At 39.7% G+C, this 118,404-nt stretch overlaps 6 protein-coding genes across 10 annotated transcripts; 3 read left to right on the plus strand and 3 right to left on the minus strand.

Annotated features, from left to right (window-relative positions):
• Window positions 1–431: 431 nt before the first annotated feature.
• Window positions 432–8,901, plus strand: dda1 (DET1 and DDB1 associated 1). The gene is made up of 5 exons (XM_037770593.1): window positions 432–805; window positions 4,402–4,482; window positions 5,823–5,874; window positions 6,104–6,165; window positions 6,364–8,901. Exons 1-5 carry the CDS (start codon window positions 797–799, stop codon window positions 6,466–6,468), a joined length of 309 nt encoding a protein of 102 aa, XP_037626521.1. The 5' UTR covers window positions 432–796; the 3' UTR covers window positions 6,469–8,901.
• Window positions 8,902–9,402: 501 nt separating this feature from the next.
• ano8b (anoctamin 8b) lies at window positions 9,403–57,584 on the minus strand. Of its 2 annotated transcripts, XM_037769978.1 has the most exons (20): window positions 57,174–57,336; window positions 33,138–33,248; window positions 31,978–32,110; window positions 27,400–27,538; window positions 27,178–27,274; window positions 25,956–26,072; window positions 24,967–25,094; window positions 24,721–24,882; window positions 24,457–24,609; window positions 24,055–24,181; window positions 23,786–23,841; window positions 23,611–23,685; window positions 23,303–23,437; window positions 18,914–19,161; window positions 18,352–18,511; window positions 17,239–17,637; window positions 15,566–15,757; window positions 15,151–15,282; window positions 13,996–14,106; window positions 9,403–13,562 (listed from the first exon to the last, which is right to left on the minus strand). In XM_037769978.1, exons 1-20 carry the CDS (start codon window positions 57,334–57,336, stop codon window positions 12,807–12,809), a joined length of 3,594 nt encoding a protein of 1,197 aa, XP_037625906.1. In that variant the 3' UTR covers window positions 9,403–12,806. The 2 variants fall into 2 exon arrangements, with proteins under 2 accessions (XP_037625906.1, XP_037625907.1); XM_037769979.1 differs by lacking the exon at window positions 23,303–23,437 and having other exon boundaries at window positions 12,807–13,562; window positions 57,174–57,584.
• Window positions 57,585–62,915: 5,331 nt separating this feature from the next.
• gtpbp3 (GTP binding protein 3, mitochondrial) lies at window positions 62,916–79,743 on the plus strand. 3 transcript variants are annotated; one of them, XM_037769981.1, is made up of 11 exons: window positions 62,916–63,265; window positions 64,252–64,520; window positions 66,590–66,676; window positions 67,472–67,554; window positions 68,337–68,456; window positions 71,666–71,738; window positions 72,652–72,795; window positions 74,790–74,955; window positions 76,822–76,952; window positions 77,391–77,577; window positions 78,877–79,743. In XM_037769981.1, the coding sequence occupies exons 1-11, from the start codon at window positions 63,204–63,206 to the stop codon at window positions 79,106–79,108; spliced, it is 1,554 nt and encodes a 517-aa protein (XP_037625909.1). In that variant the 5' UTR covers window positions 62,916–63,203; the 3' UTR covers window positions 79,109–79,743. The 3 variants fall into 3 exon arrangements, with proteins under 3 accessions (XP_037625909.1, XP_037625908.1, XP_037625910.1); XM_037769980.1 differs by having other exon boundaries at window positions 62,917–63,265; window positions 64,249–64,520; XM_037769982.1 differs by lacking the exon at window positions 66,590–66,676 and having other exon boundaries at window positions 62,917–63,265; window positions 64,249–64,520.
• Window positions 79,744–82,610: 2,867 nt separating this feature from the next.
• plvapb (plasmalemma vesicle associated protein b) lies at window positions 82,611–91,372 on the minus strand. The gene is made up of 9 exons (XM_037770101.1): window positions 90,847–91,372; window positions 90,102–90,278; window positions 88,985–89,078; window positions 87,976–88,177; window positions 87,665–87,884; window positions 85,068–85,217; window positions 84,719–84,847; window positions 84,210–84,278; window positions 82,611–83,154 (listed from the first exon to the last, which is right to left on the minus strand). The coding sequence occupies exons 1-9, from the start codon at window positions 91,048–91,050 to the stop codon at window positions 83,146–83,148; spliced, it is 1,254 nt and encodes a 417-aa protein (XP_037626029.1). The 5' UTR covers window positions 91,051–91,372; the 3' UTR covers window positions 82,611–83,145.
• A 1,986-nt stretch (window positions 91,373–93,358) lies between these two features.
• Window positions 93,359–104,687, minus strand: babam1 (BRISC and BRCA1 A complex member 1). 2 transcript variants are annotated; one of them, XM_037770102.1, is made up of 9 exons: window positions 104,549–104,687; window positions 96,287–96,735; window positions 96,143–96,201; window positions 95,936–96,056; window positions 95,755–95,833; window positions 95,618–95,642; window positions 95,019–95,148; window positions 94,781–94,867; window positions 93,359–94,407 (listed from the first exon to the last, which is right to left on the minus strand). In XM_037770102.1, the coding sequence occupies exons 1-9, from the start codon at window positions 104,598–104,600 to the stop codon at window positions 94,207–94,209; spliced, it is 1,203 nt and encodes a 400-aa protein (XP_037626030.1). In that variant the 5' UTR covers window positions 104,601–104,687; the 3' UTR covers window positions 93,359–94,206. The 2 variants fall into 2 exon arrangements, with proteins under 2 accessions (XP_037626030.1, XP_037626031.1); XM_037770103.1 differs by lacking the exon at window positions 104,549–104,687 and adding an exon at window positions 99,253–99,425.
• ushbp1 (Usher syndrome 1C binding protein 1) lies at window positions 101,270–111,876 on the plus strand. The gene is made up of 14 exons (XM_037770100.1): window positions 101,270–101,456; window positions 102,420–102,643; window positions 102,847–102,974; window positions 104,109–104,272; window positions 104,558–104,746; window positions 104,903–105,150; window positions 106,208–106,348; window positions 106,724–106,812; window positions 106,943–107,078; window positions 107,365–107,599; window positions 108,805–108,963; window positions 110,370–110,467; window positions 110,883–111,005; window positions 111,328–111,876. Exons 1-14 carry the CDS (start codon window positions 101,379–101,381, stop codon window positions 111,491–111,493), a joined length of 2,178 nt encoding a protein of 725 aa, XP_037626028.1. The 5' UTR covers window positions 101,270–101,378; the 3' UTR covers window positions 111,494–111,876.
• The last annotated feature ends 6,528 nt before the right edge of the window (window positions 111,877–118,404 follow it).

Consider the following 118,404-nt stretch of genomic DNA (forward strand, 5'->3'; position numbering starts at 1 on the left):
ATTCACATAAAACTTCTCTTAACCCTCCGACCGCGATCCCGACCGACTTTACTGTCTTTCAGAGGCATAAACATTGACTGGGAAATCTCCCACATGATGGGCTTCATTATAAAAATCCATCTATCCATCCATTTATCTATCTATCTATCTATCCATCTATCCATCTATCCATTTATCCATCCATCCATCTATCTATCTATCTATCTATCTATCTATCTACCTCTCTATCTATCTATCTATCTAATGGGGATCCTTTTTTTAAAATAAATAAATAAATAAACTAAACTCTTTATTATGTCAGTAGCTGGTGATGTTTTTTATAATGAAGCCCATCATGTGGGAGATTTCCCAGTCAATGTTTATGATGATCTAATGATATGTAGTGTTCACTGATTGGCTGTCAGGGTCAAGCTCCAACCACGTGATGAACCCGGCTCGACCAATGGGAGCATCGCTCATCTCAAGCCATCATGCTAGCAGAACAAGTCCTGTGCAACTAGCTTCTGCTAACTCATGCAAATGACACACTGGGGTCGTTTTTCTGTGTGTAGTCTCATTTCTTTCATGCACACCGGGATCTAGAATGGAAACAACAACGTGTGTGTGAAGGTCGTTTGATTTCTTCGCCCAGAGGAGCTGATAAAGGACGTCTTGTCTCGGTTTAACTTAGCCTGTAAGCTACAGTAGCATAGCCACACTGCTCTGCTCTGCTCTGCACATCACGACCAGCAACACACTACACACCAAGCAGAGACCACACGTCGGCGTTTCGACGTTGGGAATCCATACCATCATCATGGAGAAGGTATGTAGTCCTCATATGTAACGTTATCTTAATCCTGCAGCCTGCAGAGGACATGTGGTAAAGCAGACTAGCTGACTGTAAGGTAACAGATATAGCTGCTAGCACCACACCTGCTCCTCCTCCTCTCTCCTGTTGGCATTCATTCACAGAGGCCATCGTTTGGTGCTCTGACTTTGCTCATGTGAACCCACTTAACTGTACACTTGTATCTGGTGTCATCACCTCCTGATTTGGGAGGTTACTGGAGACAGTTTCAGGGTGAGAGCAGCAGCAGGCCTGTTAGCAGTGCATGGGGATGGTAGAAGATGAGGGAACGCCCAGCACTGACTCAGTTTAACCTGTTTATCTACAGGGACTCCTCATCTGTAACATCTGTATGAGAAAAGTCTTGATGCATGCCATCTGATGCATTGGACTGCATGTTATGAAATGCCACAGGTGAATGATCCTGTTTGCTAAAAGGCAAGGCAGCTTTATTTTTATATGTGAAACCACTTAACTGTACACTTGTATCTGGTATCATCAACCTCCTGATTGGGATGTTTCAGGGTGAGAGTAGCAGGCATGATAGCAGTGCATGGGGATGCTAGAAGATGAGGGAACGCCCAGCACTGACTCAGTTTAACCTGTTTATCTACAGGGACTCCTCATCTGTAACATCTGTAACATCTGTATGAGAAAAGTCTTGATGCATGCCATCTGATGCATTGGACTGCATGTTATGAAATGCCACAGGTGAATGAGCCTGTTTGCTAAAAGGCAAGGCAAGGCAGCTTTATTTTTATATATGTGAAACCACTTAACTGTACACTTGTATCTGGTATCATCAACCTCCTGATTGGGATGTTTCAGGGTGAGAGTAGCAGGCATGTTAGCAGTGCATGGGGATGCTGAAAGATGAGGGAACGCCCAGCACTGACTCAGTTTATCCTGTTTATCTACAGTCATCTGAAGGGAGACTCCTCACCTGTAACATCTGTAACATCTGTATGAGAAAAGTCTTGATGCATGACATCTGATGCATTGGACTGCATGTTATGAAATGCCACAGGTGAATGAGCCTGTTTGCTAAAAGGCAAGGCAGCTTTATTTTTATATGTGAAACCACTAAACTGTACACTTGTATCTGGTATCATCAACCTCCTGATTGGGATGTTTCAGGGTGAGAGTAGCAGGCATGTTAGCAGTGCATGGGGATGCTAAAAGATGAAGGAACGCCCAGCACTGACTCAGTTTAACCTGTTTATCTACAGGGACTCCTCATCTGTAACATCTGTAACATCTGTATGAGAAAAGTCTTAATGCATGCCATCTGATGCATTGGACTGCATGTTATGAAATGCCACAGGTGAATGAGCCTGTTTGCTAAAAGGCAAGGCAAGGCAGCTTTATTTTTATATATGTGAAACCACTTAACTGTACACTTGTATCTGGTTTCATCAACCTCCTGATTGGGAGGTTACTGGGGATGTTTCAGGGTGAGAGTAGCAGGCATGTTAGCAGTGCATGGGGATGCTAAAAGATGAAGGAACGCCCAGCACTGACTCAGTTTAACCTGTTTATCTACAGGGACTCCTCATCTGTAACATCTGTAACATCTGTATGAGAAAAGTCTTAATGCATGCCATCTGATGCATTGGACTGCATGTTATGAAATGCCACAGGTGAATGAGCCTGTTTGCTAAAAGGCAAGGCAAGGCAGCTTTATTTTTATATATGTGAAACCACTTAACTGTACACTTGTATCTGGTATCATCAACCTCCTGATTGGGAGGTTACTGGGGATGTTTCAGGGTGAGAGTAACAGGCATGTTAGCAGTGCATGGGGATGCTAAAAGATGAAGGAACGCCCAGCACTGACTCAGTTTAACCTGTTTATCTACAGTCATCTGAAGGGAGACTCCTCATCTGTAACATCTGTATGAGAAAAGTCTTGATGCATGCCATCTGATGCATTGGACTGCATGTTATGAAATGCCACAGGTGAATGAGCCTGTTTGCTAAAAGACAAGGCAAGGCAGCTTTATTTTTATATGTGAAACCACTTAACTGTACACTTGTATCTGGTATCATCAACCTCCTGATTGGGATGTTTCAGGGTGAGAGTAGCAGGCATGATAGCAGTGCATGGGGATGCTAAAAGATGAGGGAACGCCCAGCACTGACTCAGTTCATCCTGTTAATCTACAGGGACTCCTCATCTGTAACATCTGTATGAGAAAAGTCTTGATGCATGCCATCTGATGCATTGGACAGCATGTTATGAAATGCCACAGGTGAATAAGCCTGTTTGCTAAAAGACAAGGCAAGGCAGCTTTTATTGTAGAGCACATTTCAGCAACAGGGCAATTCAAAGTGCTTTACATAAACATTCAGGAACATTGCGACAAAGTGCAAAAGAATAACAATAAAAACATTAAAGATTAGAAAATAAAAACAAGCTAAAAATAAAAGCTAGGATAGAAGCTAAAATATAAATATAACACACCACACCTGCTTCCCTCTCCTGTTGGTTGGCATTCATTCACAGAGGCCAAGCCGGCATGGTTTTGTGCTCTGACTTTGCTAATGTGAAACCACTTAACTGTACACTGTATCTGGTGTCATCACCTCCTTATTGGGAGGTTATCGGAGACAGATTCAGGGTGAGAGTAGCAGGCCTGATTGTAGTGCATGGGGATGAGGGAACGCCCAGCACTGACCCAGTTTATCCTGTTTATCTATCAGTCATTTGCAGGGAGACTCTGTATGAGAAAAGTCTTGATGCATGCCATCTGATGCATTGGACTGCATGTTATGAAATGCCACAGGTGAATAAGTCTGTTTACAAAAGTCTTTAGGGTAAATAAGATAAGATAAGATAAGATAAGATGAGATGAACCTTTATTATTCAAATTCAGGTGTTGACTTTTGTGATAAAATTGCCACAGGTGAATAAGCCTGTGACTACTCCAAGTCCTTTATCCCTTCTGCTGTTAAGCTGCTGAACACAGACCATACCCATTTTAAATGACTGTAGGAACTTTAAGATATGTTGTTCTCATATATTGTTTCTTTTTTGGGGGCTTTTATTGCTATAATCCTATGTATTTATATGGTTCTTATTGAAACTTGTAAATAAGGGTAAATAAGATAAGATAAGATAAGATAAGATGAACCTTTATTAATCCCTGGGGGGAAATTCAGGTGTCAAAGCAGCAAAGCGCAGGTACAGAGGTACAGGTGTACAAAAAGATTATAAAACAATACAAAGAAATAAAGAATATACATAGTGAATGGACATAGTGAATGGACATAGCGTGTACCGTCCGTCAGTAAAAGAATGCTGTGTACAATAAATAGATGTAATATGTGCAGTCTATAAAATGGTATATGGGATGTAGTGTAAAGTAAGTTTAAAGCTTAAAGTGCTCCAGCGGTTAGGAGAGGTGGTTGCAGGTAGTGCAGATAGATGCAGATAGTCCAGATAGTGCAGTTTTCATGTGGGGGTCAGCCTTGGTTGTGGAGGAGCCTGATGGCTACCAGCAAGAAGGACTGACTGAAATGCAAAATGAAAGAAAAGACATTGACTAAAGCACCTCACCCTCTTCCCACAGGCTGATTTCTTGAAAGGACTTCCCGTCTACAATAAGAGCAACTTCAGCAGGTTTCATGCAGACTCCGTTTGTAAAGCATCTGTAAGTAGCCTATGATAATATTTATGTCCTGGTATTGTTATTATTAATCCTAAGGAATATTTGCTATGGATAAAGTGCTTCAAAAATAGGGCTGACCCGAGTGCTTCGAAGCTTTGAACGTTGCAATGTTAATCAACCTCCAAATAAATATTTGAATGCTTCTTTTTATTTATATATATATATATATAAGTATGTAACAATAATGTATAAATCCCAAATTAGCACATAAAATAAGGAATAATCCCACAACATTATTCATATTCAACATTAAAGGGACTGTTTGTATGAATCAGAAATTGCTTGTTAACAGCGACACCTGTGGCTGTTAAGTTAACGAAAGTCAGCGTCGGGATCGCGCTTGCTCGCTCTAAATAGACATGAACGAGCATCGCTCAAAACAGTGAGGCGACACATCAGCTAAAACCACAATATCACTCTATATTTCAGCTGCTTGGCAGTAATGTTAGTTGACCAGACGGAGGTCTCTCCATGAATCAGTGCTGATCCTAGTGTTGGCTTTTCCTGCCTCAGCCTCGCGACCGCGGCCGGAGGGAACAGTGGAGACACCGGAGTTTTGGTCGGAGACGATAACGTTTCTCTCTGCGGAGCCCCGTCACTTCACAAGACACGGGAAACCTCTGTTGGTCTGGAGGAGCTGCAGCATTTATTTCTGCACAAACATCCACTGTACATTCACTAGATATTCTCAGAGCTACGAAGTCTTCTGCAGTGTGTAGTGTGCGCGCATAAACGTGAGGTGGAGCGAGCTGAGTGAAGGCAAGCAGGCAGAGGAGCAGAGTACAGCAGAGACTCCGGCCCTGGAGACCAAAGCTACGGTCTCCCCCGCGTACTCCGACCGCGGCCAACACTGTTTTGCAAGACGGGCTTCACTAGATATAACTTTGCGGGTTTGGTGCTTCCGTGTAGTTTGTGTTGGAGTCTGAGTCTGAACAGCATAGCCACACGCGAGCGTGCATGGGACACTGACCCGGGTGATTTATACGTGTAAGAAGTTACAAACAGTCCCTTTAATTATTATTAGTTATTCTCAGACGGATATCGCTGGTTGTTATGTGTAGAGGTGCGTATGTGTACAGTAGTGTGGCAGCGGCACTGTCCTGAAGCTTCGAATAGCTTCGAATATTTCTCACCGAAGCTTTGAAGCCCAAAAAATGGAATTCAGTACAGCCCTAGTAAAATATATAAATATATTTGCTCATACACAAGACAAATCACTTAGAAACTATCAAATGCTGTGATTGTCCTTAAATAATACACAAAAAATGCATGAGGAGAACGTACAGCTGTAATTTGTAACCTCTTCCTGTCCTGTTTTACAGAATCGGAGGCCATCTGTGTACCTTCCAACACGAGAATACCCCTCTGAACAGAGTAAGTACCAAACTCACAGCTAAGTCAAAACTGTGGGGGAAAAGTCTTAAACTTAAAACCATAAATTAACAGCAAGCTGTCTGTCAATGACGATAAACTGAACTTATTGTACAGTAGTTGATCACTGATACGTTTTCACTACATGCAACGTTTTGTGGGGACTGTGCTCTAAAATAATCAGCTTTTAACATAGTGTTTCCGTAATATGCTGACTGTGTTTTCTTTACAGTTATTGTAACAGAGAAAACCAACATCCTCCTGCGTTACCTCCATCAGCAGTGGGACAAAAAGGTGAGCACGTGGTGCATTTCTTTGGACATAATTTCATTAGTCTGGCTTCACTTATTGACAGTAAGTATCTGTCTTTGTTAGGTCTCAGTTAATCATGAGCCTCATGAAACAATGATTAATCTTAAATTAATTAATCTGAATTATTATTTAATAAAAAAAAGAAACTGTGTGATTAATGTAATTCTTTGTGTCTCACAGAATGCAGCAAAGAAAAGGGAACAGGAACAAGGTGAGGGTGATAGTCCGGCACCCCCGAGGAAGATCGCCAGGACAGATAGCCAAGAGATGAACGAGGACTCATAAGTGTGTGTGTATGTCTGTGTGTGTGTGTGTGTGTGTGAGAGAGAGAGAGAGAGAGAGAGAGAGTGTGTGTGTGTGTGTGTGTGTGTGTTTGAGTATACAGAGTATAGCCAGTATAAACTAACAAAAACAAAGGATCATCTCACCTGAATAAATATGTCTGGTCATTCTGCTTTACTATGGCAGGATGCCTTTCCTGGCATGAAATTAAGAGTCACTCATAGAGAATTAGGGGAATTCCTTTCAACAAAGCAGCCATTTATGGTGTAAATATTGTCGGCGTGAAAATTATGTAACCAGAAAAGTCACTGTTGGTCACTGGCAGAACAGAGCTGCTGTCAGGAAGGGAACTCTATACAGTACTGCTATTTTTTTAATTTATGCTGGCTATTCCCTGTGTAGTAGTAAATGTGTATATGTTTGTATGCACGCTGAGCTGTGAGTGTGTGTTGTACTGTATGTATGAATAGTTGAAAAAAAATGTCCGAGTAGATTTAAGATCAGAGAGGGACTTGACAGATAAAGTCAGACACTACCCTTAAAAACAGTCTCATAGCTGGTACATGACTTGTGTAGCCATCTGTCACCTGGAGAGTCTGTCCTGACTTGTGCAAAGACAACTTTTTGTTACTGTTTTAATTTTATTATATTACTATTATTGTTTATGTATGGCAAAGAGCTTCCTGCCAGCCACAGTGCCCGCCCTCTCGGTTTCACTGCCCACTCTGCAACCACACGGGGGCATTGCGACATTTCTCCACACTGTTTGAATCAACAGAACCAAGACTGCACTGTGAAGAACAGCACAAAGTAGAAGCAACTCTTCCAGAATCCCCCGTAGATGTGTGTTTATGGTGAATATGCATATCTCACTTCTATTCTGGGACTTGCGCTCAGTAAGATAAATGTCGTGTCGGTGTTTCTGAGAAATATTTTTACATCTAGCACCACTTTCTGGCTAATCGAGGCTAGCGAGAATGTGGTTTTCTGCGGGTTTTAGCTGCTCTTTCATCAAAGGATGTAAAAGAAAAAGAAGGAAAAGGTTGAGCTTAAAGCTAGGGTTGGTAATGTTGAGAAACTAGCAAAGAGTACATTAGATTTTATCCAACCGAAAAACCCAGCCCAGTGTCGCCAATTATTTTCCAATGAAAGTAGCAGCACTAGCTCCAAAAGTCCCTAAATCTAGAGAAAAAGACGCAAAGTCGGCAACACTGTCAGCTCGTCCCTTCAGGCCTCCCTCCAAAGCCACTCCCCCAAAATTATCATAATGAACGTAAACTACAACATAGCAATTGTTAGTATTCACAGCTGTCAAGCTAGCAGCTTGTGGAAGACTCTGGTGAAACGCATTGAGTGCACGGGCAGAGTGCGCACAAGTAGGCAGACAGGTTTAGATTTATGACAGCCACAGATGCCAGCTTTTTTTTTTTTTGTCAGAGCATTTGATTTATTAATTGCTGTTGGGATGTCAAGATAATTTCAACAAATATAACAAAAATGATTTTAAAGAATATTACCAACCCTACCTTTAAATACGGAGTTGTAAATTGTAACTTTGTATTTTCAGTTGCACAACAAGGTAACAGCACAGATAGTGAAGAAAAGTATGTAAAGTAATGTCTGGAAAAGGGAAAAAAAAGAATACATTATGATGTGTGTAAATAATTGCCAGTACCAGAATTAGTTTATCCAACGGAGTATCTTTGTGTCTGCCTTTTTGTAAAATAATACATGCCCATGAATACAATAGAAAAAGACCCTTGTGAAAGTAAGGAGAAGAGCCCCAGTGCCCAGTGGATGTTACCTTGCCTTGCATGTTGATGTTTTCACGACTGGGTATTATACGTCTGGACCAGTAATAAAACTTTAGGGGTGTTGGGGCTGTGGTGTTATGGAAGGTATTAGCCTAGAGGCCTTACAACCTGTCATCATGGTTTGGACCCTTTAGCTCCCCCAGCTCAGGGCGCTGTCTTTGTGACAGCCCTGGATGGTTTTTGTCTGAGAGCTGGCTTAGATGAACACAGGGGGGTTTAAAGGGGTGTTATATTTTTCAGCCATAGAATGCACAATAAGCATGCACAGCAAAGTGCAGTCGCCATCCTGCCTTGTTCCTGAGCTTCAGTTTGTATTGGTGTCATATACTGTACAACACTGAATAAAGCTTCTTTTTTTATTATTGTCACTGCCCAGCAGAGTCACATCCAAGCCTCCTGTCCTTCCTGTCCTTTTCTTTCAGTCAATGCTGCAATGTGGGTTGACAGTGTGGTCAGTCATCTTCCTATCTACAGTGTCTGTTTCTGAAGCGTAAAAAAACACGTTATGCTTCTGCTCAGATAGACTGTTCTACAACACCCTAAGCATTTGCCCCATCTCATGTGTGTTAGATCAGATCTGTTCTTTTTAGCTTTGCTGAAATAAAACTGGATTGAAACTGGGTTTTATTTGTCATGTGGTACTTCTAATAGATGATTCTACGTCCTTGATTTAAAGCAGCAGTGGGTAGAAATGGAGCAAATATTATTTTTATAAAACAGTCACTATATCCTGACAGAAAATAATGTAAAAAAAACCATGTACCTCTGTGTCCTCCGGTGCTCCAGATGGCGTCTGCAAGATTTCACAGACCGGAGGAAAACAACCAATCAGAGTTGAGTTGGAGCCTGTCGTCTCTGAGCACCTGTCAATCACTCGCAAACTCCAATCAAACGGTCAAACTAGGCAGCACTGTACACTACAAGATGTTTCTGAAAACATTTGAAGCGAGAAATAGGCATTAACGTAACAGAATATTGATTCATATTTGATCAGCGCTGCCTAGTTTGACCGTTTGATCGGAGTTAACGAGTGATTGACAGCTGCCTCCGTTGCCAATGGGAACGCTCTCTCTTTTAAATAACCTGTGCAGTCATCAATTTTTGCAGGGAACAACACACAAGATGCATTTGAAATAGTTTTATTAACTATTTTTCAGGTCTTACAAAAATATGACAAAATAAATTAAAAGAAATAAATAATCCCATTTCCCAGTATTTCTCTTTAAAAGAACTTTTTTTTTGTACAGTGGTACATTGGAAGAGCATATGATGTTCAGTAAGTGAGGCTTCCATGAAGATGTCTTATCTTAAACTCTTTGAGGTTCGGGTCAGGTTTTAATGTAGCTGTGGTGAGAACATCACCTGTTCACATCCACTCTTACAATCCAGAAGAACACAGAACATCAACATTAGACTGACTAGATAAGCCCAAATCCTTTAAAGAACCGCTGTTGCTTTGATTGTGAATGACAGGCGGCTGATGAGTCTCAGCTGTCTGAGCTGCTGTCCTTAACGCGAGGGACGCCTGTGCTGTCTCTGGTATGGGATGCCTCTATGATACCCAAAATCTGTTAATTTACTTCAACCAATAACTATTTAAAGACCTCCATATTAACAATATGCAAAACTTGTTGCTGCTGCTAAGAGTGCAAGGATGAAAGAAGTGATTCGTTGGTTAATGCTATCCATTTCTACCATAAGAAGCTGTAAGTTTTCCCTGAATAAGGAGGAACTACATGACCTAAACTTGCCAGCTTTGAAACTGGCTGCTCATTTTCTACACAAACTTCCAAATTATAATATATGGCCTCTATTGCGTCATGGTGTCACTCATCCCTGAAATCCAAAATGCTGCAATGAAGGAATAAAGGTTTTGATGAGACTACGCTCAGCTACGCTTATCATCTTGTTCTCTATCATGTTTCACAAAGACATTGAAGATATTACATTTCTCTCAGCCTTGCACCTCTCATTTTACATTTATAATGCACAATGACGTCCAAATATAAAAAAGAACAGACAGTAAAATGATACTGTGACCACACAAATCGACATCCTGTCTATTTCCTTATTGCATTTAATGTCAGTAAGATCTTTTTGCCTGTCTGCGGAAGTACATTTTTGTGTTTTCTTTAGAAAGGTGGACTATACTTAATGTGAAGTTGTTACAGACACATGAAAGCAGCAACAAAATATAAAAAAAAACAGTTTGAAGCTTAATGTCACCATCATCATTCCTAGACTAGACAGATTCTGTAGTGGTAGATGGATGAGATTTAGGGCTGTCCCGAATACCATTTTTTTTTGGCTTCGAAGCTTCGGTGAGAAATGTTTGCTTCGTGGTGCAGCGTGGCGCAGCAGGCTGACATGATCTTCCATCTGTCTGTCTGTCTCCATCTTCGTTGTTTCAGTGCTGCTGCCGCACGACTGTACACACACGCACCTCTACACACAACAAACAGCGATATCCGTCTGAGAATAACTAATAATAATTCATGTTGAATATGAATAATGTTGTGGGATTATTCCTCATTTCACGGGCTATTTTGGGATTTATACATTATTTTTACATACTTCTATATAAAAAGTGTAATAGAATTAAAAACAAAGCATTCAAATAGTGATTTGGCAACGGTCGAAGCTTCGAAGGGTCAGCCCTGATGAGATTACTGTTATTTTAATTGTGAGTCATGGGAGATTCCTCACATTAAATATGAGACCGGGAGGGAGCTGAGAGAGCCGATTGAAGGGACACAAAGAAAATATGCATAGAGTCTGGCTGGGGATAATGCAGTAGGACGTGTGCTGCTATAAGTTTTATAGTAATACATGTAAGTCTCCTACAACTCAGTGTTATTGCCCAAATCCTTGCCAGAGGTGATGGTGTGGAAATGCATAGTTAATGTCTCTGTCTTATCACCTACAGTGCGACGGCCTCTGAAACGTTAATGTCACCAGAACAAGTATTCCCTCCCCGCTGTTATATACTGATGACTAGACACTGGTGTTATGGGTCAATAGTGAATCAGAACAAGCCATTCAACAACACATTTTGCTATGCAAGAATACTCTGGCGCCACCTCCTGGAGACCCTACAGAAATGAAATACCTGTTAATGGTAGACGATGGGCTTGCTTACTAATGTATGCCACAAACAGAACATACAGTGAACATACATCTTGGGTTAACAGTATAATCCGAAAAATACCGCTTTGGTTAAAAAAGGAAATTTCCATCATCAGCACTGCGATAAAGCAATGCAGCAAATGGTGCGTATAAAAAAGATATGGAGCTCAACATAAATAAGAGCAACTATTGTAAAAAAAAAATTAATGGAATATTTAGCATATTTGCTGAGAGCAGGGGGGCAGGTGAGTAGAGAGCATGTACTGCGTGAAAGGAGGGAATCAAACACAACCCAGCGTTTGCATAATGTTATGAGGCAGGCTGGTGTCGGTCCTCTCTCCTGCAGAGCCAGACAGGTTTCTATGCAGGGCGTTAAGGGTTTAGTGCAAATGTTAGGTCTTTAACTCTACCCTCGTTTGCCAAGTCTGGTTTGAGTGTGTGGAACGGAGCACCATCTGTGTTTAACAAGGCGCTCTACGGGCTTGGACGGAGAACAGCACACAACAGTATCCCATGCTCCATTTTCTCAAAATCACCTTCATTTACTTCTGCTTTTATTTATTTATTTATTTTTGCTTTTTCTTGCTCTCTTGGGGAAAATACCAGTACTGTACACGACAGCTCGACTTACTAAGCTCTACCTCTTTTTTCGAACAAATCTGCTCCTGTCTGTCACAGGATGGGGAGATAGCTCAGACATCCCCTCTGCTTTGAAAATAAAGCTGGTGATACATCAGGGATGCTTATTAAGGGAGGTGTGATGACCGATAAGAATAATTCAAACTAATTGATATTGCTTTTCCATTTTTTTTTTCCGCTTCAATATAAAAGTGAAGGGCCCAAGAATTCCTCACAGTTACAAAAATGAGACTATATCTAATGATCACTTGTGTTGTGACGGCTAAAAACGCTCTCAGAAGTTACTTGATGTACAATCTGTGATCCTTTCATACCTCTTTTTTTTAATCTTGTTCCTCCACAACAGGCTGTTATGTCCTAGTAGTGGGAGGCCAACCAGATGCTTACAATTTATGACTAGAAGAAATCAAGGAACATAGCTCTCTGCTTTAAAGGCTTAAAAATATTAGAAACGCAGCTCATGCATTTCTTTATGTATTGCAGACAAGGAAGGATTTGTGTGCGTGTGTGTGTGTGTGTGTGTGTGTGTGTATTCGGTCATGATAAGAGGGCTTACGTCTTTCCTATAGAGCCTGTTTTTTTTTTGTCTCTCAGCAAAAACAGCAAACCAAAACAACAGTCCCTTCTCATCAGTTTCATCTCTTTGCTTCAAGTACTTCTTCTACACGTAGCCTGTGATAGCACAGAAGGTAGGTCAGGCCTCTGCTCACAGTAAACACATCACGTCTTCGGTTGACATGTAGTTTGTTCTCTGTGCAGCTACTAGACTTTAGAGCCGGCCGTGTCCAGGTCCGTTGCATGTCCGTTCTCTGACCCTTCCCCTCCAGGCGAGGGGATCTCATCTGGAACACCGTTCAAGTCAGACCTGGATGGTTGTCTGTCTGACGTCTGTGATGATGATCCTTCTCCAGGTCTGGGCAGCGCTGCCCCGTTCACACACGTCCCCCCCTCAGATTTCCCAAAGTTGAACAGTTTCCCAGGGTTGAAGGCTTTGCTGGGTGACTGAGAACGCTCCTGAGAGCTGCTACCTGATGATGAAGATGATGATGATGCTGTAGCTGTGGTGTTCGCGGCCGTGGTGCCGGCCGCAGAAGCCGCGGCAACCTCCTTCTTATTCTCAGGTGACTTGAGGAATTTGAAGCTCAGGAACCCGGGCAGCTTGGGCTCATTTCCAGTGGGCGACTGAGGGGAGCGGGCGCCACTCGAGGAGAACTTGCTCTGCAGCGGGATGATCTGCTTCAGCTTCATCACGTTGTTGTTGGCCAGCAGAGAGCTGGGCCTCTTGGGTTTGTCCGAACTGCTGCCCCCTCCTCCTCCTCCTCCTCCTCCACCACTCCCAGGGCGTGATTTGCTGCTGTGACTCTTGTCGTGGTGGTGATCCCCGGAGGAGTCGCCCTTGCTGTCGTCCCGCTCCCTTTCCCTGCGGGCCATGTGCTCCGCCTGCCTCTGCCTCTCCTCCTCCTCCCTCTTCCTCCTCTGCAGCTGCTGGTAATGCTGCTGCGCCTGCCGCTCATGCTTCTGCAGAGGAAGGGAAACAATCCCACAATGTATAGAATCAGCACCAACCCAACTAACCATTACAATACTGCAGTGCTTGCTACCCATCGAACAAATAAGAATTCTGCATCTGTGCCGCAGGGGCCACCAAACTCTCCTCTATGTTCTACAAATTGTTTTCCTCAAAAGTATCATCACTAAAATATCACCAGAAGTTTAAAATAGGCAATTTAGCTCAAAAAAGAAAGCTGCAGTGTCGAAAATAAGCAATTTAGCTCAGAAAAGAAAGCTGCAGTGTCGCAGTACAGCTTGTTTGCAGCAGAAAGTTTGGCTCCTCTGCACATAATGAGGTAGTCTTTTGAGGGCCTGTTCAAACCGCCTGAACAATTATTGAACTTCATCAATCTCTTGCAACTTCTCCACGACAAATAACATTTTCTGTTGCATCATTTACCTTAAAGGCCTCCCTGCGCTGATAATCCAGTTTAGCGATCTCTTCTCGGACCCAAGTAGGGATGTCAGGGATGGCCACATGGATGACGTACTTCAGGAGGATGGCAAAGTGCTGCAGATACACAGGGAGGTAGAAAGAAACAAAAATAATTCATTGAAAGTGCAATCCCAATCAGATATAGGGCACAATGCTTCTTTAAGGGTATGTTAGTTGAACTAATTCTTGCACAACATCATCTAGGCCGTGAAATCCTCCTCCTGATAGGCCTGACTTCTTTATCAGGCCACAACAGAGCTGCAGGCTGTTTTACCTTTGCACAGAGTGCAGCACTAACAGAACCACTATCTAAAAATGTTATAAGTAAGAGGAGAAACATGAAGAGAGCTTCAGGTAATCTGTTCATGCTTTTCATAAAGAAGATTTCATTTCAAGTTATTATTCATCAGTGTGAACAGCGTTTATGTTGTGCTTCTGTCAGTTACTTGGATAGAATAAGTGATAGTTGTTGCAAGACACCTTTTTGTTAGTATAGAAGCTAGAACAAGGACACAATGCAATATGTTATATATGATGTACATGATATTTTTCTTTTTACTTTTAGTACATACTGCAGCTGCCCTTACAAAGTACGTACTGTAGCATGCAGTATGCATACGGTTGGGTCATTCTACTTCCTCATAACATTGTATATTGAACTTTCTTGCTCATATATCCGCTGTGCAGAGTATTGTTGGTGAGAATAGCCAGAAAAGCATGCTGGCTCGCATACTGCAAAATGTGGGCGAATGTAGTAGGACATCCTGGTATTTTTGGCATACTGCATTTGACATACTATGTATTGTACTACTCTGGCATACCACATAGTGTGGTAGTATGGGTATTAGAATGCACAGATAGTATTTCCCAACCACTGCATCCTCCTCTTTTTCTTTATGTCATTATCAGCGAGAAATCTGTACAACTCTCCACAGTCTCTGCAGGTAGACAAATACAGACACTGCTTAACTTGTTTGTAGCCTAAATACCTGGCACATTTTCTGATTACCATACATTTTCTGCTGCTGGGCCACAAAATGCTGGCGCCCTGAGAAAAAAGTTTGAAAAAGCACTGCTCTAAGCACTTCAGACCGACTCGCAGGACGGAGCTGGCGGTACCTCGAGGATGACGATGGAGATGATGGCCATCTCGGGGCTGAGCCACGGGAAGAGACGCTGCAGCTGACCACACTGACCAATCAGGTAACAATTCACTATGATGGCAATCAGGCCCATGGCTTCCATCGCAGTCTGTGAAGGAGTTTAAAAAAGGAAAGCTTAACTTTGCTGTTTCTTAACACTGACTTTGTGCAATACAGTACATAAGAATCATTTGAACTTAGCTCAGTTCAGTTCTGTTCAGTTATTCCAGTAATTGGTAATTGATCAATTTAATGTGATTGCTACACAGTTGCATTCACATGATCTGGTCTTCAACTTTCAAAATGGATGTTAAGACAGTGTTTGCTCCAAATGACAGCATTACTATAATTCTTTTAATTGTCTTTGTCTTTGGGTGACAGTTATTTCTGACCTGCCACTGGCCAATGCTCTCCACTCTGAGTCCAAAGGGTCTCTGCAGACCGGTGCAGAGCTTAAAGGCATCGCTGCGGATCTCAATGATGTTGTTGATGAGAGCGCACATGGCAGCCAGAGGGAAGGCCGAGGAGAAGAGCACCACGTAGCCAAACTGGACAAACATCTCCTGGTAGTCCTGGAAGGTGTCCTGAGAAAAAAAAACACAGCTCTACCAAGTAAGTACAGTATGAATGCAGAGGACAAGAGAGCCTTTCTGTAGACTAAATCAATGTGCAGATGTTGTTAGCTTTGTTTAGCTGTCATACAGTCATATATGACCTTTTAGAAAACCCAATGTTATTCCCATCCCACTCAGGACGCGTGTTTCATGTAACTGTGGAGGCTGAAGGACTCTGTTGGATTCATGTTGCAGCGCTTGTTTATGAAACCTGAGATAAGTATGAGGAGAATGACAGTGAAGTGTTTTACCCAGCTGGCAACATATGGCTAAGATGTTTACCTGCTATAATAAAACATTTTATTGTTATTTTCTTTCTATTCTAGGTTATGTTATGTGGCAGATTCTATGGAGGAAATCTTAGTTGAAGTTAGTCAACCTGGGTGTTATTCTCATTGTAATGATACATCTCTACTCATCCATTTTACAGATTTGAGAATCAATATTCCTGCAACAACTGCATCAATCTGGACAAGGGGTATGAGTCACCTACAGCTTTCTAAATCACAGAAATCATCTCAAATCTAGTTACTATGAGCTTCACAGAAAAGTGGATCAACTTCCTTTTTTTTTTTTTTTTAAAGCGGTGCAAGGTTGTGGCTTACTTTCAATTTAGCTTGTGTGCATGTTAGAGAGATAGTAGCAAATGACGATGATTTGCAAGTTTTTCAATTGTAAAAATAAAATGACATGGTACACAATAGGGCTGCAACCAATGATTATTTTAATTATCGATTAATCTGTTGATTTTGCTAGATTACTCAATTATTGGTAGGGTTAGCAAAGATTTTAGGAACACATCTTGTTATTTTAGTTGAAATTCTCATAACATCCCAACAGCAATCAATAAATCAAAAGCTCCGACAAAACAAATCCAGATTGTAATGTTATGTGATGTCTTTAAATGTCTTGTTTTGTCAGTCCAAAACCCGAATGAGTCCAAAAGATATTCAGTTCAATACAATACAAAACAGAGAAAAACAGGAAATCTCTATATTTGAGAGGCTGAAAACAGCATTTTGTACCATTTTTGCATGAAAAATGAATTAAATGATTAATCAATTATCAAAATAGCTATCGATTATTTTTCGGTCGATTGACTAATCGATTAGTCGACTAATCGTTGCAGCTCTAGTACACATCGTGCAGTTTTCTTTGCCTGCCACACTATACAATAAAGGGATGCTCCAGTTAGTAAGCTCAAAGATGTGTGAGAGGATTCTGGTTAAATTTAAGTTTTTTGGAAAGCTGTAAGAACCTCCTATCAACCTCATTCCTTCCAAGTCTCTACAACAGAGGTGATGAGTAAACTGTTATCATGACCATTAGTCATAATATAAGAATAACTGGATTGACAGTTCTGCAGTTTGTCTTTAAATAATTCAAATGACTCATATTGCCATCGTTTGTGCAGAGTTTACAGAATAAGTTCGGTATGAAGTCCCTCTTACAGCATAAGTCTGCATGCAGCTCTCCATCTCGGCCTGAGTGAGCGTGTTGTTCTCTCTCTCTTCCGGGGGGTCAATCCAAGATACTCTCTTTATCTTCGGCTCGGGTCTCTCTATGCTCCTGCCTCTTCTTATTCTGTGTCGCAGCGATGTGCTGCTCTCAGACCCAGAAGGCAGCGGGGCAGCGCTGGCAGCAGCGGCAGCAGCAGCATTAATCCCCTCAGCCACACCTGTCGCTCCCCCACCTAACTCCTTTATGTCATGGATGCCATTATCGTCGTCGTCGTCACACATCTCAAACACAGAGGCAGGGTCCATTCCTTTTTCCACCATAGTGGGGCTCCCGTCCTCCAGGAAACTGGTGTCGATGGGGGGCCCAGTGCAGACCGGTCTTCTGTCAACCTTAACAACAACAACACAGATTACTGTAGTAACCCCAAACAACAGTATCACTACAAATAAAAAATATTCTTACTATATTTGAATAAAGTGCCACAGCATAAACATATTAACACTTCATAAATGTATATTATCCAGCCGTTCTCATTCCCAGGGCGTCAAATACCATCGCTTTGTCACGGTGGTCGGCGTTAGATACTGAAGCACAAGGCATCCTTTAGCGTTGGTATGAGACACACCAGGCTTTCCATTAACTACAATGTAAACCCATCCGCGTCAATATTAAACGCTCAGGGAAAGTGCGTCAGGAGTGTGGTGACGTAGTTTAAAGAGCGAAAAGCCACACACACCGGGCAGGAGGAGCCCAGGAGGGGTGCTGGATGGGCCCAACAAACACAGGGCTTTTATCCAGGAGACCGCTGTTTGTGTCCTGTGCGTCATGTTACAATCAGCAGTTTGTTTGTGTCCCCTGCACGTTCACAACGTTCAGTGTCATTTTCACTGTACATGCTTAGTAGATTTAAGCCCAACCATGATGTTTTTTCCTAAACCTAATTATAGTTGTTTTATTGCCTGAACCTAAGCAAGTGTTTTTTGTTTACTTCACAATATGAAACACGTGTTTACTGCGGCCGAAAAGAGTGACACCGAGGGGTCTGACAAAGCGTCTGTATTTGATGAGTTGGGATGAGCGTTGTATTATCACACAGCTTATACCTTCTCTATGAAGCTGACTTTCCTCAGCTTCAAACCGCAGTCGATCAGACTTTCCTCCTCCGTCTCTCCTTCACTGAACCTCCCGCTGTCAGCCTCGTCCCTCTCACCTCCCTCCTCCTCATCAGGCACCCCGCATCCCCCGTTCAAACACTTCTTTTCCCTGAGAGAAGTTGAAGGGACAGATAGACATCAGACAAAATATGTGTGTGTGTGTGTGTGTGTGTTAACCGCTCACAGCGGTGTTCTGTCTATTTCCTCAGTGTCCGACTGGCATGAATCACAACTGCTCGCAGCGCGTAGACAATGTCAAGTGCAGATAAGGTGGCTGTTTGTTGTGAATAATACTTTGAGTGTGTGAATGACAACTGAAAACGCTTAAATGTCATTGTTCATCACACTGATCTTATGAGAAAGTGTCAGTTTCTCTTACTGCATACTTCAAATTGAGTGGGTGATTCGTTTCATCTCTTTTTGACATTTCACATCCCAGTGTTAAAACCCTACATGTGCATTTTATTGAAGTGTGTGTTTAATGAATGAGAGTTTAAATAATGAGTCTGACCTTCTATCTGTGTACCCCAACCCGGGCCTGGTGCCCCTCAGTCCAGGTCCTGGCATGGCCTGGTCGTTGGGAGAGGCCTGGGCTTTTCCCGCTGCCAGCCGGCCGTATTTCAGCAGCACCGAGAGCAGCAGGTCCCACACGGCTCGCAGTGTGAGCTCGCCTAGCTTGTGGCGCTCATACAGGTAAGGCTGCAGCACCTCCTTCACATTTTGAAGGAACTGGCGTATGATGAGCAGAGTGGCCAGCATCTGACAAGGACAGAGAGAAACATTCAGTAAAAAATTAGCTGCCACGCTGAGTGAACATCCTGTGGAATATGCTGTCCAACTAATCAGAGCATGTAAAGGAAACTCTTAGGATGCAGGCTGAGAGGATAAACCCTCATGGAACAAATGCCAATCAAAACACAATTATTTATGCAGACTTTATCCACAAACAAATCAAATAAGGCAGAAAACTGCTGCTTTACGGTTCCCTATAAATTGAAAAGCATCCTCCGTCACTGATTGGGGTCCAGAGGTGCAATATGTTTGAAAGATCCAACAGGGAGCAGTGCAGTCGCAGTTTTCTGGACCATGTGATTCACTGCGGATGTGCCCTTTAAGACCATTGAAACAACATGTCATTGGCATGTGATGCATTGAGGCCAATGACTGATGAACAAATCCAAATCACACACAGCAGGAAGTACAAAATTTGTACTTATTTATTAATAAGCTCAACTTGAAGGATAATTCAGGTTTATAACAATTTAAGTAGCTCCATTATTATTTATACCATGGTCTGGGTCAGGGGTCAGCAACCTTTACTATCAAAAGAGCCATTTTAGGTTAAAAAAAAAAAAATCTGTCTGGAGCCGCAAAACATTTGAGCATTGTGATGAAGGTAACACAGTTTATAGTCTAAGTTTAATAGTATATAAGTCTAATGCAGTGAGGGCCAAAGAGCAAATGTACTATGGAGTATTCGGGCCACATTGAGATTTCCAGAATAAAGTCGTAACATTACGAGAAAAAAGTCATAACTTTATGAGAAAAAAAGTCGTAATATTACAAGAATAAAGTCATAACTTGTTTTTTGTTTACATTTTCATTTTTTTTTTATCATTGTTGTAGGTCTATGGTACGACTGAGTATTAGGGCCACATTGAGGAAAAAAAATAAATCTGAGATTTCGAGAAAAAAGTCATAATATTACGAAAATAAAATAATATGTTTACAAGAAAAAAGTCGCAATATTACGAGAATAAAGTCATAACTTTACGAGAAAAAAGGTTGTAATATCACGTAAAATTACTACTTTATAATATTATGACTTTTTTCTCGTAAACTTCTGACTTTATTCTCATAATATTTTGACTTTTTTCTTGTAAACATATTATTTTATTTTTGTAATATTATGACTTTTTTCTTGAAATCTCAGATTATTTTTTTTCCTCAATGTGGCCCTAATACTCCGTCGTACCATATACCTACAACAATGATAAAAAAAAATGAAAATGTAAACAAAAAACAGTTATTCATTTCCACAAATCTTTTAATAAAGGCACAGGGAGCCACTGGAGAGGAGCTAAAGAGACGCATGTGGCTCCGGAGCCGCAGGTTGCTAAGAGACCCCTGGTCTGGGTGAATACTCGATTCTGATTGGCTGCAAGGTCTACATTAATTCCTGATAATGAACACCTGCTACGTAAGTAGTTCCTGTGAAACAGCCTGTTCACAGTTCTAAATCAATGCGCTGGCTACATTACAGTGAGTTAGTCCCTCAGTGCGTCATCCTCTGAACACCACAGGGTGACGACTGTAACAAACAGGCTAAAAGAAGTAAGTTGCACTGCCCTCTGAAACACGTTGTGTCTGTCTGTGATGTCTTAATATTGGTTTGGGGATAATTAGTTACATGGCTGGGTAGCTATAGCTTGTCTTGTTGTTAAACAGAAGTATATTTAGATAGCTAGCAAGCTGCTGTTATTGACTTTGAATCTTGCTAGCACAGCGTTAGCGTTATGCTAATACGATTTTGTGGGACAATGACATGGCTGGATTAGTTAGCTAACTACTCTTGTTGTTAAACACACTGTCAAATGATATTTCAACCTCAGGCTACAAAATACTATTGACTTTGAATCTTGCTGGCTCTTAACAACAGAGGAGTAATGCCTGGTTTGGCGCTGAGGAGTGAAAAGTGTTCATTTAGCTAGGGAACAACATTTAATGTCTGGGATTTTAATGATTGTTCCAGGTATTAGCAAACCGTCAAGTGTTGTCAGGGAAACGAAGTAATGACTTGTGAAAAACTTTAGATTTTGGTTGCAAAAGGCATGAAAATATATCAAGGTCTTCATGTTTTTTCTTTGGCAAATGACCATGGCCTCCCCATCATCCATTAATTCCTAATAATGGACACCTCATCGGGCATTATCCCTTACGTGTAATAAAAATGAGTTGAGCGACATCACAAAAGAGAAGTCTGATAGGGCGAGTAAGGTAAGCAGTCAGACCTTCATACAGGTTTTAAACAAACCCTCTGGATGGCAAAACTTCCTTTATTTGAACAAAGGGTATAATTATTATAACCCCAAATATTATATCCACCATTTGAGTGGGCTGATTTCAGTTGGTTGACCTGTGTGATTGTCTGACTGCTCATGCCTCTTGACACATCAAGCTTTATTGTAGCAATATTGCTTTCCAGATCTCATGAAGTAAATATTGTCAAAACGGATAGAAATGTTGGCCAGTACTCGGAAAAATGAACCCAGGTTGTAATAAACCAGAATTATCCACAAAACCGAGCATTGAGTATGTCTTCAGATCTTTAATACACACCCAGAGGATACGCATACTAAGAATTGCAGCATCACAAAGCTTACTATCCGTTATTGGCTTTTAATCTAAAAAGCAATTGTTTCCAAGTCAAATACTGCTGACGCACAATATCCTAGCTACAGCAGAGATGCAAACACAAAACCACAATGACTTCCTGGCAAGATCATGGACAGGATGTTACTTTCAGTCAATGATGGGAGACCTTGGAAATGGAGAAAAGGGAGATACTGTTCTCCCACTGCTACCTGGAGCAGTCGGCACAGATACGTCAGAGTCAGACGCTGGCAGAATCATGCTGACAACACCAGATGGTTTTCATTTCAGACACTTAAAGGACTACACCAGTGTTTTAGCCATGTTTTAGCCATGTTTTTCTTACTTTTGGGACAGCTATTGGTTTCTATTCATTTAACTACTGTATGAAAATTAACTAAGAAAAATCCTGTCTGCTTATAGTTCTCATTGTTATTTCACTCTTGTGTTTTAAAGGTAAAGTGTGTAGGATCTGACGACATCTAGGTTGCAGATTTCAACCAGCAGAAAATTCTCCCATGTGCCAAGCGAGTAGGAGAATGACGGTGGCTGACGTGAAAACGCGAATGGACCCATTTAGAGCCAGTGTTTGGTTTGTCCGTTCTGGGCTACTGTAGAAACATGGCAGCCGGCTCCGTGAAGAGAGGACCCGCTTCGTATGTAGATATAATTGGCTCATTCTAAGGTAACAAAAACACAACGATTCTTAGTTTCAGGTGATTATACGCTAATGAAAACGTAGTTTTCACATCCCTGCTAATAGATTCCCAGAAATGCTACACACTGTTTCTTTAATGCAGTTGTAAGTGGAATGATTGTTTAGCAAAAAAGTAAATATACTGTGACAAATATTTGCAGAAGCTGGGCTGAACTGGTTGTGAATCAGACAAGGATGTCAGGTGATGTTGAAAGAATATGACAAGCTCAATGAGGTGGCACTCTGGCTGAGGGTGTAACAGAAACTGACAGACAGTGACAATCGAGGTGCGAGTGGTGAGAGTTGTATCGGAAAAATAATTCAAACAAACGGCACGGAAGGAAAAGGCCAATAAAAAAAATCCACATCAATTCCACATCCCCATGTCAAAAGAAAAAAATGGCAAAACCACTCAACTTTTGTAACTGAATGATGCTCATATAAGCAGGTGAGGTTTCAAAGAAAAAAACAATCATTGAAACAATCAGACATTATCTTCTGACGGCTACATTTTAAATTCTCTACCGCCTTAAACTGCTCATCCATCATGTCTGTCTGGTGAAAGCCATGTGTCTCCAAAATATGGAGTTTTTAAGAAGCAGGAAAAACAGGATTATATTTGACGTGATGACATTTTGAAATTATGAATTGGGTTCTTGAAGTTGCAAGGTTTTCACCAGACAAATGCAATCAAAACACACGCTATAATTTCATACAAAGCTAGCTGGTAGTTCAAGTTCATGTCGTGATCGGCACGGAGCATGCAAGGTTAAGACCCAGGTGGTCAGAAGTGGACCTCTCGCCCAGACAGTGGATGTACAGGGAGCATACTTTAGACCTGAGTAAAGCCCTGAAGAACCAGGGCACAGACACCACAAGCATCTGGATCTTGAGGTAGAGGGAAGGCAGCAGATTGACCCGGACCTGCCGCTGCAGACTCCTTAACAGAGACAACACCAGCAGCATCTTCCATAGACGGACAAATGGATGAGATGTGCGGATGGATGGTTATGGAAATGAATGCATGTAAGCAGAGAGAGCAAAGCATTTAAGGATGGGAGAACGACAGATGTTGTGAGGCAAAATGAATTACTGGAGCTAATGAGTGACAGGAACATTAGAGCTGGGATGTTTCTTACCTCTTTCAGGCGCTCCATGTCTTTGAGGTAGAATCCAATGTAAAAAAGGCTGAGATAAGAATTTACAAACTGAAACTGTAAGAGGAAGAAATGCCAGGTGTCATTAAGGAGAAAGTTGTGTGAAGTTTCTCAATCACATAGTGTTTAGATATGAATGTAATGAAAAGACACTCACAAGAACCATTTTGATGATGAGATTTTTCTCATAGGCACTCTGGAGTCTATAGTTTTCTGTGGAAAAACAATATAATTCATCCCTTACCACTCCTAAACGTAATATACAGTAAAATAATTGAAAGTAATTACTAATTAGTTCACAAGAGATTACTAAAGATCCACAAGGAGTGTTAAAGAATCTCAGATGAAATCAATTGTATTAAGATTATTATTATTATCTTGTTATTATGATTGATATTCATATAATTCTGTAAGCTTGACTCTCACCCATGTCGTTGAGCCAGCAGGCTATTTTCCTGTACACCTCGTCACATGCAGTCACAGTGATAGCTAGCATGATTTTGGGGATGAAGCGAGCTAGCCGAGGCATTTCCTTGATCCCCATCACAAACTCCTGCAGAGACACAATCACAGATTTTTTACACGTCACCTCCGAGAAAAAAAAACATCAAGTCGCTTTATTCGTATCAAGTTCTACCCATAGCCTGTAGAACTTAGACGTCTAACGGGCTTGCTGCGTCATTACATCCACCCATAAAAGAAAATTGCCGAAACTGCTGTAAACAAGGACAGATGCAGAGCAAGGAGATTTTTTTTACCACTAAAACTAGTATTGCTACATTTATACAAGCAGGACACGTAAAAGACAGATGCTGACAGCTGACTGACCTGCAGCTCAAAGCAGATGAGCATGACCAGGAAGACAAAGCAGAGACAGAGGATACAGATGGGCAGGCTGACCAGCCACCTGAATACACGCCTCCGCCACGGAGGATAGTAGAACTCCTCACATCCTGTTACGGGACTGCAGCGCTTGACTCCCTGCCGAGAGAGAGAGAGAGAGAGAGAGAGAGAGAGAGTGTATGAAAGGGCATGAAAGAGAAGCGAAGAGGATATGGAGATGGAAGGAGTCAGAGTTTTAGTTTCTCTCACCCGGAACTGAGGCCGTGGCTCCTCCAGGGATTCAGCCGGCGTATCCAGTGTTCCCCACTTGAACGCCAGCTCGGCCCCCCTCCTCTTCCACCGCTCCAGAAACAGAGTGGCCCACACCACGTTGAACAGGGCAAACACCACACAGCAGATGTCACGACTCGTCTGAAACAACACAAACACGCAGACTTAGACTATGATGTTGTTAATTTTTCAGTTGCCTTAAGCTACAACGGCTTCTCTCCTCACCTGATCTGACTCAGTGAGCATCCACAGCACAAAGCCGATCACAGCAGGATATAACATAGAAGTGGTGTAAAATCCCAGCCAGGCAAAATACATGGCGATCTTCACCCCAAAGTAGTCACAGATATCATCTGTAAACACCAGTGAAAAATGACAAATTAGAAGGATAATATTACAGTTATTGTGACAGTTAAAACAGTGATTCTCAAAGTGGGGTCCGTGGCACTCTGTCAGGGGGTCCACAAAATAATCTGCTATAAATTATTAAATTGTGCTGTATCATTAAAAAGTACATATGTGCCAAATAAAAAGCATACTGTGTCCATTACTACCACCCACGTTAGCTTTGGGCCAATAGAAACTGATATGATTGTGACTCATCACGTCAATCTGTCATGAATCAGGCACTTCACTCAGGGCGCAATGAACCTTTCCTGCTGCTTAGCTTAGCTTATTCAAGTGACACTAAGCCCAAACTAGATAAATTGTGAAAATATGATGAGTTATATCGAGCGACAGCGACGGGAGACCAGAATGCGTCATGTGTCTTCATTCGCCAGCATTCGAAGCCATGAAGCCGGCCATGCTGAAGCGACTTCTGATTACAAAGCACCAGGAATATAAGGGCAAAACAAAGTGGCGTTAACATGATTCAAATTGAAATGTGTTTCTGTTTATCACTAACAAACAAGGCTAATGTATTTAGGCTGAAAAGTTTTAGAATACAAATAGTTAAAAATGTTAGTAAGCATTTTGCTTAGTTGGTGTTACGATTATGAGGGGTCCTTGGTAAATTTTTCTCTGTTTAAGGGTTCCCTGGTCCCAAAATGTTTGAGAACCCCTGAGTTAAAGGACAGAACAAGGAACCACGAGCAAAGCAAGTGATTCACACTACTGTCCGTCAAACGTACTTTCTTCTGTCTTGGTGGCTGTATTAGAGTGTTATGTATATATTAGTTTGTCTCTGCGTATGAGTGTCTTGTTCTACTGACCTAAAGGCTGTTTCTCACAAACAGCCTGAACCCAGGACTTCATCAGCTGACTGAGGATCCTCTGCTCATGGAGAGGAAACACCTGCTGGATCACACCTCGCGCACTCAGCTCCGGGACTGCAGAGAAGAAAGTAAGTTAAAATGACTTACAGTGTGTTACTATTTGTTAGCGTTTGTAATGTAATGTGTCTGTCCAGAACATGGTGGCTTATGTTGGTAATTGTTATTTTTTGTGGTGGTTTATGGTTTCAACCATTAAACAGGTGGCTGTTACATTTCTTGACTCCAGCTGTATTTTGCTACGGTGATTCAGGGTTAGTAGCCTGTGTTGAATAATGTAGTAACACTGCAGACAGCTGCGACATGACTCTCACACCGCACAGCTTAATTTAATATGAGTAAATCAGCTGAGATCGACTGACGTATAACTTGGTTAGGCTCTATTTAAGAGGCACTGGATTATTTACATATTATCTTGTGTGTATTATTAACATGATATCAATAATTGCTATTCTAAATATCAGTTCACACCTGGCCCCTGCAGTCTACTTGTCATAGTGTTCTTGGGCAAGATACTGAACCCTAAATTGCTCCTGATGTGGAAGTACCATCTGTGTGTAAATGTAAGTGTGAATGTTTATTGCAGCTGATGAGCAGGTGGCACCTTGTATGGCAGCCTCTGCTACCAGTGTATGAATGTGTGTGTGATTGCTGGCTTGTGTTGTAAAGCTCTGAGTGGTTGTTAAGACAAGAAAGGCGGTATATACAAATTTAATTTAACGCCACTAATTTCTTTAACGCATTAACGCAAGTCACACTAAGTCTCACCTTTACAGACATGCCCACTTTATGATAAGCACATGCAGTTTGGGGCAAGTCATAGTCAAGTCAGCACACTGACACACTGACAGCTGTTGTTGCCTGTTGGGCTGCAGTTTGCCATGTTATGATTTGAGCATATTTTTTATGCTAAATGCAGTACCTGTGAGGGTAATTAACCGCAATTAACTATGGACAATCATGCGATTAATTGCGATTAAATATCTTAATCGATTGACAGCCCTAATATAAAGATAAAACAGTAAACCGTCAAATCCATCACAACTGGTTTAGTTTAAACCCAAATCAACTGAGGGATTATTTCCAAAAGCCTGCCAAAGAACTGCCTTCTTTTTAATAAAGACAAATATCACATAATGTACTGATAAAGGATGCAACTTACTAATTGGCTGGCCCTCCAGGAAGTTGATATTATGAAGCACCTCCCCATGTTTGGCACGTAGATTATCCAGCCAGTATTTAATGATGCTCTGCCTCTCCTGCAGAGAACAAGAGTAAATTCAGGTGATGCATTTACAGCATATTCACTTGCGTGTGTGTGTGTGTGTGTGTGTGTGTGTGTGTGCGCGTGCGTGCGTGTGTGTGTGCACACGCTAACGCTGACCTGTGAAGTAAAGAAACACAGCTCGCTCTCGATGTTCTCGTAGATGTAGTCCTCCTCACAGGAGAAGTTTCGTGTTCCTCCGCCAAACTCGGTTTTCACCCCTTTCCTCAGTCCCATCTCCTCAGCACCTCGCAACAAACTGCAGGACAACACAGAGAGACTGAGAGTGTTACAGAGCATCATACAGTATACATCTCTTACCCCAGTTGAACGTTGGTGAAAAATGGTCAGTGTTTAAAAACCTTTTCCTTTGACTCTGAAGGGACTTGTACCTAAAACCTGACCTTTCCAGATTAATGTTGATATTAATCAACAACTATTTTGATAATTGATTTAGTCATTTATCAAGCAAAAATGACAACCATTCTCTAATTCATTGTGAGGATTTACTGCTTTTCTGTGTTATACCTTTGAATATTTGATCTTTTTCCCCTTTGGACTGTTGGTTGGAAAACACAACCAATTTGAAGATTTCACTTTGTGCTCTGGGAAATTGGGATTTACATTTTTCCACATGTTTGGACATTTTATAGAATAAATATTAATGAACTTTTCACAAGTAAAAAAACAATCATTAAACAATTACTAATAATGAAAACAGTTGCAGTCCTATGATGGATAGCTGAATACATTTCTATTAAACTCAATTTTAGCTCTGTAGAAAATATCTTACTGGAAATGACCAGCGTGTATTTGGCCAGTTGTTTAATGGGATTACAAAAACCACCAGCAAACAACAACATTAGCATAGATGGATTGTCCTTCGTAGTGTTAAAGTCATCTGAACTCTCTCTCTCTAATGCTTTAACCTCATCACTCTCTCTCATCATCTCATTTCCCATCAACCCTTTCTCCATGTCTCTTCTCCTCCTCCTTTCTCCAGCCACTCTGTCTACTCTCCCCTCCTCTCTTCATCCTTTTATCGCCCACAGTCCTCTCCTTTGTTTCCTTCTCCCCCTCCTCCTCCTCCTTTATCCCATCATCCCCTTCTCCTCTCCTTCTGTCCTTCCCGGCGGCTTTGTGCTGAAATCGCAGCGATAATGCAGCACCACGCCCTCTGTGTCCCTCCAGGCAGGCAGCTCACCTCTCTCTGTCACATGAACATGTGTATATATATATATATAGTTTACACACACACATGCAGGAGCACAGCCTAGGTGGGCCTGTAACATCCATCCATCATGCAGCTCCAGGCAGTGCAGTGAAGTACGATCAGCACCATGATGGATTACAGCAGAAATTCTGAGGTGTAAGCTCCTGTAGCACCGCTGAATACTGCTTAGTGTGCAGCACCATCACAATAAAGGTCCTTGTCTGAGAAAAAACAAAACAGGCTGTATCTATTTAAACCAACTGTTTAGTAATCTAAGCCAATAACTGCAAGGCCTTTCAAAGGTGTGCAGCTCCCGCTGCTGCTGCCAGGAATCTTGATGAGATTCCCCCTTTCTTATTTAATCGAAAACTTTATCGCCTTTTACACTCTCTCTCCCCAAATACAAGGAGTCTTAATTTGGAGACGCAGTCAAAGGGAAGGTGTGGACAAAGCTTGCCTTGTAAAAGAGCAGAATACTGCTGAGGGAGAGCACTGCACGTAAGGTTTATGCTAATTTAGCAAATATCTCTATCAGACGTAATGTAGAAAGTCAGCAGAACAGGACGGCATGCTGTAAATTGCCCAGTCAGAGCTGAGATATGAGTAATGTACGGTACGTCAGCTATGGAAAGACGAGGAGGAGGAGGAGGAGGACATTTACTGTATGCCACCACTTGACTTGAGTATGTTAATTGCTACCATTGTGCTTTCTGCTATAGTTGTTTTCAAAGCCATGAATGGAGACTTTCTGAAAATAACAGCATTGAATCTGTGAGCCCAGCTGTTTTGATCTCATACCCAGATCATATCCTACACTGGTCTCTCTTTCAAAACAAACATAGGAGAAAGAGCAATGCCATTTCAGTTGATAGGATAATATAACAACAAGCCAACAGTTGACAGCAAACACACCTGGAGCCCTCAGCTGGTATTCTCACATCGCAGGGATTTAAAGGGAAATTCTCACCGCTTTAGTATGCAAAGGGAATGACTAGTCAAGGTGGGTTTGAGAGGATGGAGTACTTTCTGGGTTATCTCTTTTATCACATGAGATGTAGGTCAACCTATCTAACAGCAGGTGTGTGTGTGTGTAGAGAGAGAGAGGAGAGTGCGCTTCTTGTCACACAGCAATCATTTCACTTGAGCATTTTATCTAAAACCCACTGGCACACTTTCAGAGAGCAATCTCTACCACATTACCCTCCTTGTTGTTTTCTCTTTGTCTTTCTGCTTGACTCCTCTTTCTCTTCCTCGCTTGTTCTCTCTTTGCATCTGTTCCTTCGCATCTATCTTCTCTTATTTTGTTCCTTCTGGCCATCTGTCTATTCCTGCTCCATTCACTGGTAAAAGGCTTGGTTGAGACTTTTCAAGAGGCCTGTTGGTAAATGCACAGTCAGCAGAGAGGACTCTACATTTGTCAAGAGGTGAAACGCAGTATGGAACAGCGTGTGACACCCTGATCCCCTGGATTGTATTTCTCAGTATTTATACACCAAAGTCAACGCTGAGATTAAAATGACCCCGGGCTCATCCCCAAGTTCCCATGGGGATATTTTCAAAACAAGAGACTATATCTGGGCAGTGTAATCAGAGCAAATACAATCCATACTATTTAGCCTGAGACTAACCTTCTGCAAACCTTTAAATAACCTGCAGCCAGAGGGAGGCAGAGCAGTGGTGCTGATACAGTAAACCAGGCTTCACTAATGATTCACTCTGTATGAGCTACCGTGCCTTCTATAGCTGCAGCTAAATACAATACCACAATAAACGAAGGTACACTTGTACCCCAGCACAGAACAGCTAGGATATTTTTGTCTTAAACAAACAACTCCAGTAGTAGCATTTAAAAATAACTAAACCTCAAACTACTAGAGGAAGCACTGATACATATACTCTATTATTCATTTGGCATCTTCTTTATCTGTTGAGTAGGAGTGTAAGAAAATATCCATACACATGAGTATCGCGATATTATGTTTTGCAATACTGTATCAATTCTCCAATACGCTGTATCGATTTTTAATTAACCTCTTAAAAATCCAATTTCCGCCATCGGACCCGGCCACTATTCTGTCTTTCAGACGTTGTAGCGGGCTCAATTTTAAAGCTAGAGGGAAGCTACAGGCATCCTACCTGAGGAATCTATTGGTACCAACCATGTTATACTTGTCATACTTATAAAGTTACGCTACATTTTGGCAAGGAAAAACTGACATGGCCATTTTCAAAGGGTCCCTTGATGTCTGACTTCAATATATGTGATTGAAAATGGATTCAATATGGGTTCCCACAAGACTTTTTTTTTGGTGTATTTGAATATTTCTGCATATTGTGGTCCCTAAAAAGACTTAGAACTGCATAAATTGGGTATTACTGGAAAGCTGGGACTCTTGTGGATCCAATGAGTCCATCTGTATTCATGTGTGATGATATCCCCTTAGTACCCATTTCACATAGTGACTTTTTGTACTCAGATTTTATACATGTGTCTTTATACTATGACAGTTTTCCTAAAATTAGATTTGGCTTGGGAACCGGAGGGTCGCCGGGTTTGAGTCCCCACATGGACCAAGTACTTAGTATGAACTGGTAGCTGGAGAGATGCCAGATTGCCTCTTGGGCAATGCCGAGGTGCCCTTGAGCAAACCGCTCGGGGCGCCTGTCAGGGGCAGCCCCCTTGTTCTGACATCTCTCCATTAATGCATGTATATATAAGTCCTGTTTGTGCATGCGTGTATTTAGGGCTGTGTGTACGGTGTGTAAAAAATAACAGAGTGAAAAAAATTTAATTTCCCCTCAGGGGATCAATAAAGTGCTTTCTACTTCTTCTTCTTCATCTAATGGTGAAATTCGACATCATCACATCTTCAGAAAACTCTCAAAATTATAGTCCTATATAATCTCAAACTATTGTACCTAATTTTTTCCTTCTTTTCTTTTTCATGCTATTTTTTTTACTGTTATATCACATAGTTTTTCTAATTTAAATCCAATAAATAACAGTATGTACATGTCTTAGTCCCTTGGCTGTTAAATAGGAGTCAAACCGTTTAACGATTAATCAGGCGACAGAAAATTAACTGGCGAAACTATTTTGAACCAATAATTGTTGTTTTGAGTCATTTATCAAGTAAAAATTACAAACATTTACTTGTTCTAACTTCCCCAATGTGAGGATTGTCTGCTTTTGTCTGTTTTATGTCATTGTTAATTGAATATCTTTGGGTTTTGGACCGTTGATCAGACAAAACAAGACACCTGAAGATGTCACTGTGATGAACATTTTCACTATTTTCTGACATTTTATAGACAAAACAAACAGTCGATTACTTTTTATAAAATTACAGATTAATAAATAATGAAAATAACCATTAGTTGTAGCCATACTGAGCAAATAAGATTTGAAATTTATGACTAAATATACCCTTGCAAAAATGTGTTGCTAACAATAGACAACCTTTTCAGAGAGGCAGAGTCCTTACTTTTCATATGTAGCGGTGACGAAGAATGCGTAGACTCGTGTGTGCTTGTGATGTCGTATTTGGATGATGAGCTCTGGGATTCCCAGCCGGATGTGGTTCAGTAGCCATAGCAACGTGTGGTCATCTGTAGTGTCTGTGGCAGGAAATAAAAAATAAAAATACATTTTCAAACATACCCACGCATCGTTGTACACGGTAGCTGCCGGGAGTACTCCCACAGTCTTGTACTATTTATTCCTGAGCAGCAACTGGAGGTTAAGAGTCGTACCAACAAACACTTAAGAATGACTCTTCTTCTCTGCTTTCTCAGCTGCTTCAGAGATTAAAACTGGTCATAAAACTGCTCCTCTGACCTTCAGGCTATGGCTAAGAAAGTTAAATGAGGTAGTACGATCAATATAATAGTCATGATTCTCATCTTTATTATCAACAGTACGTGACTGTATTGATCTTGCAGATAATAGTTATCTGCTGCTCAGCGGTAGGATGGGATCTCTGTGTTCTTAGAGATACATAATAATCTCTTTAAATGGGAGAAATTGTTTTCTTCCTTGCCTGAGGGTACATTTACAGCTGTATATTTATCAGATTGGATCACATTTCACATTTTGTGAAGCTGTGGTGAAGGTTGGAGCATTTAAATAAAAAGGTTGTTTGCAAATTTGTGTTAAATTGCATAATGTAAATGTGTCTGCGTGTGTGTGTGCTCTTGTACTTCCATATTTGTGAGGACCAATATTTAGACCTAAAGAGCGAAGACACTGGGAAGTTAGGATATTACGGCCAGTCTTCACTTATTCAAAGGGATGTTTAAGGGTTAAGATTTGGTGTCACATTTATTTTTTCAAGCAAAATTGCAAAACATTATGTGGTTCCAGCTTCTCAAATGGAGGATTTGCTGCTTTTCTTTGTCACATATGACAGTATACTGAATATCTTTAGGTTTTAAACAATTAATTGGACAAAACGAGCAATTTGAATATATTACATTGGGCTCTGGGAGATAATGAAAATATCCATTAGTTGCACCTAGGTTTAGTTGAGAGAAAGGGTTGACCTATACATGTTGTTGTGATGGTGAAGGTTAGGGTTTCACTATGTCAACGACGGTCCTCACAAGGATAGAAATACAAACGTGTGTGAGCGTGTGACTGCTTGACCTGCAAATGTCATGAGGACATCACAGTTCTCCGTGGGCACCGTTTTCATCCAAGACTTATGAGACATGATGTGTCTCCCAGCCTGCAGCAGCCGCTTTCCAAACAACTTATCTGAGAGATAGAGACAGAGAGACAGACAGACAGACGGACAGAGGGGGAGAGAGAGAGAGAGAGTCACCTTTTCAAAGTCAAATCGTGTAAGAAGCAATGACATTTCTAACATTTTCCACCAAACCCCCCCTCCAAAACTCTTACCCCTGCTGCCCCGACACACACACACACACACACACACACACACACAGAAAGACACACACAGAATCGTCCTTCTCGACGGGATGGGATTTAAATGTCATGCCCCTTTGCCTCATAACAGCTAATCCTGCCCTGCCGAGACCAGAGGCCACACATTGTCCACGCTCTCTAAATTGTCACACTCATACGCACAGATGCTCAATCAACTCAACACATGTAAGTGCAGCTACGTCTCAGTGTTGTCATGTGTCCTGAGTCTCAGGGACGCCTACATATAAGCCTTGAATAATAAAAGAACACGATACGTAGGAATTTTGACTGAATTCAGCTGCTGTGTAGAATTACCTTGTCTCTATTCCTGAAGTCAACAGCACACCAAAAATAGCTCTACTGTAGCCACACAGTAATGTCACATTATAACACAGTTGCCCTTAATGCAGCAGTCTGAAGGATCATAATGCACAGTATAAATTTATTCTAAGATGGATAGAGTTATCACCTGCAATTTTTTGTACTGGCTCGAATGAACTTTATCTTTGACACCTCATTTATCTGTCACTGACCCGCTAGATTCTCATATTCCCATTGATATGTTCTTCAGAGGGGCAGCAGTGCCAAGTGATTCTGTAACCAGTTTAACCCCAGATCCTGCTCAGCTGTCAGAGGACAGTCTGTGAAAACCATTTCTCGGGTCCTGAATAATAATGACAGCAGCCTGGAGAGAACGCCTGTCCCACAACAGCCCTGTGATCACTGAGGCATGGAGCGTCAGAGGTGCCAGAGAGAGTGGGGCTCTTCCAAGAGATAATAGACAGGGACGTTTAGTATTATTCATCCAAGAATTTGTTTATTCGTATGCATTTGAAAGCAGTAAAAATAGCAAACAAGACCAAAATATAAAAGCTACGTACCGTCTTACTTACACATGAAGTTAATGCCTATAAGTGGTTTACGTTTCTTACATGGCTAAAGTGAATGCACACATGAACACTCCCAAAGGTCAAGGTCATGGCAGGCTGTAAATTTAACCATGATATCACCACTACTAGCATGACGCTGTAAATCACACAGGATCTGTGGATCCATTAAACACCTGTCACATAAAAACATCATTGTGCTGCTGCTCAGTATGTCCCTCTACTTCCTGGAACAACATCCAGGATGTTGCTCATAAAGCCGTGCACCAACATTCAGTCTGCTGGCATAGACCTTATTTTAAAGCTGCACTAATCAATATGTTTTACATAATGGAACAACTTGCTAAATTAGATTGAAAGGGGTCATCACAGCCATCATAGAATCATCACCCAACTCTGCAGTAACCTTCATCCTAGGGCTGGGTGATATGGAGAAAATCAAATATCATGATATATTTCACTAAATACCTCGATGTCAATATAGCAATGATATTGTAGGGTTGACTATTGGTGTATTACAATATTACGTTATCCAAAATCTAAGACAATATCTAGTCTCATATCACAATATCGATATAGTATAGCCCTACTCCATCCTTACGGAGCCTTTTAACCTATTTTGGATCAATGTTTTGGTTTTCTGGCTCCTAATCTCCACTCTCAACCTAATTTCCATCCACAGTAGGCAGCTGTTATCAGCTAAAAAGCTGTAATAAACCCACTGTATGCTTCCTGTCCAGCAGACAGATAAAGTTCGCAACTAGCTGGTGAACACAGTGGAGCATTTAGCAGCTTAAAGGGATAGTTCCAGTGTTTTGAAGTGGGGTTGTATGAGGTACTTATCCGTAGTTGGTGCATTACCTACAGTAGATGACGGTCAGTACGCTCCCAGTTTGGAGAAACAGACAGGAGTATCGACACAGGAGCAAAGCAATATAGTGCTGTGGACGGGGCTGACAGCAAAATGTATTTTAGCCAGCTAAAAGCAAAAGACTCACCTAAAAAAATCAATATCAGTTTAAGTGTACACTGATAAGTACCTCATACAACCCCACTTCAAAACACCACTATCCCTTTAACAGCCAGATATTTTCCTGAGGAGTTTGTGGAGACCAAACCAGAGCTACAGTAAAAAGAGATTGAATGTCTGCCAAGAAGCACAACTCCAAATGAATGTGGTGCTCTGTGTCTGCTGGAGGGGGAAATAAACAACTGTTTGCTAACACATTCACCAAAACAACTATATTATTTGATAACATGTCAATATTGTGTTTTGCTGCCCAAAAAAGTCAAATATTGCAACTTTAAATTTTGCCTCAAAATCCATTTTTGTCTAATAGCTTTTTTGTTACTCAGATATTGCGTTCCTCCAGACTTAATGAGGAAGACTTACATATAATGAATATTTAATCGCAATTAATCAAAAATTAATCGTCAATTGTCAAGTAGTTAATACAAATATGCTGCGTTATGCAAATGTATATATATATTTATTATTGGAAATCAATTAACAACACAAAACAATGACAAATATTGTCCAGAAACCCTCACAGGTACTGCATTTAGCATAAAAAAAATGCTCAAATCATAACATAGAAAACTCAAGCCCAACAACAGCTGTCAGTGTGCTGACTTGACTATGACTTGCCCCAAACTGCATGTGATTATCATAAAGTGGACATGTCAACACTTTATTATCACGTTAACTTTGACAGCCCTAATGAATATTTAATATTTTAGCTTTAACTCAGTTTTTATCTATTAGCCTTGTATTGTGGCTGAGTGATATTTCCATTTGATTATGTAACTTATAATTGTATCCTTCTGTATTTATGTCTTTTTAATATTCTCTTTTATAATCATATTTTAACAGTCCTATATCCTCATCTTGTCAATCTGTTCCCCATGTCTTCTCTGAAAGCACCATGGTTCTCACCTAAAAGGTTATACATAATAAAATACAGTAAAAAAGAAATTAGAGCCATCAGAGACACAGAGAGGATGCCAAAAAAATAAAAGCTTTAGCCAGTAAATCTAAGGACTCGTCTACTTTTTCCTCAACATTCAAGCTAACATATTTTAACAGAAGATGATATTTCCTGTCAAGATAAATCCAAACATGTTTGAATTACAAACTTGTAACTGCAAACAGACCTTGATTTAGAGGTAGCATTACTATTTAAAGGATCCCTCTTCAGTACTTACAAAGAGGTTGTGACAACTTAATCTGGCTCCACACCGCTCTTCCCCTCTGAAGAACATTTTCAAACATCGCAACGGGCCGACCAGGAAACAGAGCGAGGTATTCTTGACTTTTTAATCTCGAGTGGTACTCCTAGATACTGAAATCTGACTGGCCGCTCCTCTGTGCTTTAGAGGAAATGCTGCAGGCTGTGCTGCGACATGACAGCAATTCTAATCGAGTCCTGTATTCATCGCTGAGGGCAACACACACACACACACACACGCACAGCCAGCAGATTGGTTTCTCCACTTCAACAATGCTTCAATTTGTAAGCCCAAATACTGAGCATGTGTTGAGATGGTTTGCATGCATTTGTGTTTGTGACTTGGTTGAACACGGACAGTGATTCATACATGGCCATCAAGGCTTCACTGCACGGACTATAGGCCAGTCTGATAGGTTTGTGTCTGCATGCGTAAAAGTGTGTCTTTGCACTACGCAAACAAACCACCTCTCAGCTGCCATGGAAAAGGTTGTTGTCATTTTCAGTGAAGTACATGTAGGTCCCTCCAAGCAGCACACCTGAGAACACGGCCAGCTGTGCAGAGTACAGGGCTGTTTATCGGCAGGATCAACAGGGGTCGTCAGGGTCAGCATTAACTAAAACATCAGCAATCAATAACGCTCAGATTTAACAAGTTTTCTTCTGTTATTCTATTAGAGATCTATATTTGAAAAATGTCTCTATTCAAATCTATAATAACTGTTTTTTTGGGGCCGTTTGGCGGAAGCAGAAACAAACAACACTGACATATTATCACATTTTAATTATGATATGGCAATTGTGTTCGCAAGCAGTTGCTTATTTACACATCCAGCAGATATGGAGCGAAACGGCAGTCCACAAACCAACTGGGACTATGTCCACTTCTTATATACAGTCTATGGGAGCAATATTAGCATTCATTTGGAGTCGTGTTTCTGGCCACCTGATTAATATAAGTCTGATATTCACACTTTCAGCTCTGTTTTTGGTCTTCACCAGCTCCTGAGGGAAATATACTTTGCAGTTGATTCTGAGCAGGAAGTTTACTGACTATTTTTTTGCTGCAGCTGAAAATTATGCTGAAGAAAATGGTAAGACTGAACCAAAATGTGATCCATTTTCAATATTAAAATATTATTCAACGATCAGGGACCTCAGCGTCATGATTTTGAGTCACAGCCCATTATTTACAATCCTATTTTTTAAAACTCATTTGCTTCTCATTATCCCCCCCCCCTCTCTGATTGATTTAACAAGGATAATCAATTAGCATTGATGGCTTTTACCCAGTTGTACCTCATCAGTGTTTTTCATGAACAGACTGAGTGTCACAGATATTGTGTGCAGGCAGTGTGTGACGAATTTTCCACTGAAAAACAGACTGTTTTTTAAATGGTTAGAGTTAAAGTTGAGTATGAAGTTTAAAATCCTTAAAAATTGCCCCCAGTTTTATGAATATTTTCATTACAGCCCAATTGGGTAATCTGGAAATAATATACTAGCAATTATATGGAAAAGGGATCCCACATGTTGTTTATGTTGGCAAAAAAGGATCATTTCTGAGTTTGAAAGCCCCTTTTGGCCCTGTAATAGAAACCCAGGCATCGTTGAGCAGGTTGGCCTGGGACTAGCAGTGATACAGATGAAGCCTGTATTACTCACGGCCTTCACAGTGTTTCAGGGCTAACGCTTATCAGACAGCAGCCAGGCAGGCGTAACAAGCAGGGTGTCTTTCTGTGATCTGAGTTGCTCTCTGAAGCATTTCTGTGGGGTGTTTATGTGTGTGTGAGGGTGCGTGCAGGTATTTGTCTATGTGTATTTGTGTGAGCCTGAGATATAAGGAGACAGATTAATAGTGTGTAAGTCAGTTATGAAACTCAGGCAAAGCACGAAAATGAAGGTCACAGACACACGCGAGGAAAGACTTGATGATGCATTCACTGTCTTCGCTGCCTTCGTGAGTTTGTTTGATAACTCTCTGGTCTTTATGCTTGGCTGGAGGTCAACGTTGAAGATGTTACTCAGTCAAGCAGGGGTAAAGTTTTGGGGTCAATCTTTAAGCAGCTGGAACAAACGTTTTGGTCGAAAGAATACATATTACAGTTGGGAATGCTAATCGAGTCACCGTGTAAGTGTATTTAGTTAGAGTAGATAATCTTGATATTACTGAAAACACACTCAGACCCATTTTGATTCCTGAGCCATTGAGTGGCAAAGTTTATTTATGAAATAATTTCAGTAAACATATTTTGTCCCCTTATGTCAACTTAAATCAAATGGTGAACTGTACGTGGCATTGACTGTGGGAATATGAAGGCATCTATGTCCGAAGCATCAGGTGTTTGAGCAATAATTTGAATATCAAAATAAATAAATAAATGCTTTTCCATCAACAGATCATTCCATGTGATATTAACTGATGTTGCTATTTCATAAAAGAACAAAGTAGATGATGCATTTATTTATAAAAACTATCATATAAATACATAAAAACAACTTCATATAGATAATGTAGTGATGCTTTGAGAGAGGGCAGCAGAAATATAGAAGACTTTAATGATCATTCATAGCAAGTCCATGTAAAATGAGGAAAAACACAACTGCAGTTTGTACTACAAACGTACAGGACCTAAAACATATTATATCTGCAGACCAAGCATTTACCGTATAACAGTATAAAATAGAATATTATCTAATTTAAAGTTTATAAATTCACATTTTGTTGTGGCAACACAGGGAGCCTATGCAATGTGGTGCTTAATATAAAGAAAATGTCTCAGTTAACCGGCAATATTCTTGTTTTTTCCGGCAAACGCTTTGGTGATTAGCAGTAATTGATTTAGTGTTTTGCATAGGGGCCACTCATTGACACCTACTGCAGCTTCATACTGTATTTGATGTGCCTTATTCCAAACAAGCTGCTGTTGTTGCTTCAGTAGATGTAAAACAATTTCAACAGCAACACATGGTATTAGCAGTAATAGAATAATAACATTAAGATATTAAACTGTATTATATGCATCTAGTTCTTTATGAAATATTATACATGGAGGGACCCCTGTTATCAGATAGTCTACAGTATATTTAAACAGGCATAAAGTTCCCTTGTTTTTTTAACCCAGTATGCAATCATGAGACAGCAACATGTTTGCTGAGTCACCTCCACCTATAGGTGTAATCAGGTTATTATCACTTTACCTGATGAACGTCTATTGTACACACACAGTATTAAAGTGAAACAAAAAAGCAGTATGTGGGTAGAGAACAGCAAATGTGGAATTGATTTATACTTCAACTTGGGTTCACATCACGTAAAAATACTAACGTACTTTTCCTTTGCTGCCTGTCGTGGACCAGCTGTTAACAGCGGCACCTTAATGCATGCATACAGCTGGCATCATTTAGGAGACAAAATGTTCCCCCTTTCTTACTTTCTGAGGCCTGCGGTGCAAATTTATCACACTGATGTGATACTGAGGATTTTTACTTTCAAATGCACCTCTAGAAAAAGACACCTTTTCTAACTGGCAACAGTGTGTGTGTTTCCTAGGAGGCTGGAGACTAGAGCAGGATTTATATCTTCTCAGCAGCGAGTCATTTCGACTCTTATTTAGCCAGTCTAATAGAGAGGAAGATAGACAGACGCAAACACACAGACGTAATGTAATAAAAGGCAGACACACTGGCAGAACTCCGCAGAGACAAGGAGGGAATATAGCAAATGAAATAAGACAGGAAGAAAACATTTCCATTGTCACATCTACTGAGTGTGTGAATGAAACAAATGACCCTATTAGAACGATTACATCAGCAAGTGGGACAGAGAGCTTAATCAGGTTCAGACACCTGAATATTCCCTTAATTAGAATCATTTCCATCCCCGACTCTGTATGTCGCCATCCTGTACAGACGAGTCCACGCCCAGTCACACTGGACCAACACAATTGACAGACGGCGCCCATTCAAACCTGTTTCCAACTCCCAAAACACACACAGAGACGCCAATACAGACGGTGAAACACACACAGACGTGCAAACAGACACAAAAACATTGCATCACTGCATATGCACATATAGAGAGGTGCAACGACGATACGGAGTCATCGAATCATGCAGCTGAAATGTCTGAAATAAATACCAAATCAGACCGTTCAAGCTGTTCTGCAACTGCAGCCTACATGTCTTGAGAGAAAAAAAAGCAAGCCATAACCCACCTCTCCTCTTATCTGTCCCTTTCTCCTTCTCACACTTCTCCCTCCCTCCTGCTTTCTCCAACTTCCAACACTGACTCGCTTTTTTGCTTGTCGCAATGGCCACCTCACTGCACCCTCCCAATGCAAGGTACACAGTCTGCATACATTTTGGCACCAAGTCGACAAACACTCTCAATTCCACATTGCATCTCTCCTTCTCACTGGCAGCTGCTCACACAGATGTGTTTTAGATGATATTAAAGCCCCCTTTTCCCGACGCAGCAGAGCACTCCACATGTCTCTTTTCGCTTTCTTTCACATCGGTCTGCTCCCCTCTTCCACACCATAGACCTCTCAGTCTCACTCTCTCCTCTCTATATCTTTTTGTTGCTACCATCCCTGCCTCTTTCTCTCATCCAAATCCTCTCTCTTAGCCCCCCTGGGCAGAATCTCTGTCCATCCTTCTCTCCATGCTTTTTTTTTTTTATCTCTCTCAGCTCTCCTGCCTTTCCTCTCACTCTGTCTCAAGAGGTATTTGTCATCATCGTGTACATGGAGCTCCTATATGGATGATGCCTTCAAACTAGGCAGAGGGAAAGAAAATGGTCAATGCTGGATAGTGATACAAATAAACCTGAGTTAACAAAGTGCAGATGGAAGCTCTAAAACAACAGTGTTTTTAGCTTCCAGTGTCCTTTTAGTGTTCATTAGCTGCATTACCAAGAAGCATCTCTCATCACTCAGTAAATACTGACATTGAAAGGACTGAAGGTACATAAAGACGATCATGCTGCAAGTTTCCTCTCAAAGACAAATGACAGCCAGCTAGGCTCAATATCAGCTGTGTTGTGCATTTTTGAAAAAGTATTGAATCAAAATTGGTTCCCTGTAAGTTTCATCAGCCTACAATCAGGTCTGCTGCTAATTAACAAACTTCTTTCTCAAGCCATTAATAAATACTGCTGACATAGTCTTAGCATGTCATTTATCCCAGTTACAGCAAACAAGGGATAGATTCAGTGTACTGTAGTGTTCCAAACGAAACTTAACTGCATTTTAAATTTAGAACAGTAAAAAAAAAGAAGAGAAACCAGACTTAGGGCACTTTAACAAGACATACTCCGTTTGGTTACTCCGAATCAGAGTGAAACGGATACTTTTGGTTTGTTTTCTATTTAGTCTGCTTCAGTTTCACAGCGCACAAATTAAAGTAGACCAAATACAAAAAAGTAATTTGCTGAAGGGCGTGTACGAAGGAGCGAGTTTATCTTTTTCGGCTCGAGAGCTGCCACTTCTATGCAGGGAATCGCTGACTTTTAAATATTGCTGTCAAAGTATTTTTCACTTTAACTAGGCACTGATCTACTCTGCAAACAGATCCCTTCTCCGGTTTATCTTGAATGACTTCATAAACATCACTATTTTTATGGACTTTATTTAGCATATTCTGTGTGTTCTCTTTGGCCCGGATGTCAAGCAAACATTGGACTTCTGCAGTAGTCCAGCTCAGTCCTCTCCCACTCATGTTAACCTGTCGTTTACCTGTGTCCATCTCAACAAAAGCCCACACAGGCAGCCTGCGTTATGGTTTGCTTAGAAACAGTCCTAGACCACCTCTCGCAAGCGATTTGTCCACTGTCAAGTGTTTTGGTCCGCACCAGAGTACGATTACTGCGTTCACAACTGCTCAAACGAACCACACCAGAGTTTGATTAAAACAGACTAAATGTTGGCTTGTGAAAGCGCCCTAAGAGGTCTGTGAGGTTGTATTTACGGATAGCGGTGCTTTGAGCTGAATGCCAACATCAGCATGCTAACATGCTCACAAAGACAATGCTAACATGATGATGCAGCAGGTATAATGTTTACTATGTTTATCTTAGTTTAGCATGTTAGCATCCTAACATTTACTAATTAGCACAAATGCTGCATTAATGCAATATTTGCACAACAGTAAAAACAGGAAAAACCATTACTCCAACTTGCAGGAGTCAGTCTATTATTCCAATAAGGTTACCCCCACTGCTAGCCTTGTAGTCATACCAAATGAATATCATGAATGAGCTTTGATATTTGTAACATATTTGAAGTGTTTTGTGAAACCAAATAGAAAACAGATAGTATTTATCTTTTTAAATTAGCTGAATGATTCTATTAGATGTAATTAGATATAACTACTATGGTGTCTTTGCAGCCATGTTTCCAGTGGTTTGTCAACGCTTCTGTAGTTCTAGTCACCAAGTAGAAGATATTGTAGCTGTTAGACATTCTGTATATCTCCGACTCAGAAAGACAAGTCGGAGGCACAAATAAGAGCTGAGGCTGATGGGAAAGTCAATATTTTTGCAGGTATAAGAGAAAAGTTTAATATGATGATGGTCAGGGGATCACCAATTCATCCTGAGGGGAACACAAATTTCTGTACCAAATAATAGTCGTTGAGACATTTCACTAAAAATCAAAAATGATCCTCATAGTGGCAAAAAGGCAAAAAGTCAGGGGATCACCAAAGTCAGTAGGCGTCATCCTCTGGGGATCATGAATGGCGATCCATTCATTGTTGAGATTATTTCAGTCTGGACCAAAGTGGTGGACCCAGAGCCTCGCTGCTAGAGTGGCAAAAACCATCATTAGAGAGACCTGTTCTGAGATAAAACAACCTGTATATGATGTAACTGAGATTAGGACTGTCTTTCTTCAGGAGGGAGATAGGAGGTGTTTGTTCCACTTTTGTGACAAATGGGAGGAAGATATCGGAGCTGGTGGATGTCAGAGTTCTGGTTTCCTCATTAACAGGGGCAGGGAGGATAATAGGGACTCGTCCTGGGCCTCAAAATAACAATGATTACATGTGATACTGGAGCAGCCCATGGCTGCTGGCCAAGCGAAGGACAAGGCAAGACCATGTAGGAAGAAAAACGCCAGTGCTCACACAGCAGAATAGTGGAAGTATCACTTTTCCCCCATCCCATCTTCTTTCTCTTTTTTTGTCTCTGCTCCTCACTTAATCTGCCTCCTTCATTTCCCACTGTCTCTCTCGGCTGATAGGATCATTCTGGGTTAGCTGGTTAATTTGGGTGAGCTACATCAGCACAAAAGAGAGATTGAGCTGTCATATCTGTTATAAAGCTACGGTTAAATGAGGAAAATGGTGCAGACTACTATTCAGACAGGTAACAATCATGAACGGAAGCCAGTGTTGAATCCCTTTCATCCCCGGTCGATGCAGACTACTCCTTCACACAACCACAGACTGGTTATCTAACTGGCTGAATTGAGCATTGTCAAGGGGGGGAATTACGAATTACAGTATGAATAAGCAAGGGGTGATGATGAATATAGTGGAGTGAATAGCAGCCTTTGTGGAGCAAACAGACCTCCTTGTTGAGTAGTGGACAACTGCCAAAGTGGAGAGGAAGGGTTTTCTGATTAACACACAGCAAAGGGACACAGATTACACACAGCAACAATGCAAACACATGTTAGTGGTCATTTCTGTGTTGTGTGAAGCAGGTTAAGGATCAATGTAGCACCATGGCATTTTTGGAAGATTCCAGGTTGGATATTTGGATACAGCATGGCCAAATACATTGAATAAAACATAAATCAACAATGAAAATAATCGTTATGTGCAGCCTTATTTGACAGGTTAATAAGTTAGCTTTAGAGGTGTTGTAAGCGGCTTTGTTACCTTCCGACAGAGCCAAGCTAGCTGTTACCCCTGTTCCCAGTCTTTATGCTAACCTAACCGCCTGCAGCTTCATTTTGAACACAGACATGAGAGCGTTATCAATTATGTAACCTAAGCTGTAGATTATTTTTTGATTAATCGATTAGTTGTTAGGTCTATAAAATGTCAGAAAATGGTGAAAAATGTCAATCAGTGTTTCGCAAAGCCCAAGATGACGTCCTCAAATGTCTTGTTTTGTCCACAACTCAAAGATATTCAGTTTACTGTCATAGAGGAGTAAAGAAACCAGAAAATACTCACATTTAAGAAGCTGGAATCTGAGAATTTTGAGTTTTTTTCTTAAAAAAAATACTCAAACCGATTACGGATTATCAAAATAGTTGCCGATTGATTTAATAGTTAACAACTAATAGATTCATTGTTGCAGCTCTACCGTTATGTGTTATTTATTAAATCTGTTAAAAAACAACAACAACCACACACACACACACACACACACACACACACACAAAAGAGCCAGGCTGACTGTTCCCCCTGTTTCCAGTCTGTATGCTAAACTATATTATCAATTCCATCTTCATTTTACAGAGCGGTATCAATCGATCTCATCTAACTTTTGGCAACAAAACAAAGACACAACATTTTTCCCAAAATATGTTACTATTTCTTTAACTTGAAAGTTTTAGGAGGGGGGCCAGCAATGCCGGCAATGCATAATTAATCACTAAAACACAAACATTTATCCTATTCAGAGCACACCGAGGGTCATATGGAGGACCTAACAACTCAGGCGTTCAGAGAAAACAGACTCATGCATTTTTAAGGAGCTTTAACACAACGCATTAGTGTCTAATGTAGACCTGTTACTGTACATCTGACTGACTGTGCCAGACTCAAACCTAGCAACCTTTTTTCTGGGAAAGTTGTAGTCACAATTATTTTGTGAAGGTTAATTGAATTATGGGAAGAAATGTAGAAATAAGATTGCTTTCATCAAAATTGAGGGTATTCAGTTTGTGTCTCAGGAGGTCATTCATAATTATAATCATTAGATACTCAGTGACTCTAGTGTAGTGAGATGTTCCAATAAGCGCCAGGCAAACTGGGTATTTCTATTCACGTCAGAGACTATGCTGGGCGCTATGGCAATAGAAGAAGAGATGATAATAAAAGAGTTAATTTAGAGAAAAGATAATGTAGGAGTGAGTCAGTCAATCAATCTGATGGCTGTGGATTAACTGCTCTGTATGATGGTACGATATTCTATTCCTGGACAGGAAAGATGGGAGGGACGCTCAGAGTCCGATCAATACCCAGAAGAACCAGTGATTACTGTACATTACTACACCATTCCTCCCATTTCCCTTCCCACTCAATGACAAGCAGAGGGAGACATGTTTAATGACTTAGAACGCTTTGATTTCTCGTGCCTTTCAAAAAGGAGCATGAGGAAGATCTATGCAGCATTTCATTCTGACTTATTTAGCTCTGGAGCTCCTACAGGGGAATGTAACAAGTAGTACTGTAGAAGGAGCTGCATACTGTAGGAAGTGTAACATGGTGGTTTTATTAAAATGTATAATGACTGGTTCGTCTGAAACTAGTGCAGGATTGAGCAAATTCTACTGGAGCAACTGATTTTGCAGTTTTTCAAAGTCCCTGCATCATTAAAGGAATGCTGTGAAGCATTTTGGGAGATCCATTGTCAGAAATCGAATATAATGTAAATAAATATTTTTTCTTGTGTGTAGTGTATAATCTAGGGCTGTCAATCGATATATATAAATATTTAATCACGATTAATCTCATGATTGTTCATAGTTTAATTAATCGCAGATTTTTTATCTGTTCAAAATGTACCTTGAAGGGAGATTTGCAAAGTATTTAATACTCTTCTCAATATGGGAGTGGGCAAATATGCTTGCTTTATGCAAATGTATGTATATATTTATTATTGGAAATTAACAATAACAAATATTGTCCAAAAACCCTCCTAAGTACTGCATTTAGCATAAAAAATATGCTCAAATCATAACATGGCAAACTCAAACCCAACAAACAACAACAGCTGTCAGTGTGCTGATTTGACCGCCCACCAGCCGGAGCACAGCCAATACGAACGCTCTCTCTCTGAAATGACCTGTGATTGGCCAAAGTCTTCCGTCACAAACTACATTTTCTAAAGCCTGAAAACAGAGCCGTGAGGAGGAGCAGAAGTCTAGTTTTCTCTCAGAACACTTGAATTACAACATGCTGAAAGGATACTATAAAATTTTTGCCCAATGATGCCAAAAATATTCTGCCTACTGCCGGTTTAACGTGTTATCGCGTTAACTTTGACAGCCCTAGTATAATCACATGAAAAATAGGAATTGTTGTGTTTTTGTTACCTTAGAATGTTCACATCAGCCACCGTAGTTCTCCTACACGCTTGGCACACGGGAGAAGTTTCAGTTGGCTGCAATCTGCAACCTCACAGCTATATGCCGCCAAATCCTACACACTGCACCTTTAAGTTGTGATGCCTCCTCAGTTTAAAAAGAGGCAAATTAATTTCTCTTCTATGTGAATGGAGACGGTTATACTCAAAGACCTTCACACAAACAACAGGCTGTTGACTCGTAGGCTTCAATAAACACTGATCAGGAGGAAAGAGGACAAATTGGAGATATTTCACTCTCAAAATCCAAATATGGATGTTACAGCAGTGGCAAATTAATGCTGTTTATTTTCCTTGACAGCCAATTTCTTCAGGCGTCATCAGAAATACCGCACAATCGCAGCCTTCTCGTGGCACTTTTTTCAAGGGAAATGACAGGAGTAAAAGCTGCAGCAAGCAGAACACAGTGCACCAGAATCATGATTCTCTGACCATATGATGGTGTGTAGCCAATAAAACAGGCATGTCGCTGCAGATGGCACATAATGTACATGTTCTTTTATACGTGATGGTGTGAACAGTAAACAAAAAGACACGATGAAAAGAGGAAATAGAGGAATGAAGGCAGAGGAAGTATATGAGAAGGAAGCTCAATGAAAGCCTGTACTTTACTGTTGAAGTCTTTCATCAGTCAACATTGACAATGTGCAAACATATGAGCTGGAACAGCATGTCCCCCCTTGGTTGTGAAAAGATTTTAACCACATTCAAATTCTTATTAAAGGCAGGGGCCAGAATTGGACTGGACCTTTCAGACGAGGAACAAAAGATGCAAAACAAAACTAAACAAAAGGAGAGGAGTGAAAACTACCTCAGTAATAATCACACTCTCCAAACTCTCTTAGACCTTCAGTGGACCAGTCAGTACAAACTCATTTTGAGCAGTGAAGCTTTGTTTGAACCAACAGAACTTTATTTATTAAATTCTAGTGGCAATCCCAAAGCTCCCAAAGATGTCAGGCTGAATTATGGGAAACGGTGTATCAAATGATGCACAAGACATCAAGAATATTTCCTCTTGATGGAAAGGAGCAGTTATAAAAACATGGATTTTTGGGTTTAAATACTACATTCAAGTGGCTTCAATGAAGAGCTGGAACAAGCTGATACAGGATCTTTATGTGATACTGTTAGATAATTCATTATTTGTCCAACCTGAAAGCTACCTCAGGGTAATGTAAAAGAAAATCTGGAATTTAAAGGCTAATCAGGTCTAACAGGCTCCTTAAATCACAATCAGAAGCAGCTTTATTGGCCAGGTATGAGCACACATACCAGGAATTTGACTATTTTGCTCTCATTAAGCAACCTCACTTATTTCAATTATTAAAGTAGTTTCAACGTAATAAAAAATGTTTAATTTGTACTTTAAAGTGGCTATAATCAATATTTTCATGATAACAATCAAATGACAATGTGAAAACTATTTGAAAAAGTGAAAGGGTAGTGATGAACCTACAGAAACTTATCACCTGAATCTGCAGCTCTGCTCGGCTTCACATCGAGTTTCAGCAAATTTTTTAAGCTGTCGGACGTAACTTTTATGGTTTTGGTTCACTCTTACTGCTCTCATAGTGGTGTTTTCGGCCGCAGGTGAAATAGCTCTAAAAACTCACCATACTCTACCTGCTCAGCAGCAAAACCAGGTGGTGGGAATAGAGACCAAAAACAGAGTTAAAAAAGAGTGAATATTGGACTTACATTTGTAAGGTGGCCAGAAGGATAAACATTTTATATCCAGTAGGTTTTATTTGATATTGTTACCTGATGTAATAGCTCAAACTATTCGATGCTTGGTCCTTGGCTCTGGGGCCATTTTTTGAAGGTTAATGGCACTGGCATTACAGGAAGTCCAAGGGCTTATAAAAACATTGCGGTGCACTGGTGGCAGATGTTGCTTCTGGCAAGCATAAAAATGAACATTGTATGAGAAGTGATTCTCTTATCTTCTCCATCAACAAAGGAAAACTGATTAAAAGGGAAGGACAGAAAAGGGAAAATATTGAGGTGAAATCTCAGGGGAGAACCATCTGCCAAGCTCTTATCTGTCATCTACAGCTGTGGGCTCTATGCTAATATACAAGCAAAAAGTGTTGTTCCCCCATTACAGAGCAGCGAAGAACTTACTCTCTCTGAACACTTCAGTCGGAGATAAACGGTAGAGGCTGATGAGCACTGATTCTGTTCCTCATATGCGCTAAACAAGCTCCCTTCCTGCCCTACACCATTACCAAACAAGATAAACATACAGAGCCACGCAGGGAAAAGGTGAATATTAGCACCTCTCTACAGAACAAAAATATAGCGGCTAAATAAAACAACCAACAGGAGGGAGTTAAGAGGGAAACAAGAACGACTGTTTTACGATTCCCTTGCTTCTCATTGACTGGCTCTGTGCTAACACTGACATGGGTAATATGTCTAGTTTTTAGCTGCAGGGGGAAGAGCTCTTCTCCCCCATGTGTTATACGTTACACTTTCATAGCCCTTTAGCATTCTCTAGAGGCTGCAGAGTGGCTAATGTGGAGCAATTCCCCACCACTGAGGCTAAAAACAGCATTCTTCACCATGGTCATTGTATTTCTCCTGGCTTTGCCTAGCAACTACCAAAAAAAAAAAAATCAAATCCAGGCCTAGTCAGTATAGAGGATAAAGGACAGGGTGACCGATTGCACTACTTCCTTGAGGAATGCAATATCAGTTACACACAGGAGGAGGATGGTTATTGACTCTGCTTTGATCCCAGAGAACGGAGCCTAAACTCACCGATAAGGTCTCTGCGCCATGTCACTGCTTCCACACAAGGTAGCAGAAAGACAACACCAGCAGCACTCTCTCCTCTCTCTCTCTCTCTCTGTGCTTGGAGTGCATTAAGCTCCGGAGCGTGCATTATCATTTCCTGCTTACAGTTTGATAATCTTCACGGCTATAAATGGAAAAGTGTAAATTTCCAGAGAGCATGAATGGGGATTTAGAAGTTGGTTGGCTAGAAGCAAAGATGCATTACGGGTGATATGATTAAGCCATTTAAAAACTTGAGAATCTAGGGCAAGTGAATCACCACTGGCAAGACAGATGGTTTATAACAACTTCCTAAAACATATCCGCATCTAATGGCCCTGGATGTAGGTATCTACACAGCAGTTACCCACAGGGGGATGCTGTAACCTGATCGTGTCTGATTTTGCATGTGGTGCGTGTATGGGATTATCTCTTCATTTGGAAAACCAAGCCAACAAGAGTCAGGTAACAAAAAGGCACATTGAGTTGTTGGTCGAAGGGTGCGGCCACACCGTTCTGTCACGGATGTAAATTCAACAGAGCGTGCTGCTCTCGGTTTGTTTAAGAATTAATAGATGCAAGAAACACTCCACTGTTTAAACACATGATGGCAACTCTGAAACAGATCAATCACCTCCAAAATTGTACTTTTTCTGTCCACCAACATGGGCACAAATCTTGCAAATAATAATAATTATCAACCTTGTGCAACAAACAGACCCTCCTCAGTGAAAAAAATAAATACCAACCAAGGTCACCTGGCTTTTCAAGAAGGCCTTTCTGCGGAAAAAAAAAAATTGTTTTCTCCTGATTTTGATTCCGATGCCTCGACTCAGGTACCCACAGAGATACTCTACTGTCACACAGCGTGAAACTCATTGTACTCATTTATATGTAAGGTAACATGAAGGAAGGGATCCTTGTGACACTAAAAACAGAGTCACTGCCCACCACGACTGAATGACTGTAACTGATAGCGGAAACACTGAATTTTGACATTGATGAAGAAACTGTATTTAATGTGGATCAGTCAGATCATGGCTGATTCATGATGTGCTTAAAGCTGGGTTTGGTAATGTTGAGAAACTAGAAAGAGTACGCTAGATTTTTTAAAATTATCCAACTGAAAAACCCAGCCCAGTGTTGCCAACTATTTTCCAATGAAAGCAGCTAGCAGCACTAGCTCCAAAAGTCCCTAAATCTAGAGAAAAAGTCCAAAAATTATCATTACGAATGTAAACGAAGAACGTGGCAATTGTTAGTACTCACAGCTGTCAAGCTAGCAGCTTGTGGAAGACTCCGGTGACACGCAATGAGTGCACCAGCAGAGTGCACACAGGTAGACAGGCAGGTAAACAGGCAGGTAAACAGGGAGGTAGACAGGCAGGTAGACAGGCAGGTAGACAGGCAGGTAGACAGGCAGGTAAACAGGCAGGTAAACAGGGAGGTAGACAGGCAGGTAGACAGGCAGGTAGACAGGCAGATAAACAGACAGGTAAACAGGCAGGTAGACAGGCAGGTAGACAGGCAGGTAAACAGACAGGTAAACAGGCAGGTAGACAGACAGGTAGATAGGCAGGTAGACAGGCAGGTAGGCCGTCCAATCATTTCATTCAGGTTTATTACAGTCCTGTGACAGCCAGAGATACCAGATTTTTTTCTTTTATTTTTGGTCAGAGCATTTGATTTATTCATTGCTTTCGGTATGTAAAGAGAATTTCAACAAATAAAACAAAAAAATGTTTCTAAAATCCATTACCCAGCCTAGCTTTAATAAGGTCAGTATGCATCCCTAATCGTCACAGGAACATGAGGTGATGAATCGTGTTTTTATTGTAGCAGAAAGATGAGCTTGGGTAGTTTGCTTGAGAAGATAGAGCCAAATACACCACGAAACAAGTACCAGGCAGCCACACAAACTACTAACCTCTATTAAAATGAACATAATGAAGCACTAACTGCAGTGTTTACCTTCATGTGACCAGCATCTACTTCACTGTAATGATCTTAATCATAAGGCAAGCTGCTCATAATAAACACGACGTGTTATCACAGTAAGGAGCCAGACAGGTTTATAGTTGCCTGATGGTCCGCTTAATTCTCTCGTAAAATGTGTTCCCCCATCAACAGCTGGTTCACCAAAGTAATCTGTCAGTTGTGTGTTTGACCGATCAGGTAAGGCTAATAAAGCTCCAACATTACTAGCAGCAAGGTCACCCCACGTAGAGGCGATTTTCCTCACTCGCTAATGCAGCTAATGTGCAGCTCAGAGCTTATTCTAGAGGGGGAAAGGAGAAAGAGAACAGGAAATATATCTCTCTGGAGCATGCAATGAGTAAGAGTGAGATGGGCAAAGAGATGCAGAGAGAGGCATTAAGTTCGGAGTCATTAGGCACAACACACTGCTGTCATTATATCATACTGCATTACATCCATCAGCTCCTTCACTAATGAAGCTGTGGGAGGGCACAAAACCAATGGCTCAGCCTGTCTGCTGCTGGGCAAAAAAGAGCTCTTCTTTTGGGAAGTTCAGTGAGATGCTTTTGCCTCTCAACACTGCTGTATTTAAAGCAACCTGTGTGACACTGAACCTGACTAAATCTGTCTGAAGCGAAGCTGAGGTATTCTACTCGCTTAAGAGGCAGCGAGAGTGAGAGAGCAGAGCCCCGGCCAAGAGTCTATAGATGAGTGCAGATCCCTGCTTAATACATCTTTCTCATGCATTTTGCAGACTGTAAAGTGCACATATTAATGCCAAGCATCAAGGATGGAGTTAAACAAGTTTAGATGAAAATGGACCCTTCATATCTCACCACTGCTTCAGAAAAGACCTTCACCATCAGGTCAGAACAAGGGTGAAAAAAGGGTTTCGAACTAGATTGACTTTATTCGCTAAACCTGCACACTTTTATATATTTGAAAACTATTTTATATAGTGTAGCAGTTGTAGCCTAGCTAAGAAATCAAATTAGTTCATGATGCAGACTGTCCTGTAATAATGAGACAAAAATGTGAATTTCCATATATTTTGAAATGGGCAATTAAGAGCTAGTGTCACAGCTGTTGTGAAGGATCCTCATGCATCTGGCTACAGTACATTAATTACCAAAGTATTTTGGACACTGTCCTGATGAGAGAAACTACTCGGTTGTCATCTCCCAATTATCTCATTATGCCCCAAGTTTCAGCAGCCCACAACAAAAGACTTATTACGAATTAAAACCTAAAGATAAATTACAGAATAAAAGTAAAAATGTCATTTAAAGTACAATAAGACTGTTGTCAGGCTATTAAATAGGCGTTATCAGTTGCTGTAAACCCCATAGATTCACGTCATAGATCACCGAATGAAGGTATAAAAGAATATAACAACGACCTCTAGCAACCTTAGTAATTATGACAGGAGCAGAAGCGGAAGTCAGGCACTGTAGTATAGACAGTGTGAAACGCCATATGAGTTGGAGGTCGGGGACGATGGGACACAAAACACAGGAGACCGGATTTCACATCCTGTGTGAAACCAATAATGTTTAGTTGTCTTTGTGTTCGTAGTTACTTTAACCCAAAAAACTGTGTTTTTCCCTAAACTTCACAGTTTTTTTGCCTAAACCTAAAGAAGTTGTAGTTTTGTTGCCTAAACCTGAAGAAGCCTTTTAGTTTGTGTTAGTAGTATGCTTAGTAGGCCCCTGGTGCTCATTTAATGGCCTGATAACAGTCGAATCGGTTGGTAAAATCGAGGGGTTAAAATCGCACAGCTTTTCAATGATGTATTCAGAGATTCAAAATATCCGGCTGCAACCCATCATTATCACGTCTTTTTCCAAAGTGAGAATGAATCTCACCATAGATCCTAACAAATGTCCTACATCCTAAACCACTGCGATGGCTGATTGGGCAACCACAAATTACATGACCTGATTTCCATAACACAGAATCTTATCAACACTGGCCTCAGAGGGAACGCAAACTAATTGGTGCGACTTTTACGTTGCGTTTTCTACTGATGGGCGCTTAATTAATCTTTGAAACGCCGGCTTGTGAGTGTCGGGGCTACAAAGGAAGATGGCTGAGAGGATCAAAGTCATTCCAGTCTACTGTGGAGGGATTAGGAAAATGTGGCGGAGGCATGGAGACAATCGAGCATCCCAAGCCTCCAGTGAGGAAAATCCTCACAGGCTGCAACCAAAATCTCAACTGGAGAAATCACCCTGACTTGCCGCTGCGCGAGCTGACTGACACTGGCACGTGTGAGGGCGGTTATGTGATATCACGGTAATCCCACTGAAGTCCCCAAACCCAATCCTTCTGCCTCATGACCCATGTTAGGGAATATACAGGCAAGAGGGGTTAGTAGGTTTCACTCCTCATTAAATTTCTGATACAACCTGTGATGTAGTTCTTTTAATGTCTGGGATGCGTGTGGTCATCAGTATAAGTTTTGACATTTTACCTTTCCTAAGGCTGTCGTTTATGCTTTCACTGTCAGACGTAATATTCTCTAAAAAAGAACAAAAACAGGCAGGAGGCGCTACTTGGATTTGACAGCAATTTAACACAAAGCAGGTGGTCCTGATGCTGCATGGGAAGGAAAATATTGTCCACAATAAAAGGAAATGGATTCCCCACAAACACTATGGTGGCTACAAGATTTGTTTTCTTCTTCTTTTTTTATGTTCCTTTTCTTGTTTTATACAAGTTATGTTTTTTGATGGGGGTTGAGAACTCTTTCAAGAAAACCTATTGGTATTCATTACTGTTATCTGTGACACAGTGTTCATTGAATGATTACAGGTGTAATGAGGGAGCAGCATGTGGCTGTGACAATTCTCATGAGTGACTGAAGCGTTAACGTTCATATATTATTCACTTGATTGTGTGTGAGATTGTTTGACCCTGCAGTCAAAGTGCATTAGTCTTGTTTGTATTAATGTATAATAGAGGCTTTTTAACTGTTTTAAGGTACTTTAACAAAGCAGCCGTGCCTTGACTTTTCACAAGAAATTCATTCCCTCTCTTGTGGACATAATATTCCCCAACTTTAGTGATGAGTTAAAAACAGTCTCTCAAACCTAATCATGTCAAAGAAACCAAAGAAGAATCATGCATGTAAGGCTGAGTACCATTTTAAATTCTCAGGATTGCCCCCTCTTAGTCGATTAATCGGTTGTTTTGGTCTTAGTTGACTAAGATTTCTTTAATCTATTAGTCGTTTTTTTCATGCTGAATGACTTATTTCCTAGAAACGTGTGAGCACATCTCTGGTAAACACAAGATTTAAAGTGGCGCTTTGTGTGATTCTTTGTGGAGAAACTGAGTTTTATAGATCTGTCGATTAAATCAACTAATCGATTAGTCGACAAAATCGTATGAGTGTTAGTCGAGTAAGAATTTAGAGCCCTAGAAATTCTGCAATGATAATACCAACATTTTCGGTACTGATAACCAAACAACAATACCTTATTGATACCCTACTTTAAGAAATATAAACATGTTTTTCTTCCTTTAACAAAATAGGACAAAGTTTTCATGTGTTTTAAAATGTCTAAACACGTGCAGACCATTGCCTAAACACAATTGGCAAACTTCTGATTTCAAATCAGGAACTATCTGATCAAAGAATAAGGACACAAGATTACGAATCTGACCAGGCATTCGATGCCAGCTTTCAGTACATCACAGTAGTTTTGGATACTTGATGCTACATATACATTACAGCTTTGATACTCAGCCACACATTTTAGACCACTGACCCCCATTTATTAAGGGTTTATTACCAGTAAACTCAGTAGATGTTTGCTATCTGCCTCACTACCCTTACATGTTTAGACTCCCAGTCCTCCTCTTTACCCCCAGTACTGCTTCTAGCTGATGAGGTAACTGTAAAAATTGAACAAATCTTCACTTTGCTGACCCTCGTGTAACCCATTCAGGCACCTCCAGGCTGCCCTTCCAGTCAGCAGCTCAGGTTACCTCGACCAAGTGTGGAAAGGAGCGCTCATCGGCTGACAGCCCGCTGCTCCACTGCATCACTCTGCAGCAGTGCTCGCAGCCAGGGAGCACTGAGGCAGCCTCTGCAGCCCGCACACAGGAAAACAAGCCTGGCTCGGCAGCTGAGGCTCTCTACCCGGGCTAATATTGCCTTCTGTTCCTAAAAATAGCCTCACAATTCTCGCAACTATGATTTGGCTTATTCTGATCCACTACCAGTGTCATGGGAGTGTAAACAGAAAGCACGTTTATATAGCATGTTTGTTATACTTAAAGCTAGATAATGGCCTACTATAATTTTAGGACTCTCTAAAGAATAATAAAGGGACAGCATTAGGGTACAAAACCACACCACACCTACAACGGTACCAAATTATGGCAATATTATTGTGAGAAGGGCAGCCTTTATGGCTTAACCCTCATTAAAAAGACAAAACATGCACCTGCCCCATCCAATAGCATGACAACTGACTCTGAGGGAACAATGTGGAAATAGACAGTCTGTAGTGGTCTAGTCAGGCTACACTAGTTTAGAAATCCCTGGATGACATCATGAAGTTAATAAACATTTGGTTACCTGGCAGATCTCATAATACAGAACTGAATGGAAACCCCATAAATAAAAACATCTAGCAGCCAATCATAGCCTACAAACAGCCTATAAGGATGCAGAGGAGAAAAAGTATAGCAGCAATAACTACAAGTAGCCTAGGCTACCCATATACTGGTGAAATAGGCTGAGAGAGAATAAGGTCAAAACCAGACAACCAGGATGTGCCCAAATGTAGTAATTTTTCCTGAATAGAGGATATAATATCATTATTATTTTCTACACTAGTTTAGAAATCCCTGGATGACATCATGAAGTTCATAAACATTTGGTTACCTGGCAGATCTCATAATACAGAACTGAATGGAAACCCCATAAATAAAAAACATCCAGCAGCCAATCATAGAAATACAAACAGCCTATAAGGATGCAGAGGAGAACAAGTATAGTAGTAGCCTATAGGCTACCCATATACTGGTGAAATAGGCTTGTCATGACTACACTAGTTTAGAAATCCCTGGATGACATCATGAAGTTAATAAACATTTGGTTACCTGGCAGATCTCATATACAGAACAGAATGGAAACCCTATAAATAACAACATCTACTACAGCCTATAAGGATGCAGAGGATAGAAAAGTAAAGCAGCAATTACTACAAGTAGCCTAGGCTACCCATATACTGGTGAAATAGGCTGAGAGAGAATAAGGTCAAAAGCAGACAACCAGGATGTGCACACATGTAGCCATTTTCATGAAGAGAGGATATAATATCAAAGGCTAATTTTAAAAAGCATCTGCTATAGAAGCATGCAATGCAAGCCATTATTTACAGGCCTGCAGTCTAATCTAAGTGGTACTTTTGGGACGCCCCTCATGGAGACAAAAGAAACGGTGCCTCGAGGTGTATGATGGTGCATCAACATCACGTCCACCTGTCCTCTCTCTTCCTCCTCTAAACCGCATCGTCCTAAAGCGAAAGACTGGACTCACCCAGCACCCCGGAGGAGCTTTGTGCCGGGGCAGCAGCACCCGGCTCCGGCCTCTCCGCGTCTCCCTGCTGCGCTCGGTGTCGGTGCCGGGAGCTCTCGGAGCCTTCGCCGCCGCCAGTGGACGCACCAGAGGCGGCTGCAGCAGCAGCGCCCGTGTCCGGCATGGCTCTCTCTCTCTATCAGCGAGGAGCGACGGAAGAGGAAGATATTCTCCGGGAAATTGTACAATGGTGTCGCATCTCAGGAGGAGGAGGGCAGAGCATGGGTGTATAGCGCTGAGGGGGATCCGAGTGAAGGGTTAAATGAGTGTGAAAGTGAAGTGAAGGTTGTCGGTGTCGGTGCGGCGGAGGATCATCATCATCATCATCGTGGTGGTGGTGTTGCTCTGGAGCAGGATGATGCGAGGCTGGATGGAGATGGAGAGCGACTAGAGAGGAGGGACAAAGAGAGGGAGGGCGGGGGGAGGGGGGCTGGATGGATGACACACACCAAACAAACACACCTTACAGCATAGTATAGTAGCTGCATGATTATATTGTCCCAGGTTGTAATTGTAAAAGGAATTCCTTAATGAGAAATTCAAATACAAAGTCAGGTTAAATGTTGCCTATAGCTATTATTACATACTCACTTCATGCACAGCCCACTTTAAGACTTTAAGACTGGATGACACACACCAAACAAACGCACCTTACAACATAGTATAGTAGCTGCATGATTATATTGTCCCAGGTTGTAATTGTAAAAGGAATTCCTTCATGACAAATTCAAATATTTAAAGTCAGGTTAAATGTTGCCTTGTCATTTTTTTTGAGAAACCCACTACAGTAATCTCTGAGTAGCCAGTAGTAGTATCTTCTTTTTCCTTTTTTTAAATTTTATTTTATCTATTTATTCATTATTATCATTATTATTTTTTTATTTTTTTTCTTCTATTTTTATATATATGTATGTGTGTATGTATGCATGTATGTATATGTATATGTGTATGTGTATGTGTATGTGTATGTGTACTGTATGTATGTGTATATATGTGTATGTGTGTGTGTATGTATGTGTAAGTGTATGTATGTGTGTATGTGTATATGTGTGTACGTGTTTATCTGTGTATATATGTGTGTGTGTATGTATGTGTATGTATGTGTGAATGTGTATATGTGTGTACGTGTATATATGTGTATATATGTGTATGTGTGTGTGTATGTATGTATGTGTGTACGTGTATATGTGTGTATGTATATATGTGTATATGTGTGTGTGTGTGTATGCATGTGTATGTATGTGTGTGTGTGTATATGTGTGTACGTGTATATATGTGTATATATGTGTATGTGTGTGTATGTATGTGTGTAAGTGTATGTGTGTACGTATATATGTGTATATATGTGTATGTGTATGTATGTGTGTATGTGTATGTATGTGTGTATGTGTGTGTGTATGTAGGTATGTATATATATTTTAAATATGTATTTTTTTTTTCTCTTCTTATTATTATTTCATGACTTATTTGTGGATACTCTCCCTGTGTTGTATTCTCTACAATTTGAATTTTATGTATCCATGGTTGAGAATCAGTTAGGTCCCTTGTGGCCAGCTGTGTCTGACTGTCTGTGTGTATGTTGTTGTCAGGTATGATTGATTGATGTGTTGTGTCACGGGTGAATGTTGTTCAGAAAAACAAAAATTAACTTTCCATGTATAGTGACTGTTCTATTGATTATTGACAATTAATAAAAAGACCTTTGAAGAAGCCAACAATATCAGGGACCAATTGTTTATTCGTATTATAATAAATACATTCATTTATGAAAGAAAAAAAATCTTAATTTTTGTCTTAAAAAAAAAAATGTTGCCTAGCTATTATTACATACTCACTTCATGCACAGCCCACTTTAAGACTTTAAAATCTTACAGAAATATTTTAAGAACATAAGAGTGATTGTATTCATATTATGCATGTCTGTGCAGTCTCGCTGTCCTCCAGGAGAAATTTATATTTATGGCCCTGCAGTGACCTCTGTCAGCAGCCAGAAATAGAGTCCGCTTGGCTTCATTAAGGCAAAACCCAGACAAAGGCCTATTCATAACGTTACTTATATGATCACCACAATGCTGTTAAACCTGCAGTATGGGTAGAACATTTTTGGCATCATTTGGCAATAATTCCATAATAACCTTTCAGCATATTGTAATTCAAGTGTTCTGAAAGAAAACTAAACTTGTGCACCTCCTCATGGCTCTGTTTTCAGGCTTTAAAAAATCTAGCCGGTGATGGGAGACTTTGACCAATCACAGGTCATTTCAGAGAGAGAGCGTTCCTATTGGCTGTGCTCTGGCTGGTGGGCGGTGCTTGGTATTTCCTCAACTGATCTCAACATAGCTGCCGGGTCACAAACTTTCTCATTTTACAGCTAAACAGTACACTACAAGATGTTTCTGAAAACATTTGAGGTGAGAAATAGGCATTACAGTAACAGAATATTGATTCATATTTGATCAGCGCTGCCTAGTTTGACCGTTTGGTCAGAGTTCGCCATAGACGACAAGCTGCTCAGCTCGGCTCTGATTGGTTGTTTTCCTCCGGTCTGTGAAATCTTGCAGATGCCATTAGGAGCACCGGAGGACACAGAGGAACATGATTTTTTTCAGATTACCTTTCTCATGCACTACTGTCAGGATATAGTGACCGTTTTAATCATAAATGCTTCATTTCAACCCACTACTGCTTTAAGGCAAAACCCAGACAAAGGCCTATTGATAACATTACGTATGTGATCACCAAAATGCTGTATATTGTTGTGCTCTTTTAGAGATTCAACTTTAATTTATACACAATAATCCTCTCAGCAACAGCAGGTCTCTCAGGCAGGTGGTCTCTGCAGTCCAGCAGGTAGACTATCGCTCCTCTGTGAGTGTGAATGCACTACCCTGTCCTGGAAGATTTAATAGACTATGACTTATTTATAAATGCCAAAAAATATCTTCATAGATTAAATTTTTAGTGACACTCAGGTAGGGACGAGTATGTCTAGTCACTTCAATCCACTCTGTATGCAGCTGCTTAATAGTCATTTCATCGCTCTACCATCCACATCAACAAACTATTAGTTTAAAGTAAATTGTGTTGTCATGTTTGCTAACAGTTGTCTCATGTAAAATAGGCAAACAATAGTCGACCTATGCCAAAGCAAGCCTACACCCAAATAAACCTTCAAAACAAACACTAATGGCACAGACTCAGTCAGTTAGGTTCTGTCATAAAAGGCCATAGTGTGCAGTTTTATAACCAGCGGAGGAGTTGTTAAACTGTGTATGAGGATATGTGTGTGTGTGTGTGTGTGTGTGTGTGTTATAGGGGGGTGGAGGTAATTTGTTCCTAACAAAGCAAATTTCATCTTCTTTAATAAGATCAATGGTCTGATTAACAGTCTTTTTGCTCAGAAGAGACAAAGATGTTTGTGTATTGATGGTGCTCAACAGCTGTGAGGTGGCAGCTGTCATGCTTTGTGCACACGCAGAGCAGCCTATAAATTATGGAGATCTCAGGTTAAAGATTGCTCGTGGGGCCTCAAGCCATGTCTCTTCAGCATGTATGTACACAATCCATCTCTGTGGCCAACCCTCCTGGATACCGTTTTCACTGTACATGCAGGCAGCCCTCCCCCTTGTACGACTCACAGCTCTGAAGTACCTCGTCTTCGAGCATAAATTCTGCTTACTCACCACCCTCTGGGCTGACAGCTGCAAGGAGCTGCAGTGGGACACACACACATAAATGTTATGTAGCCTTTACTCTGTGTTTACTCTCCCACCAACAATATAACACACAAAAACTGATTCTATCCAACACAGAAAAACGATTCAGGTTCAGGTTCAGGTGACTTTATTTGTACCTGTAGGTAAATAACCACGATGAGTGGTAATTTAACTGAAAATGCTCATGATGAACGAGAATATGAGTTAACACACATTAGTTTATTAGATACATGAAGCCAAAGGTAATGCAACCTATTACAACAGCCCTGTGATAAATGCTACCTTCATGAAGGTTACAAGGTTCAGTTTTTGTTGAAACTGACCTTTATGAACTGACCTATGAATGTTTACTGGAGATGAGTTCAATAACAAAACCAAATCAAACTAGAAAAATAACCATTTTATTGAAATAAACGCGTTATTGTATTAAGTAAACACATTTTTTGTCATGTTTGTGACTTTTCTGACCTAAAATACTCATTCTTTAATCCAAATGGATTTGTCCCTTATTTGTCAGTTTCAGAAAGCACCACTACTACACTGTCAGCTCTGTTTCACCACAGAGAGTCACTTTCCATGATTGTCACAGGGCTTTTCCCACCTATCTATTTGTTTAATGATTCGATAATAAAATGAACAGATCTCATATGTTGAGGAACAAACATGCTCATAATATTGTATTTTACAACCAGCTTTATCTGCATCTTCCCATGGAATAACCACTAGACAAATGAGATACTGAGATATAAATATGCATTAACATATATCATGTAAGATACAGGCATACATCTTTCAGCAGTTATGTACATGATGCATTATTGTGCCGATCGTTCAAGTATTTTTTTTAGGTAAATCAATAAATAATAATAAAATGATAGTAATGATAGAAACTGAAATGCATATTTACAATAATGATACAACTATTACTGCAATAACATAAACCAAAATTAAATAAACAAAAGTTAATAAAAATGTTCAGAGGACTCACCAAACAACTCTTCATAATGCAGTAACGTATGCACATGTTTTTTTGTTTGTAGTAGGCCTAAATAAGTAAATGTAAATTTAATCAAATAGCCATTTATTTTAGGGGAAATTGCTCTATGTATGTATGATATTAACAAAAATCATATGGCGTTTTTACTTTAAAAAAATACTTCAATTAATGATCAAAATTCAAAATGATTAATCTATCATCAAAATATTTTTTCTGTCTCTTACTAACAAATCAATCAACTAATCGTTTCAGCTCTAACAAATAGATAGATAGATTGATGATAGATAGATAGATAGATAGATAGATAGATAGATAGATAGATAGATAGATAGATAAATAGATAGATAGATTGATAGATAGATAGATAGATAGATAAATAGATAGATAGATTGATGATAGATAGATAGATAGATAGATAGATAGATACACAGTCACAGCCTAAGAGACAACCACAACAACACATAATAGATGTAACTCACACTCTGCCTTTTATTTACTCCTCTACTTCATGTTTTTTTTACATTTATCCTTTGATATTGCAATATATTATTATTATTTTTTTTTATTTGTTTGTTTGTTTTATTGACACAACAAACATTAATTATTTCTTTATTGTTTTCTTCCATTTACATGCATATTCTTTTTAAATATCTACATATTGTAATTTGCTTAATGAATTGTATGTATATATATGTTTTTGTTTTTGTTTTGTTCTTTTTTTATTTTTTTTTATTTATTATTGATTTGACGCTTTGGCAATATTGTTCACCTGACAGTCATGGTCAATAAAGCAAATTGAATTGAATTGAATTGAATTGAATAGATAGATAGATAGATAGAGACTAGGTCAGTCAGCAGTGTACAGTGTAGAGCAACGGTAGCTACACGGACCGAATTTAATGGCGCACAGTGGGCGGGACTTAGCGTGGATTGACAGATGCCTGAACCAATGAAATTGTAGAATTGTTGCTGTTGAGAAAAACGCCGACCAATCAGAATCCAGAGAGGCAGCAACAGCCTCATCGTGGTAAATGCAAACGATTGAAGAAGTTCACATATGCAGCTTGTTAAGTAATGTAGCTAGTTAAACACAGAAAACAGTAATTTACTGTTGATGAATTGTCTTCATTTGCCAGCTAACGTTACTTCACAGCTTACTGCGACATTAGCTTACATTAGAATAAGGTAAACGTGATGATTTAGTCAATAACAGAGCATGTTTTGATCAATGTTAGTCTCTAAAATCAGCCACCTGAAGACAGGTGTTAGTGTCTTATAATGATGCTGCCATGCATTTATCATGGGATAAGGAGAGCTGCTGTCCACACACTTAGGACAAGGTTTGTTAACAAAGATTTTTGTATTTTGGCAACTAATTCATCCTGTAAATGTCTTTTCCTTAAATCTTGCTATTTAAATTGTTTAAAAACTCACTCACATCCATCCCCCCCAGCATTAACACAGACACAGGTTTAAAGCTAGTCACCTGTCAAAGACAATGTTTGAAACAGTAATGCAAACAGCACTTTACTGTGGACATAAATGCACTTTTCTCTGCTGCTAAACACGGCTTCAAATTGTGTGTATGACTGCAAATTGGGTGAAATTGTGTCTGAAACGTTTACTTATTTTATTTTTTATTTTTAGGCATTGTTAATTTTAATACTTATTTATTCTATCCTTTTTAATGCACTGACGGAAGCTGGGAGAAACAATATTTAATTTCCTTCTGTGTATGCAAATACCCAGTGAAATGACAATAAAGTGAATCTTGAAATCTTGAAAAAATTATTTAATGAATGTTAGAGTTACAGCTGTGGAGCCCCCAAAAGACAAAACAAGCAATGAGTCAAATATGGAGCTGAAAAGAAATACAAAGCTTTTTACTTTTCAATCAAGCATTTTATATTTCCTTTTACCACTTGTTTAAATACACCAAAACCTAGTTTATGTTACTCCTCTATTCATATTTTACAAGCTCATTTTACTTTTCAACTCCTTAGCTTTTCATATTTGTTTGGCCTTGGCATACATTTAATCATTTATCTCTTCCCTATTTTCCCCAATGCAAGTATAAGTTTTTTCTTTTTACACTCCACTTTGATTATTTAATTTAACAGTGTTATTTACTGACATTTTCAGTTACATTTTTTTAACTTTTATTGCCTTTTTTCAGTTTTGGGACTCTGAAATATACAGGTTTGTTTCTGTATAATAGAATATATAGCGTGTGTAGAAAAAACCCCAGCATATTAGACTTCATTAGTTAGTCCACTAAAGTCAGAAGTTACATGTGTCTGTCTTATCATTTACCTATCTCCAGCAGAGGGACTCCACCTTGCAGATTCTGGTCCACCGGTGATGGAGTCCCAGTTGCACTGGCTGATGCTGAGACCATCTTTGCATTATCATCAGGCCATGGCAGGTGTGGAGTGGCTGTGATACGAGCCAGTGGTCCAGGATCAGCTACAGCTCTGAGGTGTATGGCTGGGCTCACACGCAGCCTGCCCCCTCCACGCACCGCCCTGTTACGCAGCATCGCAGACCCCCAAACCAAAGAAGTGCTGGACCGCGGACTTGTTCTCTGGTTTCCAGGTCTGTTCCCTTTGACCACACAAACATATTTCATTTCTTTTTCACATTTCTGTGTTTTGCAATGTGGTTGTGGTATTTTTTTACACACCGCCTGCTTCCCTTCTCCTACCAATGGTTTTATCAACAAATGACAATATAATAGTACAATTTAAGAATCTGCAATACAGAGGGCAAAAATACATTTTGCCTCATATTATAATTTGTCTTGCATCAGATATTCATGTGTTAAGGGAAAACATGAATGTTAAAAAAAGTGTCTGCAAGTTGATTTATATGCCACTCTTATTGTAACAGTAATATAAAGCATGCCTGATTAGTAGTAAATGGGCTAAAACATGCAAAAACTGCCGTGAGAGGGAGAATGAATTGTCCCAAGAAGTGCGGTACAGTACTTTAAGAGCAAAATACAAACCTAACAGCACTGCATGGGCACCTGGTCCAGTAAAATCTCTGAGGTATTCTGTCTGTCTTTGTCATAAATTTTGTATCTTTTGGTGTAAAGTTGGTTGCTAAATATTGATGTCAAGTCCCATCTCTCATGTTTAAATTATTTTAAAGGTATACTATGCAGGATTTTCCTAAAGAACAATAGATTCATTCAAAAATAATCCCTCTCAATCCTCGCTAGAAATGTGTGGTGGTGTCTGTATCTGCAGAGACCCAGCCCTCTGCCTATATTTTCACTTTTCTATTAATTTTGCTGTTGTAATGGCAATTTTCAACTTTGTTGCCATTATACACAGGTAGGTAGGAATAATTTTACGCAGACCCAATACAACTGATTTTCCAGTCGTTATTTGCAGTTTAGTTCATTGTTTATTGAAGTAGTTTGAACAGAGATGAATGTAACTTTTTTTTTTTTTTATTATGTAAGTTGTTGCTCTGTTCCTCTGATCTGGTCTGATGAGAACTGTATGCACTCCCTCTACCTGTGCCCTCCCTGTCCTGTCACCTATGCCCCTACATATACAACCCAGTGCATCTAATGACTGCCACCAAGTGTCCAAAATAATACTGCAAGGTATATCTAATAAAAAATAATGACATGCCAACAATAAACATAAATGGCTCCTACAGCTGTGTTTGGGATGTTTCGGGGCATCAGCTTTTGGGCACTGGGTGTGTAGCCCCTACGCATGTGCATACACATGCACACATCCAAAAGGAGGTTACAAAAATGGCGTACACAGCGCCGAAAAAACACAAATATCGTGAGGCGAAACGGCAAGCAGACAAAGCTCGTTCCAAAACGAGAGTGTATCTGGGGGTTGGCTTTTACTTTTGCTGCCGTATGTGATGCTGCAGGCTAGGCATGAGGCAAAATGAATTACAATTCATGGTATTATGTTATAATCATCAAAATATGCTTATAACTCTAAAAATGGCAGTAAAACATACTGGAATCACTTTATCTTACACTTTAAGAAACAGCTATTTGTATTGTATCACAGATAGGGCATTTTATAGTGAAAAACAAACAAACAATCTTGAATATGATCATAAATTATAAGGTCCCCCTGCATAAATAAAGGATAAATCCATTTAAATAAATAGCAACAATGTGTGAGTCTGTTCTTTCTTACATGATAATAAAAACTAGACAGCTTTTTCAAGTCACTCGTGATGATAGTCACAATTATCCCGATAATGGAAATTCACACGATCAACTTATTGTGAGTGTTTTTATCACAATCCGCAATAAAGTCCTATATCGTCCCATCCCTACTGCAGGTGGGTACACTGGGCTGTGTTCTGGAAACCACGATGAGGTGACGTGCGCTTTTGGTGTCATTGAGCCGGGGCGAGGAGCAACTTTGAATGTTGTGTTTACAAACAGTAACTTAAGCGACAATTCCTGCATAGAATACCTTTAATTTTTTTTCTTTCATTAACCTACATACTAGAGCTGATCGGTTTTATCTCATCACAGTATTGTTTCTTGCAAATATCTGAAGTCCTATCTTTCATTGTACTAAGTTTAATGAAGGTATTGCTAAACGTTTTGGTCCTTGTGCATAATTAAATGACTAAAGGATATTGAGCTGGTGTTGTTGTGTGTTTGTCTTTAGCTCCACACAGTTTCACAGGAGAGGACAGTGTGGAGTTCCACATCCATGGCGGTCCTGCTGTCATTACCTCCGTCTTACAGGCTCTAGGTAACATACAGATATCCTTATAAGTATGATAGAATATGCTACTTCATATATTGCAGTATGCACACAGTGTCATGTGATGCAGCTTCACTTTGCAGGGTGTTTATGGTATGTGTGTCACCACAGCCTTGACTACCAAAGCTGTAAGCCTGCATACAAATTCTAAACAGGAGTAACTGGTTGAGTCATGTGACTGTCCATCACTGTGACTTAAAAGGGAAAACTGACGCATGCATTTCTATTTCTAAGATACTTATAATATGCGCCTTGGCAAGCGTGGCAATCCCTCTGTGACTGACAAGTAATATTTTACTGCAGTTCTCCCACTGGCTTCCTAGGGGGCAGTATTGTATAAATTAGAAATGTTAACGAAAGCTTGTCACCAGGTAAAGTAAGACTGTCACTAATCAGGAATAGTTGGATAGGAAAACATTACAGTGTTGTACATGATGTGAAATGAAACATAAGGACAGTGTTGGTAAAACGTTAACCAGCCAGTAGAAATTTTAAAAACAAATATTTTCCTCCAGTTTACAGATCATGACCTCAATTTGCCGAAGGATTTGTGCTCACTGTTGTCTCCTCCTGATGAGATTTGAAATATGTTTGTGAAAACAATGAAAACGTAACCTCTTTAACCTGCACATTTGTGCCTGTTTTCATTCCAAGTGAACCCTGAGCGACACATTGACCCTTCTTTTGATCCTCCTCTGTTTGTGTGTTGTGTGCATGATGCATGCCCACCACCGCGTGCCTCTATTCGTTTCTTCATGTTTGTATGCTGTGTGTGTTTCTCAGGAAGCGTGCCTGGCATGAGGCCTGCTGAAGCTGGAGAGTTCACGCGGAGGGCCTTCCAAGCAGGGAAACTGGGTTTAACAGAGGTAGGTCAAGAAGAGAATGTAAAAACACACTGAGACAGATCTGTGCGGATTTGTTTACCAAGAGCCTTTCAGAGCAATTTTACGGGGTAAATGTGCAAATAAAAAGGGTCGGAAACGAATAGGGATTTCAAGTTCATGAAATGTCAACAGTGAAAATTCTCATTTACATATTTTGCTCTTTGAATACTTCTTTCATTTGGCTGTCAAACATTTATACATGGATAAAACAACTGGGCTTCTCTATATGGTGATTTTCTTCAAGAAGCAGCCAAGTATGCAACCTTAAATATTGATAGTCTGTTCTGGATATTCTGTTTACAGTATATAACGGTATATTATGATTGAGTAAATTTCAGCAGCATACCGTGAACTGAGTATTTATTAATAGGCAATGCAAATGTGTTTTTACAATCCAGTTTAATTTCTCCTGGAAATGATCAAAATTCCTCTTAAAGCCCCATCAAGGGGAAAAAAAATGTTTCCTTTGGTGAAAAATATCTTATCCTACTAATCAATGTGATAATGAGATAAGATGTCCTTGAGAAGAATTTTTCTTGGACTTCAAAGCTGAAGCACCACAATATAAATGCTGTCTTATATATAGCAGGGAACTGAAGCAGTATACTGGACATCTTGCAGCCAGCATCATATGCTTATAAAACCATATAACCTGTTCTGTAGATAACACATCATTTAGTCAGTAATTCATACAGTTGTATTAGTGCAAGAAATAGATAAATACAAAATGTGCGGCAATCATAACTTTATAATGCTCCTTGCAGGTGGAGGGGCTCGGGGATCTGATCCATGCTGAGACCGAGGCTCAGAGGAGACAAGCTCTCAGGCAGATGTCAGGAGAGCTGGGACGCCTTTATCAGGACTGGAGTCACAGACTGAAACGGGTAGGTCAATTGGTGGTACAGATACTGGTGGTGTAGACACAGTGGTTTCCAACAACAAACATAGGCAAGAGATGAGGAGAAGATGTTTCCATCAGGGATCGAGCCCTGGGCTTAAAGGTGTATCCATAGACTGTATATAAGACCTGCACATAGTTACCGTGACGTCACTCGTTGTTTTGTGGACTACAGTTTTTAAGCCTCAAGTTCGGCATTTTGGCCGTCACTCTCTTGTTTTTTTACAAACAGAAGTGACACGAGACGGTGAAGTCAAGTACAACCGAACACTGAATGAGACTTTTTAGGTGACCAAAATGTTACAATTAACTTTCATGAAGAGTTAAAGTTTTAAGACGAAAACACGTACAACGCCGTGGTAACAACATGTCAATCACAAGATAACAACGCCCTAAAGCATCCCCTGCTTTATGGTCTATTTGACTCTAAATGGGACCATAATTCACTAAATGAACGTCATGCTGTATTGAAGAAGACTCTCTTGAAACTAGCGATTGAGACCATAAACTCATGTTTACAATGTTTACTAAAGTAATAAATCAAGTGAGAAGTAGGCTCATTTTCTCAAAGACTTCTATACAATCTGACTTCTTTTTGCCACCAGAGGAGTCCGTCTTGATCACTTGTCTTACTTTTTAGATTCATCTTAGTCTCCGATGCTACAAGGTGTGAAGTTGATTTTTTTCCTGCCTACTATACAAAAATATTTATTTTTTTTAAATTATTTTTTTTATGTTTAGAGTACTTTTTCCTCCACACTATAAAGAATGAACTGAATTTTATGTTGAATTGAAACCTGTGTGTGAAATGATCCTCCAGTATCAGTTTGGCTGTTGGAAGAGAGTATACAGTATATCTGCTTCTCAGACGCTGCGCTTGCTTTTTTCTTGACCTGAAATCAGACTTGATTTGCTGTGCTCTTCAACGTGAGTTGATCTCAACCACCTTTGGACCTCGTAGTGACTCAAACCCATTCAGATCTAGTTTTTTAAAGTGACAGGTAAACAGGGGGCCTTTTAGAAATACTGTTGTTCCACCTAATTCTGAGTTAGCTTGACAGCAGGAACAAGCCGACCTCCTGGAGTTGCCCCTGGAGAGACTTTGTCCATGTTCATGTCTGACATTTCTCTGAAAACAGTGTTTTGGAAAGAACCTGTCTGTACTGTGCTGTAGGTCAGGCCTCAGTAGTTTCACACCCAAACAATACTTTTTTCTTTTTTCTTTTTTTATCACCACAGCTGCTTTTTCAACACACCGTTGATGGATTAACTTAAGGGAATCTGAGACTTCCTGTTTTCATGTTGCTGTAGCACCTGTAGCACATTACTGAGAATCAAAATACTATCTGTATGGTACATGTGTATATTTATCTTGCATTGTAAACAGGATTGGAAAAAAACAGAACAATGCAAATTGATTGAATAGATTAGCTTTAATTTCATTTCATGAGGGAAAACCCATCGTGGAGTTAAAGCTTTAGTAGGCAGAAAGTTTTTGGCATCATTGGGCAAAAAATCCATAATAACCTTTCAGCATATTGTAATTCAAGTGTTCTGAGAGATAACTAGACTTCTGCACCTCCTCATGGCTCTGTTTTAGACTCCGCTACTGTGAGCTGTATTGGAGAATATAGACCAGAAATCTTTCAACGCTTTAGCACCGGATGTGACCAGCCTGGTCCAGGAGATCTCCCTTGAGAAACTCTGTTAAACTGCTTGTCGGCAGCTTTCTCAGGATGGTTCCTAGAAGCAGTCCGAATGTGCCTTTATTTTGGACTCCGACTTCTGAGAATCCTGTTAATCAGACGTATACCATCTGTATGATGCAAGGGGTCAAACCCTCATTTGACTCCCAAACAATGCAGTTGTTTTTTTTAACCGTTGGCTTCCCACTTTTGTGAATGGATTAAAGAGTGGGAATCTGACGCTTCCTGTTTTTGTGCAGCTATACTACTATTGTGTTTATGTTTCGCATGTCAATCAAGATACTGATCGGTGTTGTGGTGGAAACACTATAGCTTTCCCTCCTATGTATTCTACGTAGTTTCAAATGAATTTCAAAATTGTGGCAATGACGTAAAGTAGCAACATGACTTGAATTTACTGCACCTGATTTAAGATTAGTCCTGTAAAAACACTAGAGGAAGCCATTTGAATTTTAAATGTTAGTGTTTATGTATGTACGCTGCATAAATGTATGGGTGAACACTAGAGCTGCAATGATTAGTCCACTATTCAATTAGTTGATTGCAAAAAAAAGTCGCCAACTATTCTGATAATCGATTAAATGTTAAAGTAATTTTTCATGGAAAAATGGTAGAAAAAATCAGTTTTCAGCCTCGAATATGCAGATTTCCTGCTTTTCTGTTTTATATCATGTTACTGAATATCTTTGGGTTTTGAACTGACAAACAAGACATTCAAAGACCTCACTTTGGACTTTGAGAAACTGGGATGGACATTTTTCAATACTGATTAATTGATTAAATTAGAAAATAGTCTGCAGATTAATCGATAATGAAAATAATCGTTAGTTGCAGCCCTAGTGAAGACTGTTGTCTGTTGTCACCTTGGGCTCTGAGAAATTATGATTGGCATTTTCACTATTTTCTTATATTTTGAAGAGTGAATAATAAAACAATTAAGCAAAAAAATAATCAACAGATTAACCAAGAATGAAAATGATAATTAGTTATAGCTCTAAATAAAGGTAGCTATACTGCAACACCACATTAGTGAAATATGTCATAGGAAAAATAAAAATTGTCACTGATAGTGTTTCAAAACAAGTTAAGAAATGTGAAGATCTTTTTAATATCTTCTGATAAAATGTGTTAGGGTGCAGTCAGTAATATTTACCTTCTTTTACTTGTTTGTTTTGGCATGTTAAAATCATTTGGACTCTTAATTTTTTCCTTTGGATACGTATAGAATACTGTACACAGATATCACAGGCGGCACAGTAATATATCCATGTTAGCAGCTGCAGCACCAGCAAGAAACTGTAGATTGGTTTACTTTCACACATTTTCTGGGCTGGCTGCCCACCTTTCAATACTTCAACATGCAAATAAACATTACAGTGTAAATGGAAAATAATCAGCTTAATGTTGATTTTGATGTTTTCAGTGGGTCCAAGGTGTAAATTTCAGACACTGATCTCTCCCTCTCCTCTCTGCTCTGTGTGTCACGCAGTGTCTGGCTCATGTTGAGGCCTTCATCGACTTCAGTGAGGATGAGCTCATTGAGGATGGGGTCTTAAACCAAGGTATGTGTACACTTTGTCCTCCCCTTTACTGGAGAAAAATAACCGAGCAGTCATCCCTTGGGCTTTCAGAGGGGTCTGTTTCTCTCTGAAGAGAGAGGGGTCTGACTGGCTTTCCTGTTTGGATCTTCAACTGGCCATCGTGTTTGTTTGCTGCACTGTAGGGAGAAGCCATAGACATCAAACTGCTTAAAAGACAATTTCCTTTTAGGAAGTGTGGAGAGAAGGCCAGGGGGACAGTAGAGGCATTCGTCTTGCCTTCAAAGCCAACCTGACAAGCCAACCTTACAGGAATAGTGCTGTCAGCAGCAACGTACAGTCCAACCGTGCTCACCATGTGTCACTGTGTGTGTATATGTGTCTGTGTGTGCGAGGGATGTCCCCCCTGAGTCTGTCGCCTGCTGTCTGGCACTGGCAGAGCTCTTCAGAAGCCTCAGATGTGAAGTTTCGACACAATAAAGCCTGGGAACGATTGTTTGTTTTGGCGGCACGGAATGTGGGCTCACGCCTCAGAGTGACAAATAATAATAGACTAATTTCCAAAAATAGAAAACCTGGCATAAATACTTTCCGTTGCCACCTGAAGACATGCAGCAAATGGCATGTTTTATATCTGACGTTTTCTCATGTTTTATATCATGTTATCCCACGTTGGATAAATGAATGAGTCTGTCAAGATTCTCAAGTTTAAATGTTTAAAGAAAAAGAAGGTATTGCATTGTGTTGTCAAGAGCATTTTTCCGCCTTAGTGACATGCGGAAAGAGACCATGACCCATTTTTAGTCCAGACGAACGGTGTCACCGGACAGGCCTTCACAAAATGCCCTTCACAAAGCCATGGAAGCGAAGTTAAATACGAAACCTTCGTCATGTCCTGTTCCCTTCTCTGTCTTTATCTCCCTCTCAACCCCCACAGTGGACAGATCGGTGTGTGATCTGCAAGCCGAGATGGAGCGCCACCTACAGGACGAGAGGAGGGGCGAGCGGCTACGCAGCGGAGTCCAGGTGGTCATCGCAGGAGCTACCAATGCTGGGAAAAGTAGCCTCCTTAACACACTGTGTAAGAGAACCAAGAAAACCAGCACAAACAGATCCTCACACATCACGAAGGGATTAACACAAAATACGACTAACTATCTTCTAAATACAGACCTTACTGTTGAATCATACCGCTGTCAGTTATGGTTTGGGAGAGAAGGCAAAATCTGTCATGCTATAAGAAGCATGGACTCGCAAAATTTTGTGAAATGTGTTTTATTCATTAAAATGCAAATACTATGCTCCATGCACAGAAAGTGAGAGAGATATGTTTCCTTGACAAGACGGGATTTTGTGCAGTCTGACTTTGAAATAAAGTAGTATTTCAAACTGGGTTGACGTTATATAAAGTGACCTTCAACTCCCAACAACCAGGGTTCAGTTTTCAGTTTATTAGTTGTTATTTTCATCAGAAGTCATTTTTCTTTTTACAGAATCTAGCAAAAGGTTTGATGAACGTAACAAAAGTTGTTGATAAAACAATCTCTCTGTAAGGTCCATTAGTAGCTGTCCTGGAGATTTCGATCAGAACGCACATCTTCCAGCAGAGTGAGTTTACCTAGTTGTCATTGATGATCAAATTTCCATTTTTCTTGGCACTTCTGTGTTGTATTTATGGAAACTCCTGCTACTAAACTACCCATGGTTCTTGTGGTTTGGTTGTTTTTTCAACTGCTGTTTTATTTTCCTGTTACTGTTAGAGGAACTTAGAGAAACGTTTTCATGTGAAAGACAGGAAGGTCAAAGAAATCTATCCACTTTATTATAATAATCTCTTCATAGTGCAGGGATGTAATCTCCTAATCACCACAACACACCATCTGTGAACAGTAGATCCTGCTCTTGGCACACATGAATTACAATATTTAGACTTTTTTGGATACAGATTTCATTGCTTCCGATTTAGATTCTGGCCGTGCATCAGAGTCACAGTCTGCTTTAAATTGCAACTGATTGTGTAACAATGTTAATTGAGAAATATGTTTATAAATATAAAAGTAAACACTCAATATCTTCCACATGAAACAAATTGTAAACTGTAAATCAGTAACTCTAAATCGGTTCTTCAGTTGTTTATCCACGTTTGGTGTCAACCTAATGAACTCAGTGTTTATGGTCTAAGGTTATGTTTGTTTAGGCTATTGTATCCTTAAATCATTTAGAATCACTTTATATAATCTATCCAGAGAGGGGGCTTGGCACGGTCTCCTCACAGCTTCCTATCAGAATAATAGACGTATTTATCAAACTTCAGATAAAATCCTGTTGTCATTTCCTCTTCTGATTAGTCTCCCCTGTGGCCTGGGCTCACACCCAGTCAGCATAGACAAGTATTGATGAGCTGGTAACGTTATTTGATGTGAGATACGGTCAGCTAAAATCTTGGGTAAAGAAAGGATGACAAAATATCTTCTGTTGTGTTTGCACAATGCACAACTTCAGTAGGTATCAGGTTTTCCAAAAGAGGCTGATTGACGTGTTAAAAGGTTTATATTAAAGGCCAATATTTGATTAACCAAAAAATAAACCAACGTAATGTAGGAAAAACAAGTTTAAAGCAATTTACAAATAATGAAAGCATAGTTCATCGTGGATGGCAGACTTACAGCTACACTGTTTGGTATTTAAATCTTAAAGCTGGGGTTGGTAATGTTCTTGAAAAACAGTTTTTGTTATATTTGTTGAAATTCTTATTACATACCGACAGCAATCAATAAATCAAATGCTCTGATTTAAAAAAAAAAATTAAAAAAAAAATCCGGTATCTGGACGAGTTTATTACAGTCCTGCAATAGCCACAATCATTTCATTCTGCTCAAACTACGTGATTGGATGGCCTACCTGCCAGGCAGAGACCCAGACAGAGTAAGGAAGACAGAAAGTTTTGAGAGTCAGCCTAATACGCTGTTAGTTTTGGTCTTTTCATGGGAATAAAGCTGTCTATCTATCTTGTTTACAATAAGAAAAATATACAATATTGCCAACCTTATCCTTTAACCTTTTTATATCCACCAGGTCAAAGACCTGCAGCTATTGTGTCTCCCATTGCTGGCACCACCAGGGACGTGGTAGAGACGGCACTGGACATCGGTGGATTCCCTGTCCTCTTAAGTGACACAGCCGGCCTCAGAGAGAGCGCTGACCTGGTGGAGAGAGAGGGGGTCCGCCGTGCTCGGGAAAGGTAGGGGGAGGAAGCCCCTTTATTTTTAATATTTATTTATTTAGAACGTTTGAGCTACAGGATAGTAACACATGTAGAGTACATCATGTGTAGTAGTACATGATGTACGCTGCTTCAGCAACTGTTCATGTGTGTATAATATAACACAAAACATTAACCCCACGACTGGAAAATGTCCTTGAAAACAAAGAAAGGAAGAAATAAGTCATTCCTTTTCCCCTGTACATCGTGCTGTATTTTTGTAATGTCTATGTAACCTCCAGAGTTTATATTATTGCTGAGCCACAGTTATAAATACGTGGGACAAACACTCTCAGGAGGTTGCGTAATGAAGAGCCTCCTTTCCTTGTTGTAGAATATTTACCATTAAGAGGTTCTTCATGTGTGGTGTAGAGAATGGACATATATGGCAATTCACTGACAGCTGCTTCCACTGTTTACACCAGGGAAGAATAGCAGTACTTGTAGCACTCGTCATCACTGCTTTATTATACAAACAGGCAAACTGACGATCAGACAAATAAGCTCCCTGGCACATACACCCAATATTAAACCAGCTTTTACTTACAGACACAGACATGTTATATGACATGGTTTGATATTAGAGCGCAGGAGGAAAAGGGTTGGTCTAACAACACACCTCAACATTGATTATTAATTAATTTATATGTAAAAGTAGAGTTTCCACCAAGTAAAAAAAGCAGTGCTTTATATACAAATATTTGGTATAAATTATGACAATTTTCATGCCAAAAAAGACAAATGTCAATTGTTTCCCCAAGTACTTGGCAGGGGATAAAGCATCTGGCACATCAATTGGTTATTACTCATTATTAGTTGCATCACTAATTATGACCAATATCAATTTTATTTGTTAGGCATTTAACCACATATTTTCTATTTGTAAGAATACTGTTTTCATTAAACAAGTATTTAATTAAAGAAATGTATTTACAAAACCGTGAATGTGTAAATTGCTTGGTGATGCATACTGCTGGAAAATTTGATGAAAAAACATCAATGAAAATCCAGATGAAGTTGTGACGACAACAATACTATTTTCAGAGCAAACGTTCTGTAATTCCTTTACTGTTTGTTTAAGTTATTTGGGCGACCTGGTGGCTCTATAGGAAGGGTGGGCAGTTTGTGTTCTACGGGGAACATTTTGCGCAGCGAGCAGGTCAGAAGCTCGTGACCTGGGTCACTACAGGAAGGACGTGGTAAGTACAAGCATCCGCCGGTGCTGCTAACCACACAGTGGGACCAAGGTGCAGGAGTGTTCAAGATGAATTAATTAAAAATATCCCCGCCATTATTCACAGTATTTGTGTGGCATACCATATTGTTTTCTGAAACAAAACAACAGAGAAGAATGCCTCTGATCTGAGCTGTCAGCGGTGTGCAACCTGGAGCTGCTGCAGTTGCTGGAGACCGCTGAGTTTTAATGGTATAGTGCAGTTATTTGGTCATAAACCAAAGTATTATTATTATATAAAAGTATTGGACAAATTAAAACTTCCAGAACATGAATATACTAACAAACATTGGTAATGTAGATATGATGGCCAAGTTTGTTTTACCCAGGACAGACAAATGAGTTTAGAAAACTGTTCCTTAACTATAGTGCAGCCTTTTAGACAAGAAAAGGACGGCCGGTGTGTCATAACATAACAGTAATAAGAATTTATGATATGTATAGTCGACTATCATATCTGTTATCAGTACACCAATCTCCTGTCTCTAGACTTGTGTCTTTTGATAAACAGTGTGAAGTCAAGAGTTAAAAAAAAAATGCAAACTTCATGACAAAATGTTGTTTTGATCATATGAATAGTTCTGAAGCTGAGGCTGCTTTCTTTTTTCCAGAGTGGAACAGGCAGATCTGACCCTGGTGGTTGTGGACTGTGCTCGTCTCCCCTCTGATACACAGCAAGCTGTAGCCTTCCTTCAAGGGCACCTCAGGAGTGTCTTGCCCAACGAGGAGCAGCCTGAGATGGGTATGATATCATGGCCTCATCTGCTCCTGCTTCACCTGAATCATCAGTGACATTTGCAACCATATTTTCAAGGCACTTCAAGCACAATAAAGTAAAAATGCATGGTACAGTTACAGTCTCTTGTAAAGTTGCAAAGTGGCAAAACTTTCCCCTTCAACAACCTCAGTTTGCTCTTTGGCTCAAGAATGCAATTTATTGTGACATCAGATGCTCACTCACAGCTTTATCATGCATATTACATGATGCCAGGTAGTAATTCAAAGACTACTGACTTGGATTACTCCAGGTAGAAATTAAGCAGTATTCCAGAGTGCGGGCTGGAAAGAGAGTTTTAAGTCATCAAGAGTAATCAAATAGGAATCTCTGTGCCTGAGAGAGTAATATTGTAATTGAGTAATTGGTGATCAACATTTTTTCTTCCTTCCTTTCTTACCACAGTATTTCCTGCAGAAAGGTTTCTTGTGGTGCTGAATAAAGGTGACCTGTTGCATGAGGAGCAGAGGCTGAAGCTGGACGGGGAGCTGAGACGGGTCTCTGGACTCCCTCCTGTTTGTCTGATCTCTTGCCACACAAATGAAGGACTGCAGGACTTCCTCTCAGTGCTGCACAGCAGTGTCAAGACTCTGTGAGTTCCTACAATTTAGAATGTTTTCTTGTGCAAGAGTAGAAACTGTATGTCTCATCATATAGTATGTCATAAAAGTCACGAAAATTTCATGAAAGAAGTCTTATGTCGTATAAAAGACATGGTGTAATAAGTCATAAAAATATCAATGTCTTAGTACGAAATGTCAAAAAAGTCATACTGTAGTATATTATGTCGTAAAAATTACATTAAAAGTTATAGTATGCTATACTATATTTTTTTTGTAATTTAATATAAAAAAGTCAGAGTATGCAATATAAAGTCTAGTTAATACAATATGTTGAAAAATGTTATGAAGAAAAGTCATAGTATAGTATTACGAAAGATTTCATGAAAAAACGTAATAGTATAGTGTGTCGAAAAATGGCATGAAAAAGTCATAGTATAGTGTGTCAAAAAAATCATAGTATAGTATGTCGAAAAATTCATGAAAAAAAGTCATAGCATAGTATGTCAAAAAATTTGATTAAAAAAAGTAATTGGAGAGCATGTCGAAAAATTTCATGGAAAAAGTCATAGTATAGTATGTCGAAAAATTTCATGAAAATAAGTCATAGTATACAATGTCGAACAAAATCATGAAAAAAAATTGCGAAAAATTTCATGAAAAAACGTCATAGTTGACTTTGTCGAAAAAAATCATGAAAAAGTGTCGAAAAATTTCATGAAAGTCATAGTATAGTATGTCGAAAAATGTTATGAAAATAAGTCATATTGTATGTCGAAAAATTTCATGAAAAAAGTCATAGTATAGTATGACGAAAAATTTTATAGTATAGTTTGTCAAAAAAAAGTCATAATAAAGTATGATAAAAAAAATCATATTATACTATGTCGAAAAAAAGGTTTTAAAAATTCATAGTATAGTATGTCGAAAAAAAGTCATATAGTATGTCGAAAAAAAACATAGTATAGTTTTTAGAAAAAAAAGTCATAGTATACTATGTCGGGAAAAAAGTCATAATATATGTCGCAAAAAAAGTCATAGTATAATATGTTGAAAAAAAAATCATAGTATATTATGTCGGAAAAAAAGTCAGTATAGTACGTCAAAAAAAAAAAGGTTTAAAAAATCATTTTATAGTACGTCGAAAAAAAGTCAGTATAATTTGTCGAAAAAAAAGTAGGTCGGAAAAAGTCATAGTATAGTACGTCGAAGAAAAAGTAAAAAAGTGATTTTATAGTATGTCGAAAAAATGTCATAGTATAGTTTGTTACCTTTGTAAAGTCCAAAATAATGAGTGTGTGGTTCATTTAGTTCTTTAACTTCCTCTCTAGGTGTGGCGACCCTCTGTCTGGTGCCCCGACCCTGACCCAAGCCCGCCACAGAGCCCACCTGCAGCAGTGTTTTGCGGCCCTGGCTCAATACCAACGGTATCGTGACATCGACCTCGCTCTGGCAGCCGAGGGTGTCCGGTTGGCTCTCACGAGTCTGGGCCGGATCACTGGACGTGTCGGGGCAGAGGAGATCCTGGATATCATCTTCAAAGACTTCTGCATTGGAAAATAGTCAGATGAGTATCAGCAAAAACATGAAATGCATGTAATATTAGTCTGCTCAGAGAGCAAGGCTGCATTCTTGTTTGGTCCCAGACTATCAGTAAAGAAAACGAGATGAAAAGGGCACTGCCCCGGCATTAGGCCAGGTTTCGAGGCACAGCAACAGTAAAACGAATAAAATTCATGTCCTGGCTGCAGGGTCACTCTACTCCCAAGACACAGAAATCTTTGTTTTCTGATTCTGCTCTTCAATAGACTGAAATAGTTTTAACTTGATGACAGGTGCCTCGGAGGCCCCGTGTGCAGCACAAGTGTTTGGCAAGTCTTGAGTCGTAATTTGAAAATAGCTTCTGAAAGCCTTTGATAGGTGAACATTGGGCTCTTGGGTCGCAACATAACAGCTCATTTAAAATAAATTCAGCTGCACATCTCTGCAAGGTCACAGACTCAAAGTTTGAATGTTTACTTGTTCTGCAGGACAGTGATTTCAAGATTTGTTTTCATTTTATTACTTTAAATGTGCTGTTGCATATTATGTACGCAATTATGTGTCTTCAATGAATGTATGCATTAGATACAGGCCGATTTTTTTTATTTTTTTGCTGTGATTTCACTTTGCTAGGTGTAGTAAATATTTTAAATTAATTCAGACTTTGATTCTCACAAATCGTCGTATTGGTCACATAAGGTTGGCACGGGTTACCATGGTTACACATCTCCAACCGTCAAGGGGGGTCTCAGGAAGTGACGACGTGAATTACTGCTCCGGGCGTCCAAAAAGATACATACTGCTGTTTATTCACACAACAGTATGTTGAACGATAGTACACACATTGAGTATGTAGTGCATAGCATGCAATTTCAGACAAAGACGTAATAATTAAACTTTCATGGTGTCACATATGACATTATGCGCTTCACGTGTTCATAACACCCTCATCACATGACATAAGTATTACGGTACCTGTTCTTACAAAGATTGAATTGGTGAGGTCTGTTTTCAACACAGTAGCTGCCGTCACATTGAGTACAAGTACGCATAGTCTCTGATTTATGCCAATGTAAACTACATTATAAGTCCATCTCCGGCCATGAAGCTCATAACATACATACAGTACAGTAGGTAGAGAAAGTCAAGAGTGACCCAGCTCCCCTTGTCTGCTCTGTGGGAAAGGAACGTTTTTGGAGGCGATGCTCTTTGTACCCTTTGTTCCCTTGTCAATCTGGCCTCGATCAAATATTTATGTTTCCTTGTTGAACTCCTCACCCTTCTTCCCCAGTTGGTTTCTTCTCTCCCAGTCTCTGACGACAGTTGCCCTGCTGTACACCAGCGTAACTGCCCGTCTCACTGCCTTTTTGTCTCTGTTATCTGACCTTTCCTCTTTCCGCACTGCTCTGTCAGCCCTTTTTTGTCCTCTTTCATGTTCACCCTGATTAATTACCACGCGGGTGGGGAGTTTAAGCTAAAAGCGGGACTTGCTGTCACACAAATTAGTGGTAGTAAATTTTGCAGCCTGGTTCGTCTGTGAAGTTGTTTATAAACCACAACTGTGAAAATGCGTTCGCTGGAGCTAAAGAAAAGGCCAGAGGATCATCAAAGTCAGTAGGTTTCATCCTCCAGAGAAAATGGATTTCATGGTAATCCATGTAATAATTGTTGGGATATTTCAGTCTGGACCAAAGTGGTGAAAAGACAGACCACAGACAAAAGTAAAAATTGCAGTGAAGTGCGAGATGTGAATATATACGACCAGACCTAATTTATTAAATATGTTTTAAGATTTAATCAAATCCATTAAATATTAATAGTTTATCATAGTTATTTTTCGAGGGGTCCCCTTTTAAGTGAATTAATTAATACAAAACTTTAAAGATATGAGACACGCATTGTTCCGCTCTTTTTTTTACATTTAGAACGTGACTCAACAAACGTTCGTGTTATGATTAGGTTCACAGCTGACTAATGACTAATGAGCAGTACTTTTAACTTTCTGTCTGTCAGTTTCCTGTAGTTATGATTAATGGCTGTCCTGAGATGCGAGGTTGACGTAGCCAGGTCCAGTACAGTCCACCCTGTACCCATTTGACTGATTTGTGTTCAGGTCTATACATGGGATAGAAAACACTTCATGTTAAACAAAGGATTTCCTGAGGGCAGGAGGCAGACTGACTCACCTGTAACACTCACATCCATCAGTGCAGTCCGCCTGGAAGTTTATCCTCAGGGGGTTTCTTCTGCAACATACAAGGAAACTCAGATATTTATGTTTCAATGCTCATGTAATATTCCCATGTACAATGCAAGCTTACCATAAAGACCAAACTCGTAGTTCTCATGAATTACAAGATGCAATACGAGTAAGAAAATACAGTAAAGTTGTTAAAGTGAAATATAACTTTTGCACACTAATTGTTATATGACTTTTTTTTGGGACATTTTTCCAACATTTTTTTCCAGCATTATTCAGACATTTTTTCCAGACATTTTTCAGACTTTTTTTTATTTGTTTTTACCTTTTTCAGACATTGTTTAGACTTTTTTCCAATATTTTTCCAACTTTTTTTTTAGACATTTTTTTCCAACATTTTTCAGTCTTTTTTTCCAGACTTTTTTCAGACTTTTTTTTTTTTGTTTTTACCTTTTTCAGACATTGTTTAGACTTTTTTCAGACATTTTTCCAATTTTTTTTTAGACTTTTTTGTCCCAACATTTTTCCAGCTTTTTTTTCCAGACATTTCAGACTTTTTTTTACGGTCATTTTCTCAGACTTTTGTTTTCCAACATTTTTCAAACTTTTTTTTTCAGACATTTTTCAAACTTTTTTTTTTTACATTGTTTTCCAGACAAGTCCTTGTGAAAACTTTTTTTTAAATGCCACAAATTTATGAACAGTTCCCTTCTGTTTTTTGTTATGATTAATCAAGGCATATCAAACATATAAAAACCTCTGAATTTCACAGTGTAAGAAATTAAACATTCAAATGAATTGATAGAGAACATTGTGTGTAAAAAGTCATATGTATATACACATATACAATAATCATAAAACAGTTCAAAGGACACATGGCTGGTTTCCAGCTACAGTACTATATGTGCTCATGAAAGGAAAAGGAAGTAGTAAAGCTTGAGAACAGTTCATATAACAGCTACTGTACTGACCTCGTAAAATGCACCATAAAAAAAGGCAATTAATGGACTTATAGTTTCAACTTTTAGTCATCATAACTAGTGCTCCATTTTCCAATGCAAACATTTTTTCCTTCTGATTTCTGACAGTTTGTAGGACTGCCAAAATCTCTGCAGATGTGATGATGTGTTTATGACGTGGTCGGTGTATGAATTGTCATACGGGCTTCGGTAGAAATTCAAACATTTGTGAATCACTAGGAAACAATGAATGTCGCTATATTTAGTATTCTGTTTATAGCAGATAAGGGCGAAGCTGATGGCCAAAGTCCTGTCCGAGTCTTTGTTGAATTTTTAATGACAGAGATGAACGAGGACAATACAGTTCAGGAGTGAGTCAGTTTTTGGTTTATTTAATTTTAATTACAAATGTAATATTTTTGTTACTACAGAATTCACATTGAGTGACACACAATAGAAAATATTTACACCAGTGTCATGGAAATTTGTACATTTACCTTGGAAGATACCAAGGCTTTTCACAGCAGATGTTTAAACTCAAACACAAATGACTGTTCTACTCCATGTAGAGCTAAACAAAGCATGCACAGACCAACAGTAAATATGTCATTAATAGAGTGCTGCAGGGATGACGTATTTTTGTAGGCTAACCCAGATGTTAGAATCTAAGAACCCATTCAAAAAACCCATTAACTTCCAGACGAGGGAACCGGAAGTGCTAAAATGCTAACTCATGTCTGGGTTCTAGGACTCATTCCTGCAGCACTCTATATGGACTCAAATGTATTTACAGGTTGTGTTGAATCAGGAATAAATACATGACCATTGAGAATTCTTTAAAGGCAAAATGTTGATCACTGTGGCGCACCCCTTGTGCCTTCAGTTTTTACCAGTTCATTTCATCTCACCTGCAAAACAAAACATTGATAATCATAATTAAATATCAATAACAGCAATGAGGTGATCAGTGTCTTAAAATCTGAATACTGGAATTAATGTTGAAGCCGTTTACAGAATGAAATACTTTAAGAAGAGACAAATATGACATTGGAGGAGGAACATAGATGCACACAAGCATTGAAGTGAGCTTAAGCTCTGGGTGCTGATTAGATATGTATTGCGATTTGATATTACGATTTATTGCAATTTTTGTTAACTTTTAACACTAGACCATAACTTACTAATGTTTTCCTGCAATCCAAAAATCTTAGAATAAAGACATTTCCCTCACTAATTAGTGTTATTTTCTTTTTAATTTATAAGGGACATGTAATGTTTTATACTTCTGGTGAATATAATCAATCTTATTTCTATATATGTATTTTGTATACAGTTCCCTTTGTTAACACCTTATTTTGAAAACCGGACGCAGTCACCCGTATATACTTCCTCTAACTTCGCCTAGTCCGTCGCTAGCTCCGTTCTCTTTATACATCCATGGTCAGCTCGATCGCGGCCGTTTGAATGTGATGGCTGGCTTGACTGCATGTCACGGCAATAGGATAACGTTTCCTGTCCATGACAGAGGTAGCATGCAGCTTTAGCCATGATGTCTAGCTGTGATTTTCCTGCACTGTGTGAAACCCTAAGTTTTTCCATACTTCACTGTATGTGTAGTGTTTACCACTTTGGATTTAAAATGTGAGGGTGCCGGTCGTATCCACGTGGACTCTCCGCTGTTTTCTACTTTCTCATTTCAGCTCGCTGCGGTTTGTTTTGGTTGACAGATACGGAACGGATATGACGTCACGTTACTCTGACTACTACAATAAAAGCAATAACTTCCTTCTACCTCCGTATAGACTCAAATGAAACAATAATATCGATTCTGGCATTAATAAATTGATTTAAAATTCGTAAAACAAACAATTGCGACACATAGGAGAATTGATTTTTCGTCCCACCCCTTCTTAATATAAACAGTGTAATCTAGTAATCTGATTTATTCCAGTATGAAGTTTACCGTTGGAGTTTTGCTGATGACAGGTGCTCCGATAGAGGCCTGTTGGCTGGCAGCTTTAGGAACATTGGCCTGGAAAACAAATAAGATTATGTCCGTATTATTTAACATGACACACAGAGACCACATCTGTGCAGCTTTCTCTTACTGTGCACGCACACTAATAACTGTGGGATTTGAAATGGGGCGTTTTGTGAACTTATGACTCCTTAAAAAATGTTTTTCCGTTATCTTGCCTGTCCATCCTTCCTGCTGCCCTCAATCCCTCTTTTCTGCTGAGTCTACACGCACCACCTTACCTCTGCACTGCTGTTCATATCAGTGGAGTAAATCTTATTCAAATAAATACACTCAGAAAGCCAAATACAAGCAGTTTAGATTGATGCTTTACATGAGCACAAAAATGATTATCCGTCCTGAACGAATGACGATTTTAAATCATTTGTGGGCGCTGCCTTCCCTAATTTCCTGTCATATGTCTGTACAGAGCTCAAGGCTGGTATTTATTTTACCTTGAAATTGGGCTGAGCATTGAGCATTCGCTGGAGGGTCAGAAGCTCTCGGTCTCTCAGGGCCAAACTGTCTTCCTTCAGCTTCTTCTGGTCTCTCAACCGGTTCTGCTCAATCAGTAATTTCTCCACCTTAACAAAACATGCATGTGTTATTCTGAATGGAAAACAATGTTTAAAACAATGTTCCTTTTACACTCTCATGCTACTGTAAGTTCTTGTTTAAACAGATAAAACAGGAGTAGATTATCATACAATGGCAGTCTGAGTTTTATAAACATACTGAGGAAATCATCTTGTTCCATGGATCCCCTCGGTTCCCATCTCCCTCCTACACACAAAGTTATTCTACCTGGTCATCATGGGTCTTCTGCTTGAGCTGTAGCTGCATGGCGGCCTCGGCGACCGTCTCACCGCGAACGCGTTCACACTGCTGCCGGTCAGAAGTCAAATGTGAGTTTTGCACTTCCAGACGACTGGACTTGGCTTGGATCTCGGCCACCTGGAAGAAAAACAGCATTTGATTTATTTATTTATTTATTTAGTAAATGTGATAGACTCATCTGATGCAGTGTTTTTCTTTAAACTGTAATGCTTGGAAGAGTCACTTCTATACAATGCGCTGTGGTTGAAGAATGCATCATGCTCGACTGTACCAAATTTGTTTCCAGATGGTGCCTTTACATACTTGTACATGTTTTTGTTTACCATGAGTCTATTTCTATCCATCAATGTGTTTCTTGATGTACATTTTCCTCAACGTCACAGTGGAGAACATGAATGAAATCTACACTGAATGTCTCCCCGAGGGACACAGCACATAGCTTAATGTTGCTCTAGATCAGCCTTTGAGGGGCATGTGACACTAATGAGTGCTAATTGTGTTTCACCCATAGAAATACAATGAGTAGAATGGATATTGAACTGTTTGCCTTGGCCAACACTGTGCATTGACCATAGAAATAGAATAAGTTTGCCCGCTGTAACGGTCACAATTCTTTGCAATGGCAACGGTACACATAAAATGCCGCTGCTCTGACCATCCTGCTATGTTGATTTGAATGGGAATGTCCATTCTAGTCTCATTCTACTTTTATGGGCATAATACTATGAATTCTTCATGGCATACATGACATTTATACCACATAATACAATCATTTTTTTGGCAGACAATACTATGATTTTTTTATTAATTGTTATGACATACTATACTATGATTTTTATTACATATGATTTTTTATGGCACATTATACTATGACTTTTTTCTGACTTTTTCTGACATACAGTACTATGACTTTTTATTGCATACAATACTATGACTTTTTGACATACTATAACCTTTTTATGACATACTATACTGTGACTTTTTGACATACTATAAACCTTTTTATGACATACTATACTGTGACTTTTTTTTACAACTTTTTATGGCAAACTATACCATGACTTTTTTTTATGACATACTATATTATGACTTTTATGGCATACTATTCTATAATTTTTTCATGTCATAGTATACTGTGACTTTTTGACTTTTTTTGATTGACACTGTCGGAGGGGTATTAATTTAACTATATGTTTATTATTGAGGTTGTAGTTTCCAGTGGTGTTAAACTGGACTACATTGTACATTGAGAAGTGTTTCTAATGTTTTACCCACCACTTTTGCTAATATTAAAATCAACTATAAATGCCTACATAACCAGACTCATAAGGTGCTCAGTGTTTTTCCCTGTTTTATATCATTGTAAACTGAGTATATTTGGGTTTTGGACTGTTGGTCTGACAAGATGATGATAAAAGATGTCACCAAGCACTCTGGGTAAATGCATTCTCAACAATTAATCAAGAAATCGAGAAAATAATTGGCTTATTAATTGACAATAAAAAATAATCTTTAGAGTTGAAACAGTTCTTAATGATAAATTGGTCATACAGTCATGAATTTTCTGTTGCCGTTGTCGTCGAGTTTTATAGTAATTTAATTATATTGTGTTTTGTGCCGTTTTGTATATATTTTTTCTTGAGTTTTGTGTATTTGTATAAAGAAGAATCTAGGGATGGGCTATAAATGCTGTGGTGTGTAACGTTGATCCATGTTATATCCTTATCTCTATAAAAACAATCGAACAATAGAATTTTGTGGGAAAATAATAATAAAAATGTCAAAAGTTTACAATTACCACCTGACTTCTGACAAAAGAGATAAAAGTTTAATTAGTTTATGGAGAGGTGATTTTACCCCTCAGTAAATGTTGTATCTGAATAAAATATTGCTCTAAAGAGTAAAAAGCTACTTGCTGAGGGTTTGTTTTTGACCGTCCTGCGCTGTGCCCCTGCATCAGCAGAGACAAACGCTTTACCTCTGCTTTGACCCCGAGTTCATCACAGAGGACGTCTGTCTCTTTAGCTGTAGATTTATTATGAATGATGCAGTGGATACACTTCCTCCCTTGAGAAACTGGTTTCCCATTCAAATTTGTTCTTTGGAATATTCCATCAGAGTTTAAAGGAAGGTTGTTTTGAGGTACTTTATTTGAGTAATTCAATTTTATGCTACTTTATTCTTCTACTCTGCTACATTTGAGAGGGAATTATTGTACTTTTTACTCCACTACATTTATTCTGCATCTTAAATTACGAGTTAGATTAAGATTTTACATAAAAAATCATAATGTGAATATCTGTATGTTTCTGTGTTTTGCTGGCTGTGAAAACAAATCTCCCTCTGGGCCAATAAATCTAAATATCTCTTTCTAATACTTCTGTACTTTTACCTAAGAAGGATTTTAAATGCAGGACTTGTAGAGGATCTGAGTACGTCTTCCACCACTGCATATAAGCTTATCTGTTGGTATATTCTAGTTCCTATTAATATAAGAACCATGTAATTTTGTTGTTTCACATGAAATGAACACACTTAGAATCAAAACAATATGTTGCACACACCTTGTTGCCCACGTTGTCCAAGTACAGCTGGAACTTATTCTCCACGTCTCTGGACAGGTTGGTGCAGCTGTTTCTGATCTTCTCCATCTGCTCCTGCTGGCTGACGCAGGTGAGGTGAAAGGTCAGCTGGTTGGGAAACAGGTTGTTGATCTTGTTCAGGAAATCGCTGGTCACCATTTGTATCCCGTCCAAAGACTGAGCAAAGTCCTCTTTGCACTTCCTGGTTTAAAAAACAAAATAAAAACCTTTAACGTGTTTAATCTTAATAGTTTCAGTTACACGCAGGGAGCAGACGGAGAAACAGGCAGTACCTGGTGTAGGTGGTGAGCTGCTCCTTCAGCATGGTGTTCTCCCTGCGCTGGGCGATAGCATCCTGGTGATGTGTGTCTCGGTCTTTCAGGGCGCTGTCTCTGTCCTGGCTCAGGAACTGAACCATCTGGGTGAAGTTTGCATCGATGAGGTTTATCATGGCTTTCTGTTGAGCGTTTAGGGTCTGCAAAGTCTTCATTTCACCTGAAGAGTTCAGTGGATCACAGGAAAACTTAAATATACAGTTATACTTCTAGTAACACTGACATGTTCTGTGTTTATTAACATTCTGGTACCATTTTCCAAGTCACCTTTTACTAAGTGTAACTGTTAATGTTTAGAAAATAATTTAGTAACGTGTTATAGATCAGTTATTAGCCATTAATAAGAAGACTTTTTGGGTTGCCACGATGGGAAAAAAAATCTGGTTTGTCACTAATAGTGAGTCCACTGGTGTAAATGTTAAAGAAATTAGTAGAGAGTAATAAACTATCAACTAAACCATAATTTAAATACCAGCCAGAGTGATTTTTCATAACCCAAAAGTTGTTGTAACTGATCTATAAAGCATTAGCAAATTATTTATTAACCATTAATAAAGCCATTAATTAAAATGTATAAACCCTGTATAAAGGGTACCTTATTAGAAAGTGGTACCAATATTCTTTTTATTTCACTGTATCCAAAAACTATTTGCTTTACTTGCAACCATATTGTCTTATCTTAACCACATAGACTTTAATTTTACTGTACATATGTACAGTATATTATAGTATATTATTATTAAGCGTCCTTGGGTTTCTTGAAAGGCACTATAAGTTACTCCAAGTTATTATTATTATTATTATTATTTTTCTCATACATTTATCATTGCCAGAAATTTCTAACAGAGGATGTTCAGCCACAGAGTATTTTTTCACAATATTAGAGCATTAGACTAAATTTCCCAAAGAGTATACAGTATAGTATAGTATAGTATAGTATTATATAGTATAGTACTGGAGTGCATACCGCTGGTAGTGACCACAGGAGGGGACTGGATGGGAGGAGTGGGACGACGCGTCATCATGCTGAGTGTTACTGCACTCATTCTCTCACAGTTAGCCTAGAAATGGAAAAAATATATACATTTATTTACAGGATGATTAATTATTTGTGGGTTTTATTTTATTAACATGGTGACCAATAGTGGTGGAACGTAAGTCAGTATATTTACTCAATCAATGAATGTAATCACTACAAATCTGAGGTACTTGTACTTTATTTTCATTTTCTACTCTATTACAATTATCTGACTGCTTTAGTTACTAGTTACCTTACAAATGACAATTTTACATACAAAACATATGAAGAGCTTATAAAGTGTGATGCTTTGTTACAGATTAGACTAGCCAACAGTTTATACAATTAGAGCTGAAAGGATTAGTTGATTAATCGATTAGCCGAATGACTATTTTTAATTTTTCTCGAAATAATGCCAAACTTTTCATGGTTCCTGCGTCTCTAATCTAAGTGTTTGCTGCTTTTTTCCTTGTAATTATAATAATAAATTATGTTTTTTGTTTGTGTTATAGTTGGGAAAAAAAAAGCAGTGTGAAGGTAATTTTGATTTCCATTTCAAGTTTTACAAACCAAACATTCAATCAATAGATTACTGAGAAAATAATCTGAGGATGAATGAATAATAAAAACAATCATTACTTGCACCTGAACCAACTCTGACAGTAAAATCCTGCTTTTACATTAATGCATGAGTAATAATAATCTAAAAATATAACACCGTATATAATAGTATAACCGTCACATTTTCCATTGAGTACTTTTACTTTTAAGTACATTTTCCTGATTAGACTTAAATACTTTCTTTCTTTTTTTTACTTTTAATGGAGTATTTTTACAGTGTGGTATTAGTACTTTAACTTAAGTAAAGGATCTGAATACTTCTTCCACCACTAATCACCAATAGGAAAATTAGAACAACTTACTTTACTAACTTACTTTTAACCTTCATTTGTTCTTGTTGTAGAGATTTTTTCAAAAAATTATAAATAAGTGTAAAAAATGACTTAACAGCTGCATGAAGACACCTGCTTCTCTTAGCATAACATCAAGCAAGTCATCTACTTACCAATTTATTTTTCAGTGTATGTTCTGTGTTGTTGGCATCAGTCTTCAGCTTCGCCAGCTCCGTCTCCAGAGCAGCTTTCTCAGCTGTGCGAGCTCCCAGCTGAGTTCCCAGCTCGCCTTTTTCCTTTCTCAGCTGGATGTTGTTCTCACTCAGCCTGTTGAAGCTCCGCTCCAGCTCCTTCAGAACAACAATCAGATCACTCAGCATCATCATCACAGCTCTGAACACATTATATACATACATATATAACATGTGTAAGATATATAACAGGGGAATTTCATCAAAAGCTGTTGCAGAAATAATTCCATCTGATTAAAAATCTTAAAGCCTCATTAAGTCTCTCAATGGTCCCCTTCTACTAAAAGTGTGTTTAGCTTATTGTTACTTCACTTAGAAATAAAGTAAAGTTCTTATTTTTTTGTTTTTTATTGCTATAATTCTATGTATTTATATGGTTCTTATTGTAACTTGTACCTCCAACTGCCCCATGCCTTTAATATGTTTCCTTTGACTTAACTAATTATTGGTTGTCTGTTGTATGTATGGATGTATGGACTGGAAATGCTACAAATTAATTGCCCCCTTGGTGATAAATAAAGTTGTCTGAACTGAACTGAGAAACTATATCAAACACAAATTATTATTATTATACAGCCAAGTATTTTTATGTCTTAAAGCATGTTTCAAGGGGGACCTTTAATATCTGACAAAATAAACACTTATTATACAAGAAGATATCACTGACCTCGACCCTCTTCTCCTCTGCAGACTTCTCTGGCTGTCCATAGACGAGGAAGAGCACCAGGCTGACGATGATCAGAGACTGGATCAGGGAGGAAAAGAAGAAGAGGATCCTCATGTAGTAGCCGCAGCTCTTCCCTCTGGGCCTGTGCAGGGGCTCCCTGGCCTCCAGGCCAAACTTGGTCCGGGAGTAGCTGGAGCTGTACATGGCTGCTGGAGGAGAAATGATGGCAGCTGGTTTTGAAAGATCTAAACAGGAATTATTTTCTACAAGGTCTCCGTTCAGATGTGGTCTTCTCTCCAGAGCAGGTGACCTCAAGCCTCAAGGTGAACACTGAGGAGCAGAAGTGGAAGAAAAACCAGCGGTGAGATGTTTGTTTCTCTGCCGTCTACAGCTCTGCCATACTGTCAGAAACATACAGGCAGAAATGGCACGTATGGATGGATGTAAACAATGACCCCTAGGTGTGTAAAGGGGCCATGTTTATAAATGCTGCTGGAGGCACACTTCCAGTCCATCCTGGCCCTCCCCTCCCCTCTCCTCCCTCATCGACCTCTGTCACACTTCCAGCCTCCAGCTGCACCACTGCCCAAATTCTCACTAATTTTCCTGGTGGTTGGGACAAAAGGAGATTATTGTGGCAGGAAGATTAAATAACACATGTTTTAAGACATATAAAATACTCATTTAAAAATCCTGAATCTATGAATATGCAAGTATTTTTTCTTTCAGAAGTTTAACTAATGGACAAAATGTGTCTTCTACTGTACTTAAAAGTCCATTCTCAGTGTAAGTGCATTAGCAGTGGGTGGATCATTCCCCAAAATACCAATATTACCGATACAAAGTCTTGTTTTGAGTATCAATACCTGGATCGACACCAAAAGAAATGGATCTGTCATCATTATGTTCTGGGCTCATGAATACTTGCTGCAATACTTGCTTATTATGCTTATGATAAACTTTCAAATTCTCAAATTCTACCCACTGCAGCTTTAACATGCAAGTAGGACTTTAATGTTGAAATTGATCAAGATAGAGTTTATTTGAACTACTTTATAACAGGGCTGAGAGATATGTAAAAAATCAACATCACGATATTTTTGACCAATACCTCGATATCGATATTGAGACGATATTGTGGGGTTGACTATTGGTGCTTTTACAAAATATTTTCAAAATTAGATTTTTGAGAAGTGGGTAAAGGTAAATAATAGAACAGCTATAACAGTTAAGTTCAATAAATTATATCACTTTACTGTAATGCAGCCTTTAAACCAGGAAGAGACAACACTTATGCCATGTTACGATTTCCAAAATCTAAGACGATATCTAGTCCCACACCACAATATCAATATAATATTTATATACTGCCCAGCCCTTCTTTATACTAGCATATTTTTGTGCAAGGCTGGATTACCAACCTGCAAAATCTTTTTAAAAAGAGGCAATAGGGGCCCCAAAACAATTTTTTTTGCCCTACAGATTGATCCAGGCAGGCTGTTTTTCAGGTATTTTAGCCTAGTTACTATAGGTGTCAGATAATTATAGTTGAGTAAAATGTACAATATTACCCAGTGAAATGTATTGGAGTAGAAGTATAAAGTGAGTAATTTTCCACCACTGTCTGTACGTGACATAAAAGAAACCAGGAAATATCACCCATCAGTGCCACATTTAAATATAGCGACTGCAGATTTTCTAATCATATTCCCCTGGTGGTGGATGAACAATGTAAGCCAAGTGAGGAGTAAAAGCAGAAAATACAAAACAAAACAAAAAGAATTCCACCATATCCTGTCCCAAGCAAGCACGGAAAGGAGTCATGGCAGTGGAGGAGTGAAAGAATGAAAACAATAGGGACCTGTCATTCTTCAGGGATGAGGGAATAACAAATTCTCCCTGCAGCACAGACACACTGGATCCCCCCCGCGCATCTGCACTGATGACGTGAGGAACAGCCGGCTCTTCTGGAGAAGTGTGTGAAAGGGGAAAGGTCCTCCGAGCCCGGGGTTTTCCTGCTCCCCATTGTCTGCCTGACAACCTGTCTCACCGGAAAATAAAGTAATTTATGAACGCGTGTTAGAGTGACAGAAAATGAGTGACTATCAGGAGTCGGGAAAGAGATCAGATGAACTTCTGAACGAAAACAGGAAACCAAACGGTCGAAGACTGAGATAAAAACACCTCTTAAGATAACGGACCAGACACAATTAGGGTGACACAGGAAAACATATATTTAGCATTGAAGTAATATGCATACCACAGGTGGATAACAGATAAGGTTTTCAACAGAAGCTGAGATAGACAGAGAGACAGAGAGACAGAGAGACAGAGAGACAGATAGACAGATAGACAGATAGACAGAGAGACAGAGAGACAGAGAGACAGAGAGACAGAGAGACAGATACCCTCTACCCTCATGGACCACAGCAGCTTTCTGACAAGGCCTTTGAATTCACATCTCTAGAGGGACTTTGCTGCCATCTCCTGACAAAAACGTAGAAAGCAAAAATATTTTTCAACATGCCTTTCTTTTAATATCCACAAACGACTTCAAAAAGCTCATCTGTACAATGTGTTTCAAGTGCAGCTAGACTGGCAGTAAGAGGGTCTTTTTTTCACAATCAATCCATCAATGCCACATCGAGATAGTTGTCAAAAGAGGGACCGCTTCTACGTTACTGTACATTCCTTCATCGTCGAGTGACAAATGAACTAAAGATTAAAAAACAAACCCCTTATAAAATAGAATACATTAAAACAGGCAACAAAAGGTGGAAATAACCAACTAAAAGGGAAGGCAATATAACAGAAGTAGTGAGCTCTGTGATACAGTACGTCATATTACAGTTTGTCTCAAGCTATCAAAAAGAGGCTCGCACTGATTTCACCCTTTAAGACTTAAAGACAGATCAGTGGTTTAAGATTTGAAAGAAAAATCAAACACTAAAGGATTGAGTTTAACAAAATCTGATGCTTTAACCATCTTCCTTTCTTCATCTTCTCCTTCTACTTGTGTCCTGCTCCTGAACTCGCCAACATCCACTTCATCCCCAGGACACCTCCAGCAGTTTTACGGCTAACGACCGTCATTTTATTACTTCCGCAGCTTAAAACAATCAATGACTCATTCGTTCTTCTATGGAAACACAATGACTGAGTTAACAGTTACCTGCTGAGACACTCTTTAGAACTACGCCTGGTTTTCACAAATATTCTTACAAATTATTGCTCTAAAGCAGTTAATGGAAAAAAACAACCCTCAGTAATAAAGCTTACTTGGAAACCCCCTGCACCTTTCTGATAAACTACAGTGTGTGAATTTCACAGAGCAACAGAGCTTCATGAGTGTGCCCTGTTTCACACAGTTGCCTCAATGTCCTGGGGGTCTTCCCCCTCCAGCAGGCTGTAAGACGCGTGGCTCTGGAAAGGTCTTTGTAAAGGGTGAGCCAGGAGTTTGGCCATGCAGTTATGCAGCTCGATGGCAGGTCCACTCAGGGAAACCTCGAAGCGATAGCACATGCCCTTTGAGTCCAGGTTGCAGAAAGAGGCGTAATTGTCCTGGAGAAAGAAAACATACCACATAGCCAGGGGTTAAATTGAACACAGAGACCCCCCACATAACAATTTAACCCCTGCACATAGTTAAATTGCAGCACCAGGGATATCGCGATATTAGGTTTTTCGATACTGTATCGATTCTCCAAAACGCTGAACGCTTGTGACCTTTCAGGGGCTCCGTAGGAAGGTTTCTCAAACAGTCCAGACACAGGTTAGTCTTGATACAGTACCAGATGTGCAACTGAAGTTTTTCTGTGCTACTGAAATACACTTAATGAAACACCACAGCAAACAAACTTGAGACAAACTACAGCATACATCCTGGTACACAATCAAAACGGATCATTGTGTTTTCATCAGCTGATCCACTCACCCTCCAGCTGGTCTCGTCCCCCTGCTCCTCCACCCCGTTGTGCAGGTAGACCACATCAAAGAAAAAATATGGAGACTGCAGCATTTTCTGTGGAAGAACACAAGAACAAGCAACACCTTCACTTCAATGTATAGTTAATGTCAGGAGGGAGGGAAATCAAATTCAGACTACAAAGAAACAAATGTACCAACTCAAGTACAGCCTGGAAGAGGGATAACGCAGCGGCTGTCCTACTTACACTAACAGCCTCTGAAGGGTTGAACTGAAGCTGTCCTGCATGGCGGCTGTAGATGAGCACAGTCCGCACCACATATGGAGGAGGGACGGTCTGAACATTGTCCATCGACGGCAGTTCAATCTTCTGACGACTACGACGACAACAGAAGAAGAGATGACCTTCAGTAAACACTTCTATGTAACGTTTAATGTATTTTAAGAGACTACGGCTGCAACTAAAGAGTATTTTCATTGTCAATTAATCTGTCGATTATTTTCTTGATTAATCAATTAGTTGTTTGGCAAAAAATGTTGATCACTGTTTTCCAAAACCTAAGATGATGTCCTCAATGTCTTGTTTTGTCCACAACTCAAAGATATTCAGTTTACTGTCATAGAGGAGTAAAGAAACCAGAAAATATTCATATTTAAAAAGCTGGAATCAGAGAATTTTGACTTTTTTTTCGTAAAAAAAAAAATACTCAAACCGATTAATTATCAGAATAGTTGGCGATTAATTTAAAAGTTGATAACAACTCAATTAATCAATTAATCGATTAATCAATTAATCGTTGCAGCTCTATAAGAGGCCAAAAGGGTTTAGAGTCAGACAGTACTTACATTACATTAAGAAGATCTTCAAGGTCTACAGATGACAGTTAAGGGTAAAACTAGAATTTATTTAATGTCCTATGTATCACTTCATAGTTGGAAATTTATTTTCATCGTTTAAGAGTCAGTTTTGAATGAAAGGATACTGAAGGTCTCGCACACATTGGTCTCAAGGTCATACAGACAGCTGCACAGCTCCCTGGGGTCGGAGGTGAAGCCTGACAACTACAGAAATAATAAGAAGAGGAAAAAGAAAAGACAATATTCATAAACATGTTGCACTAATACATTACATAAAGATTCAGATTAAAACAATCATGTACTCACCCACAGAGCATCATCATTGACTACTACCAAGGCAAACTCATGGCGTTTGTCAATCTTGTGTTTAGTTCTCACAAACATCTCAATCATCTTCTGGGATATGTTCAGGGCGTTCGTTTTAGACCTAAATGGAAAGGCAGTTAAATTAGGCAGTGATGACAAATGAAATACGAACACTAAGGAATAAGGGTTTACTTTGCTGTAACTTACCCGTTAAAAGACTCCAACTTGGGCAAAGACATCTCCTCGGAAAGGTCTAAGCAGATGATCTGCAATGATGAACACCAGATAGAATAAGCCTTAAGGTGAAAGTAAGACTTCATTTTCATGTTAAGAGATGTAATGTAGGCCTACCACTTTCTCTGGACAGTTGACACGAGGAACTCTGAGCTGGTACTCTGCTGGTGGAGGGATGGGGGTTGTCAATGCAGGCTGCTGCAGTGTGGGCTTCGGCCTCTCTTTGGCTGCAACAACAGCGGTGGATATTGGCACCGTGGCACTGGCTGCAGCCGCTGCAGCTGCAACTGCAACAGGAGCTACGGTCTGAGCTGCAGCTGCTGAGACGGTTGTGGTGGTGGAGCTGGGAGGACTGTCGCTGGTTGAAGCCTCGCCCTCGCCCTCAACACGACTTCCCACAGCGGGCTGAGGTATGTTGGGGTTACTGTTTCCTCCGAGGCTGCCCGTGCTGCTGCGACGGTCCTCAGCACCTTCAGGGTTGGAGCGTGTCCGAGGCCGCAGCTCCACCAGATGCTCCTCTCCATCTGCTGGGCCCGGCTCTGGCGTCTCCATGGATACACAGGTTACTAAGGAAGTGGAGATGATGAGTGTGGATGTTAGTTTAGACATGAAGAGAAATTATTATTACATTTGTAGCCAGAATTCCCCTTACATCCACTGGTATTAAAATGTCACTACAATACAAATTCACCAAGTGGTCTTTATACTTGACTCTCTAAAAATACCAGCAACAATTGAAAGTACAAGAAAATTGTCTGTAAAATCCCAAAACAATCAAGACAAGAGCTACTCTCGGCCACGAGAAATCTGGGTGTTACCCAGTTCCCAGTAACTTGAGTCTAGAGCAACATGTAAAGAAAGTAGTCCAGTCGTGTTTTTAAGAAATATCTCTAAAATTCGATCAGTTCTCTCTTTCAAAAACACGGAGAAAATTATACATGCCCTGATATCATCCTGTCTCGATTACTGTAATGCCTTGTACACCTGCTTAAACAATCGAGGAACAGAGCTGCTGCAAATAGTTCAGAACTCTGCAGCTAGACTGCTGATCAAAACCAAACGATTCTCTCACATTACACCAATTCTGGCTTCACTTCATTGGCTCCCAGTCTCTTTTAGAATTGATTTTAAAGTGTTTTTAATCACATATAAAGCTCTGAATGACCTGGCACCGGAGTATGTAACTGAGCTTCACACACGGTACTGTCCAAACAGGCACCTCAGGTCTGCCAGTCTGGGTCTTTTAACTGTTCCAAAGACCAGATTGAAAACAAAAGGGAATCGAGCTTTTGCAGTACTGGCTCCCCGACTCTGGAACAGTCTTCCACTGAGCATTAGATCAGCAGACTCTGTCACGACTTTTAAATCCAGTCTTAAAACTCACTTTTATAGAATGGCTTTTCCAATCAGCTGATTTTTAGTCTTTTGTATGCTGATGTGTATGTATGTGCATATGTAATTGTATGAATATGTATATGCTTGTTTCTTTATTTTTCAATTCTATTGTTTTTTATTTAATTATGTATGTTTCATTGTATTCTGCTGTGATGTGAATTTCCTTTGAAAAGCATTTTGTGCTTTAGGCTTGAAAAGTGCTCTACAAATAAAATTCTTATTTATTATTATTATTAATTTAAAAGTTCAACACAGATCTTACAATGGCCACTAGAAAGTAGTATTACCCCCACTTTCTAGACCAACTTTAAGATCATGCCAGTAACAACACAATACAGCTGCGATTCTGTCTATGAACCAAAAGTGCAGTGTGTAACTAACCGGGAAAACAAACACTAGGGTGTTTTATCTTAACAGGATGGAGAGAGTACTTAGAAATGCATCATATAATGCGTCCAGAGAGCCTGACAGTGAGCCCCACAGTGAGCCCCAGTGAGCCCCACAGTGAGCCCCACAGTGAGCCCCACAGTGAGCCCCACAGTGAGCCCCACAGTGAGCCCCACAGTGAGTCCCACAGTGAGCCCCACAGTGAGCCCCACAGTGAGCCCCACAGTGAGCCCCACAGTGAGCTCCACAGTGAGCCCCACAGTGAGCTCCACAGTGAGCCCCACAGTGAGCCTGACAGTGAGCCCCACAGTGAGTCCCACAGTGAGTCCCACAGTGAGCTCCACAGTGAGCCCCACAGTGAGCTCCACGGTGAGCCCCACGGTGAGTCCCACGGTGAGCCCCACAGTGAGCTCCACAGTGAGCCCCACAGTGAGCTCCACAGTGAGCCCCACGGTGAGTCCCACGGTGAGTCCCACAGTGAGCCCCACAGTGAGCTCCACAGTGAGCCCCACAGTGAGTCCCACAGTGAGCCCCAGTGAGCCCCACAGTGAGCCCCACAGTGAGTCCCACAGTGAGCCCCAGTGAGCCCCACAGTGAGCCCCACAGTGAGCTCCACAGTGAGCCCCACAGTGAGTCCCACAGTGAGCCCCACAGTGAGCCCCAGTGAGCCCCACAGTGAGCCCCACAGTGAGCCCCACAGTGAGCTCCACAGTGAGCCCCACAGTGAGCCCCACAGTGAGCTCCACAGTGAGTCCCACAGTGAGCCCCACGGTGAGCCCCACGGTGAGCCCCACGGTGAGTCCCACAGTGAGCCCCACGGTGAGCCCCACGGTGAGCCCCACGGTGAGTCCCACAGTGAGCCCCACAGTGAGCTCCACAGTGAGCCCCACAGTGAGTCCCACAGTGAGCCCCAGTGAGCCCCACAGTGAGCCCCACAGTGAGTCCCACAGTGAGCCCCACAGTGAGCTCCACAGTGAGCCCCACAGTGAGTCCCACAGTGAGCCCCACAGTGAGCCCCAGTGAGCCCCACAGTGAGCCCCACAGTGAGCTCCACAGTGAGTCCCACAGTGAGCCCCACAGTGAGTCCCACAGTGAGCCCCACGGTGAGCCCCACAGAGAGCCTGACAGTGAGCCCCAGTGAGCCCCACAGAGAGCCCCACAGAGAGCCTGACAGTGAGTCCATGCAGCTCAACAACAACACACGTGATGTTTGATTACAGCTAGCAGTAGAAATCAGAGCAAAGCGGACGAGTAGAGACGTATTTTACATGTTTTATGTTAAAATGTTCAAGAAGACTTACGTGATAAGCAACTGCGAAACTTCTAAGATTCAAATAAAGTGAAACTCATTGATAAAAATTGCTAAATATGTCAACAACGAGCTAACAACCTGACGTTTGTTTGGATCGGACAACTTCCTGACAGGAAATGATCAAAACCGGAACTGCTGGAAGTGTCGTTGCATTATGGGTAATGGAGTTTAATGAGGAGGATACATTTTCTGCTTTTTTTCCTTCCTCTTTTCCTTTGTGGGGATTGTGGTGGTGATTATAGTCTTAACTAAAGGATTAAATATAAAAAAAATAAAGTTATCCATGAATGCTAATATATTTTTTTTTTTTGTAATTTCCACATCTTTATGCTGTAAATATGTATTGCTTTCTGTCCCTTACAAAAAAGAAGTATACTATTACTACAGGATATGGGATCCATTGATCACTTAAATAGAATATTTTTAACCTGTCTAGGGTATTTACTTAATTATTTATTATTATTATTATTATTATTATTATTATTATTATTAATAATAATAATAATAATAATTTCAATTTTCTTTTTTTTCTCTACAATTATTTAATTAATTAATTAATTAATTTAAGGTTTATATCTTACCACCATGAACTACACTACTGTAGTACTTATTATTTTTAATTCTAACTAACTAATTAAATTATTTAAAAAATGATCTTTATGTTATTTTTTCTGTAACTTCACCTCTAGGGGTGGGAAGAAGGCTGGTCCTGTCTCTGTGTGGGAGTGGGAGGCGATGTGTATGTGTGTATTTATGTATGTACATATTAAATGTTAAATGTAAGATATCATTTATTTATTTTTTTCTATTGTGGCACCGGTGTTATGTTTTGTTATGTTTGTTATGCTATGTTTGGAAAAAAAGGAATAATAAAAAGAATTTTCCAAAAAAAAAAAAAATAAGTATACTTTTTATTTTATGATGGAAACTTATATAGTTCAAGTATAATCCCAAGTATACTTTATGTAATAAGTACACTAATATCAGTGAACTAGTAGTATACTTGTAAGTGTACTACTTCAATACGTCTTGGGACTAAATTAGCCCACTTTAAATGTAAGTAGTAAACTTTGAGAACACAACTAGTTTACATCCAAGTTGTATTTTGTACTGCAACTATAATATGAACTATACTATACTATACAGGTATACTGTTAGTTTACTAGTTATATACTTGTAGCCCAAAGTACAATTTAAAGAATACTCTCAGTAAACTACTAGTTTAGTAGTTTTTACTGCAAGTATACTTATAGTACTCAAGTTTTTCTGTATACTTTTCAGTATAAGCCAAGTATACTTGGACTTTTCTGTACTTGCCAAGTACACTTAGATTTGTTTGTATACTTGTCAGTATAAACCAAGTATACTTAAGTATGATTTTGTTAAGTTCATCTCTGATAAGTACATAAAAGTAATCTGAAAGCATACTCTCTTATTTTAAGTTTTAATAATAGCATACTTGAATAAACTTCTTTTTTGTAAGGGGTAACATCTTCCACTGCATAATGTAGTCTGCATTACTTGATATACAAAGACTCACCATGCTTAAAAAATATTGTGTGGTGTATTATATCCGTACATTAAGTGGGAACTGGTGTTGAATATATGATCTAGTATAAGTCATGTTTGGTTTCAGTTGATCACCTGTTAGCACAATTCTTCAGAATCTGGCTTAATGCTTTCAGTGTATGTATATTAATACAGTAGAAACGGTCTTTGCAGTAAACAGAGATAAACACAATTTAACACGTTTCTGAAGTCAGTGTCACGGTCCAAACTGATTGCAACTTCATGCATTTTTTCCGAATTACACAACATCATAGTGCATACTTCTATCTATATTTGCAGAGCAGCTACAGTATCAAGAGCTTACTCATAGAGTTGACCATAGAAAAGGCATGGAAGCTAAATGTGGACAAAACAGGAAAGGACACAAAGTCACAGGGAATGGGTGGGGATGACTTTCTGAGTGTTTTCCACTTACTTCACTCATCACGCTAAACACTGTTGGGCAGACATGCAGAGAGCAGACCGCAGCAGTGACTGACTAACTATTGGAAAATATAATAACACAAAAACAGCAGGACTGGAGAAAACATCCTCTCATTTTGTTAAATGCTTAATTGTAGGCAGTGGAGAGCCACAACAGGAACTAAATCACTGCTGCAGACATCAGGATCAAGAAGTATGGAGGTATGTTATGATGAAAGTGAAAATATGTCACTTATCATACTGCGTGTTGCATGACTTGGAGCGTTATATGTTTACTGGGTAAAATTGACATAAGAATGTAGAGTACTTCAAACTTGTCATCTGTGAAATGGCTTGCTAAGATGACGCACTTTGTCCTTAAACAAGATCTGCAAAGTGAATGATTATACAGAATTACAGCAGCTCATGAAACATGATTTGACCATTGTGAATTATAAGCAGAATGTTTAATGTTTATATGAGTGATATCCTTCCAACATGCCACGTTCAAATACTCTGGTGAATTTGAGACTGCCAAAACAAAGTGTAAATGTGAGTGTTTAGCTGGTGACCTATCCAGGGTGTTTCTTTGCTTTTTGCCCAGTGCATGCTTGAATACCCTTCCTGTGACTCTGAATAGGAAGAGGTCTGTATAGTGGATGTATTACCGGCTGGATAAGGAATTTAAAGTATGTCGCCAACTATCGCCTGCACAATATATAAAGATAGGCATTGCAAATTGTATAATTTCGGCATATTTAAAGGTATTATATCTACTTAATAGAGAAACATTTTAATCTAATTTAATTAAGCTTACATTCTTTGTGCACAACAAAAGATGTTTTGGTCCACAAATATTTGCTACACAGGAAGTTGGATCTCAGGATGTTTTAGTTTCCCCCTTTTCCGCTGCTCAAAACAATAGCCACTCAACAGTGCAGCAATAATGTCTGGTTCAAGAGCATGACGCATTATTTTGCTAAGTTTAATTATGAGCCACTCTTCAATGGAAGATTGTTAATAACAAGCAGCAATAACAAACACATTATGTGTTTTTTATTGGTAAACGAGTGGAACTGAAGAGGGAAAAAATAAAAAAATTGTCAGTAAAAGCTCAAATAATGATTCAGATTCAGATAAAGTAAATAAATCTAACAATCAAAATACAACTTGACGTGTCTGCAGGATTCCTGTTTGGTCCGATGTGACAGCCTGGACGCTGGGTCAGGGTGTGACAGGGAAGTGATGACCCCCATCGACCATATGACCTTTGACCCTGAGGGCTCTGACCCCATGGCCAACGTGGAGCCTTCACCAGCAGAACTGGCTCAGTGTGAGGCTGAAGTGGGCACGCTGCTCAGCATCATTGCTGAACTGAACAAAAAGATGGGGTCATTAAAGGCACCAAGGTAACGTCAGTGAAGAGGGTAATTAGATAGGAAACTGTGGCACTGATACGAGCCATAAAATCGATCTGAATGAATTTGGTTCCCTTCAAATAAATATTTTGGTGGACCTGTGTGTTGTTTGTTCTTACTCATTTTATCATCAATAATCAAATATAAACACAGTATTTATGAGCAAAAATGTTAATGCTGCTGGTGTTCTGCAGTGAACCAGACCTGAGACCACCAGGACCATCCAGGCCTCTGGTTCCAGACCTCCTGTCCCACCGGCTGACCAGAAGCAGCCCAGAGAGGAACACTGCTGCCACATCCAAACCTCCACTGACTGACCGAGGTTGGCCCCGACACAACTAACATAACTTTGATTTTAATCAGTAGAGCGAATCTTTTGGATGTTTTGCACCTGTACTGCACGTAGCTGATCTTTCCTCCAACCAAGTCAGGCAATAACTTGTCTCCAAAAGAACAATTGATGTATTATTTAAATTTTAAATAGTAACAATGTAGTACACAGTAAGCTAAAAAAAACAAAGAAAGAAACCATTCTTTTATTTCTAGTCTGGTAGGATATAAAACTTTACTAATACTAATACACTATACAGAGAAAATATTTTTTCCAATTATTTGAGAAGTCTCAGAAGCTTTTTTGTTCGGTGCTATCTTAGAAACAGAGTCAAAGAGATATTGTAGTTCAACACAAAACTGACCGATATTAGGAGTGATCTGAAGAACTCTAAACTCATGGATGTGATATTTGCCAACAAGACAAATACGTTTGAAAGCATTGTTTACAGATTGTGAGCCTTTATTACAATCCAGAAACAACAACACCAACCATATAATATTGGTGTCAAGCTATTAAAACTTAGATAAAACAATAAAACAACTTCAATCCAGAACTATTGAAGAGTAAGTACGCTCATAGAATAAGAGATGGATTAAATTTGTGTTTTATAAAAAGAACATACTGGAGAAATATCTGCTTTAAATGTATGTAATCATTTATTACACGGGTAGTATTTATGCAAAATTTTCATGTAAACTTCTTTTATTTTAATTGGAATGAGGAATTTATTAGGGTTTGACCAAACTTCCTCTGCTAAGATTTCTGGAAAAGTTATTTTCCATGAAAAATAGATTTGGAAAAAAACAAAAAACTCTGAACTGAGGTCAGTATTTTTCTGATATGCTGATTATTATGATCAGATAGATCTTGGTCTCCCACCAATTAAGAGCTTGGAAATTTGAGAAACAGTAACTTTGGTGATATACTCTTTATAACATTGTTTATATTCTTTGAGAAATATTCATACCCTTATAAGTCTTCATATTCATAGAAGTTACCTCTATCAGTAAGTACATCTAAAACAAAGATTGCACCCTTATCAATCCATTCTTTTAGACTTTTTTTTCCTGCCTCTCACTATTTCCAACATGATTAACTGCACTTCTACTTTTCCTCCACTAGGAAGCGGTGGTGTGGTGTGGACTAAACTCCAGCAGGTTTTATCATCAGTGGAGGACTCCATCAGCTGTAAAAGGTCCTGGGCCGCCCCCATCACAGCTTCTGACCAAGACAAGCACCGAGAGCATCTGAGAGCAGCCCAGGAGAGCTGGATTAAGGCCACTCAGGTATTAACACTGTGATAAACTCTCATGAATCCTTGACTTATTTGAATTGTTGTTATTAAAGCTGCAGATTCCAACAAAAACTAAAAAGATTACTGACAATATTTGCAAAACCAGCTTTCGCTAATCTCTAATTTAAAATACTATTAATTCCAAATGTGCCGTAAAGAGGTCAATCATTGCCGTGTCTGTCTGAATTTTACCAATTTAGGAGAAAAACATGTCATTGTGCAGGCTATCTTTAGACTCCCAACAGCCCCTTTAGTAATTTTGGCTCACCGGTTACAGATAGTGGAGGAGATGGAAACAGAGTTTGGGATTTCCTGCCCATCAGGCCTGCCAAAGGACCTGTATCAGGAGGACATCCTGGACCTGGAGAAGCGAGACTTTGCTCTCAGAAGCACCTTGCAGAGTCACAAGGAGGAGCTGGAGAGAGCACAGAGCACCTTCAGCCTGATGGAAGAGGAGAAGAACAAGGTAGAGGAGAAGGTTTTGTTTATAATGGGAGTAAGACAACATATACAAATGCTAGAATCAATTTAAGAAGTGTGAGTACATAAATACTATACACATTCATCACAATTCATGAGTTCAAAAAAGAAATGTAGCTGCCCTTCTTCTCTGGTCTTTCAGCTGGTTGGTCTCCATAAAGCCTTGAGGTCAGGCAGTCGCTCTCCTTCCTACCGGCCCACTTCAGGCGCTCTCAGTCCAGACTGGGCCTCTCCTCCCTTCCCTGGTTCACCGTTACTCCACAGAAGAGCAGCCAGAGCTGTAACACCTCTGTCGCTGGGTGGGGACAGTTCTCCAGTGGGCTCTGTTAACTCATGCAGTCCTTGTCCAAGTCCCATCAGCCTGGAGTCAGAGACAGAACGACTGAACAGGTGAGTCTGAGGAAGAGCTGCTCAGGATGTCAACTACAATCAGCTACAGCACACTGGCAACACTTATATTACATTTACTGAATAGTTTTGGTCCAGTAACCTTTGTCAGGCATCAAACATTGTAAATAAGTCAAAAATTATATAATATAATATAGTATAGTATATAGTCCAGTAGAGTATATAGGGCTGCACAATTAATCAAAATTTTATCAAAATTGCAAAATGGCCTACTACAATTTCCAAATCACAGTATTTGTTAAAATCACCAGTGATTATTTGGTTGAAACTTAACTCAACCAATGTGGTAAAAGGACCTGATTCAACTGTTATCAGCTCATTAAATGTGTGTTATCAGTCATTATAAGTCTCATAGATGTGGGAAAATAAGGGTCTACCACACCTACTATGTTGTAAAAGAAAAGCAAAACTTAAAAGCAACACTTTCCAACACGTAAAACTGAATGAAACGTAACGTTTTGAACACAAACAAAACAGCTTCTTTAGGTTTAGGCAACAAAACAGTCTATACTACAGCGCCTGACTTCTGCTTTTACTCCTGTGATAATTACTACGGTCACTAGAGGTCACTGTTGTCTCCTTTTAATCCTTCTTTTGGTGATCTGCCATGTGAATTGATGATAAAACCTACTAGTGGGTATAACAGGCCCCTTGTGACCAGTTGACAACTCTGGGTCTGAGAAGTGAAGCCAATGCTGAAGTGCCTTAAACTTGCATTCTTTCTAACAACCAGCAGGGGGCGACTCCTCTGGTTGCAAAAAGAAGTCTGATTGTATAGAAGTCTATGAGAAAATGAGCCTACTTCTCAATTGATTTATTACCTCAGTAAACATTGTAAACATGAATTGATGGTCTCAATAGTTTCAAGTCTTCTTCTATACAGGATGATGTTCATTTAGTAAATTATGGTCCCATTTAGAGTAAAATAGACCATAAAGCAGGGGATGCTTTAGGGCGTGATAACAAATTCTTCCAATAAAGAAGCTTTATTATTTGTATAATTAATTTAACCTTCTCTTCCTCTGCCTCATTATTCCAGGTGCATTGAGAGGCTGAGGTCCAGAAATGAACGTCTGACTGCAGCTCTGGAGCGAAGGAAGGGAGAGTCAGAACTGATCAGTATTACACTAAACAGACTGGAGGCTGACTGCTCTGCCCTGCAGATGGCTCTCAGATACTGGTACACACATGAAACACAGCTAACACACACATACAAAAGCCGTTCAAGGACATTCAAAATAATGAATGTGTACAGGTCAGCAATCTAACAGTATTAAAGCTGAAGTAGGCGAGATTGGAGCAAATATGATTAAGTAGATTAAATAGGAACGCTCTCTCTCTGAAATGACCTGTGATTGGTCAAAGTCTCCCGTCATGGGCTAGATTTTTTAAAGTTTGAAAACAGAGCCATGAGGAGGTGCAGAAGTCTAGTTATCTCTCAGAAAACTTGAATTACAATAGGCTGAAAGGTTATTATGGAAGTCTACTGCCACTTTAATTGAGGTTCTTCTCATGTACTGAGGTCGTATTTTGTCTTTGTGGTTGTGATTGACAGTGAGGAGTGTGAAGAGGCCTACAGCGAGCTGCTGTCACTTCATGACGCCAAGAAGCAGCAAAGCATTCCTCTGCAGACAGACTCAGCAGGTGTTTGAATACCGTGTTTTAATACTGCTTACAACTCAGTGCACTTATATACACAGTAGGTATGCATGTCATTCACACACACAAACACACAAAACACACAGTCAAGGCTCACAGTTTTTCCTCTCATCAGAGGCGGTGGGTGACAGGCAGCAGCCCGACAGTCCATCAGCTCAGCTCATGAAAATGGGAACTGAAGAGCTGTCCACCTCCTTCTCAGCAGCAGGAGTCACAGAGGAGACGGAAACACAGAGTCACACAGGGCAGAGGTGACGTTTTAAAATGCTCTTTGTACATTCAAGCGCAGTAATAGGAGTGGGTAGAAAGGAAAATGTCTCTCAATGTTGACAGACTGAAATTTTAAATAGAAAGGATAACATTTTACAAATCATTCTGTCCCGCCACCAAAGCTCTACATGCTATTAACTGTATGTTTCAAAAGCTATCTGGTATGACTCAATGAAGTGTGGCAATAATAAAGAACTTCTGAATTAATAAAAGGCCATTTTTTGGACCACGTTTGTGCCAGATCACTCACTATCTGTAACTCCACAGGGCACCTGAGCTGGTGGAGCGAGAGGTGTTTCTCCGTCAGCAAATTGAGCGCCTGAAGAGGGATCGGGCCGCCATTTGTCTACCTAAGCCGAGCCCAGGAGTCGAGGGAAAAATGAGCCCCGAAACTGGTCACCTGGCTGGACCAAGAGGGGGACATGTGACTAAAGATAACGCCAAACCTCCTGATACCAAGAAAGAGAAGGGTTCCCTCTTCTATGAACTCATCTCTGTCAGGGTAGGAGCTGTGTGTCCTGCTTTATGATTTAAAAAATCAACATCTGAAACTGAAAAACAACCAGTCAAAACTTTCCATGCAAAGAGATAAACGTAGATAAAAAAAGTGTCTTTTGCCTAATGTCATAATTGTTTTGGGTTAATTGTTTGAGGCAAAATCTATATTGTAGTACATATCACTACACTTACTTTTGGCTCATAATGCCAAAACAGTGTTCGTAGTGTACATAGAGTATATGTACAAAACACTGCTGGCAGATCTCCATCTATCTATTGAAATCCACCTGATCCAGTATCTCTAACAATAATTAAACAAGATATTATACCTCGCTATAGTTTAAATTGTTCAAAACCTGAAGTGTGGGTATCCTGATAGTCCAACTCAATCTCATGGGAAGGAGTATAAATAGTATGACAATAAAAGGAATTTTCATGTGTCATAATTTAGCCTGTTCGCGAGTCATTTTACGCCAGGCAACAAAACTACAGTAATGGCTGCTGTTAGGTTTAGACAACAAAACCACTTAGTTGGGTTTAGGAAAAACATCATGGTTGGGCTTAATATAAGTACATAGACTACGCAAAATATGTACAGAAACAACGTAACAGAAGTACAGAAAACACGTCACAAACGTAACTAACGTAACTTGAAAGTTGTGTCTGTTTGACCCATCCACCTCCCCTCCCACTCGCTATAAGCAGTCTTCCTCACTTTTTAATTTACATCACTAGCTCTGACTGTAGCATATTTACGCAGATGCGTTTGCATTGCAGCCAATACAGACTACATGGCGTACAAATGACATGCCAAAAGCAAGAACGGCGATCTTATTGCCCGCGAAATTACTTGCAAATTACCGTATCATTCATACGCCATTTAGTGCGACCGGGTCGGACAGTCGAATTGTTAAGGCGCATACAACATAATCACAATTTCCACAGTTTGATTCCAGCTGGGGACTTTGGATAAAACAGATAACCATGAATTTACATAAGAAAACTTAGGGTGACCAATACCAATACAGAAGTCATATAACATTGTACACATTGGGGTTTTAACCTCCAACAACAACCTCAAAAGTGGACGTAAAACCTGCTGATTGTGATAAAATCATACACCTTGTGCTTCTGCCACTACTACACACACAGCTTTTCTTACGCTGTATCTGCGTTCAACTCTTTGTATACTGTGGTTCATTTTTTCAGGAGGAGATGTCAGATCTGCGAGGTCTAATCCGCCTCAAGGAGAAAGAGCTGCGGTGTCTTGAGTGGGGTTTAATGGCCCAGAAGGCCCAGGAAGCAGCTGGAGCTTTCGTTCCAGAAAGCCTCCGAGAGGAGATGGAAGAACGTAAGACTGAACAACAGGTAGGACAGACTCCTACAGCAGCAACAGAGACTTTTTAAAAAAATTAATCAAATACTACAAAGTCAAGGTGAAACGAGCAAGAGGGAGCAGGACGTTGGTCCACTGTGGCAGACCCGATTCAAATCTGGGTGTAACACATGGGAAATCACACATCTACCAAAGCAGAATCCCTCCAGGCCAAGAGGGATATTTTGGTTCCACAAGGTCTTCTGCTGGGCACATATTCATACCGCACCACACACCTCTGTCATTGTCAGACGAGAAAGAGCTGAACAGCTAGTTTAAGTTAACACAGCTTTCTGTCTATTACTGTATAGACACAGGGCATCAGAAAAAGGGGTTCACAGACCTTCGTGCCTCGAGGGTTAAAATTTCTCTCTAAAACTGGTTTATTCCTCAATATTCATTTTTGAATGGTTTAAAGGAACAGTGTGTGTAAAATTTCAGAGGATCTATTAGCAGAAATGGAATATAATATTCATAACTATGTTTTTGTTATTGTATAATCACCTGAAACTAAGAATCGTTGTGTTTTCGTTAGCTTGGAATGAGCCCTTCATATCTTCATAGGGAACGGGTCCTCTTCACAGAGTCCACCAGTAGCCCAGAACGGACAAACCAAACACTGGCTCTAGTGAGAGCCTTTGGTTACCTGAAGGCCACCGTAGTTCTTCGTTACTGCGGTAACGTGAGCCATAGAGTGCAAAACCGCCAGCCGCCGTCTGACTTCCGTAACTCCTAAAGTAGTGTTATCATGGTAAGGATGGCCTCTGAGCGAGGCAAACGGTGTTACCACTCAGCGACTCACGTTACCGCAGCAGAGGAGTGAGTAGAGGAGTACTCAGTAGGTTGCAATGCGCAACCACACCACTAGATGGCGCTAAATCCTATACACTACACCTTTAAAAGAGTGAAGGTTTCATCTAGATGCACATGGTCGTGCTCAATAACTTATCCTACAGATCCAGTTAAGTATTTCAACCAAAATCGCACTGGCTTCTGATTGCAGCAAAGTAAATGATGTTATTCTGTTCCGCACAGTTTTTTCTTTAGAACAGTCGGGTCCCTACAAAGATAAATAAATCTGAGGGGTCGCAAAGGGATTAACAAGATGGGGAATAAGAAAAAATATAGGCTATGTATCATATTTCTGCTCAGCTGAAGTAGATTTTTTTTTTGCTCTAATCTTTTTCATTGAAACATATTGGATATGTTTTCCCCTACAGGCCTCTAAAACCCATTCAAATGAAGCAATCTATGAGGGGGACAATCATTCTTTGATTGAACTGTTCACAACCCTCTAACACTGCTTTATAACTGTGTCTTCCGTGTTCGTTGATAGAGAATTGAATGGGGAATGCCTTTTGAGCATTAAAGATAATCGTAATTGAATGTTACATTTCAGAGAATCTGTGAAAATGCAGGTAAACTGGGTAGTGATGTGGACATCGTCGATCCTCGAACCAGACCCATCCTGAAAGAGCTGCAGGCCGTCCTGCAAAGGTGAGACATTGTCATTTCTCTGCATAAAACACTATACCAACGAGGAAATAACAAGGAAGCCTGGTAAATTATTGAATGTAATGTCACTTGGAGAAATTTAGGTATTCACAGATAAATGAAAAAAGCTACCCGATGAAAGTAGTTGAAAATGAATCATGGAGACATGTGTTGCCTGGTTTTATCTGTTGCTTAGGAACACTATCAGCAGAAATACAGACTTTGGACATAAAGTGCTTCTTGTTGTCTCCATCAGGTGCTTCAGAGAGCATCCTTTTCTTCTTCTGACCTCGAGTAGTGAATACTTCTAAACGAAGCTCTGCTGTTAGCCCTCTACATCACATTCACTCTGAGGTCATCATAAAGACATTTATGATAGATTTCCTTTTGTTTCATCTGATCTTACTTTTGTTTTCAGGGAACAAGCCCTGAAGAAAAGACTGGCTTTAGTCCAAGACTCTCTAAACACAGCTCTGTCAGACAGCTCCTCGCACAGGAGGGACAACGGAGAGCACATTGCTCGGCTCTCACAAGCTCACAGGTAACTATCACAAGAAAGGTATTCAGTAGCTTGTTTTTGTCTTTGTTCATCATCATCTGGCTGCATGTATAACTAAAGCTAACAACCCGATAACACACAGAAGCATGTAATATACCCGCTGGATACTGTGTCAGTTAGGGATGTCACGAGAACCGGCGTGAAAATGACATGCCTAAAGCAAGAAGGGCATTGTTATTACATGCTTTTGCCTTGCACATTACAGTACAGACAGGGCTGAAACTAAAAAAACAAGTTCTGTAGTGTCATTGTTAATGTGAGAGTATTAATTTGTATCTCGCTGGGTGGGTTTCTTCCATTCCAGTAAAGCCTTGAGTTCGTACCGGCAGATTCGCAGGAAGTACCGGGAGCAGGTGTGGAGGCTGGAGCAGAAAGTGGTGGCCATGACGGAGAGTCACCAGCACCAGAGTGGAGCACCGAAAGCTGCAGGGGAGGCGTTGGAGTGGAGGAGGGAAGAGACGGTTCTGTGATTCAGCTGGATCCGCTAGAATATATGGACATTATATTAACAGCTATAATCAGCCGCCCTGCTGAATTCAAGTTGCTCATATGTATTTTTATAATTTGTGGAGTTATGTTAGCGTACACACACATATGGCTTTAGACTCTTAGTCTTGTTAATAAGATATGCTAAGAAGTTATATTGTTACTCAGTTTTCTATCCTTGTAAAGAGACTTGTACCTTTTCATCTATTTATCTGTTAATCCATTAATGACATCTACAGCCGTTCGTTCAGGCATTGGGAGGTAAATACAGTATATAGAGTATGTAGGGCAGTAGAACATGGAAACATCAAACGTCAGTTCTGCCTTTTCAACCCTTGTGAGAGTCACCAATAAACTGAAAAAGGAATCCAGAGCTTAACTTGTCCAACAGGACTCACACATCACAAGACACATTCCTTATTTCAGAGAAACAGCTGTCATGCAGTCATGAATGTGTGAGGCTGATTCAAGGACTGAACCCTCAGAGGACCTCGGGACTGACCTCGAGAGTGCACATGTCCTTTTTCCCATACAGGCCGACTGTATAAAGCCACTCCCGGCCGGCCGTGCTGCCGTCACAAAGCTCAGAGAAGAAGGGGGATGGGGGCCAGGACAATGGCTGATGTGCACACAAAATGTACGGCCAGCCCATTTGTCTTCTTAACACTTCCAAAGCTCTCTCTGCCTTTCACTATTTCCACTTCTCTTCAATGGTTGGCTTGTAGCAATCTAAAAAAGAAGTTGGTGTAAAGCTGAAAAGGAAAAGAGCATTGCTTGATATTAGATATTTTTGGAGAGTTAAAAAGCGTACTCTACTGATTAATCATCCTATTCCTATATCAAGCAGCAGAACCAAAGAAATATCTTTTTCATTCTTCCTTATCAAAACCTGGTGCCTACATTACCCACGATGCAACTTGACTGTCAACAGTTCAGTCGTAGATTCTGACGTGTTATGCCAGTAGCAGCTAATGTAGCCTCGAGCCGTTAGCCTCAAGCAGAGACAGACATTTACAAATGAATCACACATTTTTTTATCTGTTCAAAATTTACCTTAAAGGGAGATTTGTCAAGTATTTAATACTCTTATCAACATGGAAGTGGACAAATATGCTTGCTTTATGCAAATGTATGTATATATTTATTATTGGAAATCAATTAACAACACAAAACAATGACAAATATTGTCCAGAAACCCTCACAGGTACTGCATTTAGCATAAAAATATGCTCAAATCATAACATGGTAAACTCAAACCCAACAGGCAACAACAGCTGTCAGCGTGTCAGTGTGCTGACTTGACTATAACTTGCTCCAAACTGCATGTGATGATCATAAAGTGGGCATGTCTGTAAAGGGGAGACTCGTGAATTTAGCCTAAGTGTGGAGCGTTATTTAGCATCCTTCACGACAAGCTGGTATGACAGTAGATATGTTAGTTAAAACAAATTTGCGTTAAAGCGTTACTATTGCGTTAACTTTGACAACCCTATTAACGCTTTAAAAGGCAGGGTCCTGATCTGGCAAGAGTACACTAGATTTTAAAAAATGATCCAACTGAAAAGTCCAGTCCATTGTTACCAACTCTTTTCCGATGAAAGAAGCCAGCAGCAGTAGCTCCCTCTCTAGTCCCTGAATATAGCGAGAAAGTCGCCAAGTCGGCAAGACTGACAGTCTGTCGGTTCAGAATTTCTACTAATATAAAAAAAAATGTTTCCAAAACCTTTAAATGTGTAATAATTGGAAATAAGAATGTATCTGTATGTTGTGTTTGTGCTACTGTCACATGTTATTGTTCCCAGATTTGAAAACCAAATAAAAATGTAAGTACAGGTATGCCAGATATTTCAAAATCTGTACGAATAAAACTAAAACTATCTGTACAGACAGACACAACTAACAGTAATTGAGAAACAACAATGTCATTTGGGTGAACCAACCTTTAAAAAACCCAGCTTACTCTTACCCCCTCTTCATACCCATCCTTCGCTCTTTACTTCACTCATACCTCCATCTTCTCTCCTCGCTCATCTCTCAATCATCTCCCTCCCCCCTCCAGCCGACCCCCCTGCCCTGACCCACCCGAGCCTGTCAGCTGCAGCTGTGACCGGCGGTCAGGAGGTTAAGGCAAAGGTTGAGTGTCACACCCACAGGGTCACAGTGATGCCTGGCTGTTGTGTTAGCTTGTGAATGGAGGGTTCAGAGCGCCAGACGAGGTGGCGAGCCCCTGACGCCCTGACTCCTGCCTGAGCTTGCCCTTTCCCGAGCAGAGGTCACCGCAGAGGGCCTGTCCTCGCCGCTCCCCCAACACCTCCAGGTCACCATCGCTATTGTTGTAATAACTGCCATTAGAGCAGACGATACAATTATCATTCCATTTTGTGTTCGTTCTCTCTAAGATCTATGTTAAGCTTCTGAGTTCATCAAAGGTTTTTTAGACAACATGATTATTGTAACCTCTGGGTGACTCTCGTATCAAAGAGGCCACATTATGAAAAGAAAAAGGTATTTTTATCCTTCATGGCTCAAAGAAAGCACCAGTACAACAATGTAAAAATACGTCATTACAAGTCCTGCATTCAAAAGCTTACTTAAGTAAAAGTACATAAGTATTACCAGCAGAATGTGCTTATATTATCAAAGTAAAAGTACTCCTTCTGCAGAGAAATGACCCTGGTTAGTGATTCATTATCATATACCACAATATATGATTGTTAATTCATGCTGGAGCTCCTTTGGACCACTTTATATATTGATATAGTAAGTAGTTTAATTTATACCAATGAATTGTATTTAATAAGCTCATCATATGATTTTTTTAAATATAAAATCATAATGAGCTGTAACAATTAACTGATTAATTAATTAGTTGTCAACTATTAAATTAATCGCCAACTAATTTAATAATTAATTAAAGAAAAAATAAGTCAAATTTCTCTGATTCCAGCTTCTTAAATGTGAATATTTTCTGGTTTCTTTACTCCTCTATGACCGTAAACTTAATATCTTTGAGTTGTGGACAAAACAAGACATTTGAGGACGTCATCTTGGGCTTTGGAAAACACTGTTTTTTGGCATTTTTCACCATTTTCTGACATTGTATAGACCAAACAACTAATCGATTAATCAAGAAGATAATCAACAGATTAATCGACGATGAAAATAATTGTTAGTTACAGCCCTAAATCATAATAAGCAAAGTAAGTAGTAACTATAGATTTCAAATAAATGGAGTAAAAAGTACAATATTTCCCCTGAAATGTAGCAGAGTAGAGAGTACAAAGTAGCAGAGCATGTCAAGTTAAGAAGAAGTACCTCAAAATGACTACAGTAGTTGAGTAATTCTCTGCATCTATCTCAGTATTACAGCATTAGGACTGTCGTCATGTATGATTACTTCTCGTTCTCATGATTTAAAAATGTTTGTCAGTGGAGTACTGGAGTAAAACGAACAATATTTCCCTCGGGCATGTAGCGGAGTATAAATATCAAACAGAAATACTCAAGTAAAGTACATACAATTCGTACTTCAATACAGTATTTGAGTTTATGTAACTTTCTCCCTTTGGAACTAATTGAACTGCTGCAGGTTTTTGCTTTTAAATAAATGTTATTCAAACAACTCAACATTTCTATGTTGAATGATTAAAACCTTGTTCTAACCTTGACCCTACATCAAAGCATGAACGATCTAATCTAATCTTGCCCATGATAAAATAATTGTAGGTATGATGAAATATGCATTGAAATACATTTTTGTAAAAGTGCACTGAAGAACAAGTGAGATAAGAAAGTCAAACAAAGCACATGAGAACGGACTGATTTGGTGGTCATTTCTTTTGTAGGGTGTATAGAGGCTGTAACACTCTCATCTGGTAACATTTAAGCTCCACATCTCTGGACACATTTTAAAACCCCCACATGTAACAGCCAGCATTCAAGCCTGTGGATAGGGGAGTTTTTCAGTGCCTGGGAAAAATGCTCAAACCATTATTAGACAACGACAGAGGCTGTCAATCAGTGTGGGGGGTGGACGCAATCACACACACACACACACACATCCACAAGAAGGGAGGGGCAGTGACCTAGGGGCTTAAGGTCAACTCATTTACTCTCTGCATCCGTTCCTCATTTTAATAACTTGTCTCTCTGTAAGCTGTATAAAGAGATCACAGCCTGCACCCTCTCTGCCTCAAAGCCATTAGCTCACCTGTCACAGCCACTCCATATCCCCACTCATCTCCTCCTCCTGTCTATACCTCTCTATTCTCCGCTCTGTGCCACGCTGACCTGACACCTCTCTCCTGAGCTTTCTGACACCACTCGGCCCGTGGAGAGGTCAGGAGGATGGGGGGTACAATTGGCATAGAGTAAGAGATTTGACCTCAATCAAATGGCCGATCACATCCGCTTATTGTGCTCTCGCCCACTCAGATAATGGCAGCAAACAGCTCAGACCGACCATCACAACCACCAGATAAAGAGTGAAATCTTGTTGCCGGTAAAACGGAGTCCAATTATGGGGATTTTCATGCTCAAGCTCCTATTAAAGGATTGACTGCTTGTCTAGAGGTTAAGAAAGTTGTTTTGATGCCTGAAATTCATCCTGGATCATTGGATCAATTCAATGAGCACTTGGCACGCTTACTGCAGGAAGGCTTTTATTTTGTCCTTTATTTATTAAAACTAAATAAGATATTATTTTTGCTGGAAAACATTAAAACAACGAAAGGACAATTTTCCATTAGGATTTAGCACTATTACAAAACTAAGTGACAATGGAGAGTCCTTCAACAAGCTAGAACTAATGCTTTAAAGGACCAGTGTGTAACAATTAGGGGGAACTAATGGCAGAAATGGAATATATTGTTAATAAGTATGTTTTCTTTAGTGTATAATCACCTGAAAATAAGAAAAGTTATGTTTTCAATACCTTAGAAGTGGGACCTCTTCACGGAGCCGGCCATTCGTGTTTTCACGTTTTTGGCGTTGGCCACCGTAGCTCTCCTACATGCTTGGCACACAGGAGAAGTTTCAGTTGGTTGCAATCTGCAACCTCACCGCTAGATGATACCAAATCCTACACACTGCTCCTTTAAAGAAAAAAATGTACATGCCATTTAGTCGAATAATTTAGCATCATTTATCTAAAGATTATGAAATTCTTTTTAAAAAACAGCCCCTGGTTTCCTTTTTCTTTTCCATTGATTTCCATTGTGAAAATAAACTCTTGAGATAGGCAATCCATTTTTAGATTTTTTTTTTATAATTGCAAAGTTCTTGACGTATGTTTATGCAGTTACAGGTGCAGATTGTTACAGAAAAATCATAATGGACAAAAGTTAATGTAGGCGGGAGGTTCACTGTGATAGATTTCACTGTATCAAATACACTCAGTTGTCAGTTTATTAGGTACACCAAGCTAATAAAATACAACAAACCTGCAATAAATCCTTATGAAGGTTATATTGTTCAGTTATTGTTGAAACTGTTAGAGAGGTCAACTATATGGTAATTTTGGAGGATGTGGTTTGTGGTGCAGGGCAGGTGTAATTGCTATCTAGCCTACCCTCATTGATATAAAAGGGGTGGGAAAAAAACCTCATAAAATCGACATTAGTATGGTATGTAGTGGGAAAAGTCTCTTCCTTAATGGTTAATGTGAGTAAATTAACAAAAACATAAATATACTGAATTTGATAGCCTGAACACCTGAATGGAGCTTAACATGTTTTTGTGATGTACCTTACATAAACAAGCCATTGTAGTGAAGTCACACTGGAGCTGAACACAGATCAGTGTCTAGAGCAATAACAGAGCAGATGATCTAAAGAGGTCAGTTAGCTCGTCAGTTTGTGAGCGGTAGATTACAGCATAAGGTGTTTAGAGAGGAGAGATGGCCGGGGGGAGTGGCCTCGTCCTAATCCCGTTAAAGCATTTGAGTCGTCTTCAATGAGCTGATTAGGTTAATTTCCATCCTAAGCACCTTATTTGACCTACAGGCAATGTCTGCCAATAGCAGAGGGCACAAGCAGGGAGCAACAGATTGGACTCAGATTTACGAAAGCTTGAACTTGGTGATTGGGAACACGATCAAATTGTTGTGGCTACACAGAGTGTTAGGTTAATGCCCTGTCTGTTAAAAGCAAAGCATGTTTATCTTTTAGACGGGCTATCATATCGACAATCTGTCAACGGTTATCATTTTCACATCTAGTACACATCAGCCTCTTCAACAACATGGATCCTTTGGCGGGCCCATCATTATAAACTTTTACTGTCAGCACAATGACACTTCAAAGCATCATTTAAAATTAAGTCACGATCCACCATACATCATGTTGAATAAACTGACATTTTGATGCTTCGTTCATGACATTTCATTATCACAAGAAATAAAAGCAAAAAAGCAATTACGACCATAATGGCGTTCCATACAAAAACATATGTATAAAATGCTCCAATTCCACCCACTGCAGCTTTAATAACATTCACGTCAATGTAGAATTATTCCTAAAGTGAGTTATATCCATAGACTGTATAAAATATGGACGTAGTCTCTGTGACGTCACCTGTAGGTTTCTGAAAAGCAATTGTGAAGCTCAAAGTGGGCGGCTCCAGCCGTCGCCATCTTGGCAGTGATGACTGTTGTTATGGAAGGGGATATTACCTACAGAGACCAAAACCGTTTTTTGTACCTGTAAACATGCTTACTTCTGTTGTAATATTGGGCATTTTAACATGGGGGACTATGGGGATTGACACACCTTTGGAGACAGCCTCAAGTGGCCATTTGATGAACTTCCGCATTGGCTTCATTTCTCAGCACCGGAGGTTGCCGCTTGAGAATATCTTGATCTGGAAGACACGTATGTAACTTTGAAGCTACTGAAAA

The sequence above is a fragment of the Sebastes umbrosus genome, chromosome 5 (assembly GCF_015220745.1).
Source record: "Sebastes umbrosus isolate fSebUmb1 chromosome 5, fSebUmb1.pri, whole genome shotgun sequence".
Classification (NCBI taxonomy): Eukaryota; Metazoa; Chordata; class Actinopteri; order Perciformes; family Sebastidae; genus Sebastes; species Sebastes umbrosus.

Bases quoted from the DNA above. Each gene is read 5' to 3' on its own strand.
- ushbp1 (XM_037770100.1), top strand. From the start codon at position 101,379: ATGCTTAATTGTAGGCAGTGGAGAGCCACAACAGGAACTAAATCACTG. The intron at 101,457-102,419 runs GTATGTTATGAT...ACGTGTCTGCAG, and splicing joins CAGGATCAAGAAGTATGGAG to GATTCCTGTTTGGTCCGATG. The intron at 104,273-104,557 runs GTATTAACACTG...CACCGGTTACAG, and splicing joins GCTGGATTAAGGCCACTCAG to ATAGTGGAGGAGATGGAAAC.
- plvapb (XM_037770101.1), bottom strand. From the start codon at position 91,050: ATGTACAGCTCCAGCTACTCCCGGACCAAGTTTGGCCTGGAGGCCAGG. The intron at 85,218-87,664 runs GTGTGTGCAACA...TTTTTCTTCCAG, and splicing joins TGGACAACGTGGGCAACAAG to GTGGCCGAGATCCAAGCCAA. The intron at 84,848-85,067 runs GTAGAATAACTT...TGTTTTGTTAAG, and splicing joins AGAAGACCCATGATGACCAG to GTGGAGAAATTACTGATTGA.
- babam1 (XM_037770102.1), bottom strand. From the start codon at position 104,600: ATGGGCAGGAAATCCCAAACTCTGTTTCCATCTCCTCCACTATCTGTA. The intron at 95,149-95,617 runs GTAAGTACTGTC...TTGTCGTCGTAG, and splicing joins GAAGATCTTCTTAATGTAAT to TCGTCAGAAGATTGAACTGC. The intron at 94,408-94,780 runs GTGAGTGGATCA...TTCTTTCTCCAG, and splicing joins GGGACGAGACCAGCTGGAGG to GACAATTACGCCTCTTTCTG.
- dda1 (XM_037770593.1), top strand. The intron at 4,483-5,822 runs GTAAGTAGCCTA...CCTGTTTTACAG, and splicing joins ACTCCGTTTGTAAAGCATCT to AATCGGAGGCCATCTGTGTA. The intron at 6,166-6,363 runs GTGAGCACGTGG...TGTGTCTCACAG, and splicing joins ATCAGCAGTGGGACAAAAAG to AATGCAGCAAAGAAAAGGGA.
- gtpbp3 (XM_037769980.1), top strand. From the start codon at position 63,204: ATGATGCTGCCATGCATTTATCATGGGATAAGGAGAGCTGCTGTCCAC. The intron at 72,796-74,789 runs GTAAGAGAACCA...TATATCCACCAG, and splicing joins TAGCCTCCTTAACACACTGT to GTCAAAGACCTGCAGCTATT. The intron at 77,578-78,876 runs GTGAGTTCCTAC...CTTCCTCTCTAG, and splicing joins CACAGCAGTGTCAAGACTCT to GTGTGGCGACCCTCTGTCTG.
- ano8b (XM_037769978.1), bottom strand. From the start codon at position 57,336: ATGCCGGACACGGGCGCTGCTGCTGCAGCCGCCTCTGGTGCGTCCACT. The intron at 27,275-27,399 runs GTCAGCGTTAGC...TGTTCTCTGCAG, and splicing joins TGTGTTTCTTTACTTCACAG to GAGAGGCAGAGCATCATTAA. The intron at 19,162-23,302 runs GTATGCTCCCTG...TGTCCTTGTCAG, and splicing joins GGGCTTTACTCAGGTCTAAA to ATGCTGGCCACTCTGCTCAT.